General features: G+C 44.1%; 3 protein-coding genes across 5 annotated transcripts in view; 1 reads left to right on the top strand and 2 right to left on the bottom strand.

The window, feature by feature from the left end:
* Positions 1 to 22,622: 22,622 nt before the first annotated feature.
* On the top strand, positions 22,623 to 38,821 carry KCTD6 (potassium channel tetramerization domain containing 6). Of its 2 annotated transcripts, none has more exons than XM_074284250.1 (3): positions 22,623 to 22,729; positions 35,475 to 35,559; positions 37,427 to 38,821. In XM_074284250.1, the coding sequence occupies exons 2-3, from the start codon at positions 35,533 to 35,535 to the stop codon at positions 38,111 to 38,113; spliced, it is 714 nt and encodes a 237-aa protein (XP_074140351.1). In that variant the 5' UTR covers positions 22,623 to 22,729; positions 35,475 to 35,532; the 3' UTR covers positions 38,114 to 38,821. The 2 variants fall into 2 exon arrangements, with proteins under 2 accessions (XP_074140351.1, XP_074140352.1); XM_074284251.1 differs by lacking the exon at positions 22,623 to 22,729 and adding an exon at positions 34,760 to 34,778.
* A 510-nt stretch (positions 38,822 to 39,331) lies between these two features.
* Positions 39,332 to 89,288, bottom strand: ACOX2 (acyl-CoA oxidase 2). Its single transcript, XM_074284249.1, has 15 exons — positions 89,074 to 89,288; positions 84,413 to 84,598; positions 79,555 to 79,717; positions 79,249 to 79,400; positions 78,508 to 78,615; positions 71,190 to 71,309; positions 70,630 to 70,745; positions 69,530 to 69,702; positions 65,520 to 65,682; positions 63,696 to 63,886; positions 61,765 to 61,935; positions 59,366 to 59,471; positions 52,423 to 52,640; positions 48,314 to 48,446; positions 39,332 to 40,596 (listed from the first exon to the last, which is right to left on the bottom strand). The coding sequence occupies exons 2-15, from the start codon at positions 84,570 to 84,572 to the stop codon at positions 40,534 to 40,536; spliced, it is 2,037 nt and encodes a 678-aa protein (XP_074140350.1). The 5' UTR covers positions 84,573 to 84,598; positions 89,074 to 89,288; the 3' UTR covers positions 39,332 to 40,533.
* A 21,289-nt stretch (positions 89,289 to 110,577) lies between these two features.
* Positions 110,578 to 143,356, bottom strand: part of FAM107A (family with sequence similarity 107 member A) — a 132,805-nt gene continuing 100,026 nt past the window's right edge. For both annotated transcript variants that reach the window (XM_074284248.1, XM_074284246.1), the window contains 3 exons: positions 123,748 to 123,925; positions 118,217 to 118,373; positions 110,578 to 116,802 (listed from right to left, as the gene is read on the bottom strand). In XM_074284248.1, coding sequence (XP_074140349.1) covers positions 116,698 to 116,802; positions 118,217 to 118,373; positions 123,748 to 123,925 — 440 coding nt within the window. In that variant the 3' untranslated portion in view covers positions 110,578 to 116,697. The remainder of the gene's footprint in view (positions 116,803 to 118,216; positions 118,374 to 123,747; positions 123,926 to 143,356) is intronic.

The raw sequence follows: 143,356 nt of genomic DNA, 5'->3' as shown, positions 1-143,356 counted from the left end.
TCAAGGGATAGTATCTTGACTTTTGTGAATTATGTTTAAGCAAGATTGAGTTGTACAAACTCATCAGTTATCCTCTCTTCAAGAGTCATCGAAGTCCAGCGGCAAGAAAGAAGTCAAGATGGCTGATGATGGCCCATGATGTAGCCGATGAGCTTGGTATCTTTAGAGTCTGATCAAGCTCCAAATGCTCCACAGCTCCTGCTTCAGCCACCTTCATGGCCGTTGAAAGGAATTGTTCTCTTCTGCCCATTCCGCCAGGGAGTTTTCATATGCTTGGGGTAGACACCCCCCTAACTCACTGACGGGTTTGGGATTAGAGGGTACCTCCAACCTGGGCTCCAAGAAGGTGAGATCTGAATGCCAGGTGGACACCAGAGATGGATGGACAGCCCTGAAAAGTGCTCCCATCAGATATGCTGGTCCTCCCTGAATACCCCAAACACTCCAAAGGTCATGTAGGGAGTCTGTGACAGAGTCTGGTTTTGAAACCCTCCTCCTCTCTCACCTGCTGCACTACTTTGGGATTTCCCACCAGCCCCAGGAAGCTCATTATCGAAATAACTTCATCACCCTATAAGATGATCTCATTAACTTTGCAACTTCATCTCTCACCACCCTCAGACTCTCAGACTTCCAAAGAGGAACCAGGAGCTCCCAATATCCATTTAAACGGAGAATTCAGCTGAGACATCTCCTCCAATCTCTCAGGACTGCATTGCCTGGAGACTTCTCTGACTGACTTCCCACCCTGCCTTCCCCATCAGATACCTTTCCTCTCCACCCTGTTTTTCAGCTTCCTTTTGGGGGTTGTTTTCCTCATTAGACTGTAAACTCCTAGAGGGAAGGAACTGTCTTTTTTTGTTTGTTTGTTTTCTTTTTTGTTTATTTTTGCTGAGGCAATTGGAGTTAAGTGACTTCCCCAGGGTCACACAGCTGGGAATTATTAAGTATCTGAGACCAGATTTGAACTCAGGTTCTCCTGACTCCAGGGCTGGTGCTCTACCCACTGCGCCACCTAGATGTCCTATAGTTGGTTTTTAATAACAGGTTTCTGATTACAAATCCAGTGCATTTATGCCTTGCAAAAATAGGATTTTTCTCTTTAACTGTACTCAAAATCTAATGAATTATTTTAGTGTTCATTAAATGACTTTACCTTTCTCGTTTTACCTCCAATCATTGCTTTCCTGCCATCAATCAATCAGCCAATAGCATTTATTAAACAACTAATATGTACCAACATGATGTTGGATACTAGGGTGCAAATATAAAATTAAGACAGTCTCTGCTTTCAAGGAACTTATGTTCTATTACTAGCACATTTACTGTTATCTCAAGTTTGTTTCCTGCCATCTTGTTGTTTTTAGGTCATTCCAATCATGGATTGTGCTCTCCTTTCTCATCAGCTTTCAAAAACTGGCCTAAATTCCATTTCCTCCACAAAATCATCCCTGACTACATCAAACAGAAGCGATCTCTCCCTCCTCAAAAATCTTGTAATAATTATCATTATAAAAGCTTAGCCTCTGTGTCTGGTAGGCAAGGTAAGAAAATTGTATCTTCCAGGGCTATTGTCCACTGGAGTCTTTGTATCCGACTTCGACATGGTTCATTTATAATGAATAAACATCCTGAGACTTCAGAAGTAGAATTTGTGGGAATTAAAAATATATGCTTTTCTCAAAAGTAGTTTTGACATGTCTCTTTTTGTCCTTTATTGCTGATTGTGTCCTGGCAGGCTGCTTGCCTCACCTGCCCCCAGTATGAGATCTGATTGTTCATAGAATTCATTTGACATTGAATCATAGTGCTTTGTGACAGCCCTTAATGAAGGAGAGGATAGCTGTTATTTCCCAGGGAGGAAGAGATTTCTTTTTTTTTTTTCCCTTCTTCATATTTAAGACTTTAAAAAGTTGGGGCAGCGAGGTGGAGCAGTGGATAGAGCACCAGCCCTGAGTCAGGAGGACCCGAGTTCAAATCTGATCTCAGACACTTAACACTTCCTAGCTGTGTGACCCTGGGCAAGTCACTTAACCCCAGCCTCAGGGGGAAAAAAAAAAAGACTTTAAAAAAGTTAACACTAGCTCAGCTTGAGTGTTTTGGGAATATAGGAATATAGTGTGTCAATGTAAATTAGCACTGAAATGCTAGCCAAAATACACATTTGTATCATTTTGAACTTGATTATAACTATATAATAGTGGGATATAAATAAAATATTGGGTTTCATATTTAATTTTTAGATAATATACATTTTATATTAAGGGGTAAGTAAATTGTAATAAAATTTCCAAATTCATCATAAAATAAAAATTTCTGGAAGTAGAGGTAAAAATAGACTGATAGTAAAATATACTGATAAATTTAGACATTTATATTAGAGTTAAGGAATTGTTTTCTACCCAATCATACTTTGATGTGTCAGTTTGGCTATAAATTACAGAAATTACAGAAAGTTATTTAAAAAAAGAAATGCTAGCCAAAGTAGAATATCAGAATATTCAATTCAACATAGTTATTGAGTGCCTACTTTTAGAAAATAGAAATAAAAATGGAACAATCCCTTGCCTTCGTGAAGTTTATATCCCACTGAAAGTATACTATATAGATACAGATAACTAAATATAAAATATTTCTCAGCAAGAAGATAATTGTGAGTAAGGGAAACAGGAATTTCTTCATATAATCAATCAAAAAGCATTTATTAAAGACTTGTTTTGTGCTAAAATACCCACTGTGCAAAGACAAAAAGGATACGGTTTCTTTTCTTAAAGCATTTACATTCTAACTTAGGTAAGAGCAAGTCCATGTATAAATCAATCTAGAATTTGGCACTGGAGCTGTGATCCTGGACAAGACCCCAATCTCTCTGTGACTTTTTAGTAAAATGAGAGGATGGGTCTCTAATAATCTTTCAGTGGTCTTCCTCCCAGTTTCACATCTCTGATCCTACGAGATGAGGAAGATGTATATTTGGGCAAATGCAGGAAAATCTAGAATATTGTGTATGGTGAATAACAAAGTGGGCCTGGGACGTAGAGTGGAAGAAAAAACAAAACAAAACCGCTGGAAAGGTGGGTTGGAGCCAGATTGTGGGGGGCTGCAGATGTTGAGTGTGTCCAAGACAGAGATTTACAATTCGGCTAATCGCAAGATACTTAGCACAAATGCGCTATGAGAGGAAAGTCATTGGAAACCACTCTTCATAAATCATTCATAGCAATGATCATTGCGGACAAAAGTCAGATGCAACAAAAATAAATGGGGTGATGTCAGAACTAGCAAGTCATTAGCTTACCTCAAAACCCTTTTTTTTCTCAGCCCAGTTTTCCTTCTGTCTCTGAAATAGAGGCGTTAGTCATCGTTGTGCATCCTATCAGATCAGTATTGGAGCAATTAGCCATGAAACTTGAATGAAGTGATTTAAAAGGGGAGAAACAAATGGTTGGAAGAACACAGTCAGGACCGCAAAATGTAAGTGTTCACCCGGATCTGGTCACTCATGTGGAGGGCTGTAGTGAGAGATGGTTTAAGAAGTGCGTCAATAAAAATGGCAGCAGCCTGTTTAATAAGGAAATGAATCTCAAATCATCAAAAACATTTTAATAGGTTAAGGTGCCCTTTCTTTCCCCTTCCAATTGTATGTTTTATTTCAAAAAACTCAAGGAAATTAATAGGCATCTAACGAATAGTTTTAAAAATGTGATTGTTTCTGTGGTGGAGTGGTTTGGGGCTCACCCTACCTGTCAGGTGCACCTCCAAATACCAGGGCATGCTCTTGGTATCAGCCCAAGTTCTTGTCCCTCTCTCATCTTCACTGAGAGCCAGCTGCCACCTCCCCCGAGCCCCCCACCTTTGTAGGAAACAGCCCAGATTCTTTTGTTGGCCTATGGCTGGGACAATCAGATTGTAGTCTGCAGCCCTCAGCCTACTGTAGGATGATTCTTCCTCTTCCTTATACCATTGGCTGTGCCCTTCATGGAGTCACCTCTAACTCAAGGACATGTCACATGAAGACACTTTAATCAGATTAAACAAGAAAATAAAAGTTTAGGCATATGAATTTAATCCGAAACATAGTTTAAAAAAAATCATACATTCTACCTGATGCTCAGGTCTAGCCTTTCCCAAATACAGAGAACCTTTTGGGAGTGAAATAATTTCTTCTCTTTCCCTCTCTCCCTCATCCCCTTTCTCTTTCTGTCTGTCTGTCTCTCCCCTCCCTTCTTTCCTTCCTCTCTCTCTCTCCTCCTTCCTCCTCCTCCTCCTCCTCCTCCTCCTCCTCCTCCTCCTCCTCCTCCTCCTCCTCCTCCTCCTCCTCCTCCTCCTCCTCCTCCTCCTCCTCCTCCTCCTCCTCCTCCTTCTTCTTCTTCTTCTTCTTCTTCTTCTTCTTCTCTCTCTCTCTCTCTCTCTCTCTCTCTCTCTCTCTCTCTCTCTCTCTCTCTCTCTCTCTCTCTCTCTCTCTCTCTCTCTCTCTCTGTGTGTGTCTCTCTCTGTCTCTCTCCCCTTGCTTCTTTCCTTCCTCTCTGTCTCTTTTCTCTCTTCCCCCATCTCCCTTCCTTTTCCTCTCCTTTTCCCTCTCCTTCCCTCTTCTCCTTATCCCTTTCCTCCTCTCTTTCCTTCCATCCACCCATTTCTATTGTTCCCAGAAAGGAGCTGATAAAGGGCTTCTTTTTCTCACCCAAAGTTAGACTTCTTGTTCATTTCTCCAAATTGTGATCCATGCCTGCAACAGCTTGGGTTTGTGTCCTGTAAGTTATACATTGTACCAGAAAGAACAGGGGGTGCAGGCTTGTAGAGCTTCATGGCACAAGGATCCTCATGTCTCTGTGCTGGGGGCATTGCAAGGTTACTTTATGGAAAAGATGCCGAAGCAGAGAAAGGTGATGGACACCAGGAGGCTGGAGCTGAGCGGAGGCTCCGTGGCTGGGGCCATCTCCAACCTCCCTTCTCCCGCCCTTCCCCCTTTAAGGCCCAGTAATAAGATTTGGGAGAAAAAGATGGATGAGAGAATGATGGACTGCACTGATCTGGGGGCTCCTGGGAAGGGGGGTGGAAGGGACTTGGAAGAGGAAAGGAAACTGAAACACCTCAGACCTCGGGACCTCAAGGGACAAGCTCGCTGAAGCATCAGACCACAGGTTTGGTCCGGTGACTGGCCAGAAAGGGAACACTGTCTCTCCAGGTGTTGATGGGATTGGACAGCTGTCACAGGTAAGAGGCTCTGAGCTGGGGATGAAGAAGCCCTGACCCTCCTCCTCCTCAGTCTTGGCCATTTTTAGAAAAGCTCAGCACAAATTTTGGGAGGCGAGGGTTCCAACCTTTCTTTGTCCCTTCCCTTACAAAAAGGGGGGGGGCAAAGTTCACCTACAGATCTTACCAGGAGAGTGGTTGCTCAAGAATTTGAAAGTGCCGTGACTATTTTCATTTTCACTATAAAAAAGAATCCATTTAATCTCCGTGTGAATGAGTAATCCTTCTGGTTTGCCAAAGCTGGGAAAGATCAGAATCTCCACGGGATGGGACTGAGCCATGGTGGATTTATAAGTTATTAGAGTTATTCATGTTTCTAGACAGAAAGTCTGGGAAGGACAACCAAGGGGGCTGTGGACTGAGGACGCTTGTTGGCAGGGAGCAAATTGCACCTAGAAAGCCCTCATAACGTGCTTTACATTTCCAGTCTGTTTAGGCTTTACTCCCCTTCTCTCTGAGCCGGTGATACGTCCCCTTAGCCTAACACACTCCAGCTCTCCTTTTTAAAAGCTTTTTATTTTTCAGACACACATGTAGAGAGCTTTCAGCATTCACCCTGGCAAAACCTTGATTCTCCGTCTCCTAACTAGCCGTCCTCTGCCTGGAACTCTTCTCATTTCTGTCTCCTGAACCACCTGGGCTTCCACTTAAGTACCTGCTAAACCCCACCTTCTTCTTCTGACCTGAGAAGACTTCCATGAACTGATGCAATGTAAAATGAGCAAAAGCAGGAGAACCTGCACGCAGTAACGGCCATATTGTGTGATGACTGGGAATGACTTAGCTGCTCCGAGTAGAAGAACTCAAGACAATTCCAAAGGACTTAGGGTGGAAATGTTATCTGTGTCCAAATAAAGAACTGGAGTGTGAGCGCTCTCTCTCTCTTTCTCTCTCTCTCTCTCTCTCTCTCTCTCTCTCTCTCTCTCTCTCTCTCTCTCTCTCTCTCTCTCTCTCTGTCTCTGTGTCTCTCTCTGTGTCTCTCCCTCTGTCCCTCTCTGTGTCTCTGTCTCTGTCTCTGTCTCTGTCTCTCTCTCTGTCTCTGTCTCTGTCTCTGTCTCTCTCTCTCTCTCTCTCTCTCTCTCTCTCTCTCTCTCTGTCTCTCTGTCTCTCTCTGTCTCTCTCTCTCTCTGTCTCTCTGTCTCTCTCTCTCTCTGTCTCTCTCTCTCTCTCTCTCTCTCTCTCTCTCTGTGTCTCTCTCTCTATCTCTGTGTCTCTTCCTCTGTCTCTCTCTGTGTCTCTTTATTTTTCTTGCATTTTTGGCAATATAGCTGATATGGAAACCAGTTTTGCATGATTTCACACATATAATTGTCATCACATTTCTTGCTTTCTTAATGAGTAGGGGAGGTGTGGGAAGGAGGGATAGAATTTGGAACATAAAATTCTAAAATGTAAAAAAACAGTAATTGAATGAACCCCTTTCTGATCTGCCTTAATTCAAGTGCTTTCCCTGTAATAGTGAATTATCTAATTGTCTCTAATTTAGTTTCTCTAGTTTTTACAAAGTTGTTTGCATAGTGTCTCCATTAGATTGTAAGCTTCTTGAGAACAAAGCAGTTTTAACCTTTTTTGTTTGTTTGTTTGTTTACCTTTTTTAAAAAAAATCTTTTATCCCCATCATTTGGTGCAGTGTCTAACATGTAGATAAACATTTGTTGACTTGACATATGAACGAGAGCATCTTGGGGACTTGTAGAGATAATGTCCCCTGTGTAGCCACCCCCGGGACACCCCACAGGAAACAGGATTCTCTGCTCCAGTGTATGGATCCAGGCGCTTTTCTATGTTACTGACAGGGAGATGGTGAGAACACGTATCTCACGCCGTCCCCTCTCCTTAGCTTTTCTAGTCAACAACTGCTTTTGTAGCTCGAGTGGCCTCTGCAACAACTCAGGGCTTCAGTCTGTCCCTGTCACTGTGGTGTGGACAGAAGGCTTTGTCCACGTGGCTGTGGCCTGACAGGGATAACCTTAGAGCAGAGGGCATTCCAGTAATGGGGGGGGGATTTCTTTCTTTGTCTCCTTCCCTTTTTTATCCCTCTGCCCCTTGGGTATAATCCCTTTATTTACCTTATTTTGTCTGCTCTTTAGGCAGGAAAGTTTCTTAAATTATTCTCTAGGAGAATAACACGATCTGTATAAAATAAAGTGACCAGATTTAAAATGCACGATTCAGGAGACACACTGGTAAAATTGATGAATTTCATGCTCATTGGGATCTTAAAGGCGGGGGGATGTCTCATCTTGGGTTTCCCAGGGTGTGGGACAGGGAGGAAACAGGCAAGGCAGGGATGAGAGGCAGACAGTATCAGATGAAAAATACATTTGTACTGTACAAATATTTAAAAACCTTAAGGCTACGGCTCAGCGTGTAAATGTGACTTTTAACATAACACTAGAGGACTCAGGAGCCTCAGCTTTGCTCATCTCCCTCATCATTCATCCCACTTAAATATTTCACTAGCGACCACCCTAGAATCTCTTGCATGGCTGTTTTTTACTCAGTCTCTGACCTCCAGTCCTCATCTCTGGGTAACTCCCACCATTAGATTTCTGCCCCAGAGCAGCTGATCATTACTGGCAAGAAAGGGATAACACGACAAATAATGTCAGCTGAATCATGGAGGCATCTGGACAATCCCACTGCTCTGCACTCGGAGAGTTCTTATCTCATTCTCCATATGGAAGGTTCCCAAGGATGTTCTTCTCTCCTCCTTGCCATCAGCTGCACCCCAGCCCTCTTTCATTGAGCAGATGGCCCTCATCTCCCACTTCTCTGATCGAGCAAGACTCTCTTTTGTAAATTCCTTCCGCTCCCTCTCTCCAGGCCTTGTAGAATTCTGGGTTTTTTCCCCTCATCACTTCACCAAAGAGACACCATTTACCAAGGCTAATGCCATGACCTGTGTCCTTGACCTGACTCCCTTCTGCTTCCACCAGTGGCTGACACCCCCTCCTCATGCACCTTCAGTTTCTCTAGTGCCTTTTCTCATCTAATTATAAACAGAGGACTCCCCAACCTGACCCTTATTAAACTTTCCTTGGGTTTATCTATTATCCCACCCAACCAATGTTCCTTCTCTCTTCCCCTTCACTGCTAAACTTTGAAAAGATTGACTTTGGGACTGAGCTTCTAACTACAGCACTCTTCTGAAGGTCACCTATGTCCACTTGATTGGCAAATCCAATGGCCTTTTCTGAGTTTTCATTTTTTATTTCTCTGCAGCTTTTTACATTGGTGACCACCATCTTTGATTTCTCTGTAGCTTTTTACACTGGTGACCACCATCTTTGATTTCTCTGTAGCTTTTTACATGGTTGACCACCATCTTTGATTTCTCTGCAGCCTTTTTACATGGTTGACTGCTGTCTTTGATTTCTCTTCATCTTTTTTCTTGGTTGATCACCCCATCTTTATTCTCTCTCCTCCCCAACTTTCCCTCTACTCTCTCTAGATCTCTTCCTATCTAACCCTTCTTTATCTTTTTCACTGGCTCATCAGGTAACAAGATCATAATTCAAAGAACTGAAGGGACTTCAGAGGCCGTCTAGTGCAACCCCTTCATTTTTACAAATGAGGAAGTTAAGTGACATTTGGAGTGCACAAAGATGACAGGAATCAGGGCAAGAGTGGAAGCCAGGACTTCAACTCTCCAGAGTTAGTATTCTTTCCATGTCTACAATCTTAGTGAAAATATTCCACAATGGTTTGTCTTTGTCCCTTCCTTTTTGGACTCTCTCCATGATCTCAGCCATTCCCAAGATTTCCATCTCTAGGCAAATGACCCTTATTTTCTATCCTGAGTCTTGACCTTTCTTCAGCATCTTCCTTTAGTCTCTAGGATAAAACAGAAGCTCCTCTGTTGTCCCTTCCTACATTTTAAATCTCTTAGCCCTTTATTCCTCTCAATCCAGTTAAACTGGCCCCATGTAGAACTTCATCTCCCATCTCTTACCTTTGTACTAGAGGTATCCTTTCCTCTGTGCTTGGAACACCACCATTTTAGCCCAATTAATAAATCTTTACTTATTGATATTGATTGATTAATTGGAATGTTTTTTTTCCTTTCCAACTCTCAGAATCCTTGACTTCCTTCATGACTCAGCTCACCAAAGGCAGGAAGCCTTTCTCAGTCCTACCTGACGGTCCAGCTAGTAGCATTTTTCCTTTAAAGATGACCTTCCATCAGATAGAGTTTTCTATATCTTGTAAGTATCTATTTATTTGCATATTTCTTCCACTAGAATAAAAACTCCTTGGATGGCTGAATAAGTTATGGGATATGGATGTTATGGAATATTATTGTTCTGTAAGAAACGATCAGGAGAATGATTTCAGAAGGGCCTGGAGAGACTTACAGGAACTGATGCTGAGTGAAATGAGCAGAACCAGGAGATCATTGTACACAGAAACAACAAGACTATATGATGATGATCAATTCTGATGGACGTGGCTCTCTTCAATAGAGAGGTGATTCAGGCCCATTCCAATAGTCTCGTGATGGAGAGAGCCACCTACACCCAGGGAGAGAGTATAGGGACTAAGTGTAGATTTCAACATAGTATTTTCACTCTTTTTGTTGTTGTTTGCTTATATTTTATTTTCTTTCTCATTTTTTCCGGTTTGATTTGATTTTTCTTGTGCACCAAGATAAATATATAAATATGTATGCATATATTGGATTTAACATCTATTTCTGCCATGTTTAAAATATATTGGACTACTTGCCATCTGGGGAGGGGAGTGGGAGGAGGGAAAAATTGGAACACAAAATTTTACAAGGATAAATTATCCATGCATATGTTTTGAAACATAAAAAGCTTTAAAAATAAATAAATAAAAGCTCCCAGTCAGGAACTGGGTTTTTTCCCTTTTTTTTCCCCCAGAGGTGACTCTGGGGCTCTCAAAGGCTGTTCCAACAGAGTATATCGATTTTGACAGGTTCAACAAAATTAGAAGACTTCATGTTCAAGGACTAGTGATGGACTTGACTTTCTGAAGATTAAATGAATTAAGCACAAAATCCTCTTCTCACCAGTGGATTGGCTGCTAGATCAGGGGTTCTTAACCAGAGATGTATGTTTCCCCTCCGGGGAACACATTCCAGGAGGAAGAGAGAATATATAGCAAATAACAATATTTCTTAGATTTAAATATCCCTCAAAATAGACATATTAATGAAAAAGGTTCCTATATACCAAAAAGTTTCTTCTTGAAAAATTAATCCATCTCTTTATTTTATCTCTTGTGCATATGCAAGGGAAATTCTAGAAATGATTTCTTTAAAATACCTGATATAAGAAGATCTTCTGTATACCAGGATCTACAAGGCAGAGGAAGGCTGGGAATGTCTGCATGAGGCAATGAATTCTCTGCCCACAGCAACCTGTCTTTTGATATTAGCATTAGCTGAGTCAAAACATTACAGTTCCAGGAAAAAGTAGAATATGATAATAATAGTGGCTGACATTTACACAGTGTTTTAAGGTTTGCAGAATACCTTCCTTCCATCATCTGACTTGATCCTACTGATAATCCTGTGAGTTTGGTGTTCTTGTTATACTCATTTTATACATAAAGAAACTGAGGCTCAGGGGGATTATGTCTTGCCCAGAGTCACAAAGCTTAAAATTGTCTAAAGTGTTTGTGGAACTGAGGAATGACAGAGTCAAATATATTTTGGAAATGTAATGGAATATTCTTGTGCCATAAGAAATGGTGAGAGGGACAGTTTTAAAGATTTCTATGAACGGATTCAGGGCAAAACGAGAAAAAGCAGAACAACATTGTCAAAAGGAACGATTCTGAAGGACTTGGGGAGTCTCATCAGAGCAGTGATGCACTGTGATCTCCTCCTGACTCAGTGTGAAGAATGGGACTTTTGCTTTTGGAGAAGGTGCAGGTGGGATTTAGTGGCAGCTGGGAGGGTCCACAGGCGCACAGAGGGTCTCTCTTTGTCTTCAAACGCAACCTCAGTTACTAACTGCTAATCCTTCCACCCTCTGGCCCAAAATAAACGTTTCCCAGATTTCCCAGGTTACTTCATCAACTTTCCTCTCTTATCAAGGAGAATTTCTAAAATAACACACAGACACACAAGTACGAGGCACAAGGACTGGCTTGGTGGCTCTAGTTTCCAAGGGAAAAGAGCATTATATTAATAAGGGGATGAATACTACATAGCTGATCCGCTTCCTTCTCTTCTTGTCATGAACTTAATGTTTTCACCACCGACAGGGGAAGAAGGCAGCATTTCCTTGACTTCATCTCTCCATTGTCTTGAGGTGTGTGTGAGAGAGACAGTGAGATAGACAGACAGACAGACAGAGACACACACACACACACACACACACACACAGAGAGAGAGAGAGAGAGAGAGAGAGAGAGAGAGAGAGAGAGAGAGAGAGAGAGAGAGAGAGAGAGAGAGGGAGGGAGGGAGAGACAGAGACCGAGAGGGAGAGACCAAGACAGAGAGATGGAGAGAGAAGAGACAGCAGAGTTTGCTGAAAACTTTGTCCAGTTTCCTAAATACAGCCCACTCTCTTCCTCCTTTTCAGTTGTGTGCTCTTAGAGAACATATTTTTATTTTTTGCATTTACTGCTCTTAGTATGATGTTTAGCAACACAGTAAAGACTTAAGTTTTTTTTTATTCATTCATTCACTCACTCACTCATTCATTAATTTATTCATTCATTCTTTTATTTACCCATTCACTCATTCATTCATTCACTCACTTATTCTTTTATTCATTCATTCACTCACTCACCCATTCCCTCCCTCCCTCCCTTACTCACTCACTCATTCATTCAGTTGGATCTCCCAAACTTTCCCTGTCCTTTGCCGTTGGACAAAGGTCCTGCTCACAGCCATGGGCCATCCTTTATTGGCAGGTGCATTTGTATTCCAGAGAGGTCCAGCTTGACAAAGCTTAGTTCTGTAGGGCAGGGGATGAAGGCCAGTCTTCTGGAGGCCGTTTCCTTTTGTGGAAGGTTTTGTTTCATTTATCATGAGAATCTCAGTATTGAGGCAATCATTACTTAATAATAACTGGCATTTATGGGGTACTCTAAAACTTGCCAAGTCAGATTTTGTTTGATCCTCACAATAACCCTGGGAGGCAGTTAATGTTATTGTTCCCATTTTGCAGATGAGGAAACTGAGATTCAGAGAGATTATGTAACTATTGCTCAGGGTTGTTGTTATTGAGTCGTGCCTGATCCTTTGTGATTCCATTTTGGGGTTTTCTTGGCAGAGATACTGGTTGCTTTGCCATTTCCTTCTCCAGCTCACTTGCCAGATGAGGAAACTGAGGCACATGGGGTTAACTGACTTGCCCGGGGTCACAGAGCTAGTAAATGTCTGAGGCTGAATCTGAATTCTTGGAAATGAGACTTCCTGATGCCAAGCCCACTCTACCACCTTGCTGCCTGTAAATGGCTTGCCCTGAGTCTTGTAGATAATAAGTTTCTGGAACTGGATTTGAATTCAGGACTCCAGGCCCTGTGTTCCATTCACTGTACCACTAAGCTGTACCAGAATCTCAGAGCTAAATCAGCATGTGGCAGGACTTGAACTAAGATTTTCCTGACTGATTTTCCTGTTTTGTTGAACATCCATTTATTGATCTTTGAGCAAAGATCAGAGTCAGAATTTCCTATGTGGAGCACGTCAGCGACCAGGTCGAAATACCTAAGTATTAGTTCTCTCTGTGACAGACCAATCTCCAAGGAGGGAAACCAATTAGTTTATATAACACTGCTTCCCAAGATGGACCATTCTGCTTTGGGCTTTAATTGTGGGAAGTTTACCCCAAATTGGTCTCTTTGGCATCTGTACCTGGGGACCCAAGAGAAAATGCGCAATCCCTCTTTTATGTCACACCTTTTGTTGTGTTTTCTCTTCTCCCGGATAAAGAAAACATCAATAGACTCTAAACTGGAAGACTCTTAGCTCTCAATATTCCTTTATGGTCCCAGATTGAGAATGAGTTATTTTTTCTCTGTATCCAAGAAACATTTTCACTCGCTGACCAGCCCATGAACAATGACCCTCTCCAGCTAGGCTGGAAATTGAAAAGGTTCGAGAAGCGAGCAGAACCCGGAGAACATCGTACACAGGAACAGCAAGATTATGTGATGGTCATCTACGACAGACTTAGCTCTTCTCAGCAATATCACAATCCAAGACAATTCCAGAAGACTCATGATAGAAAACGCTGTCCACATCCAGAGGGACAATTGTGGAGACTGAATGCAGATTGAAGCTTGTTATTTCACTTTTTGTTTTTTTGGTTTTTTTTCTTGTGGTTTTCCCCTTTTGTGCTGATTTTTCTTTTTTAACATGATTAATATGGAAATATGTTAAAATCGATTGTTCATGGATAACCTATAGCAGTTTGTTTGGTGTCTTGGGAGGGAGGAGGAAGGAAGGAAGAAAGGAAGGAAGGAAGGAAGGAAGGAAGGAAGGAAGGAAGGAAGGAAGGAAGGAAGGAAGGAAGGAAGGAAAGAAGGGAAAAAATGTGGAACTCCAAATTTTACAAAAATGAGTGTTGAAAACTATCTTTACATGTAATTGGAAAAATAAAATACGACTTTAAAAAAATTTTTTTTAAAGGTTTAAGAGACAATTTCTGGATAATGTAAGCATTTTGTTACTAATACCAGCATTTTAATAAAAGAATGGTCATTTAGTGTCTCTGTCTTTAAACCAAAGACCCTCATGGTGGCAGGCCCCCAGTTTTCATGTCCTTGGGGAAAAACAGGTGTCCCCAGGTTGGCAATCAATTCTGATTGGCTAACAATTAATGAGAGGTGGACTTTACAAATCCAGGGAGGGATTGAGAGTGATATCATGTCCCCCTTGGCTAGAGAGACTATTTCTCTAGCCAGATCATCCTCATCCTTGGATGATTTAGACTAAAGCCTCTGTGTACCCCCAAACTAGTCGAAGGGAATTCACTCTAGATTGGAGTTTGGCTTGGGTGGGGTTGGATAGAGGAGATTAACTCAACATTCAGAGACTGGGGTCTTGAAATGAGGATAGAGAAAAGGGGGAACTCTGAATGCCCCCAAATCATTTGGTGTAATTAATAATCATTTCTTTTCCCAGCAACCTCTGCTCCCAGGATCATTCACAAGATTTCAAACATGGTAGCACGTGCCGGTTTTGCATTTTACTGACATCACCTTCAATAATCTTGGGTCAACTCCATTAACACAGAGAGATTTTGGAATCAGACTTCATCATGGATTCCGATTCAAGGCCCTGGGCTTTAAATCTTGCTTTAGAGTGTTACTAGTTGGCTGAAGTCTGGGCAAGGTACTTAATCTTGCTCAGTCCATTTCTGGAATAATAATAGCATTTACCCCCATCGGGTTATTGTAAGGGCGAAGTGAGAAATTACATGTGGTAAACCTTATAAAGCATCACATAAATGAGAGCTGTTATTATTACTACAACTATTACTCTACTTCGTGTTTCCAGAGTCTTAAAGCAAGATTCCTTAACATCTTTGTGTCCTGGAGTTTTTCAGGCTATGGATTTCTTTTAAGAATAATATTTAGGGGCAACTAGATGGCACAGTGGATAGAGCACCAGCCCTGAAGTCAGGAGGACCCGAGTTCAAATCTGACCTCAGACACTTAATACTTCCTGGCTGTGTGACCCTGGGCAAGTCACTTAACCCCAATTGCTTCAGCAAAAAAAAAAAAAAAAAAAAAAAAAAATTAAAATGCATTAAATAAAATACATAGGATTACAAAAAAAATCAATCATGAAAATACAATTATCAAAATTTTTTTTTAAAAGTCACTGATTCCAGTTAAGAATCTCCACCTTAAATTTTAAAGTTTTTTTTTAAATTTAAGAAGCCCTTTCCTCCCTACATCACTAGTGGAAGAGAAAGGTATAACCATGTTTTCCCTTGTATTCCTCAAACCCATTTGTTTAAAACTCTAGTTATCCTTGCAGCCCAAAGCTCTGGGGCCATCAGCGTCTCTGGACATCCTGCCGGTCATGCAGTTAGTTAGTGAGCCCCCCATGTCTTCCTGCTGAAATGCATCTGCACAGGAAGAATTCCCCTTCCTTGGATGACGTCCTACCATCCAAACTCAAGCATGCTTTTTGTAGGGAGCAAAGACAGCTGCTCCTGGCTCAACACGGTGCCCATTATATATAATTATGGCAAGAATCATTTTGATGATGATGATAATAAACCCTTGGATTTCTCCATTGCCTTTTTCTTTCTCCAGAAGCCCCAAGCAGTCATATAAAATCAGCTTCACTCCCCTGGTCCCAGAGACCTTAATCTAATTGGCAATCTTAATTCTGGAAGCTCATTAAAGGATGACCTTCAGAAAAAAACAGGTAATTAGAGACTTTATATAAAAGAATGCAGGAACCAATGTGAAAAACACACACGCAAACCGATCCAGTCCTCAAGAACCCGGCAATTTTATTCGACGAGACTGGGCAGGAGTCCAATATGGAAGGTCAAGGATCATAAGGAGATAAGGTCCGTTAGTCCAACTGGCCTCTGTCGGGTTCTTGTCCCAGCAGCACGGAGCCCAAGGGACACAAGTGGGAAATCTTCAGCAAGCCGGGCCCCCGGGGGCGAGTTTGCTTGATTTTAGAAGTGCCAGGTTGTGGTTGGGACTGGTTAAACGCTGGCTTAATTAGTAGGAGCCAGAAGTGAGGGAGAGAAACTTGCCCAGACCTTGAGCTCGTCTGTGATGGTGACTTCAGGGCAAATTGTTTGTACTGTTGCAGGCTCTCTTTGGAGGCTAGAAATTCCTGGGATTAATCATGTCTCCCTCCCCTCCACCTCCACTCCCAAGAACTCTAAGCATTTTCAATCGCTGGTTTCTCATTTCTCCCCACAATAACCCGGCTGAGGAGCTCTGATAATAAAGGGTTCCTTCTTGTCTTCTAGTCCACGAAAAGGGGATGGGCAAGAGACAGCCAGGTTGGTCCCTTCAGTAAGAGTCCAGGAGGCGCTGAGGATAGGTGGCGAACACGGAAATTAAAGCTAAGAAGCCCAGATTCAAATCCTGCTTCAGACATTTACTGGCTTTGTGACCATGGTTAAGTCACTTGGCCTCTGAGAATCCCATTTTAAAATGGAAGTAACAGTAACATCTGTTTCAGAGGGATGATGGGGAAAGTGCTTTGTAAATCTTGCGTAAATCATGCATATATGCTACTTCCACTCATTCAGAAGGAGATTTGTTCCATTTTCCTATCCGGCTCTAGGGATAACCTTAAAGATTTCTTCCCTAATGTTCTTGGCTCAAGCCCCCACTAGTGTCCCAGTTCCATTTTGAAATTTCAGAGCAATAAATTTTTACAAAGGAATATTTACATTGAGTCACACAAGAACAAAGTATAAACACTCTCCCCCAATATCTCAGGGCAGGACTTTCTCCCTCTAGCCCTTTGGTCTCTGGGAAGAGTGAGCTCACTCTTAACCTTCCCCCTCTAGCCCTTTGGTGTCTGGGATGAGTGAGCTCACTCTTAGCACATGTTCTGTATAACAGACATTCTTAGTGCTTTAGTGACCCAAATGATCCCCGTAGACTTTAGACAGCAAACACCATCTGCATCCAGAAAAAGAACTAGGAAGACTGAATGTAAATCAGCACAGGTTATGTTCACTTCTTTTTTCTTTTTTTTTCTTTTAATCTCTCTCACGGTTTTTCCCTTTTGTTCTGATTTTTCTCTCCCAACACAATTCATATAACAATGTGTATCAAAAACAAATAAGCTTTTAAAAAAGTAAATAGAATATCATGTTCATTTCTGGGTTAGGAAGGATGTTGATAATGCTGATTCCAGAGGATTTTGATGGGCCTCCAGGCCTTGTCACATGAGAATAGGTAGCAAAAGTGGGGATGTTTGGTCTGGTGAAGAGAAGAGATAGAGGGGACACGACTGCTAACTTCAGACACTTGCATGAGGTCCCGTGGTCTTGTTCCCCTTGCCACAGAAAGCCAACAATTTGGATTCATGATCAGGAGAGAAAAACTTCTTACTCGTTCAGTAGACGAAACAGAATGGACTTGCTTCCTGGACAGAGAGTGAGTCCTTCCCTTGGGGTCTTCAAGTAAAGGCTGAATGATCAATAGTATGTTGTGTTCAAGTACACAGAGACTACATGGCCTTTTAGTCCTTTCTGAGCCTGAGACTCTGAAGCTTTATTCTGTGAATGAGTCAGAGTCGGTATCCTTTACTGGCTCAAATGAGAAGATACACAGGTTGGCCCCAAGTATCCTGGCCTACACTCCTGCAAATGTGTGCCTTTGCCAAGGAGCCAAGAGATCGTGGGGAGTGGGAGGGGGACAACAGAAGTCCATTCCTACTGCCCCTTGAAAAACAAGTTTAGGGATATTTATTTATATTTGTATTTTTAATTCATTTATGTTTCTATTTAATTAAATCAATTAATTTAATTAAATTAAGGAAAATGAATATATTTAATAATATCTATATAAAATATTGTATATGCTCATTTCTATTCAACAAAATTGATCCCTGAGTCTTGCTGAGTCACCTTTTGCTATTCTTTCTTTAGAGTGGAAGAGTAGAACCCTCATATGGCCCTTTGTGAAGGCAGGCTTTTATGTTTTTGTTCTGACTTTCCCAATGCCTGCTATATAGCATGTATTTTATAAATGCCTGTTGAATTGACCTGAATTATTATTTGGTTGTTTTTTGCCCGGAGCATCCTTTAAAGGAAAGAAAAAGGGAGAAAAATATTTTCATTCAGCCCCACACACATTCAATTTCTCCAATATGTACTAGTGGGAATGTGGGATTCTGGGAGATTCTGGTGGGAGAACATGTCCCAGTCTTTTGGGGGAAATGGTTTTGTATAATAAAGCCGTCCCTGATACTTTCAGGTGATAATTAGCGCCCTGATTATTCTTCCTCATTTCCTTCTCTCCCTTCTTTCCCATCTCTACTTCCTAGAGAACTCTGTCTCTACCTGTCTAGTGTATATCACATGTAGAGAGTGGGATCGGGTGTTGATTGAATAAATTAAGCAAGCCACCCCACCCTACTTAAAATAAGATAGATTCCTTAATGGGGATGAGAACAATTCTCAATCACAAATTTCATTCATAGATTTAAGACTTAAGTGAAAAAGTCCTTAGAATTATTTGGATTGACCGAAGCCATTTGGCCACTTAGGATACATAACTAATACATAAAACTAATTGAGAACTGAGGTTATTTGAGCACCTGGAGGAGGTTTGTATCCAAGTGGTTGAGGAGAAAAGACAGTGTTCTAGGTAATCCCCCCACAGAAAAGAGGCTTGGTGGGGGAGGAGGGGTTAACTGGCTTCTGTCTTGGTCTCCCTTTCCTTCTTTCCCCCCTCTTCCCCACTACTTTCTTGGCTCAAAGGAGGACCTTGTGAACTTTAAAGTAGCTGTGGCCCACAGGCTGCATCCAGTCCACAACTCCCTTGAGAGCTTCAGAATCAGATCAAAATGTAATTAAGAAATATTTAACAAAATAAATAAAAGTATAATAAATTTTAAAAAACATAGATAATAAGGTCATGTGGTCTGCAAAGTCAATAATAAGTGACCCACTGGGATTCTTATGTATGGCTTGATGGCGTCTGTCTATTTGAGTTGGATGCCATTAATCTGGAGGATTTTGTACTTCTCATCTCATTGGAATTTTAGTGGTGTCCTCGGATCGGCCGATGGCAATGTCTGCTTTGGGAGCCGAGAACAGGTAAGACATGGATTCATGGCTCCACAAGGAACCCCGGAAAGAAACTATATTAAATCTAAGGGGAACTTCTGGAGAAGCCGTTGAGAGGGAAGAAAAGGATTTTCAATAACCAAGGACTGTGAGCTTCCTTTTTTGCCACATTCCCCTTGAGTCTGAATCCACCTTCCCTTGGACTCTGTACCGCTCGGAGACTGTCACAGTTTTTAGAGGGAATAGTTCTGTACCTACTATTCTCCTGTCCTGTCTTAGTAAAAATGTTGCTTTCTGAAAAGGCATTTAAGGCTGGCTAGCTAAAATGAAACTCGACTTTGAAGGGTAACACACTGGTGGGGCTCGGATATCAGCTGTATAGCTAATACAACTACAGCCAACTACTACATTTGAACTCAGGTGCTCCCGACTCAAGACGCAGCCTCTTTCCCCTGTATGGAAGGAAACGTGGGCGCCAGTAGACATTTTGTCAGAATATCTTTGCACATTGGGGGGCAGCTGGGGGCGCAGTGGATAGAGCACCAGCCTTGAATTCAGACACTTAACACTTCCCAGCTGTGTGACCCTGCGCAAGTCACTTAACTCCAGCCTCCAAAAAAAAAAAAAAAAAACAACAAAAAAAAACCCAACAACAACAACAAAAAAACAGAATATCTTTGCACAGATAATGAGCTGGGTCCTGTTCTGAAAAGTTAGAGGAGAGCAGCTGGATCGCTCTTAGGAAACTTCGAATAGTCCCAGGTTTCTTTTGGAAACAGGAGCCATTTCTTTTAAAATCTTTTCTAAGAGTGACTGGAGTTGGTCTAGGGCTGCAGGGTCAGAACTAGTAAGGTCTCTGAAGAAATATGGTTAAACTCCCTCAGAGGGTGAAGAAGATGCGGATGTGAGGCTGAATCCATAATCCGGAAAGAAAGATCCCGTAAAAGGCCATCATCAGCAAAATGTTTGCCAAGGTCGGGCCGGTCACCCATGAGGGAGAGCTCATGGGCAGCCAGCATGCTTCCTTGATATCCATGCAGTGAATGTCATGTGTGTATACACTTGGGTGTCTACTGGTACAGAGACATGTGTATACACTTGCATATCTACAACACATATTTATGTGCAAATACACTTTGGCTTTCAAGAGTACCATTGATCTATTTAATTAATTAATTAATAAAATATCTGCTAGCAATAATTAATAAATAATGAAAATAATTAATAAATTCACAAAATTTGTCACATGGAGGCATGCACACTAATATAGCTAAAGAGTTTTTGAGTGTCTATTCTTTTTATTATTAATTAATCATTGCTAGCAGATAATTAATAAAACAGGTCAGTGGTACTAGGTGGCTTCTTGTTGCTTATAAGCCCTTGGAGAGTGGGTGTTTCCACAGGTGGCAATCAGTTCTGACTGTTAACAATTAATGAGAATGGATATCATAATGAGAGGTGGACCTATTCCAGTGGGGGACTGACCCCTCCCCCTGAGTGGGACACAAAGGTCGGGATTTTGCCCGGATTAGATTTCCTTTGTAAGGTTCTCGCGTCTCCACATACAAGAGATAGCGTGGGCGCTGTCCGTTTTGGAGGAGTCCGAGATCCCTTTGAAAAACTGGACTTTGGAATAGGAAAAAGCCCCGATCTCCCCCTTAACTGATTGCCCCCCACCGAGTACGCGCACAAACGTGGTTTTGCACCCAGTAACCACATGCATGTGTCATCTCTATGCGGTTTGTGGACATTTGTCCACGTCGTTTTCTCCATTAGACGGCGGGCTCCCGGTCAGGGACTTGCTCCGGCCTCTTTTACCCCCCGGACGGGTCCTGGCACACAGTAGGGCATCCACACATGGTTGCTGACTCGCCCCCACCCGCCCTGGGAGGGAGAAGGCGGAGTCTCTGGAAGTCTCAGGCCCTGAGAAGGTGACAGGCGGGTCCTTCCTGGGAGAGCTCTGGAGGCCGGGCTGGAGCATTCCCGGGCAGGCTGGCCGGCCCAGGGCGCACTCCCTTCTACCACTCAGTCTTTTCTCCTGACTTCTTCCCTCCCAGGATAGGCTTGGCTGGTGCAGGCTGCGGGGGGAGGGGGGTGCTCCATCCCGGGGGCTGTGGCGCCGAAATGGGGGCACGGACCATTTTAACCCTTTCTGCCTTTCAGAGGAGGCGCAGCTTCGCCCCCAATTCTGGATATTTCTAAGGGAAGAGACAGCAGCCTTCGCGTGAGGAGCTGTGCGCATTTGTCACCGCGGGCATCTCTGAAAAAAAGAGCTTCCGGCCCGGCCCAGAATCCTCCGGGCTGAGCAGCCTTGGTCCAGCGCCGGGGGCTTCCTCACACGCTTGCCGTGCCCTGTTCTCTCAGGGGCCCCTACCCTGGGAAGGGGGGCTCTCATTACCCCCATTTTACAGATGAGGAAACTGACCGGCAGGCCCGGTGCCCCGCCCGGAGCTGTGACCAGAGAGGCCCCACCTCCACCTCCTCAGGAATGACCAGGCACCGCCAGGCGGTGGGGTAGAAGCGGCCCCTGACTTGGGGCCCTGAGCGCCCGCACCTCAGGGCAGCCCCCCGGCCTCCCACCCTCCCCGAGGAGTCCCCGGCGGTGACAGCGGAGCCGGAGGCTGGGCGCCCTCCTCTTCCCATGCTCCCCCGAATCCTGCATGTAGTGGGTGCTTTCCCGGGCTCCATGGTACGCCGCGGGCCGCACCTGCGGCCCTGACCACTGGGAGGCACGGCCCAGGCCTGTCTCCTGCTCGGGAGAGTCAGACGGACCCGGCTCGGAGAGCCTCTGGTCCCTGCTGGGGGGGGAGGGCGGGTGCTGTGCTTGTGTGGGGCAGTCTGGGGGGGGGGAGGTGCACACACGTGCTCACAAGCTGCCAGCCGGGCACGTACATGCTCACAACACGCTCACTCTCACACAGCCCCCCACCCACAACCGTGCACACACAGGCTCCCATGCCTGCAACACACGCTCACAGGCCCATGCTCAGCACACATGCTCTCACACACAACACGCATGCTCACCCGCACCACATGCTCAGCACACACGCTGAGAGCACACGCACAGAGTTCACACACATGCTCACCGCACACATGCTCTCACACACAACACACATGCTCACCGCACACATGCTCTCACACACACGCTCGCGCACAAGCGCGTACACACATGCACACACGGATACTCCCGTGAGGGGGCGCGCACACGCGGGCACTCGCTTTCAGGGGACATAAGCTGACACGTTTGCTCACGACCGAGCACACCGTGTGCTCATGCACACACAGGAACTTCCGTTCACTGGGAGCACGCGGACACACGCACACGTACACACGCGGTGCTCCCACGGCCCGTGGTTCCTGGTTCCGCCCCCGCCGCGCCCTCGTGGGCCGGCGGACTCCCGGTTCCCGGGTCTGGGTTGGGGCGGGGGCGGAGCGCAGGGGGCGGGGCGGGCGGCAGCGTCCCCAGGGTCCGCTGGGGGGCGCCCGAGGGCGGATGGCCGCCGCTCCTCCCGCCCTCTCGCTCGCTCCCGCCCGGGGGCCCCGCCGCCGCCGCGGGAGCGCGCCCCCCGTGCCTGTACCCGCGCCCCGGAGCCCCCGTGCCCGCGCTCGCTCGGCGGCGGCTGCTGAGGCTGGAGGCGGCGGCGGCGGCGGCGGCGGGAGCAGCGGGAGCGGCGGGATCGGCGGGAGCGGCGGCGCTGAGTCCCCGGCCCGGCCCGGCCCCGGCCCGCCTCCCGCCCCGGCCCGGCCCGGCTCGGACTGCGGCAGTGAGTGAAGCGGGGGCTGGAGACCCCTACCCCAGGGAGGGGGAGAAGCGGCGATGGGGGAGGGGGATCAAAGGGGTGCGGGGAGGGGGGCTCCGGGGACTCTCGTCCCCCCCCAGAAAAGTTGGAAGGGGCCGGGGATGAAAGGAGAGGCCCCTCGGCCGGGAGGACGCGCCCCCTCCTCAGGAGGGATGGAGGGGCGTGCGGAGGAGACCCCCCAGAGGGGGCTTAGAGAAGGGGGGAGAGCCTCCCCATGCGGGGAGAACTACCTAAGGGGGGACTTGTAGAGGGGGGGAGAGCTCTCCAAGGGGGGGCGCTTACCGGGAGAACAGACCTCCCCTGGGGGGAGAGCTCCCTAAAAGGGGCTTGTACCAGGAGAGGGAGAAGAGACCCCGGGGCAGGGGGCTTTTTGAAGGGGGGAGCACCAGCAGAGGAAGAGACCCCCGGGCGAGAGTTCCCCACGGTAAGAGTCTCGTGGAAGGGGGACTCGCGTCAGGGACAGCTCCCGTAAGGAGGGGGCTAGTGGAGGGGGAGGAGACTCGCTCCGGGGACTCCCCTGAGGAGGAGCTTGGGGGCCCTCCCGGCAGTGGCCCTTTGAGGGGGGCCGGACCCCCGCTCGGGCTGGGGAGGGGGCGTCGGTCCCGGCGCCGTTTGTGCAGTTATTAGACCCCCGGGAGCCCGCCCCAGCCTGGGTGAGACACCGGCGTCTCAGGAAATCTCTCGTCCGGAGGAGGCTCCCGAGGTGTGCCGAGGACGCTGTTCCCCGGACTTCGGGGAGGGCGATTTAAAAAGCGTGGAGACCGGACGGAGAAACTGACCCGGGGAGCCGGCAGCCGGGAGCCCCAGCGCGTCCGGCTCCTCCTCTTCCTGCGGACCCTCCCTCGGCCGAGGTTCAAGGGGCCGGGGGCCAGAGGATGGGCGTGGGCAGCAGACCCCTAGTGCTTACAGAAAGCCTGGAGCGGGGACCGGCTCGGTGGTCTCTGCGTGGTGGTCCCTGGAGCGGGGATACCCCCCTCCCCCCCACAGTGGTCCCTGGAGCGGAGGACCCCCGCTCGGTGGTCTCTGCATGGTGGTCTCTGCATGGTGGACACCCTCCTCCCCCGCACGGTGGTCCCTGGAGCGGGGACACCCCCCTCCCCCGCACGGTGGTCCCTGGAGCGGGGACCCGGCTTGGTGGTCTCTGCATGGTGGTCTCTGCATGGTGGACACCCCCCTCCCCCGCACGGTGGTCCCTGGAGCGGGGACACCCCCTCCCCCCCACGGTGGTCCCTGGAGCGGGGACACCCCCCTCCCCCGGCTCGGTGGTCTCTGCGTGGTGGTCCCTGGAGTGGGGACACCCCCCCTGCCCCCCACGGTGGTCCCTGGAGCGGAGGACCCCCATTCGGTGGTCTCTGCATGGTGGTCTCTGCATGGTGGACACCCCCCTCCCCCGCACGGTGGTCCCTGGAGCGGGGACACCCCCTCCCCCCCACGGTGGTCCCTGGAGCGGGGACACCCCCTCCCCCCCACGGTGGTCCCTGGAGCGGGGACCCAGCTCGGTGGTCTCTGCATGGTGGACACCCCCCTCCCCCGCACGGTGGTCCCTGGAGCGGGGACCAGCACCCCCCATCATGGCCTTAGACAGCCGGGGCATTTTCAGGCCCTCTCTTGGCAGCGATGACAGTTGGGATCCGTGGCAGTTGACATCTGTGGAGCTGTTCAGGTTTTCATGATCTGCTTTGGGCAGAGCTTTGTGTGGGACCACCCCAGGGGGTCTGCGGGCAGCACTGGTGCCCACCGCTGGCAGAGACCCCTCAGCATGGTGGCAGATCCTGGGGGGCCAAGAGTCTCTCAGGATGGAAGACCCTCCCCCCACCCAGTCTCTTCTGAGGAAGGAATGCCCACCTAAGTGAGGTCATTGATGGAAATTTTGAAGTAATAAAACAGGAGTTTAAGAGGTTGCTCTTTAGCGAGGTCGCTCTTCCTCTTGTTTCCCAAGGTTCGGGCCGGGTTTAATGGCCGGGATGAGGGTGATACCTTCTGCTTAGTTCCCTCAAGCCGTTTGTGTAGTCACGAATGCAGCAAGCAGGGCCAGACCACCTCTGGCAAGGGAAGCCGCTGGAGTGGTGATGCTCTCAGTAAACATCTCTGAGCCTACTACGGAGGAGGGCGCCTCTGGGCTGCCCTTTCCGGCCTTCCCTTTTTCAGATACTCATTTTCTATCCCAAACACCCAAGATAGGGGCAAAAATACTTCCAAGCAGTGGCTTATCAAGGAGTAAAGGGGGTGAATACAAGGCGAAAGGCGCATCCTTTTATTGGGGGTAGGGAGGAGGTCTGTTCCTTTTCATATAGCTCAGAAAATGGTTCTTGGGCTGGCGAATAGCCACACAGGTATTCTTCATATTATGCAAAAAGACCATATGTCAGGTATGAGGCACCTACTGTGTTCCCTGGGGACACTACTAGGTGTTGCTTCTGCGAAGCCTCGTGTAAATATCATCATGGTTTGTCTGAGGAGAACTGGCAACTTAAAGGACTCTGGTTACAAACTTGCAAAGAGAAGGATCACTTCCTGTATCTGGATTTTTCATATTTGGAGTTTACTCTCTTGGGTCTCCTTTGTGGAGCTGCTTTTGCCACGGAGTCCCCCTGGTGCGGTCTTTGGGCGAGTAGGGGACCCTTCCCATAAAGCTCCTTTGCCTCCAGGGCCCGAGAAGGGCCCTCTCATGGACCGCCGTGGTAGCCCTTCGGGAGACCCGGTGGGGAGAGGCCGGCCAGCTCTGTGCTCCCTCCGAGGACTCCGACCTTTAGTATTTCACAGAAATTTCTTGGAAAGACGATGAAGATAGTAGGGAACTTATAGACTTCTCTCTCATCTCCCAGACCCCCAATCTCCCCACGACTTCCAAAACCATCCCACCCTCATTTTCATACGTTCTCAGCCGAAAAGAAGGAAATAGTCCTGCCTACAAACCGTATCCCAGCATCCACATGCAGCCGGGAGGAAAGGTCGTATTCCCGGTTTATCTTCGGAGATGCCCCAGTGCTGGCTAGAGGAGGGACTCGATTCTCCTTCCTCTCGCACATGGCTGTTCTTCAGGTCATGAGCAGCTCGAGAAAAAAGACCATTTTAAGAACAATGCCGTGTCTGCAGCCGGCCAGCACCTTTAAGGAGACGAGCGCCTCTGGCTTGGACCGGGGCCAGACTGCAAGGGCTCCTGAGGTGGGATTTAGGGTCTTGCACCTCTCTGAGCCTCAGTGAGAGTGGAGGAGGGGATATTAGGAATACCTGCCTGCCCTTCAGGGCTGTGGCTGGGATCACAGGATTGGAAGGTGCTCTGCACACTTGGAAGCACAGTGTGACTAAGCTGGAGTGACACATGGCGGGGAGTCCCTTGGGGCCCCAGTGGCTCTCTGACATTCAAGGGCAGAGGAGGTGCTGAATTGCTTCAGGTTTCCACACCTGGGAGTTCCTTGTAGGGATGAAATCACAAGCCAGGCCCTATTGCTATAAAGATAAAAACATTTTCCCCTCCAAGACAAAGTGGCTGCCTGTGCTAGCTCATATGGTAACCTGAAGGACTCTTTCGATTTCTCTGAACTAGTTGCTATAAAAAGTATGCTACTTTTAAACTCCCACATGGTCGGTACCAGAGAAACTGAGTACAAAGGTAATTTTGAAGGTATGTGCAGATGTTGGGAATTATTCTTGCCTTGTGTTTCTGAACGTCAGAGCAGGGACTTCCGTAGAATGGCATTTTAAGTGTCTGTCTGGAAACAGGCCGGAGTTACAGGTCTTTAGTTCTGAGGTGTCTACAGAAATGTACAGATTGTTATAAAGTAACTGGGCTTTTGCCCCCTGGGAATTGTTGGTCTGAGGTCATGGCAGAGATAAACCAGGGGGGAAGAAGTAAAATCAGTTTTTTCAAGGATCATGGAGCCTGGGATGAGATTTCTGCGGCCGAAAGGAGGTTCGCATCCAGCCTGCTTCTAGTTATCGGTGTGTTGACTTGGACAGTTGTGGGCACACCAGACACACTTGAGTTGATTTGTTTTTTTTCAGTTTGCTTATGAAGTTCCCATAAACTCCTGAGTTGCCTCTGAATTAATTGCCTAGTAAAGTTACCTTGTCTTAACCTTAATTAAACTTTGAAGCCCATATTTCTTCAGTTCTTTAGGATGCATCAACTGGTTCTGTGTAGAAATCAGGATTGAACTCTCAGGACAAAGAGCTTTTCAGGTGAACGGATTCAGTGAGCTGGAAGCCGCCCTTTTGTCTGAGTGTTAGCCCGAGACCACTTCTGGCTTTTGGAGCAGTCATGGGTTTGGTTTTGTTTTATTTCATTTTATTTTTTGAGAGGTTTCTTTATTAGGAAGGCTGACTTTAATGGAAACTTTATTTGCTTTTTTATCTTGATGCTTTTATTCTCCATTAGAAGCCATCTCTCTGAACAATTAGATTTTTTTGTCATTATCTTGGTAAAACAGGCCTGTGTAATTCTCCTTTCAGGACAGTGCTCCCTATCCTGTGGTCATTTTATTCTACATTAGGCCCTCTCCTGGAGATCATGTAGAGAGAGAGAAAGGGAGAGATGAAACTAAAATCGATGATCTGCTAATTGTTAACAGCTCTGTCAGTTGTTAGCTCCATTTTCTGTCTGTCCTAACCATTGTCAGTGGTGAGTAGGAGGAGAAAATCAAACTGGATGCAATGAAAATTTTTGGGATTGATTATTGTTGCTGTTCAGTCACGTCCAACTCTTTGTGACCTCCATTGGGGTTTTCTTGGCAAAGATACTGAAGGGATTTGACATTACTTTCCCTACCTCATTTTACAAAGGAGGAAACTGTGATAAATCGGGTCACTGGCTAATGAGTATCTGAGGTCAGATTTTAACTCAGGAAGATGAGGTTTTCTGACTTCAGACCCAGTGCTCTTATGCACTGTGCCATCTAGCTGTGTATTTTAGTTATCCAAATTCACTTTTCACTCAGCTGTCCCTCATTCTTGTAGATTTTTCCCTCATCTTTTCCTTTCCTGGCTTCTTTTTCAAGTCCCAGGTAAAATTTCACCTTTACAGTAATCTTTTCCAAATTTCCCCTTAATTTAGTTATTTAATTCTTAATTTCTCCATCAGTCATCTCCAATTTATATTGTATACTGTTTATACGTAATAGTTTTCGTGTTGTCTCCCCCCACCGTCTTTTTTGACCCTCTTTGTATCCCTAACACTTAACCCAGTGCCCAGCACACAGTAGACGCGTAATAAATGGTATGGACTGGATATGTTGATTTTCCTGCTTCCTGCCTTCCCAGAATCACTTAACAATAGAGGAATAATTCAAAGAATCCAGTTGATTCCTAGCCTGTGGCCCATGATCAGAGTGATGGTCTCTCCCAACCTTAGTTTGACTTTTGAAGGTCTGTCAATAATTGTGGCATTTATTTTGTCCCTACAAAGGGTCTCCTCTGGTAACATGGGTTTTTGACGGGAGCTTCTACCCTGATAACATCACAATTTGGCTCTTACCACCTAAAAAGACTTCCTATGCAAGCACTTGGACTAACAAAGTATTGAATCCTAGACGGGTTTTCTTCAGCTTGATAAATAATGCAAAGGGCTTGTACCTGAGTGCATGATACAAGTCTAGGGGGCCCAGCTTCTCTCTTCTCTGGGGATTCTCCGCCCCGGGAAGGCCTCCCTTACATCAGGCTGAGGAGAGAGTCCAGCAACTGTTTCTCCTGGTGTTTCACCTTCCTTCTGGCCTGATACTAATAAAAGTAACTCCTGATAAATACTGGAGATCTCCATTTCCATCTCTGGGGAACCCGGACTATTGGAGGTTGTGGTGCTGTTTCCCTAGCAGGCCCCCTTTTCATTTTACTCTATCTGGTGCCAGACAGAATGCTCCCTTTTTCTCCTCTCCCCACCCCTCTCCTTTTTAAAGGAAGTTATGTAGAATAATTTGAGTTGTAGACAATCAAGTTTTTGGATTATCTGTGTTATAAATGTACTATTATTTTCCATCATGGTGAATAATCTAGGATTGTCTGTAATTCTTTTGTGAATTCAAGAGCCATTTAAATAATTGCTTGATGGGGAAACTGATATCCTTAAGGATATCCTGAAATTGTTAATGGGGAAATGACTGTTAAGGAGGCTAGCTTCCTATTAAGTATCTTCGGCTCAACTCCCCTGATACTTATTGGGCTCTTATATGTAAGGCACTATGTCATGTCAGTGGAGACTGGCCTTAAGAGTCTGGGAATTCTAGGTTCACACAGTGGCCCAGTGACCATGGGCTAGTAAGTCACTCACCTCTTCATGCTCTAGGCAACTCCCAAGATAATTGGGCAGAGAAAATGTCTTATCTGGAAGTTCTTTATACTAATAGAATCACAGGTCCAGGTCCTAGTTTCCTTATGTAAAAATATATATAAATAAAAGCAAAAAATATATTTATTGTTTAGATTAAGAAATTACTGTTTTTTTAAAAGTTTTTATATCATATTCATTCTTAACCCTTTGTAACAAAGAAAAACATTGGCTACAAAAACTTTATCTGATATTGTATGTGAAATTCTTCCCATTAGTCTCCTACTTTTAAAAAATTAATCTTTTTTTTTCAATTAATAATATATATTTTTTTCCTTTTCTGTACCATCCTTTCCACATCAATGGGAAAAAATAAAAAATAAAACCCTTGAAACAAAAAAGCAAGTTCACACGGAAATTCTTGTATTGATCATATTTAATAATGTGTCACATTCTGAATCTTGAGTCCATTATTGTTCTGGTAGGTGGGTATTTTCTTCATCACTGATCCTTAGAACTATGGTTGATCAATATACTGAACAGAGTTCTTAAGTCTTTTCAAGTTTGTCTTGACAATGATGTTATTATTGTAGAACTTGTTCTCCTGTTTTGCTTGTTTCATTCTGCATCAGTTCAGGTTAGCCTTCTCTGTTTTCTCTGAAACCCTCCCATAATTTGTTTAGCCGTTCCCCACTTGGTGGACACCCCTTTAGTTTCCAGTTCTTTGCCCCCACAAAAGAGTATTTTTATTTTTATTTTTTTGAGGCTGGGGTTAAGTGACTTGCCCAGGGTCACACAGCTAGGAAGTGTTAAGTGTCTGAGACAAGATTTGAACTCGGGTCCTCCTGAATTCAGGGCTGGTGCTCTATCCACTGCGCCACCTAGCTGCCCCGAAAGAGTATTTTTATGCCTACAATTGCTTTTCTTATATCTTTGGGTCAGAGAGGGCTCTTCTGGGTTGCTTTCCAGAGTGGCCCGACCAATATGCAACTTCTACAGTGCAGCAATATGCCCGATTTCCCACGGCACTGCTAATATTTGTCATTTCCCTTTTTTTTTGTCAGCTGGGTACCATTTCTTTTTCAGAGACACTAGATGTAAATGTTTTTAATAATTGGCAGTTTCCTTTCATGTCATAGAATCTTGTGCAGGAGCTTTTCAGTTTGTGTAACTGAAATTATCTAGTTTAAATAACTTGTGATTGCTTGTATTCTTTGTTTGAGTTAATGTGCTCCCTTCAAGTAAAGTTACATAAGACACTGACTGCTTTTGGGTTTCTTCCATTTAAAAAAAATAAAATGATGTGACCTCTAAAGTTTAGGTTGAATATCCATTTGGAATTTAGTGTATTTATTTTGTCGGAGATGCTAAGTAAACTTATTTATTGCCCAACTGCTTTCTCATTTCCCCAGCAGCTCTTGTTGAGTGAAAGTCTTTACCATGAATTTATGTTTATCTTTATGTTCTTAGAGCTAGTGTATACTGAGCTACAGAATTTGATTTTATTTTCTGTTTTTAAATCATTATATAGTTTTGATAATTACTGCTTTGTCATATAGTTTGAAGTCATTCTTTTTTTTTTTTTTTTTTTTTTTTCATTTTCCTTGAAATTCTCTAAATGGATTTTAAGCTGTTGCTTTGTCTAGTTTTATAATGTAATACCTTGGCAGTTTGATGTGACGTTAAACCTACAAATTAATTTAAGTAGCACAGTCATTTTACTATTTTAGTGTAGCCCAACCACAGTGAATATCCCCTTGTGTATTCAACTTATTCTCTTCTTTTAAAAAGTATTTTGCCATTTTATTTATATAATCTTGAGTGTATTTTAGCATATTGACTCCCGAATAAATGGAATGTTTTGAATGAAATTTTTTTTCCTATTTTCTCCTGGTTTTTGCTTTTGCTAATATAAATGCTGATGAATGTTCAGGCTTAATTTGTATGTTGTCACTTTACCAGAGCTATTTGCTGATCATGGGAAATATTCTAAATAAGCTTTCCTGTTGTCTGTAAATAGGATTAAGTTCATTAATCTAGGTGGTAGTGATTATGGTTGTGGTTGTTGCTGTTAAGACCTGGGATCAGGCCAGTGGCTTGGGGCTAACTGGAGAGGGCATGATGGGCTGGAGGGTGCAAGGGGAGGGATTGACTTTGGCAGGAACGATCCTCCCTTACAGGGCACAAAAGGAGAGAAGGGGGAATGGTGCTGAGGAATTTTGAGGTGGGAGAGCTTGTGCTAGGTTAGACAGTGGTTCCATGGGGCTCTTCAAGCGTAGTGTGGGGGACTCGAGACAGAAGGGGTGGGCGGTGTAGAGTATCCAGTGCCTGGAGCGTGAAGGAGTGTGGGCAGGGAGGGGAGCTCTAAGAGAAGTTAGGATCCTAGAGTTATGGGTGAAAAGCAATATATGCTATAATATATCTATAATACTCCAAGGAGTGTGGAGAGGGGGGAAGCTCTAAGAGAAATTAGGATCCTGGAGTTATGGGTGAAAAGATTTTTATCACCCTTGTGGGCAACTGAGATGGAATGAAAAAATGGACCTGGGTGTTGTGAGGGTTGGTGGCCAGAGAATGTTTGAGGGGACATGGATAAGGATATTGAGGACCTGAGTATGAGGGGCATCTCAGCCTGGAGAAAGAGAGGAGCGAGACCTGAGGGCAGGTGGCGGCCACAAGGGCCCCAGGCCAGGTGGCACACACCAGAGATGGTGGAAGAACAGCTGCCCCTTCCATGAGGAGTCAGGAGGAAAGAGACCCCCCCAGCCTCCCCTAGCAAAGTTCAAGTCTGTGCCTAGAAGCTCCAGAGGATGAGAATAGAGATGGGTGAAGAGGTCTGGGAGGAAGATGTCAGGGGCTGGATGTACCAAGCCGGCAGGAGGCTGGAGGGCTGGAGGAGGGCATGCAGCCTGGTGGAAAGGGCAGGCCTCTGATGCTACTGCAGGAGGAAAATCAACTTTGTCTGCCCCCCATGGAGCCGTCAGCCAAACAGAGGCCCAGTGACACTGTCCTGTTCTGCGACTCTGTCTACTCTCTGTCAGAAGGTGGACAGATGGTGCGCTCCTCCATTGGTCCCTTGGAATCATGCTGGTTATTTTGTGGGTCCATGTTACATCTCTAAATGTTGCACGATACTTTAAGCCTGCCCAGGTGGGAGGTTGTGTGATTGCACTCTAGGCTTGGGGAGGGGGCCGCTGGGCAGCTGCAAGGTCAGCCACCATTTGGAGCAGGAGCCCTCCATCAGACTGGACTCCCAGCAGCCTCAGCCCGAGGTGGGGGTATCCGGCCCTGCCTGCTCTCTCCTCCTGGGCTCTGTGGTCCTGGGCACCTGTGCCCCCAGCTGCTCTTTCAGGGTCACCTTCATGCGCTTCTGAGGATGGACCCCATCTGGGGACCTTTCAGCCTCACCACTGCCCCTGATTGGGCAGAGCGGGGCTCCTCTGGCCCCCCGCAGCCTTGCCATGAGCCCGCCAGACTGCCTCCTCCCCCTTTTCAGCTTTCTTGTCTTTGCTTTGGATTGTGAGTTTCTTGAGGATGGAGACTAGCACAGCACCTGGCACTTAGCTGGTGTGGAATAAATGTGGGCTGATTGATTTTGCACTTGGCTGGAAGGTTTTTGTTTTGATTTTGATTTTTTTTTTCATCTGGAAAATAGGGGACAAAAGTACCAACTTCCCAGAGTTAGCATACTCCAAAGTCTCTGCAAAGGTCACAGCCTAAGTCACCCAGAGAAGGTGCTCTTATTGTGACCTGGGCCTATCGTAGGCTGAGGCACTGGCACAGGGCCCCCACTGCGGTTGGCTGCCGAGGCTGGGACGGGACTGGGGCCAGTGGGTCCCTCGAGATTGGCAGGGGGAGGGCTGGTGTGGATGGGGAGGAAGGCTTTCCCCATCTTTAATCCCTGGAAATGCAGCCTCTTCCCCATGCTCATCATGGGGTGCAGAAAGTCCAGACCTGACACCGGGGCGGGTTTTGTTCTCTAAGAAGATCAGGAGTTGGAGCTCGGGCTCTTTGGGTGTTTCTGTGCCTGCCAGATGGCTTTCGTGGAGGCCTCCGCACAGCTGTGAAGGGACCTGATGAAACGACTCCTCGGGAAGCAGATGCTTGGCCGGTTCCAGCTGTTGGGCCCAGCTCCGGTCCTGCGGGGTCTGTGAGCCTCCGGGGCAGGAGTTTGGGGGGACTTGGACCTTGGGGTTTTTGTGGCAGCCCTGTAACTGCAGGCTGGTCTTGGCCATGATGCGATGGCAGATGGTGTCAGATTTTATTTTGTAACCATCCAGGACGTTCCTGGGAAACCCTGGTGGTCTCTGCTCCCTTTTTTCCCTTGGTGACACTTCTGGGCTGTGGCCCTTCTCCCTGGTGACAGAATTCTCCCCCGGCCAGGATTTTCTTTTCTTTTTTCTTTTTTGATGAGACAATTGGGGTTAAGTGACTTGCCCAGAATCACACAGCCAGGACGTGTTAAGTGTCTGAGCTCAGGTCCTCCTGACTTCAGGGCTGATGCTCTATCCACTGCATCACCTCGCTGCCTCGGGGCCAGGATTTTCTAAGGCCACGGCGCACTTTGTGTTTTCTGGTCTGTATGATGAGATGGACAGAGAAGGGCTTTGCCAGGGATATAGCCTGCCTTTTTGCTGGGATGGTTCTCTGTCTGTGGGCAGAGCGTGGAGTGTGTAGGGGCAGGGAAGGCTCTGAAAGGTGGGGAGGCCATCAAGGCTAGAGCCCAGCTCGGAGGCCAGTCTCTGGGGGAAGGGTGACTCTGCCCGCCCAGGGCCTCCTGTGCCAGGCCAGCAGTGGGTGCCCCTCTCACTTCGCCCTGAGCTGCCCCAGCCATTGTGGAGGCTGGGTGGAGGCCCGTAGGCGGTGGGAGGCTGCACAAAGGCACCAGTTGTCTGGAGAGGATTTTTGGATGGCTTTGACTCATTTGAATAATCTGTCTCATGGTGAGGACTGAAGTAAGTGTTGTTTTTCTAAGAAAAATTGGCAGTGTGAGTTTCTTGGGCCCGTGTGCTTCAGCTTGCTGAAAGCCTCTGCTGACCCGAGCCACAAGGCTGGGACCTTTGCTTAGAGGACAGAGGAGGTTTTTCCTCCCCGTGGGGGCGGCCGGGGCCTGGCAAGGGCAGGGATTGGATGGTTGTCCCAGCCCGAGGGCCTGTGCCTACTCTCCCTGGCACAGCCTCCCCTCCTGACAGCTCCATCAGCCAGTTGTTGGCTTTGAAGAAACAGCAAGAGGGGAGTGGCTGTTGTAGGGTCCAGTTTAGGCCCTGATTAGGTCTCGTTGGGCAAGGCCAGTGTCCTCTACCTGCTAAGTGACCTCTGGGAGCCCTGGGGGCCAGATTTCCTCCAAGCCAGTGAGGATCCAGGGAGAACGGTAATCCCTTGGGCTGACCCAACGTGGCCCCCCCTTGTCTTATGCTGGAGCTGGACCCTCTCCTTGGTAATAGGGGTTACGTGACTTGCCCAGGGTCACACAGCCAGGACGTGCTAAGTGTCTGAGTCGGGGTCCTCCTGACCTCAGGGCTAGTGTTCTACCCACTGTGCTGCCTAGCAGCCCCTTGGCAATTTTCTTCATAGGGTGAGTGTGGAGTGAAATGTGATGGAGGTAAAACTGGGGTCCCTGGAGCTGGGCCCCATTCACCTGGAGGCTTCAGGGGCAATGACTCCGTTGGAAGCCCAGCTGTGTAGTTTGGCCTTGGCCCTGTGGCACCGGACAGCCCAGAGGTGATGGGTGGATTTTCCGCTTCGGCTTCTGAGGTGCTCTTTGTTTCTATCGGACAGTACTGAGTTAATTAAACTTTTTTCTGTAGCATTAACATTCATAGAAATTTACTTTAAGAAACTTCACATTTGCTTTAATTTTTTAATGATTAGGTTTTAAACATAGACTCATTTCAGGAGCTGAGTTTGTAATTTTCAGTGTTTTTATTATTTTTTATGTAGATCGGGAAGGAGGCTTTTATTTTCCCTTTTCATAAGTGACCTTCCTGATACAGGGTCATCATAGATTCTAATCAGGAGGAAGCCGCACAATCATTTCTTTGTAAGAATTCTGAAAACTGTACTTTCCAGAAGGTGGACAGTTTTTTATTGATTAACAGTGTTTGAACTCCCGGTTTTACTTGTTCAGGTTTTCCTTCTTTCCTAGCTAAAATAATCTTTTTTCTTTGTGAACATGTCGGCCGTGCAGGTAAATCACTCACGATTTAGCTAAAGTGGAATGCCCGGGACAGTCTGAGACTTAATTATTTGTTGTCCCCAGAGACTGTGGGCCTTGAGGTTAGCAGGGAGGACGCCGGAAGGTCTTTGAAAATATGATACAGCACGGAGCTTTGTTTGGTGGCAGGTCGGGAGAGAAATAGAAATCTGGAATTGGGATGTTTAGTGAAGGGCTTGCTGCTGCGTTTTCTGTACCTCCTTAACCTTCTGTTTTCTCCCCCGGCGGGGGCCTAGGTGATATTCCAGCTGAATTCTTCCTGAAACTTAGCGAAGATCCCCGGCATCAGAGCAGATGGATAATGGGGACTGGGCCTATATGGTGAGTTCACCGGCGCGGCTCCCTGTGTGTATGCTGCAAAAATAGAACAACTTTCTTTTTCTTGCATGGCCACCCAGGCCCTTTAACGTGAATTTAAAAAACAGAAATGTCATAAATTCATAGATGTAATCTGTGAATGAGAATAATTTGAACCATGAATCTGTTCTGTAATTTTTGAGGTGTATTATGTATTTAGTAGTATATTTATGTATTCACATCTAATACAGGCATTTCTTTTAAAAATTAAAGTTCAATCCTGGAAACTTAGTTTTTGGAAATCTTATTATGAAATTTAAAGTTTTGCTCTTAAGAATTTTGTTCTCATCTCTAAGCTTGAACTGCATCAAAGCTATGCTGCTGGAAAACATTTATTCATTTATTTTGCCGTTCTGGATTCAGTGACATTTATACAATTTGGTGCATAAGCGCCACCACCTTAATGTGATCCTTTCCCCCCAAAAGAACCACAGCAAATGCGAGATTACTTTAAATTTTCCTACCTTTGGTCAGGAAGTATTTTTCTTATTCTACCCAGATTTCTTGATTGGTACTGGATGGTTAGGAGAAGATTCTTCTCAAAATTACAGGCAAGATTACGGCATTAACATTACAGCCATAAGCATACTATCAGGATATGGAAACTTAAAAATAGCATTGTCTGCCTCGCATATATCACGGTTTTGTGGTAAGGATGTAGAGATTAGGCAATGGCGTTTAGCTTACTTACTAAGATTATTTGTTCCATGGAAAACATACAAAGTAAAATTTACACATTTTGATCTTAGCGCAACAATTTTTAGTCTAGTTTAGGTTTTTCCCCCCCTTTCTTTTTTAGGGAAGTAAACAGAGGAAGAACTTTTTCTGGTCAACTCATTTTTCTTTTTGTTCAGTAAAATGACTTCATTGATTCAGGGTGGCTCTTTTTCAGTTCCTCTGCCATGAGGGTGAACTTGGCAGTCAAAATTTCTCATACTTCTCCATCACTGAGTAAAGACTGCAGTAGAGCCTCGGGCAAGCCGTGGCCCCACAGACTCACTGGACAGCCCATTGGCAGAAGGTAGCACCCAGCCTCCAACCCTGCTCTTGTATAGGATCCTGGAGGCGGGCTGATCCAAATAGGCATTTCAGATGCAGGGCTTTTTAGAGTGTCTAACTCCAAAGAGTTTGAAGCTGTGATTTTTAGCAGCTCTGCTTTGGAGATATATATATATATTTCTTAAAGTGAGAATATAATTGTAGCAAATATCTGTCTTTCAGGTCTGCAATATTTATCTTTCTAATTCTGGCATTCAGAAGCAGCTGGTGGTGCAATGAATAGAGTAGGGGGCCTGGTGTTAGGAAAACCTGCATTCATATTTGTTGTCAGCTCCTTACCAAGTCGCTTAACCACTGTTTGCCTTGGTTTCCTCCACTGTAAAATGGGGATAATAATAGTATCCACCTGTCAGGGTTGTTGTGAGGGTCTAATGAGAAATTCATAAACCACTTAGCACAATGGAGCAATGGTAAATGATTTATAAATGTTAGTTATGTTATTATTATTTTTGTGGCTTTTATCAAAAATAGACATTTATAAGATTGAAATTCAAATATACTATAGTTTAAATCATATTGACCTCTTTTTGTAGCATACCCTATTTGGAAAATTATTCCCTTTAGACATGACAAAAATTGTATATATCTGGAAGCAATTCTAATTTGGGTGGGTTCCCCCCCCCCCCATTGAAGGAAGTCCTTAAATTGAGCAGCAATATTATACTTGTGGCTTTTGGTCCTTAAGGGCTCTATTTGTAATTTAAATTAATGGGATAGACCCAGTTTTACACGTGCTATGTTGCCTGAGTCACGCTGTCTGTTTTGCTTTCAGATGACTGATCCAGTCACATTAAATGTAGGGGGCCACTTGTACACGACCTCCCTCACCACTCTGACGAGGTATCCTGACTCCATGCTGGGAGCCATGTTTGGGGGAGACTTTCCCACAGCCAGAGACTCTCAGGGCAACTACTTCATCGATCGGGATGGGCCGCTTTTCCGCTATGTCCTCAACTTCTTAAGGACTTCAGAACTGACTTTGCCTCTGGACTTTAAGGAGTTTGATCTGCTTCGGAAAGAAGCCGATTTCTACCAGATCGAGCCCTTGATTCAGTGTCTCAATGACCCAAAGCCCCTGTATCCCATGGATACTTTTGAAGAAGTTGTTGAGCTGTCCAGCACCCGGAAGCTCTCCAAGTATTCCAACCCGGTGGCGGTGATCATCACGCAGCTGACCATCACCACCAAGGTCCACCCTCTGCTCGAGGGCATCTCCAACTACTTCACCAAGTGGAATAAGCACATGATGGACACCAGAGACTGCCAGGTGTCCTTCACTTTTGGGCCCTGTGATTACCACCAAGAAGTCTCTCTCCGAGTTCACCTCATGGAGTACATTACAAAGCAGGGCTTCACAATCCGCAACACGCGGGTGCATCATATGAGCGAGCGGGCCAACGAAAACACAGTGGAGCACAACTGGACTTTCTGTCGCCTGGCCCGCAAGACAGATGACTGACCTGTGACCCCAGGAGAAACTGGTGGGTGCTGGCTCATGGACGAAAAGTTAAAAAAAAAAATCACCTCTGAGGACTTGAAAAAAATCTGTATTTATTTAAAGGATGTGAGGACTGAAAAAGAAATTTGTGCTTATTAAAACCTCTATCCTCCCCCTCGCTCCCCGCCCCGGTCCCATTCACACCGAGTATGCATGTGCCTGTTCAAATTCTCAAGATACCTTTTTTATAAAAAGAATTCTAAAAATCATTATGGTCTATAATCTACCTGTTAACAGAACTTTTTCTATTACAGTGCTAAAATTATTACTGTTTAAATGGTTCCTAATGCAACTACAAGGCTAAAAACACTGGAAATGGAAGAATTAGCAGGGCACTTCTGACGCCTCTGAGAAAAGTCAGAACTTGCTGAGGGACCTAGTTTCCAGGCCAATAAACAGTGTCGGGACGTGAAAGGAAGCCTTGCTCCCATCGGTTTAAAGTCCTTGTTAAGTCCCGCTTTTCCGAGCTAGGACAACGGTTCTTTCTATGCATATTAAATCAAGCAACCAAATATCCGTAGCCATGGAAATGTTGGACTAGAAATATTTATATTGGATTTTGAACACAAAATGTCCCCATGGTAGAATTCTTACTTTTTATGCCTGGTGCAATATTATTCCCAAGTGTACTGCCTGCCCAAAAGAAGCTAATAAAAAAAATGAAATATGGAACTAGGATGGGTTTCATTGATTATTGGTGGTGACATGCCTAGGTGAGGGTATATATATTTTTTCTTAAAATAATTTCAGTATAATATTTGGAGAAGTGATGAGTAGAACTGCTGATTGCAGTGTAATGACCACAGCGTTAAAATTGTGACATTTGGAAGCCATGGATCTGGGTATCTAAAATGAACATGTTTGAAGAGTGTCATTTAACATATATCCAGGCCTTTTTAACCCAAGCTTGTCACAGCACCGTGTACGGTCCAGGTTTTAGCTTACGAGTTTGTTTTTGCTGCCTCTGTGTCAGGCAGACAAATCCACTAAAACCGGACCCGGCTCAGCCAAACCAAAGCTTCTGTGGTGCTTGAGATTTTTTTCCATATTAATTTTATTTTTAATTTATGGAATAAAGCATTTCCATGTGGTGCTTGAGATTTAACAAAAACCCAAATTCTTCTGAAGTGAATGCAGATAGACTCGCCACGATGGAAAAAAGTACAACTGTTTCTCTTCCATTATCATGTTTTGTTTTATTTGGTTTATTTTATTTGGTTCGGTTTCCTGCAGCAAAAAGGATTAGCCATGCTAGCTACAATTTGCTGATTGCTAGAATATTAGTCTGCTGACATTTCTTGCTTGGGAATATTGCTTCAAAGCTTTACAATCCAGGTCACAGCACTGAGGTTAAGCCATTTCACCTCTGGCTCTCTCTCATCCTGGCAGGCTGTCTCTTTTTACTGAGGTGACAAACTTCCATTCCAGGGCTAACGAACAGAGCCGGAAAGGCTCTATGAGGGAAGCCTGTCACCTCAACCAGCAGGAACAAAATGGCAGAATTTTCCTGTGAAAGTTCTTTATGCAGTTTAATTCATGGCTAAGTTCCTGTATTATAAATAAAACTTTAACAAAACCTTAACAAGTTGACAATTGCACCGATTTGGGTGGCTGTAAATTGGGTACAACAGGATTGTAAATTCAGTTTGTATTTTCTTTCTGTAAAATTTTCATCGCCTTGTTAAGTTATGGAAAACCTACCAGTTTAATGAGGTTTACCACCCACCGTGTGAGAGCAGTTTTTGGAGAATGGAAAGAGGCAAGAAGACCAGTTGAATCCAGTTTAAGAAACATTTTAAACTCTAATGAAACATCCTCAAAAGCTTTTTTTTTTTTTTTTTAATTTTTTTAATTCCCAGCAACACGGTTGAGTCTAAAGCCTTGAAACCAAAGTCATTTTCTTTCAGATTTTTGAACGATTGGTACATTGTCCCATTGAAACATATAACAGCTAAATGTTTAAGTGGATAGGTTGCAGACTTGAGTTAATAGCGTATTCGTTTGATTTGTGATAGGATATTCCATAAGGAAAAAAAATAGAGACAATTTAATACTGGAATTGTGAAAAAAATAGTTTTAAATCTGTATAAAAAATTAGGCATATTGTCCTTCAAAGGAGTAGGCTGATATGATTGTTAGCTCCTGCTCATATCCACGGGTTTCTTTTTGTGAATTTAAGGTTTGTTAAGAATTAGGCACTTGATAAGGAAAGGTTTATTTTTCACAATACTGTTGAAGGCACACCTCTAGTAGAAGCTAATGATTTGCCTGTCTTGTCTTTAACAAGTACACTGGATTTCCCTTTATCGCAGTATTATACATTTAGAGGGTAATTTCGTTCTGCTTCTTGAAAGTAAAATACAGTCCATAGTTGGCAAATCTCATAATTTGGATTGGTTATTTTTTAAGAATGGTCTCAGGTATTTCTCATAGGCAGGATTCCCCTGTTTGGAGAAAAAAAAAAAGAAATATTAACACGACCATTTCAACCAGAATTAATGTCTTGGAAAAATTGCATAAGATTCTCAATTTTAAAGAATTCAGGCTGTTTGAACATTTTTTCAAAGGTCAGCCTCCTTTTTTTAAGGCAGATTTCATAGTGTGGGTGCCTAAGGCCAGTGACAAAGTACGGCCTTGGGTCTTAAAAGTTTAAACTCAATAAACATTTTCCAAGTGAGGGCTCTGGGTTAGGGCTGTGGGATATGAGGATGAAAACATACACATTTCTGGGCCTCATGAATAGGTATGTCTTTCTGCAAAAGGTTCTTTGAAAAAGAGGGGAAAAATGTTCTCTGTCCTCAGGGATTAAACAAGTTTACTTTCAGCTGAGCTGCCTGCTTTTGCAACAGCCAGGGGTAAAGATGCCAGATGTGTGAAAGTGAGGGGGAAAGACCCGCTCCTAATTTCAGAACCCAAACCTCTGCTTTGCCCCATTTTACCCCCTTCTCCTCCTTTCCAAAGCAGTAGACTGGAAAGAGTCACCCCTTAAGTTTATCAATATAAGACATTTAAAAAATAAATTGGCTTGGAAAACTTGGTGTTCCTTTTTAACTCATGTTCTACAATTAATGCTAAAAGGACCAAGCTCAGTTGGTGAGTCCAGCAAGTTGAAAGGTTAGACCCATGAGCTGTGGGATAAAGGCCATATTCAAATGACTTGAAGGATTGGATTCTCCCATTAGAAAGAAATTTTTTCAGGATGGCAAAATTGGGAGTAGTGAGGCAAGGAAAGACAGACTTAAGTTCCATAAAACGAACATTTTCTTAATAACTACAGCTGCCTCAAAATGGCAGGGAATGGCTGCTTTGGGTTTCTTGTTCCTGGAAGTTTTCAGGTGCAGGCCTGGGGATATTGTAGTAGGGATTCCTGATCAGTTATGGGTCAAATTAATGATGGCTAAGGTCCTGATGACTTTTTTCTTTTTAAACACCTTACACTATATCCAAAAGTAATTGTGTTTCATTGTGTAAAATTTTCTCTCCCTACCTTAAAAAAAAAAAAAGATTGCAGCCGGCCTATTAACTTGAACCTCTACCTGACTGTGTGGCTTTTCCATTTGTAGGGATTTAAAAAATTTATACACTCTGCATTTTTCTGCCCATGTAAATAGGTTAAACTATATTTTATGATAACTAATTCAACTGTTTCTGAAAATTCTGGAGGCCGGCCAGGTTCAGTTTGAATCTTTACCACTGAAACTTTTTTTAAATTTTAAATTACCCATTCTTTCGATCAGAGTCACTCTATTTTGAAAATCCATAAAATAATGTAGTCGATTACATGTAGAGTTGAGAGTCTGCCGTTGCTAGAGTACACAGGCCGCATATTTTAAAATCTCATTTTGTATCTTATTCGCTGCTAAATATGGTGACGCCTCATTAGTTTTATAATTCCAAAATTCACCAGTGTGGTTCTCTTTACATAGAAATAGGTGTATTTAAAAGCCACTTTTATAGATCACCTTTCAGAGTGATATATGATACATTACAATGGTATTCTATACACTGACATCCTTATGGCAATAATAGAAAAGCCAGCTCATTAAAAACTCAAATGCTTTTGGGAAATAAAGACTATGAAAAGCTGTATTTTTTTTTCCCATGGTAACTTGGAGAAGAAAGACCCGATATCTTTTGCATTTAGTAAACGGTTTTATATCTAACATTTCAGTTATTTAGGATATAGAGGAGTGGGTTGATTTTTCATCTCTTGCAGACAAATGAGAGTAAATATATATTATCAGTTGATCATGTGAGAATTAGATTTTATATACTATATATAAGTATAGACATAGATACATATATGTGTACATGTAAATATGTACATATATATATATTGTGAATTTACTTCTCAGATTAGATCCACTAGTCTGAGTAGGAATAAATACCCTTTGATTTCTCTTTTAGGATTTGTACCATGATATCAGAGACCGCTAGAGCTGGAAGGTACCTTAGATTCCTCCTCCATAAAATGCAAAGTATTAGACACTCTCTGAGCCTGAACTAGTTACCTGAACTAAGTAGTGGCAGAGCCCAGGTTCTTTGACTCATAATCACAGAACTAAAATCCAGGTTGGAAAGGAGGCCATTTACAGATGTAAAGGAATTCCCTTGATGAGATCTACAAATATTTATTCATGTCATTTCCACCTGACCGTGAACAAAACCTCCTCCACGACAAGAAACTCCAAATTGAGTGTCTGCTCTTCCCCTCAGAGGCAGCCCATTCCACTTTTGGATGCCTCTAATCACTAGGAAGTTTTCCTTACCTTAAGCCTAAATTCACATCTTTGTGACCAGTCCACTACTAGTGCTGACCTCTAGGGACAAGCAGAGCAAATCTCATCCTCTGTAGAGTGATCTCCCTTTAAATACTTGACAATGATCATAATTCCACTAATTTTTTCCTTCTCCCGGATAAAAGTCCTCAGGTTCTTCAGCCCAATCTCATAGGCCGTGATCTCAAGGCTCTTCCCCTGATTTTCCACCTTTTGACACTCAGTGATCCTTCCTAAAATGTGGCACTTAGTGCTGAATGGATGTGAGTTACATGAGCTTACAGAACACTGTTGACTCATCCTAAGCTGGGAAAACCTGTTTTCAGGTGAGGTGTTTAGCCCCCATCTTGTCCTTAGACAGTTGATTTTTTTAATCTAAGATAACACTTTACATTTATTCCTATTAAATTTCATCTAACTTGATATGACCTAATATTCCAGTCTGTTAAGATATTTTAAAACCTTGTCATTTGTGTGCTAACTTTTCTTCCCAGCTTTGAGTCATTTATAGTTTTGCCAAGCATGCTTTCTCTGTTTCTAGCCAGATTGCTGATAAAAATGTTGAAATGAAAGCATGGGTCAAGGATAATATCCCCAGAGCCCTCCACTGAAAATCTCCTTTAAAACTGACATTGAGCTTACTGGGTCTGGCCTTTCAATCATTGGTGAATGCCCTTATCTGACTTCTGTCTAGCCCGCATCTTTCCATCTCCTCCAAGGAGAGCGCGAGACATTTTATTACATGCTTTGCTAAAATCTAGATAAACCATCTCTATAGCATTGTGCTGTTCTGCTAGTCCAGTATCCCTATAAAACAGGAAATGAAGTTACTTCGGCACAGTCTGTTCTTGATGGAGCCGGACTGTTCTCTAGAATCATAATTTCCTTTTCTGGACAATCTCTGGTCATCTTTTACAAATTCCCAGCTTCTTATATAAGTCCCTATCCTATTCTTATTTATACATTGAAATCTTTATATTGCTGGTGAATAAATTCACAAAAACTACAATTAGATTTGAAAATAAATTCCAGAGTTTTTCCAGGAATTAAAATCAGGCCTATTGGCTTATGGCACACAGACTCCATTCTCTTCCCTTTTTTCAAATTCAAAACTACATTTATTTGCCCTCTGCAGTTATCTTGTATCTTCTCACTTGGAGATCACTCTCAGTGTCTTGGCAATCATTCCTTGGGTGTAGTTCACTTGGGTTTGATGACCTGAACTCATCAAGGGTAGCTTGGTGTTTAATTATTTGAGGCATTTATTTACTAATTTTGTTTCTTTCTTGTTCAAAGATCATTTTTGGCTTGAACAGAAGCAAGTGCAAATGTTAGAAACTCTGGCTTCTTCCTCCTGCCAGTTACCTGAATCTCATCCAACCCACGCCATCTCATCCTTCTCGGACTAAACATCCTGCCCAAAGCTTCTTGTGACCCCCAGCTTTCTCCACTGGCCTCAGCTTTAGTATTTCTGATATTATTCTTGGAGGACTGAACTATGTTTAAGTATTCATCCTGTTTCCTGTCTTTGCTTTTATCCTCCGAATATGGTTTTAAAAAATCTAAATTGGGTGGTGAATTCCTTGTACCTCCATAGTAGTCTCTTTGGGCAGCCCGTTTTCTTTATCTATCGTATCATATATTATATTGTATCATAGGTATATTCAGAATTTTATTCTTAGGGATTGATTTCGTCTTTAGAATTTTGGTCCATGGATCCTATTTTTCTTTTGAACCTTTTGAATTCTTATCCTCCAGATCTATGACTTTCCTTGGTATTCTTTTTCACAAAGCCAGAGTGGTCTTTGTTTCACTTCAAGCTTCCCATCATGTCCAACCCAGCCACCAAGGCCTGTTGGGGAGAATCAGATCTTTACAAGAAATTCCTCTATTTCAAAATAATGGTGTCATTGAGGGAAGTCACGAAATTGTTAGCCACCTTACTTGTGGTAGGGTGAGAGAGCTCCAGCTGATGTCCAAATGTTTGAAATCTCCCATCACGATTATACTATTTCTTTGGGTCAGGCTTAACTTTTGTTTCCTGGACTCATCTATTTCCTCTTTTAGCCCAGATGGTCTGTGGAATGCTCCGATGACATCAGGTTTCTCCATTGGAATTCTGCTGAAATGCTCTCCGCCATGTTTCCCCGATTTGACTTCCCATCCCCACCTCTGTGCCTTGGTACAAGTCGTCCCCCAAGACCAGAGGGCTGTCTCCTCTCCCCTCTGCCTTTGGGATCTCCTTTCTAGTTCAACTCAAGTGCTTCCTCTTAGACAAGCTTTTTCTGATTTCCTCAGTTGTTGGTCTTCCTTATCCACCAGTTAACTCTGTATTTATTCTGAAGATGTTTTGTATTTCCTTATCTGTCCACATGATAATCTCCATTCTTCAAGAATGGGGACAGTTTTGTTTTTGTATTTTATCCCCTGTACTTTTTCATAGCACCTGGCACCTAATAGGCATTTAATAAATATTTATCGAATTATATAAAATAGACTGTTTCCTCCCTCCCATTCTTGGCTTTCTGCACATTAATTTGCCTCCTTACTATACAGGGCTATTTCCTTCCTCTCCTTGTCTTCTTCCCTGGCTTCCTTTGAACACATACACACACACGAACATATATGTGGACATATGTGGACATATATACACATATAAATGCATTAAATATCATGGGTATATTTTAAGGTCTGGACCAGGAATTCAAATCCAATTCTCTGATATTATTTTTACTTCCTCAAACTGCCATTGATGACGGAAGCTCTTGCCTTTGATAAAAATATTCCTGGTGCATTTAAAGTTGACAACCTCTTGCTCAAGATTTTGTACCTTAGTGGAGCTTTCTGAGTTCCATCAGGCAGTTATCATTTGTGCCCCAGGGAATTGCCACATAGGTGAGGTTGTCTGGTTTGACCAGAAATTCTGGGCTATATCTCAGATATGAGAAAGATAGGAGAACTTTACTTTTGGGAGGAGTTCGACTGATGGATAGTACTGGACCTGGAGCAAAGAGGTGGATTCAAATCCTGCCTCTGCATCACGAACCTCAGTTTCCTCATCTGTAAAATGGAGAAGATGCTTCTACTGATAGCCCACAGAGTTGTTTGGAGGCTCAGGTGACACAGATGACATGAATACTTTGTGGCACAGTGGAAGGGGCCATGACTTTTCATGATTCTTTTTCCATCTCTCTGCCTTCATGTTTTCTGCTCCTCCCTCACCTTTCTATTTTGTCTTCTCCAAAGCTCATAGCTGGCCTTTGTCGTGTCCATCGCCCTAAACAATCCCTCTTTCACCTACAAACCTCCTCTTCCTTTTTTTTTTTTTTTTTTTAAAATTAAAGCTTTTTATTTTCAAAACATATGTAAGGATAATTTTTCAGCATTGACCCTTGCAAAACCTTGTGTTCCAATACCCCTTCCCTCCCATTTTCCCCCACTCCCCTCCCCTGGATGGTACGTGATAAAACATGACAAAAATATGTTAAATCCAATATGTGCATATGTATTTATACAATTATCTTGCTGCATAAGAAGAATCAGATCGAAAAAGGAAAAAAATGAGAAAGAAAATAAAATTCAAGCAAACAACAAAAGAATGAAAATGAAAAAAATGAGAAAGAAAATAAAATTCAAGCAAACAACAACAAAAGAAGTGAAAATACTGTGTTGTGATCCACACTTAGTCCTCTCTCTGGGTGCAGCTCAAACCTCCTCTTCCTACTCCTCCCACAGCCTTGCACTGCTCCACTGTACGGCCTCCCAGCTCCGGGGTCTGACCCTTCCTGGACAGCCGAGCCCTGTCCAGCTCCTGATCTGCCAGGGAACAACTGCCCTGTCCTTGCCGTTGGCAAGTTACTTATAAGGAAAAGAGCTGATCCGGCACTTTTGGTGCAGAATGGAAACTTTCTGGAGTGAAAAATCCACTCTAGTCTCACCCTTCCCGCTGGTTACCTTGGGGGAGGGGAAGAGTGTGATTTCATTAAAAAAAAATAAAATTAGACTTGATATCGACATGTCGAAATGCAAATTAAGTGTAAATTAAAGTCACAGAACCATCAATGCAGGGATGTGGCAAGACACCTTTTTGAAATTTCAAGAGGAAAAAAAAAAGTCATGTTTATTCACTTTCATTATTCCAGTAACACATTTATGCTACAGAGCATGGTGAAACATGTTTAAATGTCTATAGGCAACGGATATGAGGTCTTGTTCTAAATCAGGAGCTCTTAGCTTGGGGCCCATGAAATTGAAAATATGTTTGTGTACGTATATGTGTGTGTGTGTGTGTGTGTGTGTGTGTGTGTGTGTATACACACCCACACATATGTATATGATACATACACACACTTGTATATATTTTTGATAGTCATATTACTATACTTGGTTTCCTTTTAATTCTTATGTAATTGATTTTATACATTTAAAAACATTAAAATGCATTTAAAAAAAATTTGAAAATTATCCTGAGAAGGGGTTTATAGACTTCACTGGATTGCCCAAGAGGTTCCACGACGCCCCAAAGATTTAACCATTTAGGTTAAATCTGCTGCCACAGTAATTAGATTATAGGCCACAGAGCTTTCAACATAGATTTTTTCACCTGAAAGATTGGCAACTTACTTGCTGGGGGCACCCCTTCCAGTGACTCATTTGGCAGCCCCATCGCTCTTACTCTCTAAAGATTCTTGTCTAATCTTTCCTTAAATCTCCAAAGAATAACCGTTCAGCCCTTGGTCACTTTATGTCCTTAAAAACGTATTTTTGGTGGTGTGTTAGGATTGCAGCGTCTGAGCATCAGATTGGAGAGAGAAGGGACTTGGGACCCGCTTATTGGGTGGGTGAGGAAGCTGGACTCTGGAAAGCTAATAAGGCACAGAGCTGGGATTTGAATCCAGATCTTTCCACTCAACACTAGGAGGGAAAATGGGGTTATTAAAGAATATTCCTGGCATGCAGGAGAGAGGAGTTGTCCTTGGGACTAACGTCCACAGCTTTCTGATGTGTTTCCAGGCGGCCTGACTGCTAATTGCACAAAGTCTCTGTCTCCCTTTAAGGAAGAGCTGGTGACCTAAGAGTGGTTGTCCTGAGCAGCGGCTCCTTTGCAGGATGACCGCTGCCTTTCTGTCATGCTCTGGGCCCAGATTTAGAGCCGGCTGTTTAGCTCTAGCTGTGCCTTCCTGGCTCTGAGCCCCTCATAGGCCCAGATCCCTCCCTCTTGCCTATGTGCTTAAAATACTTTTAATTGATTTCCATTAGGTTGAAAAATCACATGGCGTGGCTTGTCTCTTCTGCCTTCTATAAAACTAGACAACAGGGAGATAAATTCTGAGCTCGTTCTCTCCGTTCTCTTGCATAATTGATAGCACGTTGCACTCCCTACCTCGGTATTGGTCGGTGAGAGTTGGGCCCACTCAAACAGCCGTTCGTAGACATTTCCATCATAACAGCCAAGTGCAGAATTTAAGGTTTCATCAGAGAAATCAAAGGCATCGGTTAGTAAAACTGCATCTTTCCTAAAAGAGAGAACATAGGAGTTGATACGGATCTTTCAGATTATGGACCTGCAGCAATTTCCTGAGCAGGATAAAAATACTGGTGGAGTGGATCCGTAATGTCCATCATATCCAAAGCATCGGGGTACCCAGTGAATGAAGCAATGGTATTCTTGCCCAAGTACGGCCCCTTTGGGTGGTGAGCTCTCCAGGAAGATCATTAGAAACCCTTAGGACTCTGTACGCTATGATGTCACATCCTAGACTGGCAAACGTCATTGCTGCTTTTGACACAATTTTTCTGGGTGCCACGACCAGCTAGGAGGCACGAGCGGAAGGAGGCCGGAATTCAAGTCCTGACTCATTCATGTAGTGGCTGTGTGATCCAGGGCAAATCCCCTGAGATCTCAGCCTCAGTTTTCTTATCTGCAAAATGGACATAATAATTGTACTTCTTATGTGTTATTTTATTGTTATCTATCATATGTAATTTATTTTTCTAGACTTTGTTAACTTTATTACTTATTGTTACTTTATTGTTATTTGTTATTTATCATGTGTAATTTATTATTTCTAGACTGTTTCTTTATTACTTATTTGTTACTTTATTGTTATTTGTTATTTATTATATGTAATAAATTATATGTAATGTATTATTTTAGACTTTGTTACTTTATTATTTATTATTTGTTTTTTGTTATATATAATTTATCATATCTAGACTTCCTAAGAAATTGTATTATCGATAATCACTATGTCTGCCCCCACTTATGTCTGCTTTAGTTTTGGAAAATTTGCCCTCAGATCTGGGATTTCACCGATGTGGACGCTCCCTCTGCTGACCTAACACCCATTTGTGCAGAGTCTCCAGTTGCATCATCTGGGGGCCAGCCCTTTCATGAGGTTCAAGTGAAGTCACTCTGGTTCTCGGGACAGCAGATGTAGAGCTCGTTTCCAGCCCACATTCGAATCCTTTCTCACTTAGTAGGACTCGGGGTCACCGCTCTGGAAGCCACCACAGAGGTCATCCCGCCCGGTCCCAGCTTTGTACAGCGGAGGAACAGATGGCCTCTGAGGTCTTAGTGTAGAAGAATGCGGAAAATTGGCTCCGGGCCCAAAAGAGGCATTCTGTGGGAACCGAGTCCTAAGTGAGACCTGGAAACAGGCCAGCCTCAGGGGACTTCACACTGCTCAAGCCCCCAGAAAGCTGGGATTCTGCCTAGTCCAAAGCCACTTGAGATCACTAGGTACAGCTCTGTTCCATTTCACCATCAGGGGAGGATGGGCCAAAAGGGGTAACTTGTTCTCAAGCTGATTTGGTTAGAATTTGGGAAATGATGTTGGGGTGATCATGGGACTGTAGATGGAGAGCCCATTTAGGTTAATTTCTTCGTTTTACAGCTGGGGAAACTGAGGCTCAGAGAAAATAGGGCAGAAAGTAATGGAGGCAGCAATGTGCCTATATTTAGGAAAACTCCAACATTATCTGTTTTATTCAATAAGAACATATACAAATATACATTTAAGAAAATTATTTCACATATATTGATATGGCACTATGAGTATCTCAGTTTTGTTTTTTTTTTTCAATCTTTGTTGTTTAATATAAGAAAAGACCCGAGGTCCGGGTTCAAATCCTGGACCTCCTTCTTTTAAGTTGAGAATATAACAACTGTACAGAGCCCCAGATTTTTCATCTCTAAAATGGAAAAAAATACTTGAATATCAATTTCGTAGGGTTGTTGTGAGAAAAGAGCTTTATTAAATTCTAGAGAAGGATGTAAAGGTGGGTTATTATTAATAATTAATTCAGTTCATTATTAATATTATAAGCACCAATGGCATTATCACTGTATTGTATCAGGTATTTTGGTATTACAAATATCATGTCTTATACAGTGGATATGGTGATATGACATGTGCCCTATTAGCAGTGTGGCATGTAAATAAAAACATTAATGGCTTTTGAGCCCGGAAAATCCGAGTTCAAGATCTGAGTCTGATGCATCCTGGCTGTGTGACCCTGTACAAGTCACATACATTGTTGGTGCTCCGGGCAACTCTCTAAGGCTGAGTTGCAGAGGAATTGCTATCAGCATCAGTGGAAGGAGTTTTCATACTACGAGTTCCCAGCACAGACTACATCACAGGTCCTGGCTTGCCCTTTCCCCTATTGCCACCCCCAAAAGTAAAAGAAGATTTGTGTTTGCCCACTAATCGATTGCTTTGTACAGAGGTAACATGCCGTAACAGGAGTCGATATAACTTCCTGAGTTGAGAACAAACATGAACTCTTCTTTATCCCATTTTGAAAGTCTGGTGGAAAATTTTAACAGCAGACAGCTTCCGTCAACAGAAGCCGAAGAGAATAGCAAATATGGGAAGATAAAAGGCCTCTGGTATAACCTGATCCCGTGGAGTTTGTCTAAAGTTCACCATGTTCTCTCAATTCCCTGCAGCCCTGCAGTGAAGCACGCTGGGCCTCGGTCAGGGGAGGCTGGGTTAGTAGTGTTAGAGCCCCTCGGGACAGCCAAAGGTCACAGCCGGAACATGCAGAGCTGGCTCCTGAATGCTCCACCCCCCCTTCTGCCTTTGGTTTAGTTGGGTTCTAGATTTAAGGGTGAAAGGGACCTTGTCTTGGAGTCCAGCCCACTCGCTTTACAGAGAGGCTTGGAAAGATGAAGGGATTTGTCCAAGGGGTCACACAAATATGGCCATGGGATTTGTGTGTAAGTGAATTGGGCTCCAGAAAATGGAGCCCAAATGGGGTCTAATGCATATTACCCCCAAATCCATCCTGTTCCTGGCTCTAGATATGCCAGGGGCTCTCTGCTGCATATATACTGGCTCTGTCTCTGTGTCTGTGTGTCTGTCTTTGTTTCTCTTCCTCCCTCCCTCCTTCCCTGCCCTCTTCCCTCCCTCCTCCACTCTTTCTTTCTCTGTCTCTGTCTTTGTCTCTCTCTCTCTCTCCCTCCCTCCTTCACTCTTTCTTTCTCTCTGTCTCTTGTCTCTCTCCCTCCCTCCTCCACTCTTTCTTTCTCTGTCTCTCTCTGTCTCTGTCTTTGTCTCTCTCTCTCCCTCCCTCCTCCACTCTTTCTTTCTCTGTCTCTGTCTCTCTTTCTTTCTCTCTCTCTCTCTCTCTCTGTGTGTCTCTCTGTCTCTGTCTCTGTCTCTGTCTCTGTCTCTGTCTCTCTCTCTCTGTTTCTCTCTCTCTCTCTCTCTCTCTCTCTCTCTCTCTCTCTCTCTCTCACACACACACACACACACACACACACACACACACACACACAACTTCTTGAGAAATATTTTTCTTTTAGCACTGTCCTCCACCAGTTTCTGAGGCCGCCGTCTCCTTATTAGAGCTTGTTGACAGCAGATTCCCCATAGGCCCCTTTCCTTGTATTAGGGAATGAGAGAAGGCCTGACTTTGGGATTTCATCGGTATGGGGAAGTCTCCTAACGCAGGAGGGCAGCTACTTGGCAGCTTATAGTCTTAGCTGCCCGGACTATGAAAAGCTTAAGTGGTTTGCCCAGTCAGTGCCAGTTTGTGTGGTTTAGGGAGACGCCATCTTCCAGTTCTATGGTGTAAAACGTCTCTTTAAAGTGGTTAGAATAGGTTGGTTTTTCCCATCTCTCCCCCCAGGAATCCTGCTTGTTACCTTAATGAAATCTGTGTTTCTGGAAGCAGCCCTTTGTGCTATTTACCCATCTCCCCCCTCCTGCAGCTGACAAGAATACGCTCCTTTCTCTTTTCCCTCCCTTCAAATGTGACAAAACCCAAACACCATGAAAATACCCTCTTACTGATCCTGTTTGGGGGAATTAGTTGGTGCTGCTACCTATCAATGGGAGAACACGTGAAAATGCTTTGCAAACCACTAGTGGTGTCTGAATGCTGGCAATTGTTATTGGCAGTAATCATAATGAAGAAAAGGAATAGTAGTGCCATCCCACTGCCGCCTCTCACTCCACACCCCGGGGTGTCCCCCCCACTTACCGGATCAGAGAAAGGAGGCTGAAATAGGCCTCGGTCGCTAGGTCGGCTTGGGCCCCGGACATGTAACCATCGTGTAGGAAGTCACCCAGATTGGACAGAAGGCCGTGTAAGGCATAGAGATCACAGAGTCGCTTAATTACTTGGTAGATCTCGGGTTCATGTTCAAGTTTTCTTAGAGATTCCACGAAAGTTTTCACAGTAAAGTGGTAACAGTGAGCCTGAAAGAGATGCAACTGTGTGAGTGAACCTTTGCTTCTCAGTCCAAGTTGCCCTCTGGCCAACGCAGAGAACTGGGGGGAAATAAGCATTTTCTGTTCAGAGCTGCACTATGGTCAAAGCTGGAAGGAGGCTTTGAGGGCCGGCAGGGTTAGAAGCTGCCATCTCTGAACTTGTTTTTCAAAATACTTTGATAATTGTATTTCCCTAAGACTGCATTCCTTCCTAATCTTTAGCATTCTATTCTCTGCCTGTAAGAGTGTCATTCTCAGAAGCGGTCTGTAGGCTTCAGCTGCCCAAAGGCCTGTGGGAAAAACATGGTGAAAAAGCTCAAGAAACTCTGGGCCAACCCAGGAACTTTCTCTTCTAGGGCCACGATAAGTGGATCTGTGGCCTTTGTTTGGAGGCTTTGATCGAGGGCGAGCTCACTGTCCCCTGAATCAAGAGGGTCTTTTGGACAGTTCCATGATTGTCTTTTGGTTTCCTTGGTTTTTGTAAATATAAGGAACAAGCCATATTTTTGTAACTGCACTGGTGGTTCTAAATTCTCCCCTCTAGGACTGATCTGAATAAATTTAATCTGACTTCTCCATGATAATCTTTCCAATATTTAAAGCCAGTGATTCTGTCACCACTTATTATAGCCAAATTGTGGCTCCCTTTAACTGGTCCTCATGAGGCATGGTCTTTAGTCACCTCGCCATCCTGCTCATGGATACATTCCAGCTTTCCATGTCCTCTCTAAAATATGGTGCCCAGAACCAAACAAAACACTCCAGATGTGGCAGAATGGGATAATCTCAGGATCAAAGACTTTTAGTGTTAGAAGAGACTTCTGGGTCCATCCAGATGGCCAACTAGATGGCCAAACCATTCCAACGCAGCTGGCATCTGCCCGAAGGCCTCTGGAGAGAAGGGACCCATCCCTTTCCAAGGCTTTGGGGAGCTCTAATGATTAAGGAACTCAGACCTGAATGGACCTCTCTGAAGCTTCCAGTTATATCTCCTGGCTTTGTCCTCTTGGAACCAAGGAAAGCAAGAGTAACCCCTCTTCTGCCTGACAGGACTTCAAATATTTGAACACAAATATTGAACAGCTCAAACATCCTTAAATGGAACCTCAATGAACCCAAAGCCTTTTGCCACCTCGGTTGTCCTCTGTCTTATTAATCTCTCAATCTCTTGTTTCTGGAAACTCCTTCATACAGCCCCAAATCACATTATTTTATCAATGTCAACCCCCTCCCCCCATTTTGTTTGTTTTCAATCAATAAGCATCTGTTTTCTCTGCCGCTAATTCCCTTCACACCAAATGAACATCAACAACTACAAAAAGAAAAATAAATCTGATAGTAAATAGGCCCAGCTGAGCAATGCAAATTCCTGAACTGACTCTGTCCAAAGCCCAGATTTCCCATTCTTTATCTTGAACCCATCATCTCTGCTAGAGAGTGAGGGACGTGCTCTCTGGAGTCTTAGCTGCTCATGGTGTCGATTAGATTTCCTAAGTCTTTCAAAATTGTCTTTAAATGCTGGATTGTATAAAACTGTTCCTGGTCCTGCTTACTTTAGGAAGTCCATTCAAGTCCATTAGGCCATTCAGGTCTCCCCAGCTGGCTCTGAACCCCTCCCTTTTGGTATTTCTTTGAGCGCAGTAGTATTCCATTATCTACAAATACTGTAATTTGTTCAGCTATTTTCCGATTGACAGGAGCCCCACTAGTTTCTGGTTCTCTGCTACTACAAAATGGCTGCTCCAAGTATCTTTGTCTGTAGGGTCCCTTTTCTTTTTACTTTGAGCTCTTCAGGGTTTAAGCTTCAGGGATCAATTACTTTCTGAATGGCCAGGCAATTCAGAGCTCTATCATTAAAGTGCACTTTTTGGGGCATCTTTGCCTCTCTGATGAGCGGAAGGTGAAACCTTAGTTACTTAATTGATCAGTATCAATTTGAAGGGAGGCTATGAGTGTTCCTGTATGCTTAACCTTTTTTTCCCTCTGAGGCAATTGGGGTTAAGTGACTTGCCCAGGGTCACACAGCCAGGAAGTGTGAAGTGTCTAAGGCTGGATGAACTTAGGTCCTCCTGACATCAGGACTGATGCTCTATTCACTGCTCCACCTTGCTGCCCCTGCTTAACAATACCTTGGCTTCCCAAATTTGCAGAATTCACAAAAGTAACATGTTGGATGACAGATTCAGGATCCCCAAAGATCTCAAATCCTGGACCAAATCTAGTGATATTATACCTGATAGGAAGCCCTGTAAATCTTTATATCTGAGTTTAAAAAATGACTAGTACAAGATAAGGGAGAGTATAGCTTGAAGCCACTTGATAGGAGAAAGATCTGGGGGTCTTAGAGGATGGCAAGTTCAATAATACACATTAACAGTACTATATGGTACACACATACACACACACACACACACACACACACACACACACACACACACACACACCTCTCAACAGTCTTATCCATGGCCATGGTCTCAGTTTCATTTCTCTCTCAAATTCCAGGCCTATTTCAATAATCGCTTACGAGACATCTTTCCTGGGTGTCCCATCAGCAAATTCATCTCAGCATGTCCCAGATCATATTTTCCCCTCTTTCTGCTGACACCACCCATCCTTCCAGTCACCCAGGTCTGTGTTCTCAGAGGCTTCCCAGCTCGACTTAATTTCCTGCGTCCCGCAGACACCGGGCCTAGTCTTACTGGTTCCATCCCATGACCTTGGTCTCCAATCCCAGCCCCTTGGCGGTTTTCGTTCTCTTTCTCCTGACCCCATCCCTTCCCCACTCTTCCCCACAGCTGCCTCCATCATGTTTGTAAGCACCTGCTCATGAGTCTCTATGGCCCCTCTCTCCCTGAGGAGAAAATACAAACTTCTCAGCTCGTTATTTAAAGTCTTTCACAATCTGGTTCCAGACGGTGTTTCTAGCCCGTTTCTCACATCCCCACACTTGATATCCCAGCCAAGTTGCTGCTTCCCCACCTGCCATCCCATCTCCGGGCCTTTGTACACACAGTCTGTCTGCTGTAGCTGGCTCTCTCGCACCCCTGGCTTCCAGGCTGGGGGGTCAGGGGCCGCTTCCAGACGCCTCTGGGTGGGAGTGCTCTTGCCCCTCCACCATATTCCTTTTTTTTTTTTTTTTTTAAACACACTGGATCCCTCTAGTGGCATGGAAGCTCTTTGAGGGTAAGCTCTAGTTTGGATTCTGAGCCTTGGGAACTGTGCTTGGCACACAGGAGCCACTGATTGGCTTAGGGGCTGAATTGGATGCAGCTACCGCTTCCTTGGCTGCTTGGGAGTGTGCTGAGGCTTTTCCCACAGTCCTCTTGTGCTTTTCCAACCCATATTCCTTTTTGGGCCATTTCTTTGACTCAGCTGATTTGGGCTTTGCATGGGGCCCTCTGTTCCCTTCCTCTGCCTTGCTTCCAGATGCTTGGGTACCAGGCCAGCCAGGGCCGTCTCAGTTCTGGGACTTTGCTGGTCACATAACCCAGGTTTTCTTCTTGCCTTCCCCCGGAGAGGAGCTGAAATTTCTGTCAGGAGTCCAGGCCTGCAAAGTGCCATCTTGCACCACTGGCATTCCCATCGCTGGTAGTTTGCAGGCAGGGAAACTGAGTGAGTCACCTAGCAGGGATCTGAGCTGGGTGTTCCCAACCCCCCAGCCCTGTGGGCACCCGTGATGGGTGCCACACTGGCTGGCGCTGCCGCGGAGAGTAGAACCAAGTCATAGGAGCTGGGGTGGGAGCTGGGAGCCACGTTGGAAGCGTCTGGCCTCTCTGCTACAGATGGGGAAACTGAGTGTTAAAGGTGTGGAGCCCAGGCCTGCCCCGGACCCTGCCTGCCACCAGTATCAGGTGCAGGGAGTGGGGGGGGAGCAGCCCAGGTTGCTCTGGGAATGTTCCTTTAGCAGCACCGCCCCCTCAGCATTCTCCTGGGCCAGGAACCTCGGGCGATGTCGGCTTGGGCCCCTCAGGATGTGCCAAGAGGAGAAGTTTCCGTCCCGGGGGGACTTTCTCTGACTCTGGGACTTTTCAGTAATGTCCAGAACCACGCTCAGCAAAGCCTTTAGTTTATTCCCACCTCTGCGGGCTGAGCTTGAGGGCTCCTTGGGTGGGGGGTCCTGGAGGGAAGGGGCGGGGTGGCGGCTGGGGGGCCTCTGGGGCCACAAAGCAAAGCTGAGGAGGGACACTGATCAGCTGCTCGGGGAAAGGACCCACGGGGAAGCAGATCCTGGGGGTACCCGGGCCCTGGTGAAGAAGGCGGAAAATGGGGAGGGTCCTGCGGCTCCGGGGTGTGCCTCTCTTCCAAACGTCTGTCTCCTCTCTCTTTTCTCTCTCTCTGGACAGCTCTCTTCTGTCTCTTGTCTCTCTCCTCTCTGTCTCTGAATCTTTGAGTCTCTCTCCTCCCTTTCTCCTTCTCCCTTCTCTCCCTCTCTACCTCTGTGTCTGTCCTCTCTCTCTTCTCCATGTGCCTCTCTTCTCTCTCTCTGTATGTCTCCCTTCTATCTCTTCTCTCTGTATCTCTCCTCTGTTTCTCTTTTCTCTGTCTCTGTCTTGCTTCTCTCTATGCGTATTTTTCTGTCTCTTCCCTCTCTGTCCCTCTCTGAGCCTCTTTTCTTTCTGTTTCTCTTCTTTCAGTCTCTCTCCTCTTTGTCTCTCCATCTTTTGCCTTTCTCCTGTCTCTGTGTCTGTCTGTCTCCCCCTGTCTCTCTCCTTTTCTCTCTTTTCTGTCTCTTCTTTCTTGCTCCTCTACCTCTTTCTTTGTCTCTTTTCTCTTTGTGTCTCTCCTCTATGTCAGTCTCTCTTTTCTCTGTCCCTTTTCTCTCTCCTCTCTCTTAACTGTCTCTCCTGCCTCTTTTCTCTCTGTCTCTCCTCTATGTATCAGTCTCTCCTCTCGCTGTCTCTCTGTCTTTGTCTCTCTCTTTCCCTCCTTCAGCACTTGTGCTCTCCCTCAAGCCAGGTCCCCTGGGACAGCCATCTGTTCCTCAGAGGGGCCGAGCTTTTTTCTCCTGGGTCCATCAGTCCTGACCAGCAGACAGTAGCATTCTGACGGAGAGGTGGGAATGGTGCTGAGGCGCCACGAGGTGGCAGTGTCCACCCAGCGGGATCCCAGCCTGGGCTCCCAGGTAAGATGCTTGGGTCTTGTTCAGTCCTCCCCAGTCCCGCCAGCCTGGGTGTGATCCCCAGCTCCTCCTTCCGTCTCTCTCCCGGACGCCAAGCTCAGAGAACCCTCCTCTGTGTCTGCTGGCACGGTGCCCCCTGGTGTTTGGCCTACAGCAGCAGCTTACTGGGCAGGCTCCCCTGCTCAGGGCTCTCTCCATTCCAGACCACCCTCCAGTGAGCAGCCAGACGCTCCTCCTAAACACATCTGACCGGGTCACCTCCCGATTCAGTTGCCTCCAGGCCAGAATCAAACAGAAACCCCTGGGTTTGGCTTGTACAGTGCTCCAGTCTGGCCTCTTCCTGTCCCCTGGAATTCACCGACACCGGCCTCTCTGCTCTCAGCTCCGGGCATTTCCTGGCTGGCCTGGCTTCCCCCAAATCTCAGCTATAGCCCCATCTTCTGAAAGAAGCCCGTCCTGAGCCCTCAGAGAGCACCTCCAACTTGCCCTGGCCACATCTCCTCTGTGAGCTCCAAGAAAACGTGCACGGAGATATGACTGGGTTAGATTTATCTAGGTCTGACAGGGTCAGATTGAGGTTCTCCATTTTTATAGTTTTATTAATTCCTCCTTTAGCTCATTAATGACCATCTCTGGTCATCCTGATCTATGTCTGGCCATTGATCTTGAAGGTTCTGGAGGGGAAAATGAGGCAGCTGCCTTGCTGCAGCCCTCCCCCCACTGAAATCCAGATCATGTACATGTTATTGGATTCCCTCTCTGATGCCATGCATATCTTTGAAAACCAAGGACCAAGGACAACAATAAACTCCACAAAAGCAGGGAGTTGTTTTGGGACTTTATATTCCCAGTGCTTAGCACAGTGCCCCTGCATAGTAGGTGCTTGAGTGAGGGAGCAGCTTTCAGACATCAGCAAGAGGGGAACCAAAGTGGTCTGAAATTAAATGAAACACCAGCAGGATCCAGGAAGAGGGGGGGGGGGCGAGGAATCTGGACCTTGGAAGCGAGGACTTTAAACAGCCAGAACCCAAAAAAGCTTCGGTGTTGGGCAGTGGGGTCCCTGCAAAGTCATCTCGGGTTGGGGCCTACACGCTAATTAAAATATTGAAGCCTTGGCAGGACAGGGAGGAGGAAGTGACTGGCAGAAGTGAGGACCGTTTTCCCTCCCCTGAATGTAGCTGTAAGTGACATAGAAACAGAGACAGAGAGATAGATGGAGAGACTGAGAGAGACACAGATAGATAAGAGACACACAGAGAGACAGAGACAGAAAGACTGAGAAACAGAGCCAGAGCCAGAGAGACAGAGACAGAGAGTCCAAGAAAGAGACAGAGACAAAGAGATAGAGACCAAGACAGACAGAGGACAGAGAAACGGAAAGAGGAGAGAGAGACAGACAGACAGACAGAGGACAGATAGAAACAGTGAGAGGGAACTAGATGGACACAGACAAGAAAGAGAGAGACGGAGATAGAAGATGGAGACAAAAACAGGACAGAGAAAAATAGAGAGGAGACAGACAGAGCCCAGACAGCAGAGAGACAGCAGGACAGACCGGGCCAGAGAGGTGTCCATTAGCCAGTGAAGGACTTGCCTTGGCTGCCTGGAGGTGCAGGATGGCCGTCTGGTTCCATGCCACGTACTGGTCAGTCCCAGAGCTGGTCAGTTTGTGCAGTTTCTGAGCCGAGTTCCTTATAAGTCTGCAGAAGGCAAAAACAGAGAGCGTGGGTTAGCGTCCGTTCATCGGGGCTGTTTCTGTTGGCTCGGACGCATGTGGGCATCTGGCCTTGGCTGAGCCTGGGACCCGGTCCCTGGAACATTAAGCTCTAGCTCTCCTCCATGTCCAGCATCACCCTCGGCCTCCTCCTGTGTTCACCCGGGGCCTTCTCAGGAGCCAGGTTACCCCCCAGGGGCCTTGGGGAAGCACTTAGGACGCACCAAGTCCTGGGATTCCCCTTTCTCGTCCCTTTCCAGCTTCCTTCAGTTCTGAGCTAAAATCCCTCCTGCAGCTAGAAGCTTTCCTGGTCCTTCTGCCTCAGAGCGGTGGGGAGACCATCCTGGAAATGATGAGAGGCACTGACCAGAGGGAAGCAGCTGGGGGAGACGCTGCAAGGGAGGCCCACAAGAGACCCTGTTTTCTGTGTCCAGATTACAGAGCCAGAGCTTCTGTGCACAGGGGCACTTCTTAGAACTAGTTCCATGGAGCCAGTTTTCAAACCTGGCACCTGTCATCTCTTCATATGACCTGGGCGATGACCTTGCCCTAATGTGGGCAGACCACCCGGCTCGGGTCTGTGTCCGGTGCGCCCACGGTGCCTCCCTAACTCCGGGCAGCACCACGGCTTGTCCCTCTCTTCTCCTTACAAAGTGCCTGTGTTCTGTCCCACTTGCCACGGGTTCAGAGTTGTTTGAAGGCTGTCCCCTAGGAGATGGGAGCTTCCTGAAGGCAGGGCCTAGTGTTGCCTTCTCTTATGTCCACAGTGCCGGGCACGCAGTTGGCACTGGACCTGACTTGACTTATTGGAAGAAAATCAGTGTCATGAAAAAGGTCTTTCCAAGCCTGTCCTGTCTACCCTGACTACGGTCAGAAGGAAGCTAGACCTCCGCCAGTCACTCAGTGAACACGCCCACCTGACTGGCCCCCGGCCCCCGACTGACCCTGCTTGGGTCGGTCAAGACCGGCAGCTTCCAGAAATGATGGAGCCTTAGGGAGATGGTCGGCCAGCCAAGTGAGGGGCCCTCTGAAAACTCTCCCAGCAGGAGACAACTTGGGGCCTGGACCCTGTCCCCTCCCCCCCGGCCTCAGCCTCCTCTCCAGACTTCTGTCCACTGTCTAGGCCTGGGGCTCAGCACTGGCAGGGGCTCTGTCTCCTGCCTTCCTTTAGTTGTCTGTATGCCCTCCTCCTGACTGAGAGTCTCCCCCTCAGCTGGGCAAGGTCTGACCTTTGGGCTTGGTGTGCATGAGTGCCAACATGTGCCCACCGGGCCTCCGGCAGGGTGTGGCTGGCAACCTGATTATGCTTGCTTAGCAATTCACTCCCTACCCCCTTCCTTTTCTTCTCCATCTCTTTCTGTTTTTGTGTCTGTATCTGTCTTTCTTTGTCTCTCTCTCTCTCCATCTCTGTCTTTCTCTATGTCTTTCTCCATCTCTCTCTCTCCATCTGTCTCTGTCTCTCTCTCCATCTCTTGCTATATCTGTTCCTCTCTCCCATCTCTGTCTCTCTCCATTTCTCTCTTCCCCTTTCCTCCCTCCCTCTCTCTTTTCATGTCTCTCTCTTTCTCTCTGTCTTCCTTGCTCTTCTATCTCTCTCTGTCTCTGTATTTATCTCTCTCTGTTTCCATTTCTTTTTTCTTCCCTTCCTCCCTCTTTTTTTCATGGCTCTCTCTCTCTCTGTCTTCCTTGCCCTTCTGTCTCTGTTTGTATTTCTCTCTGTGTCTCTGTCTCTGTCTCTGTCTCCATTTCTCTCTCTCTTCCCCTTTCCCCTCCCCCTCTCTCTTCCTGTCTTTCTCTCTCTTTCTCTCTCTCTCTGTCTTCCTTGCCCTTCTGTCTGTGTTTGTATTTCTCTCTCTGCATGTCTCTCTCTGTCTCTGTCTCTCTCCATTTCTCTCTCTCTTCCCCTCCCCCTCCCTCTCTCTTTTCCTGTCTTTCTCTCTCTCTGTCTTCCTTGCCCTTCTGTCTGTGTTTGTATTTCTCTCTGTGTCTCTATCTCTGTCTCTCTCTCCATTTCTCTCTCTCTTCCCTTCCCCCTTCTCTCTCTCTTTTCTTGTTTCTCCCTCTCTCTGTCTTCCTTCTGTCTCTGTCTCTCTTTCTCTCCCCTTTTCCTGTCTGTGCTCCATTTCTCTCCCTCCCCCTTCTCTCTTTATGGATGTCCGTCTCCAGATTGGTCCAACACAAAGGGACATTCGGTGATTTTGAGGGGAAGAGTTTGCCCGCTACAAGGAGAAGGAAAGGACACCTGCCCCTTCCGTGAGGTGCACGGCTATCTCACTGACCTGGCTGCTACGTGTGCAAAGGCTTCTGTGTAGAGGGCCGGGCTGAGGAAGTCTGCCATCTTCTGCGCTGGACACTTGTGGGTCCCAGCTGAAGCGAGATACTGGATGGACCGAGGCAGGGTCGAAGCGCCTTGGGAAGACTGAATCTGTAGGAAGCTCTTTAGCAGGAACCTGAAGGAAATGCCAGGAGAGTAGGTGTTCTGGGCCTCGTTAGCCACTCAACAACCACCTGGCTCCGTCTGGAAGCGGCCCTTTGGCGGGATCTCTCAGGATCCTCCAGAAATACAAGTGGAGGCCAAGAGCCAAAGGGAGAGCCTTGGATCTTTTCCCAGTTTCCCACCTGATGTGGGCAGAGTTGCCGCGGCTCGTCCCCCACTGTTACATACAGTGTGAGTGAGCCTCTCTACACCCTGAGCCGCCATTCTGCTCGGCTTTATTTGGTTGGGAATAGGCTCTCTCCGCTGAGCGGGAGTCTGCCCCTGTGGCTTCTTTTCATTGTTCTGAGGTCTGGCTAGCCTGTCAAGCAGATAAGCCCTTTAAATACTGGAAGACTGCACCAGTGACCTTAGAGCTTTTATCTTCCAGCTTAAAACCCTCTGTCTGGCTCAGTTTCATCATCAGAAAAATGGGGAAATGATTCTACCCCCCAGGGCTGATGTGAGGATTAAATGAGATACATTCACAAATGTTGCTCTGAGAATATGACAGGGTTTCAAGTTGACTCAGCCATCCTGCTGGGCCTTTTCTGTCTCATTTTGTCAGTGTTTTTCCTACAATGTTGTGCCCTGAACTGAGCGCAATATTCCAGATGGGCTCCGACTTGAGCAAAGCCCACCTTTGTCGGATTCTGTCCTGGGTTTCATAAATGTAGCCCATATATTTTAACATGTTTAACATATATTGGATTACTTGCCATCTAGGGGAGAGAGGGGAACATTTGGAACGAAAGTTTTGCAAGGGTCAGTGCTAAAAAATTACCCACTGACCCCAGGCAAGTCACTTAAACCCAATTGCCTCCGCAAAAAAACAAACAGACAAACAAACAAACCAAAAACGGAGAAAAATTACCCTTGCATATGTTTTAAAAATAAAAAGCTTCAATAACCCCCCCTACAAAAATAAATGTAGCCTAAGCCCACCCAGATGGGATCTTCTGGCTGTTGAGACTATTCAATCACCCAGATCTCTTTTACTTGGATAACTAGGCTTCCATCACCTTGTAGTAGGGAAGAGCAAAATTGCATTTGTAAAAATGTCTAAAATTGGGATCAAGTCTAATCAGTGTGAATTTGTGAGTTCAAATTGCACATACTCTGGAGGTAAAGGGGGAAATCGAGGCTGCCCAAGACTCTCCAGTTACTACTGCTGAGCTCTGTGATGCTGAGCCTGTCCCCAGGCCCCCGGTGATGGCTACAGAGGGGACACAACATGGCGCCCATGCTGCTGCAGCCCGGCTAGCGTCAGAACGATGACTATAGAAGAGCTTTGTGTCAGACTCTCTGTCTGCCCCTCTATCTATCATCTATCAGCAGTCTGGTGCCCTGGAAAAATCTGGATTCAAGTACAGCCTCTGGACTGGGCTGTCTAGATGGGGGACTGGGCAAGGTGCTTCCTCTCCCTGCTCCTTTTTCCAAATGAGATAAGATGGCTAAGACTTCTTCCAACTCTAACTCACTGAACTCCCTGTAACTTCAGAAAGTCACTGATTCATCCTCTTTAATGTCTATTTTTCTGTGTGTATTTTTTCCTAAAATGAAAGGATTGAAATAGGTTTTCTCCAAGGCCGCTTCGAACTCTGATTCTACAGAGTTGCAGTTGCTTTTATCCCCTGGGGGTGGGCTCCCTTTAAGGCAGGGCTCCACTTTGGGCCACTCCTGGGAAGGTGTCCAGCTCCCCCAAGGAATGGGCCTGTGACCAGCTTTCGAACATACCTGGCTGTCTGCAGGTACAGCACTGTGTTTTCTCCTTCGTAGGTACAGGAGGCCATTATTTTTGTGACCAGGGAGGGCAGTCCACTCAGTAGGGAATAGCCATGCCCACCACAGGCCCTCCGACAGAGCTCGACTCCCAGGATGCAGTGGTCTGACATCATGGCCTTCATCCCTGCACTGAGTGAGTGAAGCTGTGAAGATAGACAGGACTTAGGAGTGGATGGGGTGGATGAGGATGGATGAGTGCATTAGGAGAAAGAATGAGAATGAGGGAAAACTCTTAAACGCAACTCTTCTGTCCAAACATTGCTTCTACTGGAGATGCAGAATATAGTCAGTCTTAATAATTATGGCAAAAACCCAAAGTGTGCATATCTAGCATGAACAGGAGCAACCCTGTGTCAGATGAAACTCATTATAATCAGGCATTTTGGCAAAGACATGAATGATGAGGGATCCCTAAGCAAGCCATTTGGGGAAAGGGGTTCACCAGGTGGCAGTGGCCATCCCTGAGTCACTGGGCATCATATTATGGGGTTCCAAAGGATGCTGGACTTAGTTTAAGACTCTGGGGATTCCTCAGACACCTGGGAGTACAGGTCTGTCTCAGTGTCCTGGCAGGCGGTCAGGTCCAAGTCTTATCAATACCACCTCTGCAGTGGTTCTAAGTTTCACCCCTTCTTTCCATCGAGAGGCTGGCAATTTGGGTTCAGGCTGTTACTGCCTCTTGTTTGGACTGTGGTGACAGCCTGAGTCATCTCCTTGCCTGTGGTCTCTTGTCTCCAGTCCATCTTCCACTCTCTACCAGAGCTATATTCCTAATGCTAGGTCCTCCTGTTGCTCCTCTGGTCTAAAAGCTGCAGAGAGACCTTATTGCCTCTAGAGCAAAATACGACCTTCTCTATAGGGCATTTAAAACCCTTCACAGGGGAGCACTGTAGCTGTTTCCCTGAGGTCAAATGTGTTGTAAATGGCAGAATTGGGATTTGAACTCAAGTTAGTTAAAACATGTAGCAGCCAGATATGGTGGTCCACACCTGCAATCTGTTTCTAGGGGAGACTGAGGCTGTGGCTGTATTTTGTACCCCAAGAAGTAACCTTTGGGCAAGAAAAGTTGAATTTAAGTTTTCCCCTATACTCATTCTCTCTTTCATTGAACTTCCATGCCCTGTAGTATGCAGGCACGTAATATGTACTTAACTGCTTGTTGAATGAATGAATGACTGGAGCTTGGCCACCTTGCCAAGGCAACAGGTGATATCTGATTCAGAGATCTGATCCCCATTGCCCTTCGCAGAGGAGCACCAGGTTCAAATCCTGCTTCTGATGCTTCTTACTAATGTCCTTTTACTTCCTGAGTCCTTTCGTCTTCTAGACCTAAGATCCTGTGTAATCTGTCCCTTCCTGGTTTTGGTGTCCTTGGAGCCCTAAGATCTTGTGTGATCTGTCCCTTCCTGGTTTTGGCCCTTGGAGCCCTGGCCATCTCAGTTCTTCTCCACCCAAAGATGACCACTCTGCCCTTTGTCCACACTGCCTCCCAGCAGCTCTGACTAGGGGCCCTTTTGTTCTAAAGCTGTGAGCTCCTTGAGCAAAAGCAGGGATAGTATTTTGTTTTCCTTTGTGACCTTAGTGAAAGAAAGAGACAGAGGGAGACCCAGAGAACAGGGGATGATGGAAGGGAGCTCAGCACCCTTTCTGGGAGGCATGGAGACCCTGGGGCCGGGCTGTAATGATTCCTGGGAGATGCAAACCCAGGGGGAATTTTCTGTGGGGAACGAGGGAAAGGCTGGCAGGAGTATTCCCAGTGTCGGCCTCCCCACTCACCTCCGGGAGGTTGGTGATATTTCCATTAATTATCTCCTGGAAGGATTTCTTGTAGAATTCAATGAGGCTTTCTTCTATGAAATGGAAGGCATAGGCTGTGGCCAGCTGGGGAAACAGCTTCTGTTGCTGAGTCTGATAGTCCAGGATTTTTGCCTCTGGCTCACTGAGGGGATGGAGGGAGAAGGGGAATGAGATGAGAGGTTACAGAACAGCTTAGGAAGTGGGGAGGCTCAATGGTTGCTCCCCAAGGGGCCAGGCTTAGAAAGCCCCACATGGGATAAAGAAATCTTGCTCTATCTCCATAACAGAAATCCATCTTTGTGGGGGCTTGGGTAATCTGAGTGCTCCAGGGCGGAACTGAGGACTTGGGCTCATCTGAGCCATTTCCTGTCTTTGAAGATGGAGATCCAGGATCACTCAGGTCACAAGTGAGAGGCAGACCCAGGATTGCAAATCTGGGTCTCTGGACTCCCAGTGAAGTGGTTTTTTCCTATGCTATATTTGGCTCATTAAGACCAACTAAAAGAATCCCTAATATGTTCTGTAACCTCAAGTCAGTAGCTGGAGCTCCCTGGGCCTTCATTTTTCTACCTCTAAAATGGAACTCACTCTGTTCCTGTTGCCACATCTTCCGCTATCACCTATGAAGCGTTTCATGTGAATTTTGCCTTTCTTTGGACCCCAGATGATGAAGCATGAAATCAATAGGGAGAAAATGAGGCTGAACTGATAGAATAATGGTTGTGACATCCAGAAGGGGCCCTGGGCTTCCTGTAGCTCGAGTCCCTTAGATAAACAGGCTGAGACCCAGATTTGACTGACCAGTCAGTGGCCTGGCAGAAATTAGAATCCCCTTCACAACATGGCCCCTTCCTATTCTACTTGGGGCTGTACTCATACAGATACCAGATCCCCTTGGCCTAGTGTGTCTCAGAGGCCCCAGATCTCTCCAGGGGCAGGGATTACAGGTTTGAGCCAGCACCTCTGGCTGCAACCCGCCTCCCTGCATCAGTGACCCGGCCTCAAACCTTAGTTCCACCATTTACAATGTGTTTGACCTCGGGCAGCCACTGGGAACTATCAGCCTAGATATTCTCTCGTGGCTCCACTAGTTTTATTCAGCCTCTTTGTTATCAGTCAAAGGTGCATCTTTCCCAAGGATTTGAGGAAGGTGGTTTCTCATTGGTGAGCATTTAGTGTCTTCCACTCTAGAAATCTGAAGCATTTGGTAAAAAGTATTATTATTTCTTCTATATGGATCACAGATCAGAGGGTCAGAGTGGAGAGAGAGCTTGGAGGACGTCCTATTGTACAGAGAAGAGGTACGGAGAGGTTTTAGAGGTCAAGGTCAAGGTCACAAAGCCATCAGTAGCAGAACGAGGCTCTGAACCAAAGCCAGGGTGCTTGCTGAAGTGTTAGCATTTGTCCCAGAAAGATTGGGATTCAATCTGACTCCTTAAGTTCACAATTTGCTCACAACCAATGAATACATGGGATGGCCAACTGAGAGGGACCTCAGAAGACATCCTGTGGAAGCCTTCTATGGATGTGGGGGCCGAGGAGAATCCCATCAGGCCCAAAGTCACCAGAGTTTAGGTGACTAAATGATAAGCAGAAGGTCAGGGGGAGGACTGACTTCCAAGGCATCTGTCTTAAGGGCTGCTGCTTTCCCCCTGAACTCTCCCTGATGGGAGAGTTTTTAGATCAAACACTCGCCTCCATGGTGAAACTCATGTATCAGGGCCCAGATGAGATGCTGTTACTACACTGATTTTGGAAATGTTCTTTAGGGACAGACATACAGTCTTGGTAAGAAAGGGTAAAATATGTATTAATTCCCCTTTTACAAGGAAAACAATTCCCCACATCACTGGACTGAATATGGGCTGGCTAAGGCCGATCTTTTCCCTACCTCGTTGAAATCTGGCTCTAGAACATGGATGTGTTCTATAGTCCGTGTCACACGGCCTACGTACAATGGACAGCGTTTTTCCTTTTATGGAAGTTTCCTTTTAGGGTGTCACCTGTTCTCAGACTAATGGAATCAAGTACAGAGAAGAAAGAGGAGAGAATGAACAAGGGAGGATGGGTTTTGGGAGCCCTCAGTCCCCATGGGCTCCAGCTACCTCCTCCCAGGTCTCTCAACGATCTCCTGAACTTGGACTGTTCTTCCTGGGATCACGAAAGTTCAGGGTCCAAATCTCCTCCCTTGTGGCTCAAATCTGTTTGCCTTTTTAATTTGTCCTGCTGTTCAATCAATCAATCAGTCCATCAGTAAGCACTTATTAAGTGACTACTGTATGTTAGGCACTTTGTTGAGTGATGAGAATGAACTCCCTGCCCTCCAGGAGCTGTCTGTTAGCACCTAAACTCCTGAGGAAAGCAAATTATCATCACAAATACTAAATGTCTGTTGATTGAAGGAGCTCCTTGGGTACCTCTAGATTTTCTGATCGATTCCCATTTGCCTAAGTTTTGCATCACTCACTCGTGCTTCCTCTTGGTCTATCTGGCTCAGGAACCTGTCTGCCCAGCTTATGAGCCAATGCTAACTCCTAGTCCCACCCTTCTCTGTAGTCCATGACATCCCGCCTCTACCCTGGCTCCTCCAAGTTAACCTAGGACTTCTGAGAGCCAGCCCCTTCTCCCAGCTTTTCTCAGCTTCCTCCCCTACTACCTAAAACCTAAAACCAGAGCAGCCGTTCAGAGAAAAGAACTGATCAGAGGAAGAAGTAGCTGGCTTGCCTAGCAAAAATGGCGAGCCCCACTAGGCTCTCGGAAGCCTTTTGTTGCACCCAGATTTGGGGGCCATGCTTCTCCCTTCCTGCCAGTTGGTACAGCAGGGGGAGCGTGGCAGTGGGCGGCAGATCAATTAGGAGGAGAAATGGGCATTAAACTCATAAGAGGGCACCGTTGTCTTCCTCCCTCGCCCTCCCATCCTGGACCATGTTCTTTGGATAAAACCCAGCCCGGGGATGCTTAGGCTCTTACACCCAATCTCACAGGTAGTAAGGTAGCTATTGCATCACAGAACTGCTCAACATCCCCTCCATTAGCCGTGGGAGAAGCTTCTTTCTCAGGGTGGGACCGGCCACTAAATGTCCACGGGGGCTGGAAAGGTGGAAAGCTTACACTGAACCTCAGGACATTATCATCAGCATCCTCCCCTCTGTCCCGCAGCTTTGGGCAAGACAGGATTTTCTCTCTCCCTTCTTCTGCCCCCACACTTTTGGGCATACGTCAGGAAGCTTCCATGGACCAGAGAAAAAAGATGAATCGGCTTTGCTCAGGGAATGAAGTCGGGCTTAGGGGTGCCCTTGGGACACGGAGATGGGTGGGTGGGAAGCCCCCAAGACTCAATTCTTCCTGCAACCAGCTAGACCTATTTCCTCTCTCTCCAGCCCCCTAAATTCATGGCGTTAGGGTTGGGGAGCATAGCTCTAGTCCATCTGGTTCATAAACCTGCTTAATTCTTGCAAGCTCTTGACAAGGTGCCTGACACACAGTAGGGACTTAATAAATATATAAAAATAATAAATTAAAAGGCAGCTTAGTGGCTGCCTGATAGGGCATGCTGAAATGGAAGGTGAGAGCAAGTGGGGGTGACAGAGAGAAATCAAGAACGAAGCTCTAGATAATGCTTTCCTCGCCTCTGACCCCATCCTAGAAGAGCTCGGCTCTCCAGAATTCAGAGGAAGGGGACAGGAGCTCTCTATTTCCTCCAGAGATTCACAAAATGGCCCAGCTTAGCCTGATTCTGACACGGTGTAACTATGGAGAAACACTTGTTGGTGAGGACTGAGTTCCAATCCTTCGTTGGCTTTTTTTGCCCTTTGGGAACTGAGCACTCACTTTCTCCCGTGGTCTCTTCAGTTTTCTGGATTGTAAAATGGCCAGGACAGCCTCTGTGATTTTATGACCAGCCTGTTACAGCCAGCTCTGGGAGGCAGGAGAGGGGAAGACACAGGCCAGGGCTGGAGAGGGGACGCACAGGAACGCCACCTCCGTACCTGGGCTTGATCTTGGACTGGTGCCGGACCACGGAGTAGCGCGTGGCGATGACGCACGCCTTCGTCAGGATGGGGATGAACTCGCCGGCCAGCAGCTGGACCCGAACCACGATCATGGTGAGGTAATTGCTTTGGGGGGTGCCCTGCTTCTTGTAGGTCCCATCCGGTAAAACCTGGGGGCCAGACGGAGAGAACGAGTGACCGAGGGCCCCGAGTGCTTGGGAGCTGGCCCTGCCGATTGCAAGAGAGGGGACGGAGGTGGAAGGCCTGTCGTCGGCACCCCACAGAATCTGGGGGTTCGAGAGCCATAAGAAAAGACCAGAGCAAACAATCCCCTTTTGCCTTTTCTCGAGGGTGACAGCTTGAGAACTGGAAAGACTTAAGAGAAGAAATAGTCTAATGGGTTCATTTTACATATGGGGAAACTGAGGCTCAGGGATGTCCAGTGCCTTGGCAAAAGTCACACAGGTGGTGTGGAGCAGAGCCAGAATTGGAATGCAGAACCTCTCTGTTTCCCGTCCTCGGGGAGTCTGTATTCTCCTGGGGAGATGAATATGAAGCTGAAGCTTATTTTTTAAAACAGGCAAAGCCATCTGCGTTCGTCTGTTTGCTTCCTTCATTCCTGGGGAGTGACATGACCTTACCCAAACCATGAAAGAAATCCAACAAGCATTTATAATGCACCTACTGTGTGCCAGCACAGTGTGAGATATCAGAGACACAAAGCCAAGTCAAGAAATACTTATTAAGCGCCTATTATGTAAAGTTCCCGATCCCTCCAAAGCATCACCTGATTTTGGAAATCAACAGGGATGGAAGTTTGATCCCGCTAAAGATATTCCCCAGAATGCATCATTCCTAGTAGAGTGCACATTTTCTGAAGGCAGGAACCTTTTCATTTTTCATTTTGTATCCCCAGCATTTAGATCGGTGCTTAGCATACAGTAGGGGCCTAATAAATACTGACCGGACGAATGAGTTTTCTTCAAGTCTCAGACTTGAAAGTTTCTCTCCCTGAGACTATAATCTGTCTGCTCCAAGTCAGTACTGAAAGATAAAGATCGGGGGCACTCTGACCTTTAGCATTTACGACCCTTTACCTGGGAGAAACGGTTCAGCATGTTTTCCCTGGGAATCCGTACGTGGTCTAACTGGAGGAAGCCATTGTCAGTCTGGTGGAAGTTCATTTTGGGCCCAATGTCCCCTACGGTTATTCCTGAAAAAAAGCAAGAGATGACAGATGAAATACAGAGAGACAGAGACAGAGAGATAGAAAGAGACAGAGAGACAGAGATAGAAAGACAGAGACAGACAGAGACAGAGAGAAAGAGATAGGACAGAGACAGAGATAGAAAGACAGACAGACAGAGACAGAGAGATAGAAAGAGACAGAGAGACAGAGATAGAAAGACAGACAGACAGAGACAGAGACACAAAGTTAGAAGGCTAGAGACAGAGACAGAGAGACAAAAAGCTTGAGGTTTCTGTTGGATCCCCACTTTCCCCCCATCCCATCTCCTCTCTCCCACTTGAGGAAGACAGGATGGCAGCTCGGTCATTGGGTGACGGCTGAGGTCATTGCCTCTGGCGGCAGCGAGCTGGCTCCCACAGCCCAAACCCCCAAATGGAGGGGGCAGCAGCTCAGGCCGTCGGACATTACCTGGCAGGGGGGAGTGGTCGTGAAGGCTGCGGATGGGCACGAGGAAGCCGTGCATGCCGTGGCACTTTCCCAAGGTGTAGAGCTGCGCCAGGATCAGGGCGTGGGTCGATGTTCTGCCCACTGTGGAACAGAGGAAGAATGAGTTCCAGACTCCCGCTTGGGCCTGGACAAGAAGCGGGGACGTTTGTGTGGGGGCTCCGGGGTTGCTCGGCGGAAGGAGAGCTTGTCCAGGAATTAGGGAGAGGTTTGGCGAAGGGGCAATCGGAAGAGACTGACTGGACCCGAAGGAAGAGGTTCTTTACCTCCAGGGAAACAGAGATGGAACCAGGCTAGGACGATCCTACACAGGCGCATTATGAGTGCTTCTGGGTGTCTGTGCCCCCTGTGTCACACCGCCTCGGTCACCTGACTCCTCCATGAAAGAAGGAGGCTGAATGAGACAGCCACTTAGTCGCCAGGCATAAAGTGCCTACTATGGACCAGGCCTTGGGCCTCGAGGAATACAAAGAAAAGCCAAAGACACTTCCTGCCCTCAAGGAGCTTGCAGTCTAAGGGGGAGACAACGTGGAAACAATCTGTGCCAGGAACAGATGGGGGAGTCTCTGAGGGAAAGGCACAGCAATTGGGGGGGACCTTCCGGGCTTAAGGTGGGACCCAAAGGAAGCCAGGAGGCGGGGGGGGGGGAGATGCAGCAGCGGTGAAAATGTCACCTGAGAGGACCAGCCTGGAGACCAAGACCGATGGGCTGAGGAGCATGTGGAGGGAGTCAGGGGGAGAAGACTGAAAAGCGAGAAAGGTGGATTTGAAGCTTCCAGCGCCCTCTGGGGGGACCTCAAATGTGGGGGGAGACGATAAGTGAGCCCCGAATTTTAGGAAGATCAGTTGGGTGGCTGAATGGAGGATGGGCTGGAGGGGGGAGGCACTTGAAGCTGATAGACATTACGGGGGTAGAGGCTACGGTGGAGAGAGCACTGGCCTGGAGTCCAGAGCACCAGATATCTGACACGAGTTGTGAGACTTTGAGCAAGCCCTTAAGCCTGGGGGAAGGGGAGACACACACACACACACACAAAGAGACACAGAGAGATGGGGGAGGCAGGGAAGGAGGAAAGAGAGAGAAAGACAGAACGAGAGACAGAGGGAGACAGAAAGAGAGAGACACAGACACGGAGATGGGCAGAGAGAGAGACAGAGAGAGACAGAGAAAGAGGCAAAGACAGAAACAGGGACAGAAAGACAGAGACAGACAGACAGATAGAGACAGACAAAAAACATGGAGTGAGGGTAGGGAGGGAGGAGAGAGAGCAGAGATGGTAATAGAGATAGAGTCAGAGACCCACCCACACAGAGAAAGAGAGACAGAGAGAGATAGGGGGAAAGACAGAGGGAGAGAGTGAAAAAAGAGACAGAGAGAGAGAGACAGAATCAGAGACAGAGATCATCAGTTATTTTGAAAAGAGCAGTTTCAGTTGAGTGAAGTCAGAAGCCAGACTACAAAGAGTTAAGAGAAAGAAGAAGGAAAGGGAAATGGGGGCACCCAGCTATAAATCTATTATCTTATGATCGTTACTATATTTAAAATTCAGATTTTCCATCTTCTTCTAGTGAAATATGCATGAGTAGATGCTATTACCATACTCATTCTTTGACTTTAAACCAAAATATAATGGGAAATGATTGAAGGCTTTTAAAAAGGCTGGTAATACACGTTTAAAAAGTGCACCCAAGCAATTTTCCAGGAGGAGGAAGAGCTGCCATTGGCCTGGGGTTCATCTCCATCTCTTACTTTCTCCAAACCATCATCCGCAAAGCTACCATAGTTATTTTCTTAAGGAAAAGTCAGAATACACCACTCATCTACTCAAGAATCTTCAATAGCTCCCTATTATCATAAAATGCAAATTTGAAGCTTGGTGTTTAAAGCTCTTCTTAATCTGAATTTACATGATTTTTCTTCCAGACATTTCATATTTCTTCCCTTCATGAAGTGTACTTACAAAGTTTGCAGCCCAATCTTGGGTCATGATTTCCCTCTGCCATACATTTGTCCAGTTGTGTCACACACCTTTGCTCCTGTGAGTATTTAGCTCCCTTTAAGGAATAGCTCAGGAACACTAAGAGTATGGTGTGAAGAAAAAAGCACTGGATTTGGAAATCATGTGACTTAGGTCCCTTTCCTTCTCCCCGCAAAAGAGACCCTATTCCATCTTTGCCTCCTCCATGAAACAGCCCCCTTGCTCATTCCCACTCTCTCATTTTCAGCCTCTCCCTGTTTAATGATCGCTTCCCCACTGTCTACAAACATACCCCCATCTCCAAAACGCATCCTCCCTACTTTATGCTTCCACCTCTGCCATTATCCTGTATCCCTTCTGCCCTCTGTGGCCAAACTCTTTGAAAAGAGCTTCCTCCATTGTCTCTCCTCTCGTTCTCTTTTTGCCCCCCCCCAAATCTGGTTTCTGATCTCAGCACCCCCCTAAAACTGATGATCCTCAAGACTTCCTATCCAGCATTAGCTTCTCTGCTAACCTCCAGGCTCATATCTTTGTCTTTCAGACATCTTGAAAATCAGTAAACATCTTACATTTATTATATCTAAACTTGAACTCATCTTTCTCCCTGAACGCTCCTCACTCCTTGCTTTCCCATCACTATTGAGGTACCAATGTCCTCCCTGGGCCAACAATCTAGTTTTATCCCTGACTCCTATCTCTCATCTGTCTCTCCCCTGCCCCCTTCATCGGATCTGGTTCCAAGACCTTTGCATCATGGCTTGAAAATGGCCTCTTTCTCCTCTGCCCCCACCACTCTGGTCCAGGCCCTCATCCCCTCATGTCTCAACTTTTGCAATGGCCTCTGGTGATTTCTTGGCCCTCTACTGGGTCCTCCACTCAGATGTCTAATCAGTTTTCCTAAAGCACCAACCATATTACCATCCTACTCCTATAACCTTCAGGATTTTGTAGTTTTCAGTCTTCTTATACCTTCCTCCCCCAAACATACTCCAAGATCCAGTGACAACACCTTCTGTCTGTTCCACCAACAAGGCCTTTCCTCTGGTATCTCCCATGCATAGAATGCCCTTCCTCCTCTGCTCAAACCTCCGACCTTCCTGGCTTCGAGCCTCACCTTGAATTCCACCTTCTACAGGAAGCCTTTTCCTACCTCCTCTTCGTGCTACTTCTTTCCCTCTTAATTATTTCCAACTTTTCCTGAATATAGCTTGTTTGGGTGCGTTTGTTTGTTTGTCTTCCCCACTAGCTCCTTGGAGACAGGCACTGCCTTTTGCCTCTTTTTGTAACTCCGGTGCTTAACACAATCTCTGGCACATAGTAGGTACTTAAGAAATGCTTATTAACTGATTTTTCGTGCCTCAGTTTCCTCCCTTGTAAAATGAGAGGTTTGCTCATTCATCGCACATGTAGTAAATGTCCCGGGCATTATGGAAAACCCAGGGATCCAAAGAAAACCAAATCGGGTCCCGTCCTCCAAGAGCATTCTAGGGAAGGCAAGTCACGAGTATGCAGAAAATTAAGCAGGTAAGTATGAAGTCATTTCTGGAGCAGGCGGGTCTGGAAAGGCTTCCCGTGGGGACCCTGGCTGCAGTGGAGCTTTAGAGTTAGCGGGGCTTTCGTTGGGGGTGGGCCAGACTGCTGATACATTAATGATGGGCAGCAAGCCTGGAGAGGCAGCTGAAGTCAGGCTTTAGGAGGAAGAGGAAGAGGAGCTCTGGTTCTATCCCAGAGGCAGAGGGGCAAAGGATCAGATTTGTTCTTTCAGGGGTCCCTCTGGCAGCCATGTAAAGGGAGCTTCTGACAGGAGAGATGGGATGCCCGGCCCATGGAGCGGGCTGTGGCCATGGTGCAGGTGAGGAGGAGAAAGGCCTGAATGAGGGGGTGGCCTGGTAAGTGGAGAGGGATGACTCCACCCTAAACTGGGAGTGAGACCTGCAGATGAATCCTCCCTCTGCTGCTCCCTCCCAGGGCAAGTCACAACCTCTCAAGCAGAGAATAATAACAGCCCTATTGTACAGGGTAGGATTACCCTGGACAGGTTTATACTATTCATTTCTATGTGTATTATAAATGTGTTATATTTATAATATATAAATAAAAAATAAAAATATATATTATATTTATGCTGTACAATAATATAGGGTTACAGGGAGGTAAAGAACTCCACAGATGTCTTTTAAAGATTTGGCCACTCTTGGGTGTGTGGGGTTGGGAACTTGGATCGGAGGAATGGTGGTGCCGGAAACCCAAACAAGGAAGTTTAAAGAGTGAATGTGTGGGGAATGTGAGGTTAAGTTCCCTTCTAGCTCTAAATCTGGGACTTGATGGAGGCACAATAATACTGGATCAGAGGGAATATCAAATACAAAACACCTTAGGGGAAGGGTGGATAAATGCAGGGATAGGGGAAGTCCCCATGTTATTGGGACCACAGTGGATAGAATACTAGCCCTGGAGGCAGAAGGACCTGAGCTCAAATGTGGCCTTAGACACTTACTAGCTGTATGATGCTGGGCAAGTCTTTTAACTCTGATTTCCAAGAGAGGAAAGAGGAAAAAAAAGGAAAGAAAAGAAGGAAAGGAAGGAAAGAAAGAAAGAAGGAAAGAAGGAAGGAAAAAAGGAAGAGGAGAGAGGGAAGGAGGGAAAAAGAAAGGAAGGCATGGAGGGAGAAAGGAAGGAAGGAAGGGAAGGAGGGAGAGAGGGAGGGAAGGAGGGAAGAAGGAAGGAAGGAAAGGGAGGAAGAGAAGAAGGAAGGAAGGGAGGAAGGGAGTAAAGGAAGGAGAGAAGGAGGGAAGGAAGGAAGGAAGGAAGGAAGGAAGGAAGAAAAGAAGGAAAAAAGGAAGGAAGGAGGGAAAGAAAGAGAGAAGGAAAGATGGAAAGAGAAAGCTATCCTTAAGTCCCTTAAACTTGGCCAACTTCTGGCCTTCATGGAAAGTGTAGGAGAGACCGCCACCTAGTGTCCACAGGTGGACTTCCTAGGTCTCTCGATAGCATTTCTATGGATTGCTGATGACCTCTTTGGAATAATAAACAACCCAGACTTTTTCCCCCTTTAGAAAATGGAGGGAAGTGGAGGAAGGGCGCAGTTAAGAGGAGAACTCTCATCTGCAGTGATCTTCTGTATTTACTTCGTGGAGTGCATGTTGTTTTATTATTATTAGAATGGTAAGCCTCCCAGGGGCAGAGATTTTCTAGCCCCTAGCCCCTAGCCCAGCACCTGACCCATGAGAGATTCCCAATAAGTGTTTATGGGTTGGAATCTTTCCCAGCTTATTCGCCATCACCTCCTCTGCCATCCTGCCAAATGTGCTTCTGGATGCCGCCCTCATCTCATGACTCACACCTTCGCTTGGCTTGTGTCCCTTACCTGGGATGCACTCCCTCCTCACCTGCTTCCTAGAACCTCTAGCTTCCTCCAAAGCTTTTGCATCATCTTCTACAGGAAGCTTTTCATAAATCCTCATCTAGAAATGCTTCTTCCCCCACGTGCCAGCGTATTTATGCTGTTTAAAAATGGGCTATGTGTGGGGCAGCTAGGTGGGGCAGTGGATAGAGCACCAGCCCTGAATTCAGGAGGACCGGAGGTCAAATCTGACCTCAGACACTTAACATCCTAGCTGTGTGACCCTGGGCAAGTCACGTAACCCTGATTGCCTCGGGAAAAAAAGAGGGGCTATGTGTGTGTACCCTGACCTTGACAATTACAAAGAGATCGAACTTCTCAATTGAATCCATCACATGTTTTTTAAGGGAGGGAGGAAGCTTGGTGTGAATAGCCTTAAACACTCTAGGATCAATCAGGGATTGGAGACTTTAGACAAAATAAAAAAAATCCTAGGTCAGTCCAAAACGAGTGAAGACCACTGGGTGGGAGCTCCAGAAGGGTGTTCACAGTGGTCAGAGACTTGGTCACACTCCGAGATGCCCACATGAAACACCGAATGCGAGCTAGTTTGCAATTAGGGAATTGAGGGTCTTTTGGCAGAGAGGAAAGACTTCAAGTGTTGAACTGCAGAGAGTCAGAGGTCCAGAGGCAGCAGGCAGAAATACAAAGAATAGAAAGAAAAGGGACTGGGCCGTGGCAGAGGAAGGAAAGACTGAGGACCGTGGTGGATGGTCTCCAGCTGGACCTAGCTCTTTAAGAACCAAGGACAGCTCCAAGAAAAGGTCAGTTTCCTGAGCTTCTCCTCCCAATCAATACTGGTCATTTAAACTGCATCCTTAGCTTTCTGCTTTTCCCCAGCATTTTCAGTAACCACAGTTTCCACTATAAAGGGGTCAGGAGTAGCTAGAGATAAACTTTAATTTAAATCGTCAGACGGCCAAATCTCTGCCTAAATATTAGGAATTTTCCTACTGGGGAATCTAATTTTAATGGTTCTCCTAAGTTTTTATTGAATAGAAATTCAATAAAGCCACAGAGAAGGAAATGTGAGGAAGTATTATTTCACTCCTGGGTTTACAAAAAAGATGGGGGAGTTGGTTGTAATATGGGATGTGGCTGATTAAACATCCAGAGGGAAACAGCGTGGAGAGGGGGAGAAGGTGGGGTTTCCTGGTTCCCAGCAGCCTTCAGTAACATGCACAGCTATGCAATCTGGGCCCAGGTAGAAGGTCTTTGAGGGCAGGGCTACTTTCCTTTTGGTCTGCAATCCCAGGCCTTAGCACAGTGTTGGGCACACAGGCGACACTTAATTGTTGAAAATGACTGACTGAGTTGGCAATGATCCAAGGCCCTTTTCTTGAGGTTAGAGCCTGTGCCTTCACAAATGGCAAGGGGAATCCATCTCCTCTTCTTCTACCCACCTGGGGCCTGGTTTTATCCTACACTGGTGGTAAGGAACTCACTCCTATTCTGACTCCCTGATAGTTCTCCAAGGTCTACGGTCTTCTCTCTTTGGGACGTGATATTCACCTTTACTATAACAGAACAGAAGCTATAATTTGGCTTATGAGGAAAATGTAAAAAAAATTTCCATGAGGCAGCATGATATTGGGAGTTCAGGGGGCTAGGAGTCAGGACACCTGAGTCCTAGGACCAGCTCAGTAGCTAACACTGTGTCCTGCGGCACAGAATCATAGATCTAGGTCTAGAAGGAATCGCAGAGGCCATTTAGTGCATTTTAGAGGCCCACAGAAGAGGAGCCATGGATCACCTTGCAGAATCTGAACTCAAATCTTGGAGCATTATGACAACTTCCCATCTCACCTTGCCTCACTTACCTACAAAATGGGCACCTGGTACAGGGTGAAGGAGCTGGGACATGGGGGGGTCTGGGGAGCAGGGGGCACTGGATACTCACAATCTCCAGGCCACCACTTGGTTGCAGATAACGTCGGTGTGTTTAGCACAAATTCTTGGGTAGACGCATCATAGGTGGCTGTTGTCTCGAGACCTTGAAGGTATGTCCCTTGGAGCCAAGGAAACCGAGTCATCAATGAGTAAAGTTCCTCTAGTTGTCCTGGAGTAACTATTGTTGGGCAAACCCATTGCTCCTTTGACTCTGGCATCTCCCTCCAATTGTTACCACGTTGACTGGATTCAAGAGGGGTGGTCTCTGGATTCCAATGGATTCTGATCCCCATCCCTGACCTTGCAATTAAGGCCCTGGATGCCCTGCCTAATTTCATCTCAGGATCTGTCTCCACCACTCCAGGAGTGGGAATCCAGAGGGAAAGACCTTAATTAAGCTCAGACAAACTTCTCTCCATTGCCTTTGCCATTTGTCACCATGCATTCTGGATCTCCAAGGAGAATGACCTCCCCTCCACCCCCACCCCCCGGTTGATCCTTGGTGAATAAGCTTAGTAGAAGGGTTAGGGTTAGTGTGAATATAATATTTATAGCCCTTCTGCTATCTCTGTTAGTGGTCTATAAGTGGTCTTGTTTGGCTCAGGCAACCCTGGATGTGAGTCAGTTCTATTTATCTGATTTCAGGGTTGTTCTTCAGGAACCCCAAAAGTTGGTTCCTGATTACCCCTTTGGGCCCAGGTTGTGGTTTGTGCCGTTCCCGAGTACACAGCCCGCCACTTCTCGGTCTTACCATGTCCCATTTCTGTCTGAGCGTAGGTCACGATGATCTGGAAGCTGTCTATCAGGGGAGTCCACTTCTTTATTTGCTCCTCGGAACCCAGGCTATTGAGGGCTAGCTTGAAGACTGAATGTATGTTGAAGGCTGTGTCTCCAGCAAGGGCCCTGGAAGACACAAAGATGCATTTCAGAGCTTGGGGGTGGGGGTGGGCATGAGAAATTGAAGTCTGAGCAGGCTTTGGGCTGATGGGAAGAACGTGCTTTTGCCCCTGACCAGTGTCAGAGGCTCCCTCACCAATGGTTGCCCCATGATGATCACCTGTAGATATACTTTTTTTCAATACCATCTTCCTTCCAGCCCCTTTGCATCATCAGCTTCCTGTAATGAACACTCTTCTGAATGGCGGCTTCATACCGTTGGTTCTGGCTCATGAAATAATTGTTCCTTAGGTTGAACACGGGGTCACTGTGGATGATGCTTTCTGCCAAACGGAGACGAGAGGTCAGCAAATGGCACCTCCTTCATTTATTTGTTTATTTTTAATAAGAGTTTTTTTTTATTTTTCAAAATACATGCAAAGATCGTTTTCGACCTTCACCTTTGCAAAATCTTGGGGTCCAAATTTCTCTCTCTCCTCCTTCCCTAGACAGCAAGTAATCCAATATACATAAAACCTGTAGCAAATGGCACCTTCTTACCAGCAGTGATTTCTCACCTATCTCCATGGCTCACTTATTTCCAGAGGGTGCTTTCTTCCTCCTCATGTCCTGGGGAAGGTAGTAACAAGGGTAGGCATTCTAACTCCTCATTTCAAAATAAGGGGATCAGGGCTTACAAAGGGGATCGTTTCCCAAAGCCACATAATCTAAGGCCAAGAGCAGCCTTAGGATTCATGTCCAAGTTTTCTTTTTCCTCCAGTTCATCTTGTTCATGGCAATTTTCTTTTCCTTTCCTTCTTTTTTTCTTTTCTTTTCTCTATTTTAAAATTTTATTAAAGCTTTTTATTTACAAAACATATGTATGGGTCATTTTTCAACTAATTTTCTTAAAGTACAGGTATGTCCTGTTACTCAACAAAGTGTTTAGCACAGTGTCAGACATACAGTAGGTGGTTAATAAATTATTATTGATTGACTGCTTCAAGTGGCTTCCAATTGCCACTAGAGTCAAATGCAAATGATACCATCTGGCATTAAAAAACTTCATGATTTCCAGTTCTGTGTGCTGATCTCGTTGCTGTTTGACTGTGAAACCAGCGCCAGGCCAGGAAACCGAATCGCTTCCATTTGAATTGTCTTAGGAAGATTCAGAAGATCCCCTGGAGGGATAAAGCACCAGACACCGAGGTTCTTTCTCAAACTAAACTGCTGAGCATTCCAACTTTATTTCAGAGAGCCCAACTCTGTTGGGCTGGCCACATCGTCCAAATGCCAAATGTACGCTTGCCAAAAAGATTATTTTATGGAGAACTGACACAGGGCAAGAGCTCATGAGATGTCAGAAAAAGTGGTAACGAACACTCTCATGGTATCTCTTAAGAACTTTAGAATTGATTGATTGTATGGCATAAGAGATACTGGCACAGGACCGCCCAGCATGGTGTACCTCCATCAGAGAAGGGGCCATGCTCTAGGAGCAAAGCAGAATTGGAGTAACTCAGAAAAAAATACAGGATGGGCAAAGTTAGAGAAACTATCCCAAATGTTCACAGGGACTCTCTGCGTCCAATCTGTGGCAGAGAACTCCGAGCTCATATCAGTCTGAGCAGCCACAGTTGGACACACGGCAACTCAACTCTAACATAGTGATGCCATTTTGGTGCTCTTTGAGAACAAAGGACAGCAACCAACCGGCACATTCTGGCCTTTCCCACCCTCTACCATTTGACTAACCGGACCTTTTTTTCCTGTTCCTTACACATGGACACACACACACACACACACACACACACACACACACATTCTTTTCTCTTTTAAACTTTATGTCCCCAGCACCTAGCCCTGTTATCAAGCAAGCACTTCATAAATAATTATGGACTGATTACTGATTTAGACTTACAATTTGCTGTTATCTCCACTATACCACTCTAGCTTAAATATTTATTTATTGATTAAAAACAGTAAACAACCATTTATATGTTCAAGTGCAGACACTTTTTTTAATATAATAAGACTATAATGAAACCTTGGCAGTCCTTGAATCCAGGTTTCCTGATGTCAAGGCTGGTCTTTTAATTGCTGTAACATGTTGTCCCTTGATGGAGGCCAAAAATGTTTCTTAACTCTAGCTTTAAAATGTGCTCATTAGCCTAGGTAAGTAAGTCAGTAAACAAATAATCCTCTTTACTTCTACGCTCCCTTCTGAGACTTTTTATTCTGTGTATTTCCTCCAGAGTCTGTGGTCGTTATTGTGGTTTGCTTTTCAGTCATGTCCAACTCACTGTGATGCCATTTGGGGTTTTCTTGGCCAAGAGGTATGATTATTTTTGAATAATAATCTCACCAGTAATATCTTTAGGATCGAAGTTCAGGCTTAGAGGTCAAAGGGCCCGAACGATTTTGTAACCCCTATCACAAAATGCTGTGTACTTTCTGAAAAGATTACATTGATTCACAGCCCCACTTGGAATGTTGCAATGTATCTATTTCTCTTCCTTCTTCAATTTTGTAGCATTTAAATTATTTGCCAATTTAATGGGGTGGGAGGGAGGTAGCATATAGAATACTGTTAAGTTGCATTTTTCTCACTATTAGTTTGAATACTTTTTTAGATGGTTACTGAAAATCTCAGTATCTGCTTTGCAGAGTGGTCTGTTTTATGTATCCTTTGACCATTTATCTCTTGGGGGAATGAATCTTATTCTTATAAATTTGTGTCAATTCTATCTTGATATGAGATGTTAGACAGAGATGATTTATAGCAGTTTTTTTTACCTAATCCTTATCATAATTTAAAAAATTATACATTTTGTCTGCAATTTTCTTCATTTCACTATTACCATTCATCTTGTTATAACTTTAACACTCCTACATCCACATTCCACACTCATCATAATTCCGAAATTTTATGCTATTAATTCTCTAAATCTCTAATCTCCCCATCCTTCCTCCCATCTAATTATTGAGTTCCTCTCTGGAATTCACCCTGTTTTTACTTTATCCTTTGTCCCTTTTTCCCTTTTCATTCTTTATCTGTAAAGTTCATAACCATTTTATTATCTTCTTCCTCTCCTCCATCCTGTAATTCAGTTCTTAAATAAAGTAGTATAGTGGTTATTTTATTATACTCTTCTGATGATTACAGTCATAGACTTTGAGTACTAATGCAATGGAATATTACTGTTCTATAAGGAATGATGAATATGAAAAACTTAGAGAAACTTGGAAAGATTTGTATGAACTGATACAGAGTGAAGAAAGCAGAACCAAGAAAACAATATACACAATGAGTACACATCTAAATAAGAGCAACATTAGAAGAAAACTCAAATATAACAATGATAGTCCCATACCATCAAACTTAAAGCACCTCTTTTCTGTTAAAAATTGATAAATTGAAGTAGAAAGTGGAATATAATTTCAGTCACAATTATGATAATAAGATTTTGCTTCAATTTTGAGGAAATGTAGTTTAAAGTGGGATTTATTTGGTTGTGTGTTGGGAAATGTTTGTTTTGTTGGAAGAAAAAAGAATAAATTAAGTCAAAAGTGGATTTGAGATGCTGTATTGTTCAGAAATAAAAGGGTTAAGAATATTCCATCATAAAGGTTTAAATTCTTATGGAAAAAGATAGGGTATTGAACTGTGGGTATATGGACAAGGCAGCCTGCATGGTATTTACTAGTCCTTATGACCTTTCTATTCCCTGCTTCCTTCCATGTTCAGTTGTACCCCATATATTTTGGGATATCATGTCACTTGTGATCCTCTTTATTTATTATTTTTACCTTGAACCATTCACTGTTTAATTTAGCCTTTATTTAGATATGCATCTTTCATTTCCCTCCCTGATCACAATTTTTATCACATTATATTCTGTAAAGCTTGTGTTTCTGCCTTTCTACATTATTTATGAATTATTTATGCCCTAGCACAGCATTATGATTAATTTTCATAAAGGCACCGAGCAATGCAGAAAAACATAACCATTAAAAAAATTCCTATTCAGTATTCTCCCACAAATCTATCAAATTTAGTTTCCAATATTCTTCTTAGATCCACAGTTTTCTTGATGATTTTAATGTTGGATTTGTCAGGATCTGAAAGTGTTAGGCTCAAATTACCTCTACTTATTATCTTACTATGTTGATCTTTTGCATTTCATTCAGCTTTTTCTTTAAATATATGAATATTGTGCTATTTGATGTCTATGTATAGACCTGTGTATGTGTATGTATATATGCATATATAAGTTTGTATATGTGTTTTCTCATCTATAATGTCTTTATATTATAGTTTCCCTGACTGTTTCACTTGATAGTATCTCCTTTTTTTTTTTTTAATTTTTTTTTTATTGTAACTTTATTCAGAATCATAATTAAACCTGTTTTTTTTTTGGGGGGGGAATTGAAGGGGCTTGAGGTTCAGTTAAATATAATAGACTTTTTTGAGTGTCTTTATTTGCTATATTTGAGAGGACCTAGGTTCTCTTATGATCTTTCACTTCTAGGTAATAGTATTTACATGACACTGTGGAAAGAAAATCAATGTGACCTTTTCCCTCAGGGGTTTATGCAGCTTACACTCGGTATGCCTATGGGACAGAAGGCTGCATTTGGAGTCAGAGGTCCTAGGTTCAAATCTTGACTGCCACTTGCTATCTGTGTGATTATTGGCAAAATATTTCACTTTCCTGGAGCCTTAGTTTCCTCAAATTGTGAAAATTACCAAGTTATTGTGGGAATCAAATGAGATAAGTGACAAACCTTGAAACACAATTTGTGAATTATTATTGTTGTTGCTATCACATCGCCTTGTCTTTTAGCACATCACATTCTCAGAAATATTTGTATTTTAATAGAGATTCTTTGTGTCGTGGACTGCATAGTTTGTATTTTAATTCTTTGCATTGTGGACTACGTGAATAGCATTAATCTTCAGAGAGGAAATTTGGGGGAGACTTTTTGTGAGTTAAGACAAAAGAAGTAAAGGGGAAAAGAGAAGAACGTTGTCTCACCAATTTGTCTCCGTTTCTGAGTAAATTCTGCACCACCATCTAGGATGTTTGTTAGTCTCTCGACATTAAATGATTTGTTCTTCCTCTCAATATCCAGGTGAGGATTCACACGTTTATTCCAGGAACTCCTGGGAGCTGTGCTGTAGATCTGGTTGGCCATTTTGAGAGGTTCTGGGTTCCAGACTTCTGCAAAAGAAAGGTCCCCTTGTACCTAGTTGGCTCTGGCTTGCCTCCCTGTTCTAAATTTATCCTCTATGGCTGCCCTACCTCTGCAGTGGAGGTTAGCCTAGTGATGAAGCAAGGTGGGGAGTGGTTGTAAAGAGCTGCAGGTGACCTTTGGCATCTGGGCAAGTGCTATCAGAGTTGGACTAAGCCAATGGATAGCCTGCTCAATGATGGAACCTTGGAAAAAATCATTGCCTGGAAGTAGTTATTCAAACAATCCCTTTGGATGCAGGGACATCATAGGATCATCAGTTTAGGGCTGGAGAGGGCCTTACAAGTCTTATCTGGGGAGGGACCTGAAGCTCAAAGAGGTTCAATTATTTGTCTAGGATATGGACTTAGTGAGTCACTGAGGCAAGATTTGACTCTAAGTCCGATGCTCTATTCATGATACATTAAGGCATGGAGTCCCTTGAGAGGGAGCAGGGTGGAAAGACTTGGAGGCAAGATTTGGTTTGTGATGCTGTTGACTATGAACAATTCAGCCTGTCTAAGATGCAGTTTCTTCATGTATAAAATGGGAATGTTAGTCAAGTCAAATAGCATTTATTAAGCATCTGTTGTTAAGCACTGTGTTAAGTAGGCATTGAGATAGAAAAAGAGGCAAGAGTTGATCCCTGCCTTCAAGAAGCTTGCCATTCAACTTTTGTCATGGAATACTGACGGTGTCCTGATCTGTGTCCAAACTGGATTTTTTTTTTCCCCTGAGGCTGGGGTTAAGTGACTTGCCCAGGGTCACACAACTAGAAAGTGTAAGTGTCTGAGACCAGATTTGAACTTGGGTCCTCCTGAATTCAAGGCTCTATCCACTGCGCCACCTCCCAAACTGGATTTAAGCCACCAGCCTCATGCTATCTTCCAGAGTCATCAAGCTCCAGTGCCAAGACAAAGGTTAGGACAGCTGGCGATGGGCGAGGATGCAGTGAATGACCCAGATGCTTCACCAGGCTCAATATTCCACAGCACTAGTTTTAGCTGCCTTCGTGGAAGCTGGAACAAATTGTTCTCATCTGCCTTGGAGGGTGGGGGGAAGTCTTTGTGTGCTTGGGACAGAAATCCCTCAAGGCACCACCTGTTGGTTACCTCTAACCTGGGTCAGCCAAGATAATTAACCAGGATGTCAACACTATGAGTGCTTGGAGCTTCTTGGAGCCACAAGTGAGAATTGGGACAAAAAAAAAATGGATGAATAGCCCTGAAAAGGACCTGCTAAGATCTCATATCAAAGATGCTAGTCCTCCCTGAACACCCCATATACTAGATATACAAAGGAAGGAAAGACACCAAAGGTATGAAAAAAAAAGTTTGGACCTTATTAATACTGAAAAAAGGTGATCTATAGAGCGTTAATAACAATGAGCCTCTCTGGCTACACTGTTATGTATATGTAATCTTGTTAGAATCATATACAGATGAATCAAGAACACCTTTGATGAGGGTATTAGGAAGGAACTAAGCATCTTTTACATATAATATTTAACAATGGACTCTGTCAGTTTGGATTAATTGAAGATGTAGAAAGTTTAAGATCCTGTTGCTAATGGGTTGCTAATTATTAACAATTTTTTTTCTCAAAGCAGTTTTAAAGACTTGCTTACTGCAAGGTGTCTCCTGCCCATGTGTTGAAATTGTTCCTGATTCCTTGGAAAACAGAATGACAGAAACAGATCCATTCAGACACCCTCTGATAAAAATCATCCAGGGAGGAGTAAAGCAGGGAAGTATTTGCTCCACAAAGACATTTCCTGTGATGGAGGAGTACTGAATCTAAATAAGGAAGAAAGGTGAGCTCCTGTTTATCTATTACATTCGAAAATTAAGGTAAACAGTGAGGCAAGCTTCTGAGCGTCATCAATTCATTAGTGGGGCTAGTAGTAATCAATGAATTGGGTCGATGGCTTCAATGACCAACGAGTGAGGGCTGACAGGGTCTTTTAAACCTAGCTTCATCTTCCTTCTGACAGACCTGACAGTTGTACTTCTCTTGGAAAAGGTAAGATAATTCCAATTGGTAGACATCTTAATGAGGAGGTGGGTTAACAGTCACCACAACTCCTTGGGAGATGGGAATAATCCTCAACTGACAGGCAGAAAGGTGTGTTTGAATCAGCTTGAATTTAAATTAAGTGGATAGGGTTATAAAGGTAGACAACGCAGTAGAGATTCAATTCACAAAGCCCTAAGTAGAAGTAATTACAAGATAAAAGTTTCTCCATAAAAGTTACAAAGCTAAGGAGTTTAGGCTCACAAGGTATGTATGGATGAGTGTTAAACCTATGCCAGTTGGACTGTCTTAAAAATAAAATTAAAATCGATTTTAAATTTTGCATGGCTATGCAAAACATCTCAGAGCTTCCAGGAGAGCAGCTCAAAGGCAATCTTGCTTAACCACTCACACAGAAAATACCAGGTGGGTGAAAAAAGGCTTATTGCCCAGATTTCAACATATTTTTGAATGGGCAAGCTACAGGAGTTTTTTTTGAGTGTGTGTGTGTGTGTGTGTGTGTGTGTGTGTGTGTTTCCATTAAACTCATGTTGGAAAGAGCTGAGAGAGAACTATGGAGATTGTGAATCAAAGCATAGTATTTTCTCTCTCTCTCTCTCTTGTTGTTGTTGGTTGTCTGCTTGCTTGGTTTCTCCCTCCCTCTTTCTCGTGTTTTTTATTTTTTTTAAATTTTTTTTTATTCCTCTTTTAATCTGATTTTTCTTGTGCAGCATGATGAATATGGAAATGGAAATATATTTAGAAGAACTGCACTATATTGGATTACTTGCTGTCTAGGGGAGGGGAGAAAGGGAAGGAGAAAAATTTGGAGCACAAAGTTTCGCAAGAGGGTGAATGCTGCAAATTATCTTGGCATGCATTTGGAAAATGTTTGGAAAAATTTTGGAGAAATAATTTGGAAAATTTGGAAAAATAAAAAGCTGGGAAAATTTGGAAAAATAAAAAGCTATTACAAAAAAAGAAATTGTGCTGCTGCTGCTATATAATACAGGTAATATTGCTAGCTATAGGGATTACATGTTGATAAAATAGGAGTTTAATATCTATCTCTATCTATCTATCTATCTGTCTGTCTGTCTGTCTGTCTGTCTGTCTGCCTGCCTGCCTGCCTGCCTGTCTGTCTGTCTGTCTATCTATAAACAAAGACCCATTAAAATACTAATATCCTACTAATGATGCTTTATGACAGGGACAAATGGGAAATTACAGTCTCTAAGGAGTTAAGAGACTCCTTAGATCTCAGACAGCAAAGAACGGTGCAAAGTGGGTATGATGGACCCTAAAACCATTTTCATGATAATGCTAAGACATTTTCATTGACTAGACAGTAAATCTCCATAGGCACACGCCGCATAAACCACAGCTCGTGGGTGTGTTCATCAAGATGTTTGAAAGTGGAAAGAACACTGAATCCAAAGGGTGAGAAGCTCTGGACCAGACAAAGGGTTTGGGAGGGGACTCATCCCTCAGGGGGCTCCAGTCAGAGCCAGTGTCAGATTTTGGAAGCACTTTCCCTACCACCATCCACTTGGTGCGGAGAAAGAGAGACCGTCAGGAAAGCCTCAGTCCCGAATCCCAGCTCGATCTGGGCCACATTCTGGTTCTGACACCCTTGGCCCGGGGCTCAACCTCCCGAGCCCATTTCCCTCAAGGTCACAAGGAGTAGAACAGGTAAGGCGGTCTCCATTGCTGGAGGGACTCCTTATGCCCATACAATCACGTATTCAGTATATATCAGTGAATGCTTATTAAGCACCCACTACATACAATGCCCTTTGACCTCCTTGTCAAGGAAGGGAATCAGCAAATGGAACCAGAGTTCCCCACTGGATAAGTTCAGTCCTGACTGCGCTTGCACACTGGCCGAAAGCAGGCTCTGCCCTCGAGGCGCTTACACCGAACGCTGGGAGCGACGCGCGATACACCTCTAAGTGTTACTCCGCTAAGTATTACTCCGCAGGGCTTCTCTACTTGGACCCCGCAAAGCCGGGGATATTAAGGCGCGGAACGGGAACTTCTCCTCTGAGTTTGGATTCATGGAAGACGTAAAAGGGTCATTTTGACAGCCTCCTCCTCAATTGCTTCTGGGGTAGACCTGGCGCACGTTGGGGGAGGGAGCCCTCGGAGCCCTCGGAGCCCTCTCCCAGTCGGACTCTGGCTTATTCCTATTATTATCGATCCCTGTCCCCATCCTCCCTTCGCCCCCTTCCTCCTCCTCCTCCTCTTCCTCCATCCCTGGCCTTTGTTTCTCTCCGAACGCCGCCCGGAAAGTTATTCCAAGCGCCGCTTCTGGGGCTCCTCCTTGACCCCCCAACTCTGGGTGTCCTTGGCTTCCTCTCGGCTCCCCCCTTCCTCCTGTGCTCTCTCTTCCCGCCCCATCTCGGGCCCCGCCGGGGTCGCCTCCGGGGACGGGGGTGCGGGGCCCACAGACCTGACCCGGGTCTCCGGAGCGGGGGGTGCCAACTTCCAGCCGTGCCGCCGACCTTCCCGGCCTCCCGCGAAGCGCCACTTTATGGCCCGGGAGCCGGAGGGAGGGGACCAGCGCAGTCTCCTCCTCCCCGGCGCCCGCAGCAGCAATAGGAGGCCGGGGATTGCATTTTCCCGGCTGAACCGGAACCGCTGAGCCCGGCTGGACCCCGGAGAGATGACTCACTTCCCTGGGAGCCAGTCAGAGGCGGAGGGCCGAGGGGTGGGCAGTGCCAGCGCCTGGCAGGGCACGGCGGCGGAGGGCGAGACCCAGGGGCAGCCCCCGCGCCCCCGACTGGGAGCGCGGATGCCAGGGGTCTCTCCGGGTGTGGACGTGCTGTGTGTGGAGTGTGCACGTGCGCGCGTGTGTGTAAGTGTGTGTGTGTGTGTGTGTGTGTGTGTGTGTGTGTGTGTGTGTGTGTGTGTGTGTGTCGGGGCCTCTGTGTGTGAGCACTTTCGATGCGGGGTGGGGCTTGGGGAGCTTCTTCGCGCCTCCGGGCGCCCCTATGGAAGGCAGGTTTAATAATGGCCCCTGGTTCACCCGGGAGCTGTGAGCATCCCAGAGAAGCGCTGTGCAGTCCTTAGAGGGCAGTTATCCCACGGACTGATTTAGTCCAAGCTCCTTATCTTCATGTGAGGGAACTGAGCCGGGAGAGGGGCTGCCACTGCCTCAAACCGTGTGCACCCTCCGGATCTAGTGTGCTCCCGCCGGGGTGTGCCGGAGCAACGTTAATGCATATGGGGTAAACAGATTGAGTTGTTGCATAAAAGTTTTGCTAGTCACTTCCCAGTATCCCCTCTCCACTCCACAAACAAAACTCCCCCCCCCCTTAAATTTTAAACATTTATTTTATTTTATTAAGGTTTTTTATTTACAAGATATATGCACGGGTAATTTTTCAACACTGACCCTTGCAAAACCTTCTGTTCCAACTTTTCCCCTCCTTCCCTCCACCCCCTCCCTAGATGGCAGGTTGTCCCATACATGTTAAACATGTTAAAAGGATATGTTAAATACAATATATGTAGACATATTTATACATTTATCTTGTTGCACAAGAAAAATCAGATCTAGAAAGAAAAAAAAAAGCTGAGAAGGAAAACAAAATGTGAGCAAACAATAACAGAAAGAGTGAGAATGCTCTGTTGTGATCCACACTCAGTTCCCACAGGCCTCTCTGGGTGTAGATGACTCTCTTCATCACTGAACAAGTGGAACTGGTCTGAATTATCTCACTGTTGAAGAGAGTCATGTCCCTTAGAATTGATCATCATATAATCTTGTTGTTTCTGTGTATAATGATTTCCTAGTTCTGCTCATTTCACTCAGCATCAGTTCCTGTGAGTCTCTCCAGGCCTCTCTGAGATCATCCTGTTGGTCATTTCTTACAGAACATTAATATTCCATAGCATTCATATACCACAATTTTTTCAGCCATTCCCAAACTGATGGTCATCCACTCAATTTCCAGTTTCCAGCCACTACAAAAAGGGCTACAAAAGGTTACAAAATCTATCCCTCTTTCCTTCTCCTCCCCATCCTTGAAGACAGTAAGCAATCACATATAGGTTCTTTTTTTTTTTTTTTCCCTGAGGTTGGGGTTAAGTGACTTGCCCAGGGTCACACAGCTAGGAAGTGATAAGTGTCTGAGACCAGTTTTGAACTCCGGTCCTCCTGAATTCAGGGCTGGTGCTCTATCCACTGCACCACCTAGCTGCCCCCACATATAGGTTCTACATGTGCAATTATGTAAAACATTTTCATATCAATCCTTTTGTACATAGACTTGAAAAAAAAGAAAGTGAAAAAAATAGCATGTCTCAGTCTGTGTTCAATCAATATTAGTTCTTTCTCTGGAGGCAAATGGTATGTTTCATTATGAGTCCTTTGGACTGTCTTGGATCTCTGTAGTGTTGAGAACAGATAAGTCATTCACGATTATACATCCAACAATATTGCTGTTACTGTGTAGTGTTCTCCTGGTTCTGATTACTTCACTGCTCTCAAGAACTCTTTTATCCAGTCATTCTGGAGAGTAATTTGGAAGTATGCTTCCAATACTACCACTTAAGTCTGTATCCCAAAGAGATCATAAAAAATCGAGAAGGAGCCACATGTACCAAAATGTGGTGTGCTCACCTGGCAGTTACAATTACTAGTCTGTCCTAGGCCCACCAGAGTACCTTTGACCACTGTCCTTTGCAGTGTCAACTCTACCCGGCTCGCCTCCTCTGAGGCCTTCAAAGGTCTCTGGCCATGATCTCTTGAATCTATAGCTTAATAACCAGTAGTGCACTCAAGAACAGTCACGTGTAATCTTAAAAGCCTTTATTATGCCTACTCACATAATGCCCTGACTTGTTGGTTCCCGAGTGAACACCTGGTCAGAAGACCCACATGTTCGCTACCAAAATCCTTGCCTCTTTTGGCTACCCATCTCAGCTTGGCCACCCAGGCTAGGGAGCCAGGGTGAAGAGCGCCAGGTTAAAGAGAGCGACTGCTGCCTGCAGTGGGCTTATAAAGGACCTGTGAGGTCATACACACAGCCAATCAGCAAGAGAGTCACCCATTACAAAGCTATCTCAATGTGGACAAGATCCCACCTACAAGGCAGTCCTAATATCCACAGAAATTACTTCTGGGCCTCAATCTCCCTATGCACTGTGTCCACCCATTTAAAGGGCCCTTACAATTCCCTTCTCTTGTTTTGCGGGAACTGCACATCTCATCAAGCTAAACTTTTAGCACCAGCTATAGTTCACTTGATCCATGAGATGACAGAGTGTTATGCCCAAGGAGGTACAAAGCAGCAGATCAGTAAACAGAAGTATGACAATGAGAACAAGGCTCAACAGTGGCCCAAGTGTTCAACCCATTCATCAAAGTCATACTCGAGATAATAAGCCAAAGAGGTAGGATGCCAATGAGGTAGGATGTCAGCACTGAGGTGGGAAGTCAACAAGGTAAAACATCACAATTCTAGTTAACAATTAAATATCAGTGAGGTAGGTTGTCACAATTCTAGTTACATTTATCACAATTCTAGACCAATTCTAGTTTCTTACAATTCTCTGTTGCACTTGTCACAATCCTAGAGCAATTCTAGTTTCTCACAATTCTCTATTGCACGTTTCACAATCCTAGAACAATTCTAGCTTATCACAATTCTCTATTGCACTTTTCACAATCCTAGAGCAATTCTAGTTTCACAGGTGCACATAAGCAAAGTCATGTCCAGTAACATTGTCTCAATAACAACGGCAGGTGGGTGTGTCGGTTTTTCACCCACTAATTTAAAAGCATAGTCCTTCAATAGAAAGCATAGGGCAAAGCCTTTTCCCAGGCCACCATATGGCAAGTAGGCACGGGAGGAGCAAGCAGGCCCATTGGCCATTCACATTCTTTATATTGCATATCACCCAAAACAGTCCATTTCAGCTGCAACACTGGAACTGTGTCTGATGTCTCTGGTGTCACGGTCAGAAGGGACATCGCTGCCATCAGCGTCCGGAGGGCTGTGGACATCTGGCTGGTCCCTCTGGGCTGTTGTCTGGTCCTTCTCTTGGATCCCCAGGTCACAAATGTCTCTGGTGGGGATGAACTCTGCTGCTGGATCTACACCTAGGAAGGAATGTGCCTGGGGCCCAACTTGGGCCTTTCCAAATGCCATCCAGGCCTTTCCACATCACAGTGGAAACAAAGTTGTTGTCAAAGATTAACAAAAGTCAGACAAAAGTTAGTCAGTCTGTCACTTAGCTGCACTTTCTGTGTATTTCTGAAGTGCATTGCTAAGGTAAAAGGCAAAGAATTTAAAAATGTAAAACCAAAATAACTTTAAAATGTAAAATCAAAATAACTTAGCAAGATCAAAATACTTTGAAGATGTAAAATCAAAAATGTTTAAAAATGTAAAATCAAAATTTAAACATTGCAAGCAATCACATATCCCATATTGTGCATATCCCAAAATTTCCTTCTCTTGTTTAGAAGAGAAGATCTTGGGGATATAGTCTGTGCAGTAATGACTTTACTAATAGGATTATAAGAAATGCCAATGGAACGGGCAAAGTCAAATTCAATGCAAAAACACCTAAAGGCAAAATATAATAATATATTATATATATGTATATGTTTATATATATATATATTTTATATATATAATAATATAATGTAATAAACTGTCTTAAATGCATGTGAAATTTCTACAATGGAAAAATGGTTGATCACATGTCTAGCTGCTTCTCCAGATTGGAATGAAGCCATAATGTCCATTGGTCTTAAAACAGTAAATTTCAAACCATAAGGGTTTTGTCCTATAGGGAGTATAGGAGAGTGAAAGAAAGATAAGCTGTGTAGGTTTTTGCAATGCTCTTAGCTTCCTCTTTAGTTATCACAATTTACAAATATAAGATTCTAGCAGCCTGATTATAAAAGATATGATTTAAAGGTCCACTCTGAAAATGGACATGTAGGGTATATTTATCTGAGCGCTTTCTTACTCACTCTCAGAGTTCTTAAAAGAGCTGATACCTTTTCAGTGGTCTGCCATTCATACAGTTAATGAAAAAAGAACACTCGGCTATATCCCTGAATTATTTTGCCTAAAATCAAAGTTTGAGTTTCTGCTATCGAATTGTACTTCAGGAGTGTGAATCAATAAATCTGATATTGCTTTTCCTCCTGGGTCAAAGATCACACACTGTCTATTTATTCTAGTGATTAAAACAGCAATTTTCCAAATCATTCTAAACATAAACACTGTTTTATAATTACTCATAGGGGGTTGGGAAATCAAGCCCACCTGTGGAAGTGAAAAATCCACGAGGTAAGAAAAGAGGAGTTCCAACTCTCCAAAGACTATCCTAGTAGTTTTATAAGTATAAAACTCCACTCTCTCTAATAGCAAGGTCTTATCCCTGTAAGGTTTCTTAGAAATTAACTGAACTGTATTTTTAAAATTTTTCTGATTATAGTCAATACACCACAATTCCTTTTTGCCTTGGGCCATAAAGCCTACTCCTATCCTTTGAAATGAAGACACAGGAGTTTTAAATGGATTAATGGGCAGTGCTGATGATATTATTGCCCTTCCTTTTCCTCCTCCCCCTTCTCCCTTGGCCCACAAAGGTGAGGCTGAGGGAAGAGGAATTGGAAAATTCCCCAAAGGCTGATTTAAAATCCAACCTGAGCTTTGCACATAAAAAGAACTAAACTTCTCAATGGAAGAGTAATCAATAAATTCCTTAAAACAATAATGCATGAGGTAAACCAACAAAACGCTAAGAAGAATTTCTCCAACTGAAGTCCATGTGGTTCGTTTATTTCCTTCCTTAGCTTCAGCCACTGGTTTGAACTCTTCCTGTTCTATCTGTAGTAACCTAGCTTTTTCTTCTTTCTCTATCTCAATCTGTAGTTTAACCTGCAATTCCAGCAACTCTTGCTGTGGCATTTTGTACTCTATACTGTCATACATACGCATTAGCTCTAGGTTGCTCCCTCTCTGAGCTATATTTAATGGGTGTGGGGATAGCCTTCGCAGAGCTTGATTACAAGCTTCCTGCTGTTCTTCAGTGGTGATCTCTGTTAAAAGATCTTCCATCTGGCTCTTTAACCTCTTTGTATAAGCATTATGTTCAGCTATATCCTTGAGCCTGATCCTGGAGTTACCTGGATCCATATTGCTTCTCTGCCTTCCTTCCTAAGTGGCGTTTCTACCGGATCTTTCAGAATCTTAATTCTGAATATTAAATATTTTCAAAACCTGATAATTCCTGATGCCCCACGTTGGGCGCCATTTGTAGTGTGCTCACCTGGCAGTTACAATTACTAGTCTGTCCTAGACCCACCAGAGTACCTTTGACCACTGTCCTTTGCAGTGTCAACTCTACCCGGCTCGCCTCCTCTGAGGCCTTCAAAGGTCTCTGGCCATGATCTCTTGAATCTATAGCTTAATAACTGGTAGCGCACTCAAGAACAGCCACGTGTAATCTTAAAAGCCTTTATTATACCTACTCACATAATGCCCTGACTTGATGCCCTGACTTGTTGGTTCCTGAGTGAACACCTGGTCAGAAGACCCATGTGTTCACTACCAAAATCCTTACCTCTTTTGGCTACCCATCTCGGTTTGGCCACCCAGGCTAGGGAGCCAGGGTGAAGAGCGCCAGGTTAAAGAGAGCTACTCCTGCCTGCAGTGGGCTTATAAAGGGCCTGTGAGATCACACACACAGCCAATCAGCAAGAGAGTCACCCATTACAAAGCTATCTCAGTGTGGACAAGATCCCACCTACAAGGCAGTCCTAATATCCACAGAAATTACTTCTGGGCCTCAATCTCCCGATGCACTGTGTCCGCCCATTTAAATGTGCAATTATGTAAAACATTTTCATATCAATCCTTTTGTACATAAACTTGAAAAAAAAGAAAGTGAAAAAAAATAGCATGTCTCAGTCTGTGTTCAATCAATATTAGTTCTTTCTCTGGAGGCAAATGGTATGTTTCATTATGAGTCCTTTGGATTGTCTTGGATCTCTGTAGTGTTGAGAACAGATAAGTCATTCACGATTATACATCCAACAATATTGCTGTTACTGTGTAGTGTTCTCCTGGTTCTGATTACTTCACTGCTATCAAGAACTCTCTTATCCAGTGATTCTGGAGAGTAATTTGGAAGTATGCTTCCAATACCACCACTTAAATCTGTATCCCAAAGAGATCATAAAAAATCGAGAAGGGCCCACATGTCCCAAAACTATTTAAAACAGCTCTCTCTGTGGTGGCAAAGAATAGGAAATGGAGGGGATGCTCGTCAATTGGGGAATGGCTGAACAAGTTGTGGTGTGTGAATGTAATAGAACACTATTGTTCTATAAGACATAATGAGCAGGGGGATTTCAGAGAAACATTGAAAGATCATACTAACTGATGCTGAGTGAAGAAGAACTAGGAGAATGTTGTACACAGTAACAGCAACAATGTGTGATGATTAACTATGACTGATTTAGCTCTTCTCAGCAATACAAGGACCTAAAACAATTACAAAAGACTCATGATAGAAAATACAATCCACATCCAGAAAAAGAGCTATGGAGTCTGAATGCAGATCAAAACAGACTATTCCCAAGCCAGACTCAACAGAAAATGCTACATGCATCCAGAAAAAGAACTGTGGAGATTGAATGTAAATGAACACATTCTGTGTTCACTTCTTTTTTCTATTTTTTTTCTCTCTCATGACTTTTCCCTTTTGTGACGATTTTTATCTCCTAATATAATTCATAAATCAATGTGTATTAAAATTAATTAGTTAATTTTAAAAATAATTAATCCCAGACTATTTTCTTTTTTATTAATAGTTTTTATTTACAAGATATATGCATGGGTAATTTTTTTTTATTTAATAGTTTTTATTTACCTGATACATGCATGGGTAATTTTACAGCATTGACAATTGCCAAACCTTTTGTCCTAATTTTTCCCCTCCTCCCCCCCCAGATGACAGGTTGACCAATACATGTTAAATATGATTAAATACAATATATGTATACATGTCCAAACAGCTGTTTTGCTGTACAAAAAGAATTGGACTTTGAAACAGTGTACAATTAGTCTGTGAAGGCGGACAAAAATAGAGGGATTGGGAATTCTATGTAGTGGTTCATAGTCATTTCCCAGAGTTCTTTCGCTGGGTGTAGTTGGTTCAGTTCATTACTGCTCAATTGGAACTGATTTGGTTCATCTCATTGTTGAAAATGGCCACGTCCATCAGAATTGATCATCGTACAGTATTGTTGTTGAAGTATACAGCGATCTCCTGGTCCTGCTCATTTCATTCAGCATCAGTTCATGTAAGTCTCTTCAGGCCTTTCTGAAATCCTGTTGGTCATTTCTTACAGAACAATAATATTCCATAATATTCATATACCACAATTTATTCAGCCATTCTCCAACTGATGGACATCCACGTAGTTTCCAGTTTCTGGCAACCACAAAGAGGGCTGCCACAAACATTCTTTCACATACAGGTCCCTTTCCCTTCTTTAAGGGAACACTGCTGGATCAAAGGGTATGCATAGTTTTATAACTTTTTGAGCATAGTTCCAAATTGCTCTCCAGAATGGCTGGATGTATTCACAATTCCACCAACAATGTATCAGTGTCCCTGTTTTCCCACATCCCCTCCAACATTCTGCATTACCTTTCCCTGTCATTCTAGCCAATCTAACAGGTGTGTAGTGGTATCTCAGAGTTGTCTTAATTTGCATTTCTCTGATTAATTAACTTAATTAATTAATTAACTTGGAGCATCTTTTCATATGATTAGAAATAGTTTCAATTTCCTCATCTGAGAATTGTCTGTTCATATCCTTTGACTATTTATCAATTGGAGATTGGCTTGATTTCTTATAAATTAGAGTCAATTCTCTATATATTTTGGAAATGAGGCCTTTATCGGAAACTTTGACTGTAAAAATGTTTTCCCAGTTTATTGTTTCTAATCTTATCTTGCATGGGTACTTTTACAGCATTGACAATTGCCAAACCTTTTGTTCTAATTTTTCCCCTCCTTCTCCCCCCCCCCCGCCCCCATGGCAGGTTGACCAATACATGTTAAATATGTTAAAGTATAAATTAAATACAATATATGTATACATGCCAGACTATTTTCACTTTTTTGTTGATGTTTTTTCTTTGTTGTGGTTTTCCCCTTTTGCTCTGAATCTTCTTTGACAAACAACTAATGTAGCTTTATTATTATTTTTAAAGGGACCTTCTCTTAACAACAAAAAATGACTTCACAAAATCTATGGCCCCAGCCTTTGTATGATTGCCCTCCTGTAGCCAAACACTTGGACTCCATCTCTCTTGAGGTAGAGAGATTTCTGCTTTCTCCTCAGTTAGTTCTCAGGATTGCAGATCACCATTTTGTATGATTTCTTTTTTTTTCCTCTCCTTTTTAATTGTTTATTTTCTGGTGGTACATGTACATTAATTTTTAAAAATACATACTTCTTTGTGAATCATGATGGGAGAGAAAAATTAGAACAAAAGGAAAAAACCATGGGAAAAAAAAAACAGAAAAAAGTGGGAAAAAAGTGAATATAGAATATGTTGATTTACATTCATTCTCCATTTGTACAATTTCAATGTCTTCTAGCATGCTTCTGGTTCCAGGTGGTTGTGGATTTTATGTGGTTCTCCTGGTTCTTATTTTCTTTACTTTCTTTTCATACCAGTCTTAAGTTTCTTGGAAATCTTTATATGGAGTTATCTGACTTGACAATATTATTGTTACTTTCACATGCTGCTGTTTGTTCAGCCATCTGAACATCTCTTGATATTCTAGTTTTTTGTTACCACAAAAGATATCCTTAATGATCAACCAGGAAGTGAATGAAGAGCCTTCATGAGGCTCTGTTGAGGAAATTGGGGCTGGTTCCCTTGGGGAAGAGCAGATTGGGTGTGGTGTGGGGGAGACAGGTCTTGAGAGCTGTTTTCAGGTATTTGAGGGACTGTCACTAGAAGAAGCATTAGTCATATTCTGGTTGGCCCTCAAGGGCAGACCTGGGAGCATTGAGTGGCCAAGTGCAGCTTGATCACAGGAAACATGTGCTCTCAGATGTTCAGAAGCTTGTCTTGGGAGCCAGTGAGCTCCCCTCTCAGTAGAGGTGTCCAATCAGAGCTTGGATGCCCACTTGTGGATTTGTAAGTTGGTTTCTTTTTAAGGGAGCCGTTCCTATCTCCTTCTGCCACTGGCCACCCAGATGATTTTGGGCAAGCCAGTTCCCTTCTCATTTTAAAATGAAGAGTAAAGTCCCATATAATTTGATTTCAATCTTCTGATATTTCAAAGGATTGTGCAGCTATCTTAGGATAAGATGAGATAAATTCATGGATAAATTGAATCCGAATAAGGACACAAGTAAATAAAAAAAATGATGAAAATGCTAAGGGATCATAATTGGTACAAATTGATTTTAGCTTTGGGGAAAGAGAGAGATAAGGGATGACTAAATAAAGGAAGTGGAGCTGGAAGGAGAGCTGGGACAAGGTAGCAACATGGTAGGCCATTTTTGTGATTTCCACATGAGAAGTTTAATGTAATATTTTATAAATGCATTTTAATTTTTGATTTCAAATTTTCACTCATCCCCAATCCCTTTCCCCCTCATTGAGAAGACAAGCAATGTGATATCCATTATGCATGTGAAGTCAAGAAAAATATATTTCCATATTAGCTATGCTGCCAAAAAAAGACAAGAAAAACAAAGTGAAAAAGTTTGCTTCAATCTGTATTCAGACTTCAATCATTTCTCTTTTTGGGGATAGATTGCATTTTTCATTATGAATCCTTTTGGAATTGTCATGGCTCCCTGTCTTGAACAGAGTAGCTGAGTCTTCCGCAGTTGATCATCATTACAAAATGATTACTATGTACAATGTTCTCCTAGTTCTGCTCCCTTCACATAGAAAATCCCTAATGTTTCCTCCAATTAGAAATCAGATTATCTACTCTTGTAGATAATCATTCTTTATATTCTGTTAATTCTTTTCTTTTGCCAATTGGACTAGAATTGGCCTCTAACCTGTGAATGGCCAGAATCAAACAGAGTAGGCTAGAGGTAGAAGAGTCAGGGATCAAACAGAAGTTTAATTCATTTCAGAGTGAGAAAAAACACTTACAAGTTGAAGTCCTCTCTCTCCTCCCAAAGAGGGTTTACTTTTGCTGGGGCAAAGACAGGACTTAAAGACTTGAAAAACCACAACCATGACACTATCGTTCTTAGGAGCAGTTTTCTCATAGGCTCATAAGTGAACAATGCAGGCTGATCCAAATTAGCATGGCAGGATCAGGAGTGCATTAGTGAGTTCAGTTTACTTGACAGTTACAAGAAAGGGATTCTGAGCTGGTCAAGAGATGTGATGGATGGCTCTCAGGTCCCTGGGAAATAGGGAGAATTCCAGCAAATCTTAAGCAGTTATTGATTAAAATGAAAATCATAACCCCCTCAGTGAAAATTTGCCTAGTGCTGGTACACTTTGGCAAAGAATAAAATCATCCAGAGTATAAAGGACTGTTGTTATACCAAGCTCAGGGCACTTGCTGGGTCTTACTCTGGGAAACACTTTTAATCCCTAAAAATCTCTCCTCTATTGAATTCTGGTTACAGTGCCAAGCTGAGGATGCCTGGTCCCAATTTTTTATGTGATTGACATGCATTGCTTAATAAATGTCTGTGCTCTGAAGCTTAAACTTTTGTTTCCAAGATTATTTCAGATTTCATCCCTTACAACTAAGTAGTGTGTGTGTGTGTGTGTGTGTGTGTGTGTGTGTTTGTATGTGTGTCCTAGGACAAAGCCCCATTACCTCCCTTTTGCTATCCTTCTGTCTGCTTATTGCCTCAGAATCCTGTCCTCTCAGTATTGAATCATTTATGCAGCATCTACTATAATTAGGTTCTATGCTGATACTAGAGATATGGGGCAAAAATAAAATAATTGAATTCCAATAAAGTGATAATAGCAAATACTAATTAGCACTGAAGGCTTAGCAAGGGGCTTTGGCACACACTAAGCAAGCAAACAACAAAAAGAATGAGAATGTGATGTGATCCACACTCAGTTCCCATAGTCCTCTCTGGGTGTAGATGGCTCCATCACAAAATCATTGAAACTAGCCTCAATCATCCCATTGTTGGAGTTATGTCTAACAGAATTGATTGTTGTATAATATTGTTGTTGCCGTGCACAATTAATCCATTTCTTTTAAGGATTCTTGCACACAGTAGTAGTTATAATGATCACCTGAAATAAATTCACCCTTCTGATCCATTTACATTCACTGACTCACTTCCATCTCCTGTTTGGCCATATATCACTTTACTCAAGTTTAAGCTAATTCAATGAAAGCCATTTTAAATTATACCCCAGTCTGCAGACTAATTCTATCGCCTGAGAATTACTCCAGTCTCTCAACAAGGAAGTAATGGGCAGGAGCTGAGGTGACTCTTAACCTACTCATTAAAATGTCTATAAATCCAGATTGTCTGGTCTTTGCAAGGGGAGGTGCAAGTAGTGTACTATCAGGCCAATCAGAAGGAAGTCTCACCCAGGTTTAAAAGACTCAGCCCTCACTCATGGACTTTGGTCCTTGAGAGATCATTGACCCTGTTTAGTAATTACTGCTAATCTAACTAATAAATGAGCAGTTAGGTTGCCCAGTGGTTGCACAGACTGGTTCTACAGTCAGGGAGACTCATCTTCCTGAGTTCCAGTCTGACCTCAGATACTTATTGACTCTGTGACTCTAGAAAAGTCACTTAACTCTGTTTGCCTCAGTTTCCTCATCTGTAAAATGAGCTGGAGGGGATACTATCCCAGTATCTTTGCCAAAAAAAACACCCAAATGGACATAACTAAAAATGACTGAACAATAATAACTAATACACTGATTATGTTTGGACTTCAATTTTTCAGGTCTAACATGAATTATATACTATAATTATATCTATTTTGTAGACTGAAAAAAAGCTAATGACTTGCTCAGAGTCACACAGCTGGTGTTTAAGGAAGGATTTGAAGTCAGGTCTTACTGACTCCAGCTATCATTCTCTTCCTGGAGAGTTCTGAGTTGGTTTTCAGAATGATGGGACCAATTCCTGTAATTCACTGCTTTACCAATAGTTCATTAATGTGTCTATTTTCCCAGGATAAATATCCTTTCCCTAGAGCTATCTATGGCTCAGATCATAAGCTTTTTATTGCAAAATTCTGATTTAAATAGAAGAAAATAGGGAAAATCATAGGGCAATATAGGTATGACCTAAATAATATCCCTTATGAACATAAAATGGAAGTGATGCTACTGATCAGAGAAATGCAAATTAAGACAGCTCTGAGATACCACTACACACCTGTCAGATTAGCTAAGATGACAGGAACAAATAATAATGAATGTTGGAGGGGATGTGGGAAAACTGGCACACTGATACATTGTTGGTGGAGTTGTGAAAGAATCCAGCCATTCTGGAGAGCAATTTGGAACTATGCCCCAAAAGTTATCAAACTGTGCATACCCTTTGACCCAGCATTGCTGTTATTGGGATTAGGGAGGGAAAGGAACCTGTATGTGCCAAAATGTTTGTGGCAGCTCTTTTTGTTATAGCTAGAAACTGGAAGTTGAATGGATGCCCATCCATTGGAGAATGGTTGGGTAAATTATGGTATATGAAGGTTATGGAATATTATTGCTCTGTAAGAAATGACCAGCAGGAGGAATACAGAGAGGCTTGGAGAGACTTACATCAACTGATGCTGAGTGAAATGAACAGAACCAGAAGATCGCTGTACACTTCAATGCTGTATGAAGATGTATTCTGATGGAAGTGGAAATCTTCAACATAAAGAAGATCCAATTCACTTCCAGTTGATCAATGATGGACAGAAATAACTACACCCAGAGAAGGAACACTGGGGAATGAGTGTAAATTTTTAGCACTACTGTCTATCTACCCAGGTTACTTATACCTTTGGAAGCTAATACTTAATGTGCAATAAGAAAATGATATTTACACACATATATTGTATCTAGGTTATACTGTAACACATGTAAAATGTATGGGATTACCTGTCATCGGGGGGAGGGAGTGGAGGGAGGGAGGGGATAATTTGGAAAAATGAATACAAGGGATAATATTATAAAAAAAAATAAATAAATTAAAAAAAAATAAAATGGAAGTGATGAATATATTTAAGTACTTAGATCTGGTATATAGAGAAAGATTAGTAATATTGTACAGGAAGCAGCAACAACAAAAACATTCCAAAGAAAAAAAAAGAATAAGAAAACAAAATGGCCAAATGATGAGAATTTATAAATAGCTGGGGAAAGATGCAAAAAAAAAATGGGGAAAAAAGGAAAAATATTCCCATATGAATGCAGAACTCCAAGGAGAGATAAAGTTTTCTTAAATGAGCAATGCAAAAGAAGAAGAAGAAGAAGAAGAAGAAGAAGAAGAAGAAGAAGAAGAAGAAGAAGAAGAAGAAGAAGAAGAAGAAGAAGAAGAACAACAACAACAACAACAACAACAACAACAACAACAACAACAACAACAACAACAAGAACAAGAAGAAATCAATAGAGAGGGAAAGACAAGAAATCTCTTCAAGAAAATTAGAGGTATCAATGGAAATATCACCCCAAATGGGCATGATAAAAGACAAAAATGGTAGGAACTTAATTGAATTCGAAGAGATTAAAAAGTGGCAAGAATATACAAAAGAACCATATGAGATAGATCATTAATGTCATTGATAATATGGTGGTGTGGTTACTCTTCTAGAGCCAGACATCCTGAAAAATGAAGACCACTCCATAGTTAGGAAGCGGAAGATGGGAAAGGGTTATTGCAGGAGGTAGAGTGGTGCTTGATTGAATAGGTCCCACATAGCTCAGGAGAACAAAGCCAGGACCAATAAGTAAGGTCAAGGGAGGTAAGGATTCTTGTCTGTGAACCTAAATGTCTTAAGTGTAGCCAGCACTTGATTAATTGTCCATGACTTGTTGAATTAACTAGTGGAGTGGAAAGAAAGTACACTGACTCTGGAAGAATTAGATTTGAGTCTTGGCTCAGATCCTTGCTAAACATGCTGCTGAGATGGTTTTAGAGGAAGTTTCACATAGGGTGGACTGTCTGACAGAGTCGGTGAGAATCTCTCATTCAGCCGTTTACTGGATGTTTTGTGACCTTAAACTTCTTTGTGCCTTTATGTAAAATAAACAGCTTGGACCCCATGCTCTTTGATATCTCTTCTCTGACTCCATAATTCTGTGATCTATAATTTCATTCCGACAACTGGAACAAAAACTGCCCCTCCCTCTCTAAAAAGGGTCTTGTGAAGAAAGTTCTTTCTGACTTGAATGGTGCTACAGATGTGTAAATCATTATTGTCCTTTTATCCAGATAATGGCTGCTTCTCTTCTATTCTTTCCTTCTCAAAAATATCCTGACTGATTCTGGTTTGGAGGATACTGACTCCGGGTCTGTAAAGTGGGATAATCACAGCAGCCACCTCACAAAGTTACATAAAGCTCTCATGAGGGAAATCACTTTATTAAACCCTAAAGCACCTTAGAATACCACCTATTACCAATTATTATTATTAATCTACACTGCAAAACATTTTCTCTGATGTGCATTGAATTGGATTGAGGCCAGTTTAGACCTTGCTTTGAGACATTTTCTTAGATATGAATTGGTTAAAGCAGAAATATTTGTACCTGCCATTCAATCAAGAAGATTTATTAAATCATTACGCCCTATTAAGTATCCGGCAGGCATTGTGCTAAGCTCTGAGGATACAAAGACAGACAAAAGTGATAGTCTTTGCCCTCAAGGAATGAGAAAGACAAATCAGAGATGTGTAGAGGATATAAACAGAGAATTGGAAGGCAACCAAGAGAAGACAGTAGCAGGGGACTGTTTGGATCTCCTGCAAGGGAGGGGATTTGAGCCTTGAATGCAAGGAAGACAAGAGGCAGAGGTGATGGGGAGAGAGGCCCTGCCATGGGAATTTTCCCATAAGCTCTTGCAAAGGAGGGGATTTGAGCCTTGAATTCAGGGAAAACAAGAGGCAGAGGTGATGGGGAGAGTGGCCCTGCCATGGGAATTTTCCCATAAGCTCTTGCAAAGGAGGGGATTTGAGCCTTGAATTCAGGGAAAACAAGAGGCAGAGGTGATGGGGAGAGTGGCCGTGCCATGGGAAAAAGGCATGGAGATGGAGATGGGATATTGGATTTGAGGAAGGACAAATGGGCTATCATATCGGGGTAGAAGAGGTCTCTTGGCATGGGATTACTAAGTGGAAAGGAGAGAAAGGCAATTGGTAAGGTGAAGGCTGGAATTCTAACAGCAGAAAAACTTCACACTCTGCCAGGCAAGTCTCTCCTATGTGAAACTTCCTCTAAAGCCAATCATCTGAGCACCATGGCAAGCAAGGACCTGAACCAAGACACATTTGGGAGGAAAAAAAAGAACTAAAGCCTTATACACGGATTGTGTACTATGGGAACATTTGAAGATGTGGAGAAAACCAAACCCCGCCTCTCTGACAACATTACTGGCTGAGCCGTCTGTCAATCAGCATCTACTCACACTACCCAGGATCACAGCTGACCTAACCCTCCTTGACATTAGTCAGTAACATGGGATAAAAGAAGCTGCTTCTCCTCCTCCACTCCTTCTTCTCACACAAGAAGGCTTCCTTTTAATTTCCTAAATAACAGAGAAGCTTAATGCAAGAGAGAAAAGGTAATTTGGGGAGGGGGAGAGAAGCCCAGAATGCTTCCATTAAGCTGTTTAATGATGGGACTGGGTAAGAAAAATTTCCCTTCACTCCAAATGTATTGTTTTCCCAGAATGGAAGAATGACCCAAGTGGGATTTATTGCTCCCCTGACAGCCTTGCAGTAATGTGGATTTGGAAAGTGGAGGAGCATGTCCTTCTAGCTGGGGATTCTTTAGTGGGTGGATTCTTTTTTTTTTGCATTTTATTTTATTTTATTTTTATTTTTTTAAAAATTAATTTTACCATTATACATTTTTGACAGTATATATGCATAAGTAATTTTAAAAAATATTATCCCTTGTATTCATTTTTCCAGATTTTCCCCTCCCTCCCTCCCTCTACTCCTTCCCCTAGATGACAGGCAATCTCATACATTTTACATGTGTTACAGTATAACCTAGATACAATGTATGTGTGTAAATCCAATTTTCTTGTTACACGTTAAGTATTGGATTCCGAAGGTATAAGTAACCTGGGTAGATAGGCAGTAGTGGTAATAGTTTACATTCACTTCCCAGTGTTCCTTCTCTGGGTGTAGTTGTTTCTGTCCATCATTGATCAACTGGAAGTGAGTTGGATCTTCTTTATGTTGAAGATTTCCACTTCCATCAGAATACATCCTCATACAGCACTGAAGTGTACAGAGATCTTCTGGTTCTATTCATTTCACACAGCATCAGTTGATGTAAGTCAAAAATGTATAATGATTCTTCCATTCATGAAAGCAATGCCTTAAACCAAAGGGGGTGATTGTTAATCCTCCATTTCAAGGACCAATGACATCACATTTTTTCATGTAACTCTTGTTTATAAAAATAGGAATCTTTATTTTTATCTAAAGGTCATGAGGAGTCATTGATGCTTCCTGTCCCCTTTTTTTCCTGTCCACCTTTTTTTTTTTTTTTTTCCCTAAGGCTGGGGTTAAGTGACTTGCCCAGGGTCACACAGCTAGGAAGTGTTAAGTGTCTGAAACCAGATTTGAACTCCCGTCCTCCTAAATTCAGGGCTTATGTGCTATCCACTGCGCCACCTAGCTGCCCCACCCTGACCCCTTTTTAAGAGCAAAAACCTACTTGAAAACAACTGCAGGGTTGACTCCATGAGATGTTCTAAGCAGCTTTCTGTGTTTGTAGTACTTTGCCTCTCTGCCACAGGAAGGATATGTTTCCTAATCTGAATCTGTTCTCTTCCTTCCTTCCTTCCTTCCTTCCTTCCTTCCTTCCTTCCTTCCTTCCTTCCTTCCTTCCTTCCTTCCTTCCTTCCTTCCTTCCTTCCTTAATTCCTTCCTTTCTTTCTTTCTTTCTTTCTTTCTTTCTTTCTTTCTTTCTTTCTTTCTTTCTTTCTTTCTTTCTTTCTTTCTTTCTTTCTTTCTTTCTTTCTTTCTTTCTTTCTTTCTTTCTTTCTTTCTTTCTTTCTTTCTTTCTTTCTTTCTTTCTTTCTTTCTTTCTTTCTTTCTTTCTTTCTTTCTTTCTTTCTTTCTTTCTTTCTTTCTTCCTTCCTTTCTTTCTTTCTTTCTTTCTTTCTTTCTTTCTTTCTTTCTTTCTTTCTTTCTTTCTTTCTTTCTTTCTTTCTTTCTTTCTTTCTTTCTTTCTTTCTTTCTTTCTTTTTCTTTCTGTCTCTGTCTCTGTCTCTGTCTCTGTCTGTCTCTCTGTCTCTCTGTCTCTCTCACTCTCTGTCTCTCTCTCTCTCTGTCTCTCTCTGTCTCTCTGTCTCTCTGTCTCTCTCTCTCTCTCTCTCTCTCTCTCTCTCTCTCTCTCTCTCTCTCTCTCTCTCTCTCTCTCTCTCTCTCTCTCTCTCTCTCTCTCTCTCTCTCTCTCCCTCCCTCCCTTCCTACCTCCTTCCCTCTTGTGCTTTAAGAAAACTAGGGAGGCCCTTTCTCCTTTTCTCCAGGCAGTTAACCAAAGACATCCTAGTAAAAATGAATCTGAGCTTATTGTTGTCACCAGGTGAGACCCATCCCTGAATTTATTGGGAAGCAGTGAGAAGAATACTCAACTTTCAGTCACAAATCCTAAGTTCAAATTCTGGCTTTGCAGCTTATATGTGACCTTGGAAAATGATTGAAGGGAAAAAGCATTTATCAAGCACTCACTGTGTACTAAAGCACAGCATCTACAAATCAAAAAGCAAATATCCTTATTTTCAAGGGCCTTGCATTTTCAATAAGAAGAGATAACACATCTCAAAGTGTGACAACCAGGGAAAAGTACTGTTGCAGGGATGATGGGTGGAGCCCTAGGTGAGTAGACTGACTTCCTTCCAGGAACAACAGCAGAACCGATTTGATTATGGTCTTAGAACTGGGAGTTAAGAGTGGGAGGCAAGAAGGTTGAGAGTAAAATGAAGCATGATTGGGATCACCAGATATAATCACTAATCAGGAAAAGTCACTGAGTCTCTCAGTTTTTAAATCTGTAAAATGTATATGTAAAATGAGGGGTTGGATGGGTGACCAGTAGGGTCCCTTCAGCTAAATCTATGATCCTGAGGTCCAGTAGCTACTGAGTGAAGTTTAAACCCGTTGGCCAAACTTTGAAGGACTTTCCTACACTGGCACCTTGCTACTTTCATTTGGTATTATTCCCTTATAACCAAATGGGACCTCTTGTCTTCTTAGTGGACTTCCTGGACCAGCTCATCTTCTGGACCTTTGCTGAAGCTGTTTTCTAGGTACCAAAGGCCTTCCTTCCCTCTTTTTCCTATTGAATTCTGGTAATTTCTTTAAAGTTCAGCTCAAATTTCTCCTCTTTTAGAGGGCCTGATGTCCTGATGCCCAATTCTTAGTCACTGGGTAGGTCAATAATGGCCTTTCCAGGCTTGGACTTTGAAAAATTCTTTGCATGTGTCTCCCTGATGCACTTATCACCCAACATCAACACTGTATCCAGCATCTCCACTCTTGGACCAGTGGGGCAGCAGAAAGCAGCTGGTGAAGGAGATATGTTTGGATAGTAAGGGGTCAAAATCATGCCATGCAGACAGGTCTCTAGGCATAAGGCCGGCCTACCACACAAAGTGGCCAACTTGGAACATTTCACAAATCAGAGGTGGATTAAAATCTCTTGGGTTTTCTGAGGAGCAAGACTAAGAGGGGTTTTCCCTCTTAGCTTGAAATGTCTCAGAAAAAACCAACCAGATGGTAAAAGAAAACATAAACACATAGAAAACCCCACTTAAAAAGTTTAAACTTTTTTTTAAAATTACAATTTCCATTTCTCCCTGCTCTACCTCCAAGGGAAAGCAGATTTATGGTTATATTCTTTTATTTCCAAAGAATTTGGCATCTTAAAAAGGTATATTTCAATGTTAAAATATACAAATAAACACTGAGTAATTTTATTTTTCTATTAAAATCTCATAAGACTGATAGAATTTGAAAAGAAAGAGCAGATTCAGAAAAACTCAAAGATTATACTGGATGTAAGTTGAAAGAATAAGAGAATCTGAGATGAGCTGTGACTAAGCCATCAGGGATTCTCAGCTTAGGTCTCCCAGAAGGGTTTGTGGATATTTTTCAGGGGTCCTGTGAACTCAGGTATTTATTTTCATTCATCTCTAATGGGTTGGCATTTTCTTCAATTAATTAAAAACAAGATTCAGGAGAGCTATCACAAGACTAACTGCTGAAAGGATCTAGAACCCCCAAAGGAGGAGAGTCCTGAATTAAATGAAATAAAAACCTTGGGAAAATGTATTTCCCTCAGTAACAAAAGATTAGTAGTCTCACACCTGGTGTAGGAGTATATAGGGTGCTGTACTTGAAGCCAGCAAGTCCTGGGATTCCACTCTTGCCTGCCATCCTTCCAAGTATTATAACCCTGGACAGCTTGACTTGGGGAACTCTCTAGGACTTAATTACTAAATTATTGGCTTACATGTGTAAAAATGTTTGTAGAGGCTCTTTTTGTGGTAGCAAAGAACTGGAAAAGGAGTGAATGTCCATCGGTTGGGAAATGGCCGAACAAGTTGTGGTATATGGAAGCAATGGAATATTATTGTTCTATAAAAAATGATGAGCAAGCTGATTTTAGAAAGGCCTTGAGAGATTTGTAAGAACTGATGTTGAGCGAAACAAGCAGAACCAGGAATACAATGTACACAATAACAGCAAAATGACCAACTATGAAAGACTTGGTTCTTTTCAGTAGGGTAGTGATCCAAAAGAATCCCGACAGACTTTGGACAGAAAATGCCATCTGCATCCAGGAAAAGAACTAAGGAGACTGAATGTAAATCAACACAGGCGATGTTCACTTCCTTTTTCTGTTTTTTTTTTTTTTTTTTTTTTTTTTTTTAATCTTTCCCATGGTTTTTCCCCTTTGCTTGATTTTTCTCTCCTAATATAATCCATAAAAGAATGTGTGTTAAAAATAAGTAAACTAAAAAAAAAACAAAACCAAAAACCAAAACAAAAAACTCAAAAAAAAAAAAAAAAACAAAACAAAACAAATGACTGGCTTGAGGCAGCTAGATGGTGCTAGAGTGGATAGAGTATTGTCCTTGAAGTCAAGAAAACTCATTTTCCTGAGTTCAAATGTGACCACAGATACTTTATAGCTGTGTAACCCTGGATAAGTCACTTGACTTTGTTTGCCTCAGTTTACTCATTTATAAATGAGCTAGAGAAAGAATCAGTATCTCTGTTAAGAAAAACCCAGATTTACTAGAAACGCTAGCCTCGGCAATAAGAACCAAGAAAGAGATTCAAGGAATTAGAGTAGGAAATGAGGAAATGAGGAAATGAAACTATCACTCTTTGCAGATGACATGATGGTATACTTAGAGAACCCCAAAGACTCTGCTAAAAAGCTATTAGAAATAATTCAGAATTTTAGCAAAGTGGCAGGATACAATATAAATCCACATTTTCTTTCTGCAAATATTTCCTTACTTTTACTTGCCTTTAATTGTTTGAGGCTGTAAGTAGTTTTCAGTTTTTTGAAGGAGGGATAAAAGGGTGTCTGGCATGTGCCAAAGTCCTTAGGCCAAGGAACTGCAGCCTCGACAATCAGGCACCCACAAAACCGTTCTTTGTCTATTCAAGGCTCAGCAGTGAAAGATCAAGAAAGGCGAGTGCTCGTTTTGTAATGCCGGAGAAACTGAGGCAAGATAGAGATTAGAGAGTTTTTAATATTTTATTGATTGGAGAGTTTAATCGACTGGACAGGATTCTTGTCTCAAAGTATCCAGTGACGAATGGGAGAATCCCAAGTCCTCTTATACCTTTCTGAACAAAGAAAGAGAAAAAAGAGCGGGAAGGGTTTTACAGAACCATTTGGTTGTGTCAGAATGGGGGGAAGCTATAAATTCTTACTAAAAGCCAGAGTCAGGATGTTTGAATAAACAGAAGTAAAGATTTCAATGAGGTATCCGGGATAGTCTTATCTTTTGGAATATTTTAGAGGGGCAGTGTCATAAATTCTTGAGGGCAGAAGGAGGTAGGAGCCAGGAAGTCTGATCTCCCCCTCATCTTGAGCCTTACATTGACAATTTATAACCTTAGAGCAAATGGTCCTCAGTCTTAATGAACCAGAGTGGGGTTTTAAAACTAGGGGATTGAGGCAGAACAGTTAAGAAACTGAGATAGAACAATTCAGGGAAACTCAGTGCAATAAGGGAAACGGAGGCAGAACCAATTAGGGAAATTAAGTCAAGACAATTAAAAAGAACTGTGGCACAACAGTTTTGGATCAGACCAGGCTCAGGGTGGGCTGCTTCAGTGAACAGGATGGTCCCCCTGAAGGGCAGCTCACCGACTCTGCTCTTCCCCCTCGCCTCCTGTTTGTTTATCTCTGTACCAGCTGTATGTGCAATGGTGGACTCTGTAGAGCGGGCGATCAGGAAATCCTTGTTGAATTGGATTACTTTGACCTAGGGATTTTTGGTACCCTTTGGCTCCCACCTGGGGCTTCTGTTGATAGATAACATAGACTGCCACACGTGGCACATCTGCCCCTTTTGGGGCGCCACCAGGCACCTGCCGGAGGGTTTCTATGCTCGGTAATGCTAGAGTGCTTCTGGCTGGGCATCCAGAAGTTGGGGCTTAGTTGACTCTGCTACCAATGAAAGGTGGCCGTTTGCTCCTGTATGGATGAGATTGGACTGGATCACTGCTTCCCAGACTTTGTTATTAATATGATTGTTGCTGTTTAAACAGGTGTAACTCAAGGATACATTGTTGGTCCTGACTTCTTTACCTTCTAAACCTTCCTACAAATCCTGCCATATTTCTTTGTATTCTTCATACTTGCCATTGTGAAAGATACAGAAATATTCTATTCTTATACTAGTTTTTTTGGGGGTGTGTGTGTAGGGGAGAGGTTCTTAGGTAGGGGGGAGGAGAATTTCACCCCAGTTACCATCTGGTGGCTTCTTATGGTCCATGTTCCAGCAAGGTCTTGCTGACTTTAAACTTCTGGTAACTAAGATTGAGCTTCACAGGCGGTGGCTGCTTCATTGGTGATTAGCAAAGGGATCTCGCCAGGAGGTCTCTACACAGACACCATCACGGGTCTCAAAAACAACTCCCTTTCTCCCCAATGGGGGTGCCGAGGTGTGTTATTTCTGTACCACTGAAGGACACTCTTTAGATTTGGGTCCCTGGGATAATGTCCCAATTTCCCCATCTAAGTTCTGGCTCCCATAATATCCCCCAGTTGCTTGCCATGTCACATGTCCCATCTCTCTGACAGCCCTTCTCCACCATTCCCAATCCCATGCTGGCCACCTAGGCTCCATCCTCCTCCATATACCCTGTGTCTGAGGTACATATCACCTTCCTTCACACCATGTCTTCCATCCTTTTATTTCGTCTCCCACTCCCTTTCATCCACACTTCTGTATTACTCTGGCCAGAATTTGAGATCTGTCTATGTATTTCAATTCCTCGTATGCTCTGTGGTCACATTGAGGTAAAGTGTGTTATAGATCACAGCTCCTCTGGATTCTGATGATAGCCAGGCCTTGGGAGTCCTCTGAAAGGATACCTTGGGATCCTCTGATCTAATGCTTTCCAAACTAGGATCATGGAATATAGTTTAGGAACTTTCTAGCTCAACCCCTCATTGTACAGATGAGGAAACTAAGACTCAAAGACATTAAGTGGCTTACCCAAAGGCAAGCAGGTTGTAAGTGCCTGAGCCTGGACATGATCTCAGGATCAGGGCTCTTTCTAGTCTCTCCCAGTGTTTCAGCTACTTCTTTGGACTTTGAGAATCTATAGCTTCTAGGGCCAGAGCCAGTGGTCAGGCAGATCACAAATCTGTGATCACAATCACAAATGCTAGTTATCAGGGACAGAACCATGTCAGACAGAACTATTGGGTCATGAGGGCCAATCGCAGGGGCAGAATAAGTGGTCAGACAAGTATCAAATCATGAGTACCAACCCAAGGGCAGAACCAGTGGTCAGACAGAACTATCAGACCAGAAATGCTGGCCACCAGGGGCAGAGCCAGTGGTCTGACAGAACTATAGGATCATGGATGCCAGTCAGCACTTGGGCTGCCTCCCCTCCCTGGCTTCTAGGACATTCCCAATGTCCTTGCTAGAGTTCTCTCTCCCTCTGGTGGGCCTGCTTTTCCTGTCCCAACTGGCCCATGCCCTACTCAACTCAGAACAGTAAAGAAACATTTCAAGTGATCTTTTTTTGGAAACTGGAGAATTCATTAGTTTTATTTTGGAACCATGCATCATTCCAGGTGGGATCTGGAGAACATCACCATTGTCTCACTGGGGTCATATCCAGTTGACGTTTTAGAAGGCAGACTCCATGATCCACCTTTCCCAGAGAGCAGAGTGCTGTGGACAGGAATGTCTTCCAAAAAGTCAGTGTGGACTCATGTGAAGAACATCATTCTTGGGTGAAGAAATCTGAGTTCAAGTCCCAACTTGACTATTTATCAGCCACATGACCCTGAGCAAGCCTGTCTAATCTGGTTTTCCTGTATCTTTCACAAGGGGAAATCCTTTCCAGCACTCCAGGGAGTGATATACATCAATTCAGTTCAACTTAATTCAACCAACATTTATACTCAGAATTAGTCTGGGAAACAAAAACCCATCTCATTGCTTTCTTGTGCTTGACTTTCTTGGCCAACAAAAAAATATCAATCAATGGACTTTTTTTTTTTTTTTTTTAAGCTAAAGTTGTAGAGGCTGGAGAATGGTTTTTCGCTTCTAGTTCTACTTTTGATGCCTTCTATCCAAATTTGGAAAATATAATTTTAAAGAGGGAAGATGATAAGCTTGTTTTATTTATTGGGCCTTCTTTCTTAAAAAAAAAGGGGGGGGCAGTTAGTTGGTGCAGTGGATAGAATACCACCCCTGAAGTCAGAAGGACCTGAGTTCAAATCTGGCCTTCCTAGCTGTGTGACCCTGGGCAAGTCACTTAACCCCAATTGCCTCAGGGGAAAAATTGTGTGGAAGATAAGCTCAGTTTGAGTGACAGGCAGTGTCTGTCCAAGAGACCTTGGACTGCATTGAGCAGTATAGACTTTGGAGTTAGGGAGGAGCCCATCCTACACTACCCTATGGCCAGGCTGCTTTTCTGTTCCAAATGCCATGTCTCAGATGGGTTAATGAACTGGAGAACGTGCAGAAGAGCCTGACCAAGATGGCACTGAATTCATGCCTTATTGTTTGAATAGGAGAAAGCCCGAGTGAGATATGATGACCACCTCCGATATTTGAAGGGCCATCATCTCAGAGAAGAATCACTTGCCCCAACTGATCTCCAAGGGCTCAACCAGGAGCTATGAGGAGACACGATGTTGTCTAGCCAAATTCTAGCTGCCCCAGAGGGAGGTGATGGGATTCCCTCTCACTGGCAGCCTTCAGGCATAGGCTAGATTACCTCTCTTTATGTTGGACAGGAGATATTTCTGGGGGGACGGATTGGACTGGATGCTAATTGAGCTCCCATTGATTTCCCAAATTCTAAGATTCATTGATTAGTTGAGAATCAGAATTTAAGAACTGGATCTGAGGTTTGTTTAGTTTTCTAGCGTGGGCACTTTTCTAGTGTCTAAACCCTAGTTGTGTCCAGTGGACGCAAACTCTACTTTGGACACTTTTCTAGTGTCCAAAATGAGAATCCAAGACCACCTGCAGCCCTCCTGACCTCAGGATGGCGCTACTTGAGATTTTTTTTTTTTTTTTTTTAGCAAAAATAGTTTCTGTTTAGTGAGTTAGCACATAAGAATTAGTTAGACCAGCATGGGCTGAACTGTCTGCCACGAGAGCTAAAAGGCCTAGTTCGACCAGTGGCCCAGAGACATTAAATGACTCATGTTATTTAGTAGCAGACCTGGGTCCAGAATCCAAGTCTCTTGATTTCCAGTCCTGGGGCTTTTGGTGTTTGAAAGGGCCGGTTTTCCATGGGAGAACATCTCTGATTATGTTGTCCGAGGGACAAATCCGCCATGTCAGAGCTCTCTCCAGGTCCTTGGATTTGAAATCTCCCATTTTGTCTAACTCCCTCCTTCCTCCATCTTCCCCGTTCTCCCTTCCCTCCTTTCATTTTTTCCTTCCCTTCATAAAGGTTTCACCCACCGGGAATTATTTGACAAATACTTCAACACAAGGGGCATGAAGAACTCTTGTTAGCAGCCCCTTGTTCCTGGCAGGCTGATACGGTTCCCATTTGGGGGTGGGATGGGGAGAGAGGGATGGGACAGTCTGACAGGGGGAGATTTTTTTATAGGGAGATGGCCTTGTTTGGAAAAGGACTTAGTTTTCAGGTTCTGTATTCACTCATTCGGCCCAATTTGATCCATAAAATCTCTACCAGCAGCTGGAATTTTCATACAACTTAAAGATGTTTGATCTACTTGGGCAGTTTTATTTATTCATTGGATGCTTTGATTTTTTGTTTGTTTTGTTTAGCCCAGATCTCTGATTTGAACCAGTGCAGGAGCGCCCCTTCCCTGAAGCTCCTAGTCCTTGAGGGCCTGGGGTATTGCCGGACCAGGCAGCCGATACCGGCCGGTACTTCCCAACGGCTTTCTCTGGACTCCACAGAGCCTCTCGGGGTTTAATTTTAAGCCGTTTGTGTTCTCCAAGTTTCCTTTGGTCTGCCTCTGATACACAGTTAGTTAGATCAGGGAGATTGTTGGAGGGTTAGCTCTTAACCCCGGAGGTGGGTGCTGAGGCCGGCCACCGGCATGGCTGGTCTGAGCAGAGACCCTGGCCTTTGTACCTCTCTGCCAGACTGGGCGGATGCTGGCCAGGGACTGGAAGGAGCAAGGCATGGCTTCTCTCTGCCCCGTTCCATCCAGTCCGTCCCTTTCTGGGCAGAATTCTGTTTGAAATGACAGCCTAAGGGTCAGGTTTGAGCAGCTGAGGTGGGGAACTAAGGGTTAAACATTCTCCAGTTTTCTCAGACATACAAGGCATCACAAAATGGCACAGAACTCACAGGGGTACAGGTAGCCCAGGAAGCAGAAAGGTAAATGGAGTCAGAAGGAGCCCAGGAAACCAGGTCCGAACACCGGATTGGGGGGGCCCAGCTGCTCCTGGAGCGGGGGTGTCTTGGTGATCCCCACAATGACGGCCTGCTAGGACGCCATCCCTGGAGCAGCTGTGGCTGATCCTGACTCCAAGAATTACCCTCTCCATGCTGATGACCTCGAGCCCTGTGACTGGCAAATCTGAGGGGGGAAAGGACGCGGACTTCCCAACACTTGGCAGCTGTTTGAGTTTTGGCCAGCTGGGCAAGGCTCTGCTCAGGAAGTCCTAGCTTATCCAAGCTGGGGCTCATCTGTGGGGGTCAGACCACGGAAGGCTGCCATTAAGTGGCCCTTGTGACTTTTGGGCTAATAATGGCAGCCATAATAAAGACAAAAACACTTGTGGGGTGCTCTCCCTCTCCTTCAACACGCTGGGATTCCCGTCATGGGCAGGGTACACTGGGGGGTTGTTACCGAGAAAGCGGAGCTCTGGGTGTTAGTGTGCCCGCAGGGAGGAGAGGCCTTGGCAGTGGGCCGTGCCCACCCTCATGGGAAGACTCCTACTAAGGAATGCTACATGTCATGTAACCCAGTTCTGCTATAACCCAGTTCTGGACCCAGAGCCCCCATGAGGCAGTGGGAAATGAGCGCTAGTGTCAGGAAGGAGTCCCAGATGTCCGGTTGCTAGTGTCCATGGGGTGCACATAGATGCCAGGGTCAGGAGGCTATGGTGGCTGCTGGGGTCGAGGCTCCAGGAATCCAGGTGGTGGCCCCTTGGCTCCCTCCTCACCTGCTAGACTTGCTCCTCCCCTGCTATTGCGGCAATGTGCCGCAGATTTTCTTTAACTTTAATAAACTCGGGGGCCTGGTCCTCTTCCCTTTGGGCTTCTTTTTCCATCTGAAGAAAAGAGAAATTGATACATCAAAGAGAAACGCAGGGGCTGTTTTTTGCTCTTAGTCAGTTGCTCAATGAGCACTTACAGGCTGCCCAGCACTGTGTAAACCTTGACTTGGGAGGCCTGGGGTTGTAAGGGGCACTTGCCCAGGTTAAGCTCAACCCAGTAAGTGCAAAAATTTGAACGTGGGCTTTCTGACTCCAAATCCAGGACTTTCTCCACCTTACCAAGGCCCTAAAAGCACCAAGGCTGTGTCCCCATCTGTAAAGCGGGGGTCATGGAAGCCTGATACCATCCAGCATTTATCCATCTCTTTGGGGTGGGTAAAACATGGGATCTCCCAGGATAGTTGTGAAGAAAAGATCAACCAATTAAAGCACTCTGTAATTATCCTCTTGTCATTATTATCTGGATTTCTTTTTACTTTGTCCTAATTTATTGAACCCATTTAGAGTGGTTGACCATTCCCCCCTCCCGGTCATTTACAGATGAGGAAGCTGAGGCAAGCAGGACCTCATTTGGAGTGATTGGCCTCTTCTCTCTCCAGGAGAATTACAGATGAGAAAATCGAGGTACACAGACAGGGTGAAGTGACTCTCCCAGAGCCACATAGCTGCTAGGTGTCTGTGGCTGGATTTGAACTCAGGAACATGAGTCTTCCTGATTGCAAGCCCAGGGCTCTGTCCACTGCACCACCTGGCTGCCCATCCAGTGCCGCCAATTCTGGCGCAGGCTTTGCTGGCCATGTAGTGAGAACCCTAATCCCAGACTGGCTTATATCTGGAAGGAATCTTAGGGACCTAGTCCAGACCCACATTTCTAGGGGGAAATCTGAGGAGTGAAGTTAAACACTGGCCAGGGCCAGAAGGTAGAGCAGAAAGGATTTGGATCGAAGTCTCTGGTACTAAATCCAGTTTTCTTCTCTTGTATTACATCCCTTGGCTCTTTGGGACTTAGTTTCTCCATCAGTAAAATGGGGGTAACAGTACTTGCAGCCCCATCTTGCAGGGAACGTCTCTGGTAAAACTTAGCGTGCTCTTTTACAGTCCTGGTTCTCTAACAGCCTTCCTCCAAGGTTCCCCTTTGCCCCACTTTGCTGGGTTCCCCCCACTCACAAGAAGGCTTTTCACCCACTGCACTCTTGGAGCACAGAACGTTCTGTCTAGAAAGCACCTTGGGCATCTTACTGCTCCTCATTTTCCACAGTTCAGAGGCTGCTTTGCCCTGTGCACCAGCTGGCAGGTGGCAGTGGCCTTCCAGGAACTGATTCCTCCATGTGGCTGGCCCCTGCCCCTCTCTCCCCCTTCCCTGTCCTCCCTCCCTCCCCCACTGTGCCCCTCCTCCTCCACTCCCTGTCCTCCCCCACCAGGTAGCCCCTTTAACACCTTCCCCCGTATTTGTGGGGGTCTTTCCCACCTCCTCCAGTCGTTGCTGTCTCTTCAGGAGCTCCTGCTCAAATGGCGACTTGAGTTTTTTGGCTTCTTCCTCCTCCTTCTTCAGCCTAAGCAGCTGATTCCGCCTCCGGTGCTCCAGGACCCGCTGCAGCTCCGGCTTGCTGTCCACTCCCAGGCCTCTGTAGGTGTCAGGGATAAGGAGGGGAGGAAGAGAACAAGGACAGAGGCTTAGTGGAAAAAGCGACTGGATTGGGGTAGTGCCCAAGCTCCTCAGCGCCCGATTCCTCAGTGCTCCTTGCAGAAAGCCAGAGCTTGGAATGCATAGAGAAAGGAAGCGGCCGTCTGGCTGACTTCTCCTGTCCCACCGCCAAGGGAGCTTGGGAGTCTGGGAAGCTCAGTCTTCCTGCCCATAAAATGGGGCATGAAGGGGCTTTTTTTACTACAGCTTGCCAGCTGTTGGGGAGAGTTACTCCAAAAATCAAGATGTTGTACTTTGGGATTGTTGTTGTTCAGCTTCTTTCTTTCTTTTTCCTTTTCTTTTTTTCCCTTCCTCCCTCCCTCTCTCTCCCTCCCTCCCTCCCTCCTCCCTTCCTTCCTTCCTTCCTTCCTTCCTTCCTTCCTTCCTTCCTTCCTTCCTTCCTTCCTTCCTTCCTTCCTTCCTTCCTTCCTTCCTTCCTTCCTTCTTCCTTCCTTCCTCCCTTCCTTCTTTCTTTTCTTTCTTTCTTTCTTTCTTTCTTTCTTTCTTCTTTCTTTCTTTCTTTCTTTCTTTCTTTCTTTCTTTCTTTCTTTCTTTCTTTCTTTCTTTCTTTCTTTCTTTCTTTCTTTCCTTTCTTTCTTTCTTTCTTTTCTTTCTTTCTTTCTTTCTTTCTTTCTTTCTTTCTTTCTTTCTTTCTTTCTTTCTTTCTTTCTTTCTTTCTTTCTTTCTTTCTTTCTTTCTTTCTTTCTTTCTTTCTTTCTTTCTTTCTTTCTTTCTTTCTTTCTTTCTTTCTTTCTTTCTTTCTTTCTTTCTTCTTTCTTTTTCTTTCTTTCTTTTATTTATATTGTACCTGATTGCCCCAATTTGCTATACCACAAAAGTAGGATATAAGAATGAATTCATTTTTAACATTTAAAGTTTACTCATGGCTACAGGGCACATCCAATTAATGTGACCCACAGTTATTTGAGCTTCATAATCTTTTCTTGTCGTTGTTGTTGTTGTTGTTGTTGTTGTTGTTGTTGTTGTTGTTGTTGTTGTTGTTGTTCTTCTTCTTCTTCTTCTTCTTCTTCTTCTTCCTTCTTCTCCTTCTCCTTCTCCTTCTCCTTCTCTTCTCCTTCTCCTTCTCCTTCTCCTTCTCCTTCTCCTTCTCCTTCTCCTTCTCCTTCTCCTTCTCCTTCTCTTCTCCTTCTCCTTCTCCTTCTCCTTCTCCTTCTCCTTCTCCTTCTCCTTCTCCTTCTCCTTCTTCTTCTCCTTCTTCTTCTTCTTCTTCTTCTTCTTCTTCTTCTTCTTCTTCTTCTTCTTCTTCTTCTTCTTCTTCTTCTTCTTCTTCTTCTTCTTCTAGAGTGAAAATGCTATGTTGTGATTCACACTCAGTTCCCACAGTCCCACAGTGCAGATGATCCGCCTTCATTCCTTTAATGGACCGATGATGTCCCAGGGATGTTCGTTCCAGTTGCTCCTGAATTGAATAGGAGGAATGGCCAGTGAGTGAGAGAGGCTCTCGGCCTCCCTGCTCTCTTCTATCCTCAGGGACCCAAACCACAGCAGGGAGGGAGATGCGGCCTCTGTAGAGGCCCTGATCTTGGAGCCGGGCAGATCAGAGCTCCCAGAACTTGGCACTTCCAGCAGGTGACCATCCCCAGATCACTGCCACCCTCTGAGCCTTGGCTCCCTCCTGCCAATGGCAAGGACAAGAAGCCTTGAGCTACTTGCCTCAGAAGGTAAGTAGAGGGAAGTCCTTAGTACATCTCAGTGACAGAGACGTAAACTCTGCTTCTTGTTGGCTCCAAAGTGAGTTGCACAAAATACACCCAGAGAGCTTATGGGGAGGGCATTTTTCTACTAGAGAGCCAAGTGTGCAGTGAAAAGAATAGTAAGAAATGCAGCTTCCGTGTAAGGAAGGAGCCTTATGGCTTAATGGAAAAGCTTACCCAACCAACTGCTGGAGGCTTAGAGAGTTTAAGTGAGCAGGTCAGAGGTAGCCCTCCTTACATCTGCCTTATTGATGGCACTATCATTGTTTTTCACATTTTATTATCTTGGAGATTTTCTCAGGGAAAAGAAGAGCTTCAGCAGTTGCCTAAGGTCACACAGCTGGTATGTGCCAAAGGCTGGAGGTCAGAACTTGAATCAGGGAGTTCCTAGTCCCACGGCTGCTGCTCTAAGAGTCGTTTTCCAGGGCAAGGACTCCTAAAAGGTGGTCTTGGCTGCTGTGAACTGTGACGGAAAAAGGGGTAAAAATAGGCTTATTAATCAGGCTTTAAAAAATTGACTTCATGTGGACAAGATGGAAGTTTGTTTGAAAAAAAACCTTGAGGTCTAAGTGAACTGCAAGCTCCAAAAGAATCAATGTAGACCTAGGCTACATTAAGGGAATTTTTTCTCCCCCCTGGGGCCATTGGGGTTAAGTGATTTCTCCAGGTTGTGGAAGTGAAGTGTCTGAGGGCAAATTCGAACTCAGGTGCTTCTGACTTCAGGCTGGTGTTCTATCCATTGCACCACCCAGCTACCCCCCTGGGGAAATCTTCTTTTAAGGACCTGGCCCCTGGTCACACCACGTCTGCTCACTCTGGAGGCCCCGATTCAGCTGGAGAGCAGCTGGGATGCGGAGTGACCCTCACTCTGCGCCATGCAGGCTGGAAGGAGCGGGGAGCCCGGAAGGCAGTATTTGGCGGGGAGGGCTCCGAGGCAAGGGGGGAGGGAATTGCCCAGAGGCCTTTGGGCGGCAAACAGACATCCCTGAAGAACTTCTTGGGAGTGCAAAGATATCAGACCCGCCTCCCTGGTGTCTGTCCGTGTCCGCCAATAATTCCCTCCATTCAGGAACAGAACAGCGACTGGAAGGAGATCTAGATTTCTAAACTTATTACAGACCAGATGAATTTCGGTGCCAAGTTCACGACTTAGGCAGTTATAGTGAAGAGGAACAATAAAAAAGATATAGAATCAACCTGCTTATTTTACTCAGTCAGACCTTTGGGGGAAATGGTATTATCTGAATTGTAATAGTTTTTGAGAAGAAGAGGCAAGACCTCCCTTACACATAGCCTTTATTTTGTGTTTTTGATCTGGATCTAGGTTTTCACTGGCGGAGGGATACCCTTGTTAAGGACCCTGGCTGGGTGAAGGGGCAGGTCAATTGAAGCTGTGAATCATAACACCTGGAGGGGCTGCGGGGCAGCCTGTGCTGACACAGGTGTTGTGGACTGGGAATGAGATAAATTGGAGGCAGAAGGAAGAGGAGAGAGGTCAGACAACGCAATGGCCTCTCAGAGAACAGTAATGGCCTCCCAGCCTCCTTGTGTCATCCTCTCACAGGAAGAGATCCATTCTATAGTCTGAGTTAGATCTCCAGCAGCCACAGGCAGGTCTGTATCACAACATAATCTCAGTGTGAAAACTGTATTTTGTGAAATGCTTTTTTTCAGCCATATAACTGCTAAGCAAGAGACATGGTCTAAAGTAGTCTTAGAGAGTGTTCTGGATGCTCAATATCTTCCCCACAGTCATAGAGTTAGAACGTTAGAACAGTGGACTTTAAACCCAGCTCTTTGGGCTACAAGCCAAGTGGTGCTCTGTTTCTCTTACTCATTTTCTTCTTACTTGGCCTCTTGGGCCAAACAGAACCAATTTAATCCCCCTTTTAAGGGAAATTTTGTCAAATTATGATTTTTTTTAAAGCAAAACTACTATCGCTCTCATTTCCAGGTAAAGAAATTGAGGCTCTGAGAGGTACTTGGTCACCAAATTCCTGGGATGGCCTGATGCCAACCAATAGGACAGATGGGTTGCATCTGCCACATTCCCCTTCCCTCCAGGAGTCCATCACAGACTTGTCACCAACATGGCAACATGGGAGCTCCTTCCTTCCTGACTGCTCCTCTCTAGCCACTCCCCTTTTGGTGTACTGTTGTTGTACCCTCGACAAGGTTAACCTAACCTCCTTCCAGGTGAGAGAGATGCTATTCCTACTTTTCATTTCTCATTGGAAACAGAAGGGGTAGATTGTAGATGGGATCCATTGCCCACCTCATCACATTGTCTCTCCTTCCTTTACAAACTGGCTTTCCTTCAAGGGCACCAACATCCCTCTGGCCTCCCAGGTTCATTATCTCTCTCATGACTTTTTTTTTCTGAGACAATTGGGGTGAAGTGACTTGCCCAGGGTCACACAGCTAGGAATTAAGTGTCTGAGACCAGATTTGAACTCAGGTCCTCCTGACTTCAGGGCTGGTGCTCTATCCACTGTGCCATCTAGCTGCCTCTCTCTCATGACTCTTGACTCCCATCTCTAATGAGAACTGCAAATCTCCCACAATATCTTAATTGCCAGATATAATGAAATTTTCTCAGTCTTCATCCTTCCTGTGTCTATATAGCCTTTGAGCCATGGATGACCCTCTTTTCTTGGGTACTTAATCTTTCCTCTCTGAAAATTATGGCTGTCACTTGTAAAACATCTCATGTTCACAGTATTAAAAACTAAAAACTTGCAATCAGAATTTTGAAACGTGTTTGAAAATCTTCCAAAGTTTCAGTTGATTCTGAACCTATTTATTAAAAATATAAAATGACAGTGCTTTTCTTTTGGTTTGTAAGAACAACTGATTGACATCAGGGAAGCTGGATTCTGTGAAAAGCTTTTGCATGATGGGTGGATGGCATTGAAAAATGAAGATCATATTTTTAGTAAGTGTAGCTGATGATGTTCTTCTTTAGTGGGGGCCTTCAGAGCCTTGGGTAGCACTTTAAAAAAAAGCTATGATACCTATCGAAACCATGTGTTGAAATAAAAAGCTTAGGACCAAAGCTCTAATCTCTACATCATTGTTGCTGTTCAATGGTTTCTAACTTTTCCATTTGAGATTTTCTTGGCAAAGATCCTAGAGTGGTTTGTCATTTTCTTCTCCAGATCATTTTACAGTTGAGGAAACTGAGGCAAATGGGATTAAGTGACTTTTTCATCTTTATCTCCTTTTTAATTTCAATTTTTGTGTAAGATTTATAATAAACATAATTATTAGTAATCATAAGTAATATAATTATAATTATGTTTATTATATTATATTGTACTATTAACTAATGATTATGAGTAATTATAAGTTTGTGATATTAACATGATTTATAAATAAATATAGTTATTAGATCCATGCACAACTGAAAGGGGCACACGATTTTAAAAAAAAACCTGGAGAACACTGAGATAGTTTGTATATGTCAGAGATGACTTTCACCCTTTAAATCCAGATTTTTTGGTACCCAGTTTCCATGACAACCCAAAGACTCCAGTTGAGGATGCTCAGGGTCTAGCTCAATCTAAGCAATGGGATGGAGATTCCCTTCCCACCTCTCACCTTCTGTGGTTCATGAGGAGCTCCCTGTGTAGCTCCTGGTGACTTCTGGAGGCTTTGACAGGATTGGTCAGCTTCTTGGGTTTGATAAGTTCTGTGTTCCAATCTTGGTAGTCCGGATGGGCTGGGACTCCCCCAGCTCTTTCTGTTCGATCCCTCTGCATTTCGGAATACAATGAAGCTATGAAGAGAGGGGCAAGAAAAGTGTTCACATTAGAAACAGCTTCCTCAGGGAGGATGGCAAGGTCCAAACTTACCTTCAGGGACACACCCCAGGAAGCAAATTCAAAGGATCAGAGTTTTAGTGTCAAAATTGACCTCTCTCATCTCACCCCCTCATTTTGCAGATGGGGAAACAGAGGCCACTTGGCCAGGGCATACAGGAGTGGTGGTGGAGCCAGGATTCCAGACCTGGCTCCGGTTGGGGGCTCCCTGTGATGTTGAGCACTTCAGTCCCATCAGGGAGTCCCAGGAGGGAAGCAATACGCGTCCTATGGCTCCCATTGAGGAATTCTTTCACCGATGCAGAGCCTGCTGGGCAGCCTATCATCTTGGGTGCTGCTTGTGGGCAGTGAGAGGCGACATTTAACCTGGCTCAGAGCTGGGGCAGACAGCCAGTTTGTATGTCAGAGGACCTCTTGAATCCAAGACTTCGGGACTCTGAGATTAGCTCTCTGCCACCAAGCCACACTGCCTCTTACTCCATTTGACTGATGGGGAAATAGCTCATTCAGGCTAAGTGACTTGCCTAAGGTCACACAATTGGCCAACAGGCATGTATTAGACACCTGTTGTATGCCTCTGTGTTAGGTGCTGAAGAAAAAAAGACAAACATGATGTAGTTCCTAAAGAAGTCTCTGTGTTACAGAAACCCAAAAGCTAAGGAAATTTTGGGCTGAATTAATTGGGGATAGGAAGGAATAGCATCTCTAGGCTAGGGAAGGACACTTCTGCCCAGATCCGATCACTTTGGTGAATATTGTAGCTAGTTCTGGGGGCCACTGGGGCTGAGACCCTACCCACTGTGAAGCATGTTACCCAAGGATGCCGGGACAGAGACCCCATGGATAGAAAAAATATTCATTATAGCATTCTTCGTGATGGCAAAGAACTGGAAACAAACAAGACGCCCATTGACCTAGGAATAAATGGCCCATCAAGGTTATAGAATATCACTATATATAGTGCTATAGAGAGAGCTATAGAAAATGATGGAGGAGGAATTCAGACAATCATGGGGAGACATCCACTTTTTTCTGATCATTCCTCCCCCCCCCCAAGTCCCACTTTAGTTACATCCAGTGGATGTAGTCTCCATGTGTTTTAAGTCATCACTTCTCTGGCAAAAGGTGGGTCAGTGAACTTAAGCTTTAGTTCTCCAGAGCATGATTAGTGATTGCATTGATCAGGATTCTTTGTTGTTATGGTGAGATTGTATAAATTGTTCTCCCGGTTTGCCGTTGTCTTGCTCAGACTGGGGAAGACTTGTATGAACTGATGCAAAATGAAGTCAGCAGAATCAGGAAAATGGTACACCCAAAAGGCCATAAGAGGTGGCTATAAAAAGAACAATAATTTTGGGCCTGTGGAATATGTGAGGAAATAGCCCTCGCTCCCCTTGTTAGAGAGGGCAGCCTACAGCAGCAGAATGTCATAGACAGCTGTCAGAAAGGTTCCTCGATTGGCTGGTTCAGTTAAATTCAACAAGCATTTCTTAAATGTCTGTTCTGGATGCTGAGGATACATCGGACTCGAGGACCTTATATTGTACGTGATGAGAAGTAGAATAAAAAGAAGAACAATATTTACATGAATAAGCAAGTACAAAGTAAATGTAAGATAAATATAAACTCCTTTTAAGTGGGTATGTGTAGGGATGAAAGGAGAAGCTACTGAGAAACAGCTCTTAGGCTTAAGCAAACTGGGGATTTCAAGGGAAAGCATTCAAGGCATGGAACACAGCCGGAGGGAAATGCCCACATTTGGGAGATGGGGAATTTTGTTGGAGATTATTGGTTTCCAGATTGGGGGAGGAGGGGCATAAAGTATAAAAAGAGCTTCAGGGCTGGCCTTCTGTGATGGTGGCAGAATTTCATGGATTCCCATTCCAAGATTTCTCCCCTATCTCTGTTACTCATGTTCTAAATCATCATTTGAGTTCTTTCTTTGGGTTAAAGTACCTCCAATGGAAGACAGTGTGATAGAATAATAACTTTTAGGTTGCAGTTACTATATACTAGCCACACAACCACCTTGGAAGGTTGATGCTATTATTATCCCCATTTTACAGATTAGGAAACTGAGGCAAACTGAGTTTATGCGATCTGCCTGGGGCACACAGCAAGCATGTGGCTGAGGCAGGATTCCCAATGGATTAGAAATCTGCTACTCAAATCAACTCTCACCATTTTAATGTCATTTGTTAAAACAGGTTTCCCTCCTTTCCCCCCACCCCCAGAGAAGTTTATACATTGCCCCAAGTACAAACGTTTCCTGCACCTGCGTGTCCAGCTCTGCCAGGAGGCTGATACGGCCAGAGAGAGATAACAGCTCTCTTGGCTTGAGGAGGTTTTGTGGGTACATTTTGTTTTTATGTCGCAGTTGATTCCAGCACTTTCTGTCTGCTTGCCCTCTGAAGCCAAGCAGTACTTTGGACAGTTAATAAATAAAGATCACATCTGCCAAATGACACAATAAATAGTAGACCATTCCAAAGTGATTGGACAACCTCTACCAGATGTCTCAGCAAGAAGAGTCCCCATCACCCAGAAAGATATGGGGGGCCCATCCTTGGGGGAGAGGAGGCCTGTCCTGCACCCAGAAGTAATCAAAGATCTGGAGAAAGGATAGATTCCCCTCAAGAGATTTCACAGAAAGGCCTGGACAGGAATCACACAGGTGAAGATGGCAAGTAAGGAGGAAATCGGTAGCCAAAGAGGTGAGCCTCAGGCTGGGTCCCCTTGTGGGGAAAAGGCCTGACGTCACCTTTGATTTTTTTTTTTTTTTTTTTTTTTTTTTTTTTGCTCCCTTAAAGCAAAAATACACATTAACATTTTTATTATGTTTAGTTTTCATGTCGTTCTCAATTTTTATATTTTCTCCTTCTTCCTTACTCAGCAAGCCATTTCTTATAACAAAGAATAAAAAAGGGAACAAGAAAAAAAGGAATACTTTACCAGTTGAGTTCCTACTACAACTGAGCTTGAGAGTCCATGGCCATCCTCTGCACCAACATGAAGGCCGCCACTTCATCATCTCTAGACCTACCTCATTGGTCTCCTTATTTCTAGTCTCTCCTATCCCCAGTTCCTCATCTATCTACTTGTCGGTAAACATGCACTGAGCATACCCCTCACTTGCTTAAGAAGCTTCAGTGGCTCCCCATTTCCTTGAATTACCCACTTTCCCATTGTGTGGAATAGAGGGAGAAGGTGAAGAACTTATAGGAATGTATGAATTCTTTTTCTGTACTTTATCTTCATTATTTCTGTGTTTCTTACGACCTGTATAATATGTTCAGGCTCATATTTACTTGAGCAGTAGCCAAGCTAAAAACAGATTTATTTAACCTGAGCTGATGACATTTATCAGTATTTGACCTTTATTGATATTTAGTCTATTAGTTGGACCACTATCTGCTTGATTAGTCTGAAGGCTTGATATTCTGTTTCCTAGAAAATAGGAGATTTCAAGGAAACAGAAACCTTCCATTCCAATATCTCCGAATAGCAACAACCAGTTAAATGCCTCCCCCTCCCCTTCTCAATTCTCTCTTACTTGTGATGTAATCTCTTGTATAAAAGCTGTGTATCTTCACTACTTCTTTAGCCCTCCTATCATGAGCTTTCTCTTTCTTATCTCATGATGGGATGGCTCATTCTCCAGAGGTTTTAATAAACAACCTTTCTGTTTTCTACTGAGCGATCTTTGAGTAGTCATTTTAGGTAAGGATCTTCTACATCCCTCACACCATGAAACACCAACTCCTCTGTTTGATATTTCAAATCCCTGAATCCTCCAGACTTTGGCCACCTCCTGGTGCTTAAGGAATGTTTTGGGGCAGGTAAGTGATGCAGTGCATAGAGCACCAGCCCTGAAGTCAGGAGGACCCGAGTTCAAATATGACCTCAGACATTTAATACTTCTTAGCTGTGTGACCCTGGGCAAGTCACTTAACCCAGATTGCATCAGGAAAAAAAAAGAAAAAGGAATGTTTCCCTGGCCTTCTGGAAGATCCCTTAACCCTACTCTACTACACTCCCAATGGGTGCCTGTAATGTGCTGTTGTCTCCAGAAACTGCCAATTGCTCTCTGGTCTAGAGGAGAGACTTCTTCCTCGAGAGAGCTGCCTCAAGTCTGGCCCAGACAAGATTCTCCATCTCTCCAGTGCTGCCCTCTTTTCTCCTCCTAGAGAATGGGCGTGGGATAATGCAAGGGCTTCTGGGAAAAATTACTTCAACCAATGAACTTGCTCCTTCTAAGCATGCAAGCTTCCTCCCCAGGAGTTCGAAGGGGTCAAACTCCCAGTAAAGGCCAGAACTAGAGAATTGTTAAGTACCGACTTAGCACTTAGTAAGAACCTAACATCTCCCCCTTTCTTTTGATTTAGAACATAGGGTGGTCATGACCTTGAAACACAAATCCATCAATATGGGAGGCATTACACATAATTACATAGATTACATAAACACATAGTAACATAATAACATAGTAACATAGTACATACTAGAAGTATGTAACAAATAACATGATCAAATAATCATAAATTGAGAATTTATAAATGTCCATAAGTCCATTGTCCATAAGTCTCATCTTGTGTTAGGAAATCCAATGATTCCTGCTGGTTTTAAAGTTCTTTAACAATCTTCTTATTAGCCATGCTCTTTCAGTGTCAGATGTTTCATAGATTTTCTCCTTTGTTCTGAGGTCTTTCTCTTTTTCTGTCACTCTCCGATGCTTGTTGCCACCTATCTGTTTCCTTCTTCATCTGTTTCCTTCTGTCTGTTAAAATACAAGCAAACCTTCTCTACCAGGCAGTTAACCTATCTAATTTCCTTCTATTTACCACTATTTAAATCTCTTCTCATTATCTGGCAATTACATTGGAGTTGTTTGCACTGGACACAGCCCTGTTGGTTTAAAAGGCCTGTATTCTCCCCAAGTGTAATCCATTTTTGCAATCTGATTGCCTTTTAGCTGACTTATCAGGTAATCCCTTTCTGCCATGTGATTGCTTTTCTGCTAGTTAATCAAATCAGAGTTCTGACCTTCTAAAAGCTCTTTGGGTTTAACATAAGCTGCTATCATGCCCCAAGTCTTTTTTGCCTGGGGCCCTGGACCTGGGCCCCTCATCCCGTTTCCCTGAATTATTCTACACTCTGATGCCCAATGGAGTCCTCTGTTGCATTTTGGACTTGGGGTATTAGGTCTTGTTCTCCCACCCTGTCTTCTCACTCTATCTACATATATCTACACTGAGCTCTTATGACGAATTTCTCTAGAAGTCCCTTGCCAGATGGGACCCTGTCTTTCCATGTTCATAATAGTGCGGGTGTAAAAAGCATTTGTTCCCACTGTGGCACAGCATCTTATGATCTCCTCTAAAGGAGCATCTTTGTCTAATCCCCATATAATTCTTTTGCAAATCTCATTGGCATTTTCTTTAGCCATATATCTGGTCATTATTTCTGTAGCTGCATTTTCTCCAATAGTTCTTTTGACAGCAGTTTGCAAACATCCCACAAAATCTGCAAAAGATTCATTGGGACCTTGCTCTATTTTAGTGAAAGCCTCTCCCCAATCTTTCTGTCCAGGGAGGACACCCCAAGCTTTTATTGCAGCCTTAGCAATTTGCTCATATATTGTCATGGTATAATTAATCTGTTCTGAATTCTCTCCATACCAACCTTCACCAGCTAAGTTCTCAAAAGTGAATTGTGTGTTAACTCCCATTTCCAAATTGCATCTGACTTGGAGTTTACATAATTCATGAAACTCCACAAGCCACAACAAGTTTTGTCCAGGTTCTAGACATGTCCTTGCTATGGATTTCCAATCATTCGGGGTTAGGACTTCATAAGACAAACCATCTAGTAACATTTTAAAATAAGCTGATGTAGCCCCATAAAGGGCACAACCTTTTTTCAAATCTTTAATTTTATTCAAATCTAAAGGTGCATATCTTCTCCTTTTTTGAATCAATATCTTCAATCACAGGATATGCATGTATAAAATCACTTATATCCTGTCTTTCTCTCTTAACTTTAACCAATGCTTTTTCTAATCTTGTCATAGGCTTAGGCTGCTTCACAGGCGATTCTGTTTGTGTTTCTGCCTCTTCCCCTCCTCCTTCTTGCTCCACTCCTGAAGGGTTAATTGAGGAAGGAGATGGGAAATGTTCCTGTTGCTCAGAATTGTACTTTTTCACCTAGTTTAGTTGACACCTCTCCATTTTGCTCCTTCTTCTCTTCCTTTAGAATAACAATTTTTAAAGCCATTTGGATTAAATTATAGGTATGAAGTGTATCTTTGGAAATTGAGTTTAGTTTGGAATTGTAGTGTTCACCTAATTGCTTTCCTACTAATTTCCATTTATCTAGATCCAATTCTTCTTCCAGAGAAAAACAAGGACATATGACCTCCACAGTTTTAAAAAATTCAGTAATCTCCTCCAAAATTATAATCAATCCTTGGCTTTTCATAACCTTGATGATACTCTCTAAACATTTTCCTTGAACAGAAGGCGTTTGCCCCATTTCACTATAAGAGATTGCTGGTTTAGCCCTTAACAAGTTAAGTTCCCCACATTGGGCGCCAATATATAATGTGCTGTTGTCTCCAGAAACTGCCGATTTCTCTCTGGTCTAGAGGAGAGACTTCTTCCTCCAGAGAGCTGCCTCAAGTCTGGCCCAGACAAGACTCTCCATCTCTCAAGTGCGGCACCCACCCTCTTTTATCCTCCCAGAGAATGGGCGTGGGATAATGCAAGGGCTTCTGGGAAAAATTACTTCAACCAATGAACTTGCTCCTCCTAATCATGCAAGCTCCTCCCCAGGAGTTCGAAGGGGTTAAATTCTCGGTAAAGGGCAGAACTAGAGAATTGTTAAGTACTGACTTAGCACTTAGTAAGAACCTAATATCTAAGATTATCTCATTAGCACTTAGTAAGAACCTAACAGGTGCCTCTTCTCCTACCTCAGTCTACCGGCTCCTTTTTACAAGCTTCCTTTCCCCAGTAGGGTGTAAGCTTCTCGAGGGCAAGGCCTTTTTTTCTGCCTCCATTTGTTTCTGACTGCTTCAGGAAGGCTTGTTGACTTGACTTGCTGAAGTGCATTGTACTTCCAGGGGTGACCTTTCCTCCACAGAGCCTCACCTGTTTAACTTGCATCTATACCTGGAAAATTTCCTTCTTGGCCAGGCTTGGGTCAGCTAATGTCATAGCCAAGGGCCAGGAAGAAGAGCACTGATATTGGAGTCGTGAGACCTAGGTGGTAATCCCAGCCCTGCCACTGTCCCTCCTCTGTGTGAATGTGTGCCTCAATTGCCCAAATTGTAAAATTAGTAATGGAGCCTTTGGATCCTTTCCACCGTGTTTTGGATTCCTGTAAAGAATTCCTTTGTTTATGAACAGCTTTCTGGTTTCAGATTTAGTTTTGTATCTTTGGGAAGCAGCTACCTCTCCACTAGAGAGAAAATCACCAATAGGTAATAGATTTGTATTCACTGCCCCTTTCTGCCAGTTAATCTAAGACCTTCCTGAATAACAGCCTTGATGTTAATAGTGCTCTCATTTAATGATCTACTCAATCCTAAATAATGAATTTGTTTTTAATCAATACACTTAAAAGTACTGCCAGTTTATTCAAAGACAATCTGGCTGTCCTTAAAAGCCTTAAGGAGGGACAGCTACATGGTGCTAGTAGATAGAGCACTGACCCTGGAGTCAGGAGAACCTGTGTTCAAATCTAGTCTCAGTCACATAACACATCCTAGCTGTGTGACCCTGGGCAAGTCACTTAACCCCAACTGCCTCAGCAAATAATTAAAAAGCCTTCAGGAACTCTATCTACATTAGCACCCATACTTCTCTTCTAAACTTATTCTTGCCATGTTATGTTGATGGCAGTTGAATAAGACCTCAGGTCTTGAGGGAGAAAATCAATTAATTAATTAATCTACATTGCTGCTAGCTCAATAAATGGAGAGGAGAAGAATTCCCAGTCGTGATCAGAGCAAGACAAAGGATGGAAAATATCATTTTCAAAGCTGTTTATGGATGTAACCCAATCTCTCCCCCTCCCCCAAAGCCAGTTGGCTATTTCATAGGATTGAATTCATATGGAAAATCTGATGGCCAAGAACGCCAAGAGAAGTATAATTTTTGGAAGAAGAAAGAGGAATCATTAAAGAGCATGTAAAAAGGTGCTCATTTTTTTTTTTTTTTTTGACATTTAAAGGAAATTCAAGGAAGACAAACTTAGGAGACCACATTATCTCCAGGAAGGATCAGGACTACAGCTGTCATTTCATTGGTAGGGAACTCTCACATTAGGAAACTTGTAACCATATCCTAAAGCTTTAGGGATTTACCTGGAGCATTGATAGATGGAGTTACCTGCCTAGAGTCACATTGCCAGTGTATGTTCCAGCACTTAGGATGGATGTGTTTAATAAAATATTTTTTGATTGACTAAAGGAGGAAGATTTGAATCTAGCTTTTTGTGGTTTTGAGGGTGGCTCTTCATTCACTGGGTTATGCTGTTCTATATATACATTATACTTATTTTTAAAAATGACAATTTATAGAACAAAAGGTTTGGCAATTGTCAATGTTGTAAAATTACCCATGCATATATCTGGTAAATAAAAACTATTAAAAAAAAACCCCGACAATTTAATGGTGGTGTAATTTGGGGAAAAAGGCCCTCTACTACATTATTGGTGAAACTGAATATTGGTGAGACATTTTGAATAGCAATATATGTGTCACAGAGTTGGTGAGACTTTTTAACCCAGTAACTCTATGAGCATGAAGTGATTTTTAAAATGTTATAAGAAGGAAACTGGGGCTGAGAGAGGCTAAGGGATTGGTCCCGTGTCACAAGCTGCCTAAGAGATGGACTCGGAGCCGAAGGTTTTCCTTCGAATCTTATGCTAATATCCCGCAAGTACAAAATCCCTTAGTCTTTGCTTGAGGAACCCCGTAAGAAGGAAGAAGGCCATCTATAGTAAGAACTGACATTTATTTGGCACTTTAAAATGCTTTTTCTATCTCTCTCTATTTGTTATCTTACATATATTGAAATAATATTTAGGTTAGATATATTTATTCACAATTATATTAGAAATGTTTGCAATGTAATATTTATATTATTCTATAGTTAATATTCCATAACATTTATGATAGTCTATAATTTGTTATAGATATTTTCTATAATTTGTAATATATTTATATTTTTCTATAACTTATATCTTTGTATAATATTTATATATGTATTTATACAGCATGCAAAGTGCTTAACCGTTATTGCTTTGGATGCTGGCTGAAGGCGGGGCCGCCTGGAGAGACTAACCCAGGCCCACCCGGCCAATGAATACCCGCTGTGGGACTGGAAGCTTGAGTAGAGCATGGTGACCATTGCACCGCCGGGCTTGCCTGGGGAAGCCCGTGCCTCAGTTTCCTCCTCTGTGAAATGGGAGAGTGCAGCCAGCCGCCTTCTCTGGCCCACTCGGCTTGAGATTTGCAATCCCGCGATCTTGCCCCCTAAGTGTCTTCTGGGGAAGGCTCCGGTGTACCCCACACCTGCCGCTCCCAGCTCTGCCTTGGGGAGCCAAGCCCACCAAGGCCATCCCTCCTCCCCCCCCCCCCAGTCCTCTCTTTGCCCAACGCTGTTCCCTGTTCCTTTGCGGCCCAAGTTAGTAGGAAGGGTCACCTTTGTAACCTCCCCTGGCTGGGACTGTCCTCCTAACCTCCCCCTTGCTCGCAGGTGGTGCCAAAGTAAATCACCAACTCTGGTTAATTCCAGTTTGGGGTTTGTCGGTTACTTAGAGGATTTCCCAGAGTGACCACCAGGTGGCGGTGCAGCCACACCACCTCCACGTGTCCTGGGCGTTTGGAGGCAGGGGTTGGCTTGGAGGCAGGGAGTCAAAATAAACGGGTTTTCTGTCTCTGTGGGAGAAGGGAAGGGCCAGGCTGTGGAGGACACTGCATGCCGTCACTGCCCTCTGCCAGGACCCTAGAAGCTCATCCACTTGTGATGGGGAAAAGTGGAGCCAACTGGGCAAATACTGAGGGGAGGAGAGACAGAGAGGGGCTCAGAGTCCTCATTCTGTTTCATGTATTTTCCCCTGAGGCTGGGGTTAAGTGACTTGCCCAGGGTCACACAGCTAGGAAGTGTTAAGTGTTTGAGACCAGATTTGAACTGGGTTCCTCCTGACTTCAGGGCTGAGGCTCTATCCACTGCACCACCTAGCCGCCCCCACCCCCTGAATTCTTAAAGCCGGTCATCACACTCTCCCTAAATCTCTTCTTGGGACTTGAGATCCGCAGTTCCCTGATTCACTTTTGTAGGGTTGGGTTTCCAGTCCTCCACCATGCTGGTCACCTTCTGGACATCCTGGGATTACCAGTGTGGTGCCCAGAAGTGAGCACAGCGCCCCAGGCGGGGTCTGGCCATGAGGGTCTGAAAGCCTTTGCTGAGCGCAGGAGTAGTCTATGTCTGAAGTGTCTCACGATCTATCGCTCTGGCAAGTAACTCTTTCACAAAGGACATGGAGTCAGTCTGGTACAGTCGGGTATGACAATCACTGATAAAAATCCCTCTTGCTTTTAATGATCGCTAGTTTCCTTTCTAGATGCTAACATTCTAGGAGATGAAGCTTGTCCGTTTTAGAAGAACCTGGCCCTAAGCTGGGAGTCAGGAAGACATAGATTCAAGTTCCATTTCATTCTCATACTATCTGTGCGATGCCAGGGAAGTCCCTTAACTTTTCTGGGTCTTTCCTGCAAAATAAGGAACTTGGAGGAAACAGACTTTACAATCCCTTCCAGTTCTAATTTAGGAGCTTCCAAGTCAAGAGAAGAAACCAGATTTCCGATCTATGCAGAGGGCATGAGCTGAAGATGCAGAGGGCCGCAGACAGCGGGGGACCCTGAGGAAGGTGTAAGACCCTTCAGCCCAGAGAGAGCCTGCTGACAAGGTCTGGTTCGGTCCCCCATCTCCCTTGGTGTTCACACCTTTTCCTGAGACGTCAGGGAGGGTGTGACCACTTGTTCCTACATGAAGCAAGGGATACTTACAAAAAGAGGCATTTACTGAGCAGGATGCAAATAGTTAGCACTTCTCAGTGTGATTGATGAGATAATGGCTCTCTAGTTTTAGTGTGCAGTAATGATGTAATCATACTGAGGTATTTAAGGGCTGAGAAGACTGGAGATAGACACTCCACCTTTGACCATCCTCGTGACTCTCCTGCCTCCTCCACTCCTCCAAGGCTGGTCCAGAGAGCCTCCAGAGAGCTAGTCTGGACACCACATATCGGCGCCCAATGTGGGGCCAACAAAAGAAAATGGGAGATGTAGAGGACCGCAGATAGTGAGGGAACTCTGGGTGAGATACAAGACCCTTCAGCCCTGAGTTCCCCCACTATCTGAGGCCCTCTATATCAGGGATAGGCTCAGGCTGATCAAAATGGCCCTCTAAGCCAGAAAGGTCCTTTTAAAAGAAATATCTAAAGAAATCACATTCAGGAAGAGCTTATCGTCTTATTCCTCCTTTTCTTCCCTTCATCTTTTGCCGTTTTGGTTATCACTATAATTTGGTTTCTATAGATCCTTTGTTAGGGATCTCTAGGATATCTCATTACAATCACTTTTGCTCTTCTAGCCACAATTTTTTGTTTTTGTTTTGCTCATAAATAAAATGGGTTTGGACACATGAACAAACTAGCATTTATATGAAATAGAATAGTTGCAAGGGAATAAGAGAAGACTTAAAGGATTAAGAAGAAAGCAGAAGCATCCTGTAACTATATAATGTAAATGATAAAATTACATGGGTCAAAATCTAATAAATTAGAATGAACAACATTGGTCCTGGAGAACTTTGAAGAAGACTCACCTTTTCCTTTGTTTTAGTAGTGAGGATGGATGGATGAATGATGTCAGATGTTCTTATGTCACTTAAGTGTTTTTCTTTGTGATAGAGAAGGGTTTAATGTGCTTGTGAGATGAGATTAAATAAAAATCCCTGTAGTTTAAACGAGGCAAACAAAATTCAGTAAAGAACATAAAGAAAGGATGGAAGCAAGGAAAAAGAAGAGAAAGGAAGAATGAAAGATAGAAAGGAAAGAAATGACAAAACAATGAAAAAGGAGGGAGGGAAGGAGGAAAGGAAAGAAAGAAAGGAAAGAAATGACAAAACAATGAAAAAGAAGGGAGGGAAGGAGGAAAGGAAAGAAAGAAAGAATGAAAAAAGAGCAATGAAAGATGAAAGAATGAATGAAAAGAAAGGAAGGGAGTTTTTGGAATTTTCTACCTGTCCCAGAGCATCATCAGAGTTAATCCCAATGTCCCATAGCAGTGATAGAAATGACAGAAAATATCACAAAACAGGGAAACATGGAGATTTCTGTCTTCTGTTTGTATAGTTAATGTAATAGTGCAAGGAGTTACTTCTCATTGAGTTTGACCACCATGTTGTCTTAGGTGTGGGAAAAATCATACAGATGACGGGATTCTGTAAACTAGCTTAGTCAGCATCATGACAGAAACACACATTGTTAGAACCCTTGAATACTTAATTTGGGAACATATGTACTGGGGAGGAGTTAAAAATTAGCCACAGAATTGTGCAATATTTAATAATCAGATAACATCAGCTTGAACATCAGCCTGCTTTCTTTGGTTCTGGCTGCCCATAGGTTAGGGGCCAGTTCTGGTCCAGTTGACAGATCCATGATGCTTGAAGCAAGGGTCATCAGGGTCCAAAATGTCGGGTCGTCTGGTACGCTAAGCTATCCATAACTCTAAGTTTTTTCTCATGTTTCTTTCTTGTACCCACTTCCAAGGAGCTGCCACAAGCTTGTAAGTAGTCGATCTTCCCTTCCCTGCTCCCTTCCCCCCTCCCCAAGGTTACAAAGCACCTTGTTATCACAAAAGTCCATGAGTTAAAAAGGAGGGAGAATCAGCTATAGCTCTCCATTTTGCAAATAGAGAAATTGAGGTCATTTGAATGGAAATAATTTTCAGATCAGGCAACAGGATGAAGGAAGCTTTGGTTAAGGGCTAGGAAGATGTCTCTTCACTTAATTTAAATAAAAATTAAACGATAAAAATCATTCAGCAAATCATAAATCATTCCTCTAGTTTGTCCTACATTCTATTCTTCCCTTAGTAACTGGGAATATGTAATCAATTGACATGCTGGATGCTGCTGCTGGAGTGCATCATTGTTGCTACAAATTAAATTAAAGAAAGGTAGAATTAGAGCTCGAAAGTCTCTTTATGATCATTTAGTGCAACTTCCCCATTTTATAATCAAAAATCCTGAGGCAAATCTGGTATCCATAAAAGGGGTTAGTGTCTTGCCTACAGCCATACAGATAGTATCAGGGACAAGGTCAAAGTCAGTCAGCTTAGCTTCCCTTCCATTATCACCTCCATGTAAGGTTGATCACTTTCCTGCCCCACAGTTGGTCACTTCTGTTGATGACAATTAGCAGGCAGATTCTAAGAGGCCTTTGGAGGAAGAAACTGAGGGTGTCTATGGGGAGCAGATTTTAGTTCTGAGAGACCATCTCCCCCAAATCAGAAGGCAAATTGATTGTTCATTTAGTCCAATAGTGTCATACTCAAATAGAAACAGAGGCTTTCTTGGTTTAGAATACCACAAATTAGCCTTATTTATAGTGTATTACATTTATTTTCTTAAACATTTCCAATTATATATATATATATGTGTGTGTGTGTGTGTGTGTGTGTAAGTATGTATGTATTTTTTACCTGAGGCAATTGGGATTAAGTGACTTGACCAGGATCACACAGCTATCCAATTATATTTTAATCTGCTTTAGGCTGCATTGGGAATTTTGCAGTCAATGGGTTATGAATTTGACAGCTCTCATGTCCACTAGATTTTAGTCCAATTTCCCAACTGACAGATGAATATCTGATACAACTTTCAGCTTCTGCTTGGAAAACTCCAGTAGAACCCAGTGTGACGATGCATACTACACCACTGAGGGAAACTGAGGTTGGTTTGAGTTCAGGAGTTCTGGAGCTCTGAGCTAAAGCAGATTGGATGTCCTTGATGAGTTGGGCACTGGTATGGGGTGATAGGCCACTATTAACGTAGCCCGAGTCAGAAATGAGAGGGCCAAAACTTTGGGTCATTCAGTAGTGGGATTGGGCCTGAGTGGAGCCATTTCTGTTTCCTTATCTATGTGACCTTGAAAAAGACTCTTAAACCATTTGGGACCTTGGTTTTCTCAAATGTAAGATGTGTTTTTGGATTATGTGACTACAGAGATCCCTTCCCCACCTTGATCCATGATCATGTGATCCCAATTCTAAGAACTGACCCTTATTTGGATGTTCTCCTCCTGCTTGAGCCTTAGCTTATCAAAGCTGAGGCCTCCGGGGGGGGGGGGCAGTATCCCATTCCAGATGGGAGCACATGGGGAGTACCATGTTGGAATCTGTCAAGATACTGGGATATATTCTCTTTATCAGAGCTATAGTTCAGCAAGCTTTGCCTGGAACTTGGTAAAACAATAATCCTTTGTGCTCCCCCTCTGAGCTCAGCCACAGCAAAATCCCAGAACTGTTGCACACCAGCATCAGGTGATCTCTGAGCCTGGACAAGCACCTGCAGTACTCATGTTCTGGTCATGTTCCTGCTATAAATCAAACGTGTCTCCCTCTTATTGCTACCCCTCATTGTCAGGACCACACATAGCCAGAGATATAAGTACTTCAATCTCACCACACTGCCTCCCTTCCATTAGGTCCATGGGTCCTAGCTTGCAAGCCATCTTCCTCACTTTGAAATTAAACTTCTGTTTGATCTGTCTCTCCTGATTCTAGCCTGCTTTCTTTGGTTCTGGCCACCCATAGGTTAGGGGCCAGTTCCGGTCCAGTTGACAGATCCATGATGCTTGAAGCAAGGGTCATCAGGGTCCAAAATGTCGGGTCCTCTGGCACGCTAAGCTATCCATAACTCTAAGGTTTTTCTCATGTTTCTTTCTTGTACCCACTTCCAAGGAGCTGCCACGAGCTTGTTAAGTAGTCGATCTGCAACAAATAGACATCAGCCAAGTCTCCATGACAACTCAAACTTCCTCCCAAGGTCTTATACTCTAAAATTTCAAAAGCCTTCTTTTAGACTCTCAAAGATATTTCTACAAAACCATCGCCACAAACAAAAACAACCAGGAGTCTTTGCAACTGCTCTTGGCTGAAAGAATGGAAGGGGTGGGAGCGTGTTGGGATAATAATAACTTGTCATGGAATACTGTATGGGGAGGGGGCGAGGCTGCAAAGAAGAGGAATTTAAGCCTTTATTAACAAGCTTAGACCATAAAGAATTGTCTGCTGGAGATCTGGGAAAGGCAAGAGGCTTGTTTAGGAAAGTGTGTGTGTCGGAGAGAGAAGAATGAATATTCTTCTGAAAACCATCTTCCCCTCAGTTGCCATTAGGGATGATTGGTTGGGCCCTTTATCCCAAGAATGGCTCTCCTTTGGTTTCCTCTCTCAAACATTTTTGTTCCATCCTAGCTTGTTCTTCTGTGGTGACAGGAGGACAAAATGATGGAAAATGGATCGGGGTTCTGAGAAGAGGGCCGTGAAACAAGAATAAATGGATGGAAACCTCAGAAGGCACCAAACTCCATCCTGGCCAAACCAGGCAAATTCCCAGGATTCCAGGCCACGGCTGCCCCTTCGCTGACCTTTCAGGGAGCTCAGGAGTGCCACCTGATCTGCCAAGCCCCAGGAAAAGCTCCTCAGTGCCCTGTGGGGCCTTTTCCTACCAGTCATCCAACTGGCTCTCTGTCTAATGCCGACTATGGGCAAAGTACTGCCTGAGAGATCGGATGACAATCGGTAAAAATAGACCAGAGTAAGTAAATACACATACTACTACACTCCCAAGATGTGGGTGCCTCCTGCTGCTAACTGCACAGGGCTTTAAGGTGTACCAGCCAATTTGTGTAGCGCATAGTACTGACTACTTAACTTTCCAGCCTTTTACTTGTTACTTCCCTTCCCAAGCTCCATGGTCCAAGCTCCAGCCACATCACGCCTCCAAGCCTTGCAGTGACCGCCCTGAGCTCCTCACCTAGAATTCTGCCTCTGAGAATCCTCAATTCCCTTCAAGACTCAGCTCCAGGGCCACTTCCTACAGGAAGTGCTTCTGATCTGCCAAGTGCCAGGGTCCTTTGTCAAATCACCTGGTATTTGCTTGAGATATATCTATTTATGGGTGGATTGTTTCTTCTATAGACTCCTTTGGCCTAGAATTATTTCACTTATATGTGTCTACTAAGTGCCTAGAGTGGTGGCTGGAACAAAGTAGGTGCCTAATAAGTGCTCGCTGACTGATTACTTGAAAGGTGTTCTGAGGAGGGAAGATCATTTCCAACTTAGAGGGTGAAGAAGAGAAAGCTCCACAAAAGGAGTGACTTTGATGCTGCTTGATAGATTGACATGAATCCTGTGATCTAGATTCATTAGCTGAAGGGATCATTGGATCCCTAAGAATCTTAGAGATCATCAAACCCGAGAAGCTCCTTTTATTTGGTAAGGAAACCAAGTCTTAGAAAGCTTAGACAATTTGTCTGGGGTCATACAATTATTAAGTATATGAGGAAGCATTTGAATCTTAATGATTCCAAGAAACCTACTGGCCTTATTATAGGCTGCTTCTTAAGAACTTTGGAAATGATCTGGTTTTTCTCCCCCAATTTTATAATGAAAAAATATGGATGAAGAAGCTGGAACTCCTTCTTGAAAGTGGGGAGGGATTTAAAACAGATTGAAGTGGAGATAGATTTAGCATTCCCAAAGTAGGAGATTGCACAGGCAAGACACAGGAGTAAGAAAAAACAGGATGTTTTCCTGAATCGGGTTTATTCCCCAATTCAAAAACCCACTACACCTTTTTCTGGCTCAGGGACAACTAGAGTGCTGGGCTTGGAGTCAACCCAAATGAAGGATTGCCCAGCAATCATCAGGCAGGGCCTTGAGATGAATCTGTAAAAATAGTTTGGGATTAGATTGCAGAGGGCTTTAGAGTTTTCCTTTATTTGAGGAAAAAAGTCATAAGATCTTAAATTTAGGGGGAGAAAGGGTCTTCGGGGTCATCAAGTCAGATGGCCCAGGGGTTATATGCTTTACCCCAAGGTCACACAGGGAGCAAGTGGCAGATTCAAGGTTTGAACCCAGTAGTCATTGTCCAGTTTTGTCCAACTCGTCATGACCTCATTGGTGTTTTCTTGGCAAAGACACTGGAGTAGTTTGTCATTTCCTTCTCCAGCTCAGTTAAAAATGAGGAAACTGAGGCAAATAGGGTAAAGTGACTTGCCCAGGGTCACACAGCTAGTAAAAAGCCATTCTTGAACTCTCAAAGGTGAACTTTCTTAATTCCAGGCCTGGTGCTCTATCCACTGTGCCACCTAGCTGCTCCTATCTGGGCAATGCAGTGACATAATCAGATTTATTAACTAGTAAAATCAACCTGACAATGGTTTGAAAGATAGGAGTAGGGGAAATGTAAGAAGCCCAGGAGAATTTTGCCATAGTCCAGGTAAAAAATAGTTGAGTACCTGGATCAAGGTGATGGGAACTATGGGAATAACATGGGTGCATAGATTGGGGGTGAAAAAGACTAAGCAGCTGGGAGAAACAAGTAGAGGAATGAAGGGCAAGGAAAAGTCAAAAAGGATACTAAGATTTCAAGATTCACTGATGAGGGGAAAGGTTTGCCGTAACAAACAGAGAAAGAAGAGATGGTACCTAGTGGGTAAGAGAGGCTTTTGTTTGGTTCTAGGCATGATGAATTTGGCAACCACTCAAGATGTCTTATGGGTATTGAAAATGTGGGTCTGGACAACAGCATTCCTTGCTAGATAAGTGGCCAAAGGAGTTAAATAAATCACTTTCAAAAGAAGAATGACAAACCATTAGATACCACAGGAGATTACACCTCAAGTTACTGGTGATAATAGAAGAGCAAACAGACAATTTGGAAGTGGATTAGCCAAGATGAAAAGAATGGATGTTGGATGGACTATGGGAAAACAGGCTCTTGATGGATCTGGGAAGTGGTCTGGCTATTCCAGAGGAATCATGTGAGGAAAGTGACCCGACGGGTGATTCCTTCTAGTTCAGTGATTGCCATACCAAATATACACCTAAAAGATGTCCAAGTCAGAAGTGAAGTTTTGAATTTATAGTAAAAAAATGCAGTAAAATAGCATTCTTTGTGGTAACAAAGAATTGAAAGCAATGTAGTTCCCCCCCTCCCCCCAATGTATGACCAAACACTGTGTTATAGGGATGTAATGGTATATTATTGTGAAGTAAGAAATGATTTCCATGAGGAATTCAGAGAAACATTGGAAGGCTTGCATGGACTGAAACAAAATAAGTGAAGCTAGAGGAACTCTCTAATAGATGTGAAAAGAATACTGAATGGAAATAATGTAACACTTTTGGACCAGAAGACAGTTGAAGAAAGTAACATACCTTCCTCCTTTTTCACAGAGAGGCAGAGAAACAAAAGGGCAGCATATGATGTACATGGTTGGGTGTGGTCACCATCTCATTGTTTTTGTTTTCTTTTGCTGTAAGGGAGGACTTCATTTCCAGGGTTGAGGGGTAATGGTGGCAGGGGAATATATCTGGAAACAACTATGACGTCATCAATCTTATTTAATAAATTGATGAATAATACGCACGTAAACAAATACTGTGGGTCTGTAATCTGGGAAAAAGGTTGAGATTAGAGATGTGAATTTAGAGATTTCTCATGGAACAATAGTTGAAACTGTGGGAAGAGAAGCGGTCATAAAGAAGAGTGTGGAGAAAGGTCAATAGAGGAGAGATGCACAGAACCCCTGGTTTACAGGGTCAGCAGGAAGAGAGAGGCGAAAAGGTCAGAGATGGATCAATGCAGAGACAGAACCAGCAAGATGCTGTTCTATAGAATTCAAGGGGAGAAAAGTAGCAAGGAGTGAGCTGATAACACCCTAAATGCTGCCAATAGAGCAAGGAAGGAAAGAAGAGGCCACTTGATTGGTCATTTGGCTACTGGGGATCTTTGAGAGAGGTTTTTAGAGGCAGATCGTGTAGTGAGATGGAGATTACTCTTTCAAAAAGTCTGATAGTGAAAGAGATGAGGTGGTGGCTTATGGGAAGAAATGGGAGAAAGGCATAGAAAGGTTTGAATAGGATTTTTTTTTAAATTTGCTTGTTGCTTTTATTTTAAGAGAAAACTGTAATAAGAAAGTCATCAATAGAGAGATTAGAGATACATGGAGGTAAGTAGTGTCATTTAAAATGGAAGGCAAATGTTACATAAATTTCTCAATCACCTCATTTTACAGAGGAGGA

This window comes from Sminthopsis crassicaudata, chromosome 1 (assembly GCF_048593235.1).
Source record: "Sminthopsis crassicaudata isolate SCR6 chromosome 1, ASM4859323v1, whole genome shotgun sequence".
NCBI classification, from domain to species: domain Eukaryota; kingdom Metazoa; phylum Chordata; class Mammalia; order Dasyuromorphia; family Dasyuridae; genus Sminthopsis; species Sminthopsis crassicaudata.
This window is presented reverse-complemented; position numbering and strand designations above follow the sequence as displayed.

Bases quoted from the DNA above. Each gene is read 5' to 3' on its own strand.
- KCTD6 (XM_074284250.1), top strand. From the start codon at position 35,533: ATGGATAATGGGGACTGGGCCTATATG. The intron at 35,560-37,426 runs GTGAGTTCACCG...TTTTGCTTTCAG, and splicing joins ATGGGGACTGGGCCTATATG to ATGACTGATCCAGTCACATT.
- ACOX2 (XM_074284249.1), bottom strand. From the start codon at position 84,572: ATGGCCAACCAGATCTACAGCACAGCTCCCAGGAGTTCCTGGAATAAA. The intron at 65,683-69,529 runs GTACGGAGGTGG...CCATCCCCTCAG, and splicing joins CAGTCCAAGATCAAGCCCAG to TGAGCCAGAGGCAAAAATCC. The intron at 59,472-61,764 runs GTCAGTGAGATA...TGCCTTCTGCAG, and splicing joins TTTGCACACGTAGCAGCCAG to ACTTATAAGGAACTCGGCTC.